This window comes from Balaenoptera musculus, chromosome 8 (assembly GCF_009873245.2).
Source record: "Balaenoptera musculus isolate JJ_BM4_2016_0621 chromosome 8, mBalMus1.pri.v3, whole genome shotgun sequence".
Classification (NCBI taxonomy): Eukaryota; Metazoa; Chordata; class Mammalia; order Artiodactyla; family Balaenopteridae; genus Balaenoptera; species Balaenoptera musculus.
In genome coordinates, this window is record NC_045792.1 from 101,255,602 (window position 1) to 101,390,789 (window position 135,188).

Below are 135,188 nucleotides of genomic sequence, written 5' to 3' on the forward strand. Positions count from 1 at the left end.
GAGCAGTGGGCAGCCAAGGAAGGTGGCGTGTGCAGGGCAGGGCTGGATTCCCCTCAGGTGCAAAATCTCAGGGGTGCCAAAAAACTTAGTAATCAAGATATGTAATATTTTAACGTAATACTTAAAAGAATCAAAATTAATGCAAAAAGAATCTACGATGAACAAAATGTCAAACTTAAAAAAAAAAATTTATTATTTATTTATTTATTTTTGGCTGCGCTGGGTCTTTGTTGCTGCATGAGGGCTTTCTCTAGTTGCGGTGAGTGGGGGCTACTCTTTGTTGCAATGCACGGGCTTCTCATTGCGGTGGCTTCTCTTGTTGCGGAGTCCAGGCTCTAGGCGCGCGGGCTTCAGTAGTTGTGGCACGCAGGCTCAGTAGTTGTGGCGCACGGGCTTAGTTGTTCCGCGGCATGTGGGATCTTCCCGGACCAGGGCTCGAACCAGTGTCCCCTGCATTGGCAGGTGGATTCTTAACCACTGAGCCACCAGGGAAGTCCCAAAATGTCAAACTTTTAAGGGAAGACAGGGGCAGGGCGAGGCAGGAGAGGTGAGTCCAAGTGCCTTTCATCCTAGTCCCAGCCCTGGACTCAGAATCCTTCTGGGAGGATGAACTGGACATGGATACCACTGGGAAGGTCCAGGGAGAAAAAGAGGTGCAGAGACCCGGCCCAGGGACTAGACAGGACTTTCCTGGCTTGTAAACTGCGGGTAGCAGGTCTTGTCCCGCAGGAACTCAGGAGGATTAGTGAGATAATGGAGAGAAACTCTGAGTTGGTGGTGGTGCAGGTTGGGCTGGGAGGCAGGTAAAGGCCAGAGAGGGGTGGGGCATGGCACCGGGGCGGGGCTGCGTGGGGGAAGGGGCACTCACCTGGCTCACTCAGGTGAGGACAGTCCCGAACCAGTCATCCGGCCAGGAAGGGAGGAGTGCAGCAGGTGAAGGAGCTGAGAGGTGGGGCCAGGTGATGAGGCCTTGCGAACCTGGGGCCAGGTCTCAGGGGCAGCGCCAAGGCCGAGAGGCGGGGCCAGGGTCGGAGACGCAGCTGAGGCTCTGAAGGCTGGGTTGGTAGAAGGAGGGGGCGGGGCCAGAAGCCGGGGGCGGGGCCAGAAGCCGGGGTCGGGGCAGGGCCAAGGCTAAGGGTCTCTAGAGTCAGAGACCAGGACCAGTGGGATTCCGGAGGGTACCTGCGGTTTCGATGCGTGGCTGCACATTTGCGCCAGCAGCTTCAGAGCCAGGTACAGGTCGCACGGGCCCTCCTCCGGCCCTCCCTGGGGCTGGGGCAATAGGTGCCTGTCTGTGGATGCGGCAGGAGGCAGGCTTCCTGGGCCAGTGTAGAATCCCATTAGCTCAGGAAGGAGCCAGAGCAGGCCTTGGGTAGGCAGCTGAGCCTGGATGAACTGTTAGCTTTCCGGGCTGGGCAGCCACAGCTTGCGTCCACCCTCTCCTGCCTCTCTGCAGCCGCTGCCAGAGCCCCTCATCGCCTCCACCCCCAGCCCAGAACGGGTACAAGGACCAGGAATCCTGGGTTCTCTTCTGGACTGCAGATCATGCCATCCTCCATTCCTCTTTCACGTGGTCTTCCCAATGCCATCAGTACTGGTTCCTGCCATCCCAGGAGAGGCAGGCAGAGGTTGAGGAGGAGGAAGGGCCTGAGGGATGGAAGGATGAGACCAGATCTCAGTGACTCCTCTTGCTGTGTTTTGCCTTCTTGGGCCTCATCAGTGCCAACCCAAGGCTCACTGGAGGCAGAGAAGAGGAGAAGAGCCTGGAGTCCAGCAGGAAAGCTTGGATTAGTTTGGAGGCTGAACTTCCTGGACAAGAGCCCAAGTGTAAGTGGCACACTGCTCCAGCAGCCAGGATCTGGCCTGGAGGGCTGAGACGAGGCTGCTTCAGCATTCTTCTCCCCTTTCTTCTCTTCTCCTTTGTTTCTAGATGTTAGCATCTGCCTCAGGGAGGGGGAAGAGTTTCACAGCCTCCTGATTGGCTGCGTTCATTTTAGTCCCTTCTCTGCTTCCAGGAAAGGCTGAATAGGGAGGTGGGGGGAGCAAGATGCATAAAGGTTTTCAGTGTAACTAAAAGAAAGCCGTGAAGGGAGCAGAGAAAACTGGCGAGAAACGTGGGAGCACGGTGTGTGTGTGTGTGTGTGTGTGTGTGTGTGTGTGTGTACACACACATGAATTCTGCTGTCAAGTCAACTGAGTTCAAGTGTAGGCTCCGTTATTTCTTAGCTGTGTCTCACGACCTTCCTCAGCCTAAGGATAATAATACTACTTACCTTGTAGCTTATCAAGCATTTTGGCACATATAATGACATTATAGTGTCATATAGAATAGTTTTCCTGCCCTAAAAATCCCCCGTGTCCCTCCTATTCATCCTTCTTCCCTCCCTCTGAGCCTCGAGCAAACACTGATGTTTTTACTGTCTTCATAGATTTCACATTTTTGATGCTACTGTAAATGGTATTCTTTTTAAAATTTCAAATTCCAGTTGTTTATTGCTAGTATATAGAAATACAATTCTTTTTTTAAAAAAATGAATTTATTTATTTATGTTTGGCTGCGTTGGATCTTCGTTGCTGCGCGCAGGCTTTTCTCTAGTTGTGGCGAGCAGGGGCTACTCTTCGTTTCGGTGCGTGGGCTTCTCTTTGCGGTGGCTTCTCTTTTTTTTTTTTAAGTAAATTTATTTATTTTATTTATTTATGTTTGGCTGTGTTGGGTGTTCGTTGCTGTGCGCAGGGTTTTCTCTAGTTGCGGTGAGCATGGGCTACTCTTCGTTGTAGTGCGCGGACTTCTCATTGCGGTGGCTTCTCTTGTTGCGGAACACGGGCTCTAGGTGCATGGGCTTCAGTAGTTGTGGCACGTGAGCTCAGAAGTTGTGGCTCGCGGGCTGTAGAGCGCAGGCTCAGTAGTTGTGGCGCATGGGCTTAGTTGCTCCGCGGCACGTGGGATCTTCCAGGGCCAAGGCTTGAACCCGTGTCCCCTGCATTGGCAGGTGGATTCTTAACCACTGCACCACCAGGTTCTGCGCCACCAGAAATACAATTCTTTAAAAATATTGATCTGATAGCCCACAACCTTGCTAAATTTGTTTTCATTGTGGTAGCATTTGTGTAGATTCCATTGGATTTTCTACATAGACGATCGCTGCATGAGTTTTTGGACAGAGGGTTAGCTGAAGTGGAGTGACCTCTGTGGGAACAGTGGGAGAAGTTGTGCATAGCTACTTTTAATGAAATGGTAGGGTGGGTCTGGCTAGGAGTGGGGAGCCCAGGGGAAGTATTCTCTGGAACCATAGGTCCAGTAGAGGTCCCTCCCGTCTTCCCCTGGCTGCCATTTCTCCATTCCTCCACTTGGTGTGGACGTACAGGAGATGCAGGGGCTCTGTCCACTCTCTGCCCCTTCTCAGTTCTCAGGAGGACTGGAGTGGGACCATCTGCTGCTCTGCTGCTTGTGCCCCGATTTCTCTTTCCACATACGGGGGAAGGAGAAGCAGGACGTGGGAGTAGAGATGGGGGATCCTTTTTAGGTGTTTGTGCTCAGCTGTCCCATTTTATGTCCAAATCTCCCACTGTTTCCAAGAGTCCCAGAAAGGATTCTAGGGGACTCAGCCTATCTGTGAGAACAGGACCAGGAGCCAAAGGAAGCAGGAGGCCTGGATTCTGGCTTTGGCTCCACCAGAATCCAGCTGAATGACCCCAGGTAAGTCCCTGCTCTCCCCTGGGTCTGGCCTTTTTTTGTTAAATGGGGCTGGATCAAGGATTTGTGAGGGCCTGATAGCTCTGAGTGTAGGGAGGGGAGGGGAGGGTGCAGCGTACCTTCTCTCCAGGTCCTGCAGTGTGTTGGGCAGTGGCAGCCCCAGAGTCTCTGGCAGGAGAACAGTGATGCGGCAGGCAGCCACAAGGACCGCACCATAGATGAAGAGAGGCAGGGAAGGGTAGAACTCGGAGGTCATGCCCACCAGTGGGCTCAGAATGCTGCCTATGTTGGCCAAGGTGGTTGTCACACTTGGACCTCTCTGCCCATGGAGAGGAAGAGCACCTTGGTGAGGCCGGTGAGGCTTGTGGGTGCCCTAACTCTGCCTGCCAATGGTGTTTTCTCTTTTCACTTTCTGTACAGGGCCAAATGCTTGCACTTACCTTGGCTACAAGGAAAGTTGGAAGCAAATGGTTTCGGAACCAGGAAGCCTGGGTTCCAGTTCCAGTTTGAACCTGCTGTATAACAGAACAAGTCCCCAACCAACCTCTCCCCCAAGCTCCAGATGCTATATCTAACTTCCTACTTAACATCTTAATTTGGATGTCCAAAAGGCCCCTCAAATTTTATATGGCCAAGAACTTTGCGTTTCTACCTCCAAGTCTGCTCTTTGCTCAGATTTCCCCATCCTGGCACAGGGCACTTCTAACCACCCAGCTGCTCAAGCTCAAGTATCTGTAATTATCCCCGATACCTCCTGTTCCCTTATTTCCCCACATCCAAAATATGAATTTGGTTGGCTCTTCTTCCAGAACACATTCAGAATCAGTTCCTCTTCTCCATCTCTACAACCACTGCCCACCAGTTCATGCGAAGCCATTTTCACCTCTATTTTTTTTTTTAAAGATTTTTTTTGGATGTGGACCATTTTTAAAAAAAAATTATTTATTTTATTTTTATTTATTTTTGGCTGCGTTGGGTCTTTGCTGCTGGGCGTGGGCTTTCTCTAGTTGCGGCGAGCGGGAGCTATTCTTCGTTGCAGTGCAAGGGCTTCTCATTGCGGTGGCTTCTCTTGTCGTGAAGCACGGGCTCTAGGCGCGCGGGCTTCAGTAGCTGTGGCTCGCGGGCTCCAGAGCCCAGGCTCAGTAGTTGTAGCGCACGGGCTTAGTTGCTCCGCGGCACGTGGGATCTTCCCAGACCAGGGCTCGAACCCGTGTCCCCTGCGTTGGCAGGCGGATTCTTAACCACTGTGCCACCAGGGACGCCCGGATGTGGACCATTTTTAAAGTCTTTTATTGAATTTGTTACAATATTGTTTCTGGTTTATGTTTTGTTTTGTTTTTGGCCACAAGACATGTGGGATCTTAGCTCCCCGACTAGGGATCGAACCCGCGCTCCCTACATTGGAAGGCGAAGTCTTAACCATTGGACTGCCAGGGAAGTCCCCATTTTCACCTCTTGACAGTACTATTGCGGTAGCCTCCTGACTGGTTTTCCCATTTTCACTCTTGGCCCTTCTATCCCTAGCCTATTCTCCATGAGGAAGCCAAAGTGATCTTTAAAACTGTAACTCAGATATTTTCACCCTCTGCTTAAAACCATCCTGTGATATCTCATCATGCTAGAATAAAATCTGACCTCCTTCTAAATCCCTACATGATTGATCCCTGCCTACCAAGTTCTTATCTTGTGCCCTATCCCTTTGTTTCCTCATTTATTCCTTAGTGTTTGCCTTTGATCTTTACCAAGGAGACCTACCCTGGTCATCTTATCTAAAGCTACCCAGTCACTCTCTTTTTCTACTTTTTTTTTTGGACCTCAGAGGCAGAGGGTTGAGTTACTCATAACCCTCAGTTCATGACCCTCACCCTCTATTATCATTTGTCCTTGAAAGGCTCCCTTATTCCCCCCCCCTTAATTGTTTACTCCTTTTATTATCGTTACCCACTCCTAATGCTCTCCTTGCCAAAGTCAACCATTCTATTGTGTTTGATGTGCATTTTTTTTTTTAAGGTTTATTTATTTATTTGGCTGTGTTGGGTCTTCGCTGCTGCATGCGGGCTTTCTCTAGTTGTGGCGAGCGGGGTCTACTCTTGGTTGCAGTGTGCGGGCTTCTCATTGCGGTGGCTTCTCTTGTTGCAGAGCACGGGCTCTAGGCACGTGGGCTTCAGTAGTTGTGGCACATGGGTTCAGTAATTGTGGCGCATGGGCTTAGTTGCTCCAAGGCACATGGGATCTTCCTGGGCCAGGGCTCAAACCCGTGTCCCCTGCACTGGCAGGCAGATTCTTAATCATTGCTCCACCAGGGAAGTCCCTGAATTTTTTATTTGTATATGTTCTTGTAAAATGTATATTGTTTTGTGTGCAAATATTTTAACTTACCTAAATGGTAGAGGTAATAGATCATTCTATTTCTCATTTCACTCAGCACTCTGTTTCCTGACCAGGGACTGAACCCGGACCTGGCAGTGAAAGCGCCGAGTCCTAACCACTGGACCGCCAGGGAATTCCCCTCTGTCTTTTAAATTTGTCCATTGTGTCCTTCAATAAGCAGAAGTCCTTTTTGATATAATGAAATTGATATAGCTGCCATGTTTCTCTGTTCCTCTTCCTCCCTCTCCCTTTCCTTCCCCCTCCTTTCCCTGCTCCCCGCTCCCCTCCATCTCCATCTCCATCTGCGTCTGCATCTCCATCTCTATCTGTCTATCTCCAAGCCCTCTCTTCAATTCTGTTTGTCTCTTCTTGCACCAAGAAAGCCATAGACATGCCATGGCTTTGTTGTATGTCTTAATAGATGGTAGAGTGAGACTCTCTTCTTTGCTTTTCTGTTTCAGAATTGACTAGCAATTGTGGTCTTTTTTCTTCCATATAAATTTTAGAGTAAGTTTTTGGAGTTCCTAAAAAATGATCTAATTGAAATCCTGATTAGATTCTGTTGAATTTCTATAAATTTCTAAAAGTTAACTTGGAGAGGATGGATATCTTTATCATGTCATTCTAAACAAGAGTGTGGAATGTCTCTCCACCTACTAAGATAATCTTTGTGATCTTAAAAATGTTTCAGAAATTTTCTCCATGGAAGTCTTGGATGTCCTCTGTTAATTTCCTGATAATATCTAGCTTTTGGTGTTATTCTGAATGGTGTCTTCATTTTCAAAGATTTTCTATGTTATTTTCTGGGTTATTTCTCTAGATTATTGCTTCTAGGTTATTGCTATTGACATTTTGGTAATTTGATTTTGTATCCGGCATCCTGCTGAACTCTTTTATTAGTTTTAATTGCTTATTGATTTTATTGGTTTATCTGGGTAAATGATCATATGCTCTCTAAATAATGGTGTTTTAAACGCTTGTCTTTTAAATTGCTTATTTCTTTCCCAGTAGAGCAGTGTTGTCCAGGACCCCCAGTACTGTGTTAAACAGTTGATTCTAAGGTCAAAGAGAATGCACATGACTTTCTTCATTATGTATAGTGTTTGCTCAGGTGCTCTGCTTACCTCTCTGGGCTCCCAATTTCCCTTAGATGGTTGGCCTAGTTTTCCCTTACTCTTATTCCAGCTCTTTGGTGGATATTTAAAAATACTTTAAGGATATTTAAAAATACTTTATACTTTTTGGGGGTTATTGTCAATGTTATTTTTTTATTTTAATGGAAATAGAAGTCCTTTTTTTCTAATAGATTTCCAGAAGTTCTTTATAAATGCTGCATACAAATCCTTGTAAATACCTTCTTCTGTTTTTTTTTTTTTTTTTTTTTTAAAGGTAACTTTTTTTTTTTTTTTATTTTATTATTTATGACTGTGTTGAGTCTTCGTTTCTGTGTGAGGGCTTTCTCTAGTTGCGGCAAGTGGGGACCACTCTTCATCGCGGTGCGTGGGCCTCTCACCATCGCGGCCTCTCTTGTTGCGGAGCACAGGCTCCAGACGCGCAGGCTCAGTAATTGTGGCTCACGGGCCCAGTTGCTCCGTGGCATGTGGGATCTTCCCAGACCAGGGCTCGAACCCGTGTCCCCTGCATTGGCAGGCAGATTCTCAACCACTGCGCCACCAGGGAAGCCCGTAAATACCTTCTTTTTCTCTTTTCACCTTGTTTATAGTGAAACAAATGACCAGGATTAAAAAAAAATCCAACGTAGAAAACTTTATCAATGTTCCTTTTTTGGTTAGCCTTTTTTTTTATGTCTTCAGAAATCCTCCCCTCTTCAGCAGAAATTAATTTTTCTTTAAGGTTGAAATATGATTGCATTTTATTTATTTCCCACATGGGTTAGTAGATGTCCTGGTACTATTTGTTAAATAGGCCACGTTTTATCCTATCATCTGCAGTGCTTCCTCTGCAAGTTTTTCCTATGTGTGGGTCTGTTTTGGAGCTTGCTATTCTTTTCCATTGAACAATTTGTTCTTTCCTGCTCCAGCATCCACTATCTTAATTACTACAATTTTATAATAAGAGCTTATAATATGCCTTGATCTCTGGTAGGGCAAGTCCTTCCCCTCTGTCCTTTTTAAAAAAGTACCTTGATTATACTTGGTCCACAGCACTTTTATATACATTTTAGAATTTGCTTGCTAGTTTCTTGAAAATATCTATCGGGATTTTGATCAGAATTGCATTGAATTTATAAATCAATCTTGGAATCACAAACATTTTAATATCATCTTATGTCAGTTATGAGTTGACATATTATGAGATTTCCTCTCCGTGCACATAATACATTTATTTACATTTTCTTTAATACCTTTTAATATAATTTAAAAATTTTCTTGAAAAAACTCTAATTTTTAGAAGAGTAGAGAATGCAATTAATCTTTTGTTTATTGACCTTGTATCTAGCCACCTTGCCAAACTTTACTATTTCTAATAATTTTAGATTTTTATATAGATTTTTAAAATTAATTTTTATTGGAGTATAGTTGATTTACAATGTTGTGTTGGTTTCTGCTGTACAGCAAAGTGAATCAGCAAAGTTATACCTATACATATATCCACTCTTTTTTAGATTTTTTTCCCACATAGGTCATTACAGAGTATTGAGTAGAGTTCCCTGTGCTATACAGTAGGTTCTTATTAGTTATCTATTTTATATACAGACAGTTATATCCTCTATAAATAATAATAGTTTTGATTTTTCCTTTCCAATCCTATTTCTGTTATTTGTTTTTCTTATCCTAGGCACTGACCACACTCTCCAGGATAATGTTGAATAGAGGAGGAGACAGCAGGCACATTGGTCTTATTCCCAAGTTTAAAGAGAATGCTTCTAGGGCTTCCCTGGTGGTGCAGTGGTTAAGAATCCACCTGTCAATGCAGGGGACACGGGTTCGAGCCTTGGCCCTGGAAGATCCCACATGCCGTGGAGCAACTAAGCCCGTGCGCCACAACTACTGAGCCTGCGCTCTAGAGCCTGTGAGCCACAACTACTGAGCCCGTGTGCCACAACTACTGAAGCCCACGCACCCTAGAGCCCGTGCTCTGCAACAAGAGAAGCCACCGCAATGAGAAGCCCATGCACCGCAACGAAGAGTAACCCCCGTTCGCCGCAACTAGAGGAAGCCCGCACGCAGCAACGAAGACCCAGCGCAGCCAAAAATAAATAAAATAAGTTAAAAAAAATACTAAAAAAAAAAAAAGGCAATGCTTCTAATGTTTCGCCATCAAGAAATAATATTTACTGTGGATTTTTGGTAGATGTTCCATATCAACTTAAATTTCCTTCTATTGTTGTTTTACTAAGACTATTTTTAATGGATGTTAATTTTTATTAAAGACTTTTTGCTTTTATTGGGATGATAATCTATTAATGTGGTGATATTAATATATATATATATATTTAATGGGATTTATTTATTTATTTATTTATTTATTTATGGCTGTGTTGGGTCTTCGTTTCTGTGCGAGGGCCTTCTCTAGTTGCGGCAAGCGGAGGCCACTCCTCATCACGGTGCGCGGGCCTCTCACTCTCGTGGCCTCTCTTGTTGGGGAGCACAGGCTCCAGACGCGCAGGCTCAGTAATTGTGGCTCACGGGCCCAGTTGCTCCGCGGCATGTGGGATCCTCCCAGACCAGGGCTTGAACCCGTGTCTCCTGCATTGGCAGGCAGATTCTCAACCACTGCGCCACCAGGGAAGCCCAATATATTTTCTAATGTAAAACCACCCTTGCTTTCCTGAGATCAGCTCTCCTTGGTCATAATGTATTATCTTTTTTTATACACCACTGGATTCATTTTTCTAATATTTTGTTTAGGATTTTTGTATCTGTTCATGAGTAATATTGGCCTGTAATTTTATTTCACAACTATCCTCCTTTGGTTTCAGTATCACCTGACCTCACAGAATGTATTTGACATAATTTCCCTTTTTCTCTTTTTTGGGGAAGCATTTGTATAACATTGGAAGATTTGTTCCTTAAAAGTGTGGTGGAACTCACCTGTATTAATATCTGGGTCTGGTGTTTTCTTTGAGGCAAGATTTTAAAGTTTACTCTTCAGAATTTTTATTTATTCTAGAATTAGTTTTCCTATATTATTTTTTTAGGAATTTGTCAATTTCATCTAAATTTAAAATTTATCGGGACTTCCTTGGTGGTCCAGTGGTAAAGAATCTGCTTTCCAATGCAGGGGACGTGGGTTCCATCCTTGGTTGGGAAACTAGAATCCCACATGCCATGGGGCAGCTAAGCCCACACGCCTCAACTACTGAGCTAAGGCGCCTCAGTGAGGGAGCCCGCATGCTGCAAACTGCAGAGCCCACATGCTCTGGAGCCCATGTGCCACAACCAGAGAGAGAAAACCCACACGCCACAACTAGAGAGAAACCTGAGCCACAATGAGGACCCGATGCAGCCAAAAAAAAAAAAAAATTTATCAGTATAGACTGGTTTATAGTTTTTTGCATCTTTAATTACTTAATTAAAAATTTGCATCTTAATTACTCTAGATCTATAGTTCAGTTTTTTTTAATTCCTAATATTTATTCCTGTCCAGTTTTTAATTTTTTTATTATTATTACCAGGCATTTGTCCATTTCACTGATACTTTCAAAGATTGACTTTTTGTTTTGTTGACCCTCTTTTTTATACATTTGTTTTCTATTTAATCTGTTTCTGGTACTATTATTATTGTGTTTTATAGATAAGATGACTGAGCATTTGGACTAGTTACCTTTTATACTAGAGCCATGTTCTTTTTTTTTTTTTGGCCATGCCCTGCAGCTTGTGGGATCTTAGTCCCCTAACCAGGGATTGAACCTGGGCCCCAGCAGTGAAAGCGTCGAGTCCTAACCACTGGACCGCTGGGGAATTCTGAGCCATATTCTTAACCATTGTACTTTTTTTGGTCTTAAAGTCTATTTCGGCTTCTATATCTACCTAACTTTCTTCTGGTTAATATTTGTCTAGTATAACCTTTTCTATTTCTCCACATTTAAGATTTTCATGGTCTAACATTTTAAATGAGTCTCTTGTAAACTTCATGAACTAGACTTAAATAAAATCAACTTGGACAATCTCTGCCTCTTAACTGGTAGGTTTAATCTATTTATATTTATTGTAGTGACATATATTTTGAGTTATTGATACCATCTTACTTTTTGTCTTTAATTTGTCCTAATTTCTGTATGTTTTTGTTCTCCTTTGTTGCCTTAAAAAATAATTGATTGACCTTTGTGCCCTTTCTGGCTGGAAACCTTCTGGCTCTAGGACCTCATTGTTCCATTCCAGGACTCCTCCCCAACACCCCCACTCACTGCATTACTATGGGGTACAGCTCTCCTGTGTACATTAAGAGGCAGTTCATGGGTCCAGTCAAACAGCCTTTTCCTAACAGTGCCATCACGATGCGGAGGAATACCTGATCTGGAATGAAAAGAGGTAATGATAAGGTGTTGGGAAAAGTTTGGAGGAGGCTTGGGGTTTTCATACCCTTCCAGGTAGTTGGCTTGGGCCAGATTGGGAACTGGGCTTGGGAAAGGACCAGGACAGGAGCAGAAATGGGTCTACTCACCAGGGGTATCATTGCACAGGTCAGAATGAAGTTCCCTGACAGCAGCAAGGAACTCATTTGGGTATGCTTGCAGCCAAGTGATTTGGTGGTCAGAAAGCCCAGGAAATAAAATGGTAGGTCCACAGTTGTGAAGAGCACCTGGGTCAGGTAGATGTTAATCCCCAAACTTTGCAGACCCATGATCAAGCCGTAGAAGCTGAAAAGGAGTACAAACCTGGGGCAGAAACAGAGGGGATATGATTTGGGTAATAGCCATGCCACGTCTATATAGCAATTGCAGTAGGCAAACTGCTGTCACATTTGTTCTTTCCTTTAGGCCTTATATCAATCCTGTGAGTGGGATTTTTATATTTTGAATGCGGATAAGAAAGTCTTTCTTTAATTCTAAAAAACAGAATGTTAGCTATCATACAATTAAAAATTACCTAGGAGAAAACAATGTTTTTACCTTGCAATAGGTCCTTTTCCCCTCCTTCCAATTCCCTGCCCTAAGGGACCTGCTTTTGATAGGCGCATACTTTGATTAGTTGATTGAATTGGGAGAGGGTGTTTTGGAGAGACCCCTCCTCATGGGGAGGCTTAAGTAACAATTGATGAATTACAAGAAAGAAGGATTCATTAATGCCAGGAGTTTTGCTTTGCTGAGTGATATATGCAGATTTACAGCCAGAGATGAATTCTTAGGAGGAGATTTTAGCAGTTATGTGGAGGAAGTATCAGGAGAGAGAAAGAGGAGAAGAATAAGTGACTGTTAGCCAAGAATGGATTTGAGGGACAACAGAAATGCCTATTAAGTGTTTTGGCTGTGTGGTATGTGATATAAGCATCTCTTCTATCCCCCAAGGAGTCTTCATAAAATCAACAATGTTCAGTGACACTTTTTAGGGCAGCTTTGCTCCTTAGAGATGTGCCGAAGTACAGTGTCCTGTCTCAAGGTTGGTAAAGGGCACAGTGAGAAGCTGTCCATAGAAGACAATCTTATATGAGCTACACTGTAATTAAGAATTAAACAGAATATTATTGGCACCAGAATAGACAGACAAGTCAATGGAACTGAATAGTCCAGAAACAGTATAAGATAAGGGTGCCAGCCAGGAAAGGTTGGGCTACTCATTAATGGGTTTGGGACAATTAACTAATCTAAGAAAAAATATAGAATCCTACTCCCTTCCATATGTTCAACTAAATTTCAGATGGACTATGGTAAAATATAAAAGCCGAAACAAATACGAACATGTTTGAAGAAAATTTAGGTGAATAGTTTTATACTCAGGAGGAGGGTAACCTAAATGAATTAAAAAAAAATAGATGTGATTATATAAAGCAATAAAAGATTTCATTTTTAAAAAGTGATAAATTTAAAGGACAGACTTGAGAATGCAGATGCAAAAATACTGATCTTATATGGTAACAGTATCTTTTTTTTTAAACATCTTTATCGGAGTATAATTGCTTTACAATGGTGTGTTAGTTTCTGCTTTATAACAAAGTGAATCAGCTATACATATACATATATCCCCATATCTTCTCCCTCTTGCGTCTCCCTATCCCGCCCCTCTAGGTGGTCACAAAGCACCGAGCTGATCTCCCTGTGCTATGCGGCTGCTTCCCACTAGCTATCTATTTTACATTTGGTAGTGTATATATGTCCATGCCACTCTCTCACTTCGTCCCAGCTTACCCTTCCCACTCCCTGTGTCCTCAAGTCCATTCTCTACATCTGTGTCTTTATTCCTGTCCTGCCCCTAGGTTCTTCAGAACCATTTTTTTTTTAAAGATTCCATATATATGTGTTAGCATACGGTATTTGTTTTTCTCTTTCTGACTTAACAGTATCTTTAAGGTAAAAGAGGGTTCTTTTTTTTTAAATTTTTTAAATTTTTTAAAATTTATTTATTTATTTATGGCTGCGTTGGGTCTTCGTTTCTGCACGAGGGCTTTCTCTAGTTGTGGCAAGTGGGGGCCACTCTTCATCGCGGTGCGTGGGCCTCTCACTATTGTGGCCTCTCTTGTTGCGGAGCACAGGCTCCAGATGCGCAGGCTCAGTAATTGTGGCTCACGGGCCCAGCTGCTCCGCGGCATGTGGGATCTTCCCAGACTAGGGCTCGAACCCCTGTCCCCTGCATTGGCAGGCAGACTCTGTACAAGAGGGTTCTTAACAAGTCAACAAAAAGAAAAAATGGGCAAGGGATGTGAACAGGAAGATTACAAGAAAGAGAAATTATAAACAGATCAAAATCATATGAAGAAAGTATTCAACTTCCTCCAGAATAAAATAAATGTGAATTAAAACAGCAAGATAGGGGACTTCCCTGGTGGCACAGTGGTTAAAAATCTGCCTGCCAGTGCAGGGGACACAGGTTCGATTCCTGGTCCGGGAAGATCCCACATGCCATGGAGCAACTAAGCCCGCGCGCCACAACTACTGAGCCTGCTCTCTAGAGCCCATGAGCCACAGCTACTGAGCCCGTGTGCCACAACTACTGAAGCCCACATGCCTAGAGCCCTTGCTCTGCAACAAGAGAAGCCACCTCAATGAGAAGCCCACGCACTGCAACCAAGAGTAGCCCCTGCTCGCCACAACTAGAGAAAGCCCGCGCGCAGCAACGAAGACACAACGCAGCCAAAAATAAAAAAAAATAAAAAATAAAACAGCAAGATACTAATGAGAACCTGCAAAAAAATATATATATATATAATATAAAAAAATGATGTTGAAGATGAATAGTTAGCGATATTTTTAAAACCTATTGTTGAGTGAATAAAAGGCACATAACAAATCAAAAAAAAAAAAAAAAAACCAGCAACATACTTTTTCTGTTTCTCAGAGCAAGTCTTTGGTGTTGATGAGGGTATCTTATACAATTTTTTAAAACGTTACTGTAGAGTATGCGGCAATATCTGTGAAAAGCCTTACATCGTTTCATACCTTTGGCCCAGTAAGCCCATTATTATTATTATTTTTTTGGCTGAGCCGCATATGGGATCTTAGTTCCCTGACCAGGGATCAAACCTGTGCCCCCTGCAGTGGAAGTGTGGAGTCTTAATCCCTGGACTGCCAGGGACGTCCCTCAGTAAGTACACTTGTGAGGTTTATCCCAAGGGATATAAGAGAGATGCCTAGGGCTGCATGCATATGGATACTTGTTTATGATTGGGAAGAGCTGGAAAGAGCCTATGTGTCCACTACTGGCAGTATTAAAATAAATTAGAAAATTATGGAATACTATGTAGTCTTTAAAAATGGAGTTCTGATTGGGGGTGGGGACAAATTTATTATAATAATAAAGGGAGAGGGGCTTCCCTGGTGGCGCAGTGGTTGAGAATCTGCCTGCCAATGCAGGGGACACGGGTTCGAGCCCTGGTCTGGGAAGATCCCACATGTCGCGGAGCAACTAGGCCCGTGAGCCACAATTACTGAGCCTGCACGTCTGGAGCCTGTGCTCCGCAACAAGAGGGGCCGCGATAGTGAGAGGCCCGTGCACCACGATGAAGAGTGGCCCCCACTTGCCACAACTAGAGAAAGCCCTGGCACAGAAACGAAGACCCAACACAGCCATAAAAAAAAAAAAAAAAAAATAATAATAATAAAGAGAGAAACTTCCAGGAAAGTTAATATGTCCAATAGAAGTTCGTAAGAGAGTCTGTATGAGGTCTTACATGTTTGGCAATATTTTTTGTGTGATGTTTTGTTAGAAAGGGAAGACAAATTTTTATTCAGTACAATTGGACAAACATAATCATCTCTGTCAACAATGGCCACAAAAACCTGGGGCACAAAATGCTTGGAGACGTGTAAATGGCAAAGAGGAAGTGACAATGTTTTTTAACATACGTGTGTGTGTGTGTGTGTGTGTGTGTGTGTGTGTCTCGGGAGAAGAAGAGAAAAATGAGAAGGAGGTGGAGTTGGGAGGTGTTTGTGTGGAGGACAGGAATAAAATAATATGGTGGAGCACTTGAGTGGTGGATAAAAGGAATATACTCAACTTATGTGCCCCGGAATTTCTAGCGTCTGCCTGTTATTTCTGCTGCTGTCATGGCAGCAACTGGCACAAAAGAATCACACGCCTGTGATGCCCCACCTCTCCTATCTCTCAGTACCAGTGCATGGAGACAACCTGGACTGGAAACAGGTAGAATCATTGTCCTGACGCCGTTCATAAGTTGGCTTGAGTTGCTAGTCACTGTGACAACCTGCTGCCTTCAAAACTCTCCCAGCCCCTTGCCATAGCCAAAGAGAATGGAGCCCGCTTGGAGGGAGTGAATCAGTGAGAACACAGGGTCAATCGTGTAGGTCTACATTTATCAATATTTATCAGTATGGAAAGAAGTTTGTGAAATATTAAGGACAAAAAGATTCTAGAACCGTAGGAGGAGTATGATTGAATTTTTGTAACTACGTGTAATGTAAATTACTGTGTGTTTGTGTGCCTTCAGAGCACCTGTGTCCTTTTCCACTGGCTGTGGGGCCTCCCTCAGCCTCCCACCTACACAGCCTGTCCTGTTTTCTCAGTCTGCTTATCTGCCCATCAGTTTGTCTGCCTCCTACCTGAGTGCAGATGAACCTACCACAGTGGCATGATACAGAGGAAGAGCTGGTGGATGGCAGGGGAGCGCAGCAGCTGCAGTGTCGAGGGCCAGGCTCAGCTCATGGTCAGGCCCTTCTGCAGACTCATTCGGAGCAGCTGCTTGGATAGATGGGGCTCAGGGCTTGGGTTCCCCTGGGGACCCCTCCCTCCACTCTCTGCCTGGGAAGCACCAGGTGTCCTGGCTTCTAGGATGAGGGTGGGGGCAGGCAGAGCTCTGGTGGGGTATCACAGAGGGTCCTGGGGGGGTCTCACCTCCACACTCAGCTTGACACCCTCTTTCTGTTTACCTTTGATCTGGGCCACTCTCTGCAGGGCCTTCAGGGTGAGGTCCAGGTTCCCCAAGGAGGAATGCCAGAGGGCAGACTCAATGAAGAACCTGTGGGTGGGGGGTAGGGATGGGCATGACTTCAGCCTTGGTTGACAGGGTTGTGGCTTTCTGAGAAAAGCACAGACCAGAGCAGGAAGACATTTGGGAGGGGTGAAAAGAATTCTGGGCTGGGGGCTAGGAGCCCTGGGTTCTACTTCAAGGATTACCACTGTCTTCTTGGGAGACCTCGGATAAGTCTGGCTCCTTTCTGACCATGGTCTTCCCACTTATCAATCTGGGCATTGGTTCTTTTTGCTTTGCTTGCTCCCCTGCCCCATGTCCCTGGCTGTCTCATCCTTGGTGCCCTGGGCAATCTAACAGCTGCTTGTAAGGCTGCCCACCTGTGCCCATCAGGTAGATGCTGAGATGGGAGGTAGGGAATAATTGGGTGAGGGCTGGCATCTAGGGGACCTGGTGTTGGGAGGATCCTTGGGTTGCTGCTGTCCAGGGTCCTGATGCATCCCAGCATACCTCTGTGGAGAGAGCCACGCGCCTTCATCAGAATCATAGAGGGTGTGTTGGAAACAATCCGGATACCAGAGCCCCACTTAAGGCCTGTTGGATATCTGGAAGGTAAGCTAGAAACCTGATTTTTAACAAGCTCCCAAGCTTTGGGAACTACTGCTCTGGGGTGTGGTTGATTCTTTGACTCTTGGTCGATGGTGACTCCTGTTAGGAGACAGCCTTTTGTGATTTTTTTTAAAAAAATTGAGGTATAATCAACATACAACAGTATAATAGTTTTAGGTGTATAACATAATGATTCTATATTTGTATACATTGTGAGATGATCACCACAACAAGTCTACTTAAAATACACCACCATATATAGTTACAACAATTTTTTTGTGTGTGTGAAGGGAACACTTAAGATCTACTCTCTTAGCGACTTTCATATATGCAATACAGTAATAGTCACCATGCTGTACATTATATTCCCATGACTTATTTAGCTTATAACTGGAATTTGGACTTTTTGACCCCTTTCATTCATTTTGCCCCCCCCCCCCCCCTTACTCCCTGCATCTAGCAACTACCAATGTGTTCTCTGTATCTATGAGCTTGGCTTATGTGATTTTTATTTCTGGGAAACCTATGCAAGGTTTATGATTTTGCAAAATGCATATGATTGTGGCTTAGATTTTATGAATAATAAAGCTGATTTTGTGTCTTTGATCTGCTATGACATTTATAATATTTTCAGATATTATTCTTTAGAAAATTGCCTCCTATTATTCATCCCATGATCTTTTTATGGTCTTGGCCTGGAAGATAGTCAAGGTTAGGGTATTAACACTGAGTTGCAGCTACTAATTTAACCCTCACCATAACCCCCATTTTATAGATGGAAAAACCAAGTCTAAGAGAGTTTGTATAACCTCCTCATGGGCACACAGTTATGGCTGATCTGAAACTTGTCTCTAGCTGTTATTGATTCCTAGGTCTTTGTTTCTGTGACACTCACATGTCACATACAAGGCAGAGTGGTGGGAGGTGACTTCTTCAGGATGTCAGAAAATCAGGATTCTTGTCCTGCTTTTGCCACTTATTAGCTATGTGAATGTACTTTTTAAAAAAGTAAACATTAAATATTTACTTTATACAATTATAAAGGTAATGAATTACCATTAAAGTTCAAATAATATAGTAATGAAGAGTGAAAAGTTCTCTTCTTTTGATTTCCACTCCTCAGAATTAACAACACAATTTTCTTGGGTTCCTTCTAGGCAGTTTGGGCAAGTTATCCAACATCCCTGAACCTAAGTGTCCTCATTGGTAAAATGCAGTTAATAGTACCATTCATGCTGGCTTCACAAGGGTATTGTGAGGAGGAACTGAAATGAGGCAAGACATGGAAAGTGCTGATGGACGGTTGTGTGATTCCTACAGACTTTCCAGACATGGTCAGGCTTGGGTGGATCAGTCCTGTGTCCCTCTCTGGATTCTCAGGGATGCCAGTCTCCCCTCTGTGTCCAGCCTAGAGGGCTTATGCCTTCGCTCCTTGATCCAGCTTTGTTCACCACTGACCTGTCTGCCGTGATCCCCAACATCAAGTTTCCGACCAGTACTCCTGCCATGATGATGGACTGACTCAGCTGTGGCAAGGTCTTGTGTGTGCACACGAGGCCCCGCTGTGAGGAAGGAAGAACTGGGGTCCAGGAGGGCTGGGCCGGCCCCACAGCAGCTCACTCCCTCTCTCCTGCTGGGCTGAGGGTCTTGGATTAGGACAAGCACATAAGGAGGGCTTGCCTCCCTAGGTCACACAATCTTTCTCATCATCTTCTCCTGGTGAGAATGATTCAAGTTATTTCAAAACATGTAAGAGGTATCTTTTGGGATGACTGCTCAGACTACTCGCCCTTTTCTGAGCACTAACCCCTCACCCTCTTTCAGGGCCCTTTTAACCTGTCCCTCCTTGGGTGCAGCTGAAGAAAACTGACCCTGGAGCTGGACAGAGCTAATTAGGTTTTTTTTTTTTTTTTTTTTAAATATTTATTTATTTAGCTGTGCCAGGTCTTAGTTGTGGCATGTGGGATCTAGTTCCCTGACCAGGGATTGAACCCGGGCCCCCAGCATTGGGAGCACTGAGCCTTAGCCACTGGACCACCAGGGAAGTCCCCAGGTTCTTTTTCTTACAAATTTGGAAAAGCGACTCAGAGAAGCAAGCTTTGTAAGGACACCCAAAGTTGGGGTGGGAGGACCAAGTTTGGAATGACGCGGAAGTGGAGCTGAGAAATCATGAGACAGAGAGAGAGTGGGAAAGAGAGAGGGAGAGGGAGAGGGAGAAAAAGATGAGGGAGGGGGAGAAGGAGGGAGGGGGGAAGGGGAGGGAAGGAGGGGCATAGGGGAAAAGAATGCAGTAATTTAGTCAGAGGGAAGTCGGGGTGAGAGCTTAGTGCCAGAGAGGTAAAGATAGAGAGTGCAGCTCCCCTGGTTCTCCTCAACCACCTGGTCCCAGTCTTTCATAAGGCTGGGCTCAAGTTCTTGACCTTGGGTTCTGTGAAATACCTTTGCATCCTTCCATTAACTTTCCATAAGCAAATTTGAGAGGGTTGTAGTTATTTGCAATCCTGAATAAGTGGCAATTGGATACCTCAACTAATAGTTTAAATTTTGTTGCTCTTTTTAATGAATATAAGAAAAAAAATTCTCCTTTTAAAAGTACTTCCTTTCTAGGTGGAGTAAAACAGCTCTACAGCCTGCAGGAAAATCATACTAAAATCAAAAGTCACACTGACGGATGTGACTTAAAGGATGTGGCTTAAATCAAAATGACAAATAGGTGTGGTATTTCCTTTACATAAAAGCTAATTTTTGTATACTTTTGAGTGGACTTTAAAGCTCATTTCTTTTGTTAACAGAAGAAAAAGGAAAGGGGGCAGGGATGACCAGGACGTTTAGGGAATGCTCCCTAAGATGTGTTAATATATATGCAAATGAATTCATCCTTCAAGTGTAATTACTTGATAATCTTGATTTGATTGGAGAGAAATCCTTATTTGTGAATTTCATTATTACTGTGAGACTTTTAATACCCTGTGCACACACCATATGATGTAAAATTTGGGTGGTTGGCATTTGAACACTTTCTCCAGAGAACAATGGACTTTATTGCTGTTTTATTCAAATAACTGCTATTCTGTAGTTCTCTGTGTTATCTGATATAATTTTTATTTTAAAAAGATTTTGGGGCTGTGTCAGACTGGGAGTTCATTTTTAACAGTACTTTAATGGAAACCTGTGAATGAAATACTACTGTGGAGATGCATGTGGGACACACTGTAGTGAGGAGTTAGGGATATGATAGAGCAGAACTGAGGAATGGAAAGCTGAGAAGCAAGAGCATGTAGGAAAGAGGTAAGAAGTCAGAGGAATCCTGGAAGAGGGATGGATTGGGAGTCTGGGATTGGCAGATGCAAACTATTGTATATAGGACAGATAAACAACAAGGTCCTACTGTGTAGCACAGGGAACTACATTCAATATCCTGTGATAAACCATAATGGAAAAGAATATGAAAAAAAATATACACATGTGTAACTGAATCACTCTGCTGTACAGCAGAAATTAACACAACATTGTAAATCAACTCTACATCAATAAAATTAAAAAAAAAGGGTTTATCGATTTTAGAGAAAACGGAAAAATAAAATAAGGATTTGTTAAAAAAAAAAAAAGAACTAAGGCGTGCAAAGAGAACAAAATCTGTATGCAGTCTGGTGATGAAATCTGGGTGTAGTCCAGAATAGAATAGAAATTGATAAATGAGTATAGAATACGTACTCAGAAAGAATTTTTCTGCCTCTGTTCTGCCCTAAAGTGCTTGTCATCTGTAAAAGCAACAATTGGATGGGGCTTACGTCGCCTTAGGTTTGGCACTGGCTTTTACTATATATATTCTCTTCATGTGCACCTGAGACTCTTGAGGCTCGTATATTTGTGTGCTCCTGGGCCTCATGTATATAGAATTACTTTATCAGTAACAGGAACCAAAGTCTAGGAATAGGCAGTGGTAGATTTGAGGGAGACTCAGAGAATTGCTGCCTAGGAAAGCTCTGCACTGCTAACTTGATAAAGGCTGTGATAAATGACAGATGCTGTGAGACTGGCCTCAGGGGAAAGAAAAAGAGAAAAAGAGAAAACGAACGACAGTGGCACCAGGAAATAGAGCAGTGAAATGGTAACTGTTGTTCATCTGCAGAACAGAAGCGAACTGGAGACTCAGGCTGGTCATTCATAACAACTCACGCCCTCCCTGCCCTACAGTCATTGGACCCAGGGGTGGACACCTGACCCAGGACAGCAAATAAGTCTTTCCTAGAATTTTTCAAAGTTGAAGCGGAGAGACAGTTATTAGGAGTGAGCCCAGAATGGTCAGTGGCCACGTTGTGAAGGATCCGTGGCAGAGTCACATGCCCAGCATGCAAAGAAAAGTGAAGACGAGAGCCAGCAAGGGTCCTGCTCGCATGGCCCTGGGTCCCATTGCTCCTAGAGCAAGCTCTGACTCTGCTCATCTTGTGGTTTGGTTATGGGAGCCTTTATACACTCTTTTCATGCTCAGATTAGCTTGAGTTGAATTGCAGCCACTTGCAAACAAGAGTCCTGACTAACATGGTTCAGATAGAAGCTGCTAGTTATGACTTAGGATACCTTAATTCAGAAGAAAATAAGAAGAGCTCAGACAGAGTTTTTATTAGAACCCAGAGATAGCATCTTTTTCTTATTATATTTCTTTATTTTTTGCTTTGCATTTAGAGTGCAGAAGTATCCCTTTGGGATACTGGGCCATTTGGGAGCGCTTTCCAAGGGGCAGGCTGGGACTTGTCTTTCTCAGGTGACCTGTGCCATTGTGCCGACCAGATACAGCCATGTGGCCTGGGTGGAGTATCTTCACTGCGACTAAGCTTCTTGCTGAAGCAACCCCTGATAACTTGCGAGCCGTTTCATTTGCTTCACAACTCAGAAGGCCCAGCTTCACGTTAGGTTATGCATGTAAGCTGCCTATTATCCTAATGAAATGGTCTCTGGTGCAGCCTTTGGCATTATTGGCCCAAGGAAGAAGTATCCTGGTTGTGTTTATGAAATAGGCCTTTTAGTGCCCTATGTCCATGTGTGGTGGTGGATAATGGTCCCATTCACAGTACCTGTTGGAAGAGGATTGGATTATTCTTGGCATCTCCCCACAACTCAGGAAAACTGTGTGCATCTGGCTTTGTCAGTCGTTGAAACCAAAAATGATGAGATTACTACCAAGTCTCCATTTAGAAGGAAAGCTCAGGTGCACACTTACCCAGATTCTTTGCTCCAGAGGGCAAGAAATCTGAGCTTTGGATCAAACTGCCTGCTGTTTTGAACAGAAGCACAACAGCTAGGTTGATAGTTCCCGGAGTATTGTCGAACTTGGAAAGCAGAGTGTAGAGTTTTAAGAAGGGAAATGGAAAAGCAGAATTGGAAGCCTCGATAACATACAAGTGAAGGTGGGTGGAGGGGAATGTCTCAGAATTTGGGTTGAGGCTGGAGAATAATGAAGAAGGTCCTTCCCCAACTCTGCAGGGAGGGGATGGCGTACGATGCCTGCATGCCCAGAGGGAGGAGGACTAGCCACCCTTTGTCACCTTCTGCTTCTGCATCTTGGGTCTGTCTAGTGGGAAGTAGAAAAGTGGCTTAACTTTGATCACTTTCAGGCAGATGCTGCATCAGGCAAGTCTGGGGGCTCTGCTCGACCACAGCCTCTTCTCAAGGCATCTTTTCTGCAGAGCCCTGACTAAAGGGCAAGGGGCCACGTAATCCCACTATATTGTCCTTTGGCATGATGATTAGATGAGGTATGGACACCTGAGCCACTTGCCGGGTTGGGGGTGGGGCTGCTCATCAGTGTGTTGGGCTGAGCCAATTGAAGCCTTTTCTGAGAATTTGAATTAAGATTCACAGAAATGTTCTGGTTGGTGGTAGGCCCTAAATCTGAGGGGTAATGGATCAGAGCTGGGACCAGTGGTTGTCTCGCAGATGGGCACACAGACGAAATGGGTTGAGGAGAGAGTTACAGAGTAAGTGTATAGGGATGTCTCTGGTGCTCCGATCCCTGGTTCCAGTTTCCATGAGGCCTGGACACACTTTGTTTCCTGCCCTTGGATTCCCTGAAATCCCTTTTCTCATGAGCTGCCTTGAGAGAGCTTCTCTTCCTTGCAACCAAAAGATCATTGACTAGAACAGATGTTAAGAGCACGATCCATGTGACAGCTACAAAGTGCAGAATTCAGCCGGATGAACCACTTAGCAGGCCAGGGAGACTCTACAGTCGACTGTGTGTGCGTTTCGGGGGAGGGGTGTTAAATCACTAGAGATGAAAGGACCCTCCCATAACCCTGTTCTCTTTCCCATCTTAGTTCCTTGGCTGCTCTCCATCTCCTGGCCCCAGCTGCCGAGAGCTATTTCTAGATGAAGTCAGGAAATTGTTTTTGTCTCGAGGACTCTGAGCCCAGAATCCCCAGCTCAGGAATACCCTCTTTGCCCTCCACTATCTTCCTGCCTCCTGTCTAGCTTCCTCTGTACCACCGCCCCACCTCCCTACCCTGTGGAATTGCAACCTCTCAGGGAAACCAAAGTAGAATATCAAACTCCAGTAATAGTATCTCTCTCTCTGGTGGAGGTGGAAGGGCAGGGAGCAGCTTTCTGCAAGGAGTTCCATAACCTCCTCTACCAGGAAGACCTCAACTCCAACCCCGGTTCTCTTACCTGCATTTAGGCAGAGCTCTTCATAGCTCCAGGGTCTTCAGACAAACTCAGGTCAGGTTCACACAGTCTGTGTGTGTGTGTGTGTGTGTGTGTGTGTATGTGTGGGGGGGGGGATGGTAAGATGGGGACACAGGGGTTGGAAGGAGGAGGTCCAGGTCTCCTCACGTCAGTCACCATGGTGGAAGAGAAGGTGCTATTGTCATAGATCCAGCCGTGGGTGCAGGGCTCTGTGGCCCCTGTGCTGTTGGTCTCTGTGTCATTGGGAAAGGGCGGCCCCCGCTGGGGGGAGGTGAAGCGGAGGCAGGACTCGGGCCACCCCTGCCCGTCCCGGGGCAGCCAGGCGTCCAGCTCCCCGTCCTTGCTGAGGTTGGTGTCGGCAGGTGGGCGGTAGTGGTGGGTGGGGACAGCGGCGGTGAAGTTCTGCAGGGTGTTGTGCAAAAATGTTAGGAGCAGGGGCAGAATCAACAGAGTGCTCTGGATCTGCTGGCAGTGGCCGATGCCCCCCAACCTGCAGCAGGAGGTCATTGAAGGCCATGGGGCAGGATCTCGCAGGGGCACTGGAGCTGAGGCCTCTCCCTCCCACAACCTGTTTCCTGTCTTTCGGTGCAGGGGGAGGAGACAGACTGCCCTTTGCCTCCTCAGCTCATCAGTTCCTGGGTCTGCTGTGGCCCTAAGTCACCTGAACTAAAGACTAGTGTTTATAACTTCTTTCGAGGCACCAAGTTAAACTGTGACTTGAAAGTGAGACGTTCAAGTATTAAGACTCATCGGGTCAGTGATTTGTTCAAGGGGATCTAAAGGGCAGGTAAAGTTGGATGGGGTGGAAGAAACCACCTTCTTGTGAAGGAGGGATATGAGTGACGCCCCAAAGTTTGGTGGTTTGAATCTCCCCACCCCAGGCCAGAGCAAGCGACCTCCTTCTTGGAGGAGGTAGGAAAGAGCAGAGGGAGGTCCAAGCTGGTTTGAGCACAAAGCCCCAACTGAATTCCCTTTTCTCAAGGCCACTTGGGCCAGATGGAGTTGGGTAAAGGCTCTGAAGAGCTCGCACAGAAATGCCATTGTGCTGTGGTTGTCAGCAGTCCCCAGCCTGTGAGCACTGCCTCTGCGTTAATCCCAGAACCCGGGCCTTCGGCTAAGCCACAGCTCAACCTCCACTCAAAGAGTGAACCCTGGGAATTCTCTGGTGGTCCAGTGGTTAGGACTCGGCACTTTCACTGTCGGGGGCCAGGTTCAATCCCTGGTGTGGGGAACTAAGATCCAACAAGCATGACATGCGGCCAAAAAAAAAAAAAAAAGTGAACCCTCCTCAGAGGTAAATATCAGCAGGGCCTCTTTTCTCATTATAATACAATCCACTCCCAATTTTTCTCTTTCCCTCAATTGTAACAGCTAAAACCAAGGAAATGTCCACCACCGTCTATCCCATTAGCTGGTTAACCATCCTCAAAACTGAGAAAAAAAAAATCTTTATTGAGATTTAGTATATGCAATAAAATGCATCAATTTAGGGGCTCGTTTTGACAAATTTATACACCCATGTAACCACTATATAGAACATTTTTATCACCTCCAAATTTCCTGGTACCATACTCCAGATAGCTCTACCTAGTCCTAGGCAATAGATTTGTCTTTTCTAGAGTTTCAAATGAATGTCATACAGTGTATACTCTTTTGCGTCTGGCTTCTTTTATTGAGCCAAATGTTTCTGAGATCCATCCATGTTGTAGTGTACCAATAGTTCATTCTTTTTATTGCTGAGTAGTATTTCAGTATATGGACATACCACAATTTGTTTATTCATTCACCTGTTGATGAACATTTGTGTTGTTTCCAGCTTTGGGCTGCTGCAAATAAAGCTGCTTTGATCATTTGTGTACAATGTGTGGACATAACGTTTTAATTTCTCTTGGGTAAATGTCTAGAGGTAGAATTGCTGGGTCATATGGTAAATGTATATTTAAGTTCATCAGAAGCTGTCAAATTGTTTTCCAAAGAGTTTCCAAATTATATATTTCCATTTGCAATGTGTGAAATTTCCAGTTACTTTATGTTCTTTCCAACCCTTTGTATGGTCCATCTTTTGAATTTTAGCCATTTTTAGTAGGATGTGTAGTAATATCTCATGGTCTAGTTTGCATTTCTGCATGACTAATGATGGTGAACTTCTTTTCATTTGCTTATTGGCCATTCCATTTATTTTCTGTGGTAAAGCGCATGTTCAGGGACTTCCCTGGTGGCACAGTTGTTGAGAATCTGCCTGCCAATGCAGGGGACATGGGTTTGATCCCTGGTCCAGGAAGATCTCACATGCCACAGAGCAACTAAGCCCGCGCACCACAACTCCTGAGCTTGCACTCTAGAGCCCGCGAGCCACAGCTACTGGGCCCGTATGCCACAACTACTGAAGCCTGCACGCCTAGAGCCCATGCTCCACAACAAGAGAAGCCACTGCAATGAGAAGCCCCTGCTAGACACAACTAGAGAAAGTCTGTGCACAGCTACGAAGACCCAATGCAGCCAAAGGTAAATAAATAAAATTTAAAAAATTAAAAAAACATAAAGCGCACGTTCAAATTTTTTTTTTTGCCCATTTTTTTTTTTTTTTTTTTTTTTTTTTATAAATTTATTTATTTATTTATTTTTGGCTGTGTTGGGTCTTCGTTTCTGTGCAAGGGCTTTCTCCAGTTGCGGCGAGCGGGGGCCACTCTTCATCGCGGTGCGCGGGCCTCTCACTATCGCGGCCTCTCTTGTTGCGAAGCACAGGCTCCAGACGCGCAGGCTCAGTAGTTGTGGCTCACGGGCCCAGCTGCTCCGCGGCATGTGGGATCCTCCCAGACCAGGGCTCGAACCCGTGTCCCCTGCATTGGCAGGCGGACTCTCAACCACTGCGCCACCAGGGAAGCCCCTTTTTTGCCCATTTTTGAATTGGAGTACTTGACTACTTTTTATTGAGTTGTGGAGTTCTTTATATACACTACAGATTTGTGAAACTATGTTTGCATAGCTCTCTCCTCTCCAGAAGTTTGTCCTGCAAATTCTAGCTGCCTTGGCCACTCTTAACTTTTTTGTCCTCCTCAACTCAATGAGATTGCCAGGCTTTCTTTGGATTCCACTTCTCTACACTAAAGTCCGGAAACTGCTTCCAGGAAGAAAGCCTGGGTGATGATAGGTAGGTCTCACATCATTTGTTTCTATTATCAAAGAAATTACAATTCTGCATGGCCTGTTGTTCAAAGGCTGACTATGGTTTCCCACATTTCCTTCAGTTTTCTAGTTGTAGTTGTTTACAGCGGGAGAGTTACTTTGGACCTTGTTATTCCCTCATGCATGGCATAATTTCTTTTCCATTCTTAATGATTTTAAAACAACAATGCTCCTAGTGTAATTGGAAGTGGACTTTATCCCTCCCTAAAGGGAGATGCTAGGTAGGGAGTGTTGGAGAAACCTCCATTCTTCTGGCTTCTTGTTTCTTTGTGGAATAAGGAATGAGTTATCTGATTGGTGAGTTTGGGAGAAGAAACAGGGCATGTATGAGTTCTTTCCTTCTTTCTCTCTTTTGGGGTATCCTTGCCTTCAGAGAGCATGTATTTTGCTCACTTTTGACTACACAGAAAGGTATTTGACAGCTGGGTCTATCTCTCAATAGTTTCCATACTTTGGTGCAGAAAAGATGGGTGTTTTGATAGTTTATTTCATCCAGCTCAAAGTTCAGTATTTCTGAGTAACGTTGTCTTCTTTAATTCTGTTGCTCTCCTGTCTTCATGGTATGTAGAGAAATCAGAAAATATTGTTTTTTATTTCTTCAGTTGTTCCTGTTTATAGAAATGTATTTGGCAAGAAGTCATGAGGACTATAATAATGTGTCAGTTGTCAGGACTTCCGCTTCCAGTCGAGAAGGAGCAGCACAGACTAGATTTACTCTCCTGTCTCAAACTAACAAAAAGCCTATCAAATTATATACAACAGCTGTTTTTAGACATTGGGCAACAGGAAGCACAGGACAGTTACTCCCTAGGAGAAAGAAAACCAATAAAATGAACCTTATGAATCAACTTATTGACTAGAGAAAATTTCAGGTCTGTAGAACAGTGGGTGTGGGGAGGAACCTAGTTGAGGCCTGAAGTCTCCTGGAGCTAAGGGAATGGATTTGGGAATTTGGGATATTTTGTCAGAAATCATACAAGCCAGCAGATAAAGGAGAAATATCTTTAAAGAACTGAAAAGGAGAAAAACTATCAAGTTAAAATTCTATACCCAGCCAGAATATCTTTCTAAACCATAGAGAATCAAGACTTTTTCAGGCATATACAAGTTGAAAGAATTCAGAAGCAGCAGACCTGCAGTACAGGAAATGTTAAATGAAATTAAATTTGTACTTAAAAACCATCTTGCAAGGAAAATTCCAGGCACATATGACTTCACTGGCTAATTCTGTGAAACATTTAAGGAAGAGATAATGCCAAATTCTACACAGACACCTACAGAAATTTCAAGAGTAGACAATACTCCACAAATCATTCTATGAGGCAGCATTACCCTGTGTCTTAGGCAGCTCTGGCTGCTATAACAAAATGCCATAAAATGGGTGGCTTATCAAAAACAGAAATTTGTTTCTCACAGTTCTGGAGGCTGGAAGTGTGAGATCATACTGCCAGCATGGCTGGGTTCTGGTGAGGATCTCTCCTGGGTTGTGGATGACTAACTTCTCATTGTACTCTCACATGGTGGAAAGAGGGCTAGTTCTCTGGTCTTTTCTTATAAGGACACTAATCCCATTCATGAGGGCTCCACCCTCATGATCTAATTTTCTCCCAAGGGCTCCACCTCTAAATGCCATCACATTGGGGATTAGATTTCAACATATGAGGGAATTTCCCAGCGGTCCAATGGTTAGGACTCCATGCTCTCACTGCTGAGGGCCTGGGTTCTATCCCTGGTTGGGGAACTAAGATCACACAAGCTGTGTGGCACAGCCAAAAAAAAAAAAAAAAAAAGATTTCAACTTATGAATTTTGGAGGGACACAAACATTCAGTCCATACCACTCTGATGCTAAAGCCAGACAAAAACATTGCAATAAAAGAAAACTAGGGACCGATATCCCTTATGGTGATAAATGCAAAGTTCTTACTATAATTTTATCAAATTTTAGTCAGCAATACATAAAAAGGATAATGCATCTTGACAAAGTAGTGTTTATCCCAAGAATGCAAAATTGATTTAACATTAAAACATCAATTCATGTAATTCACCTTATTAATAGACTAAAAAAGAAAAACTATATGATCGTCTCAATAGATGCAGAAAGATCTCTTGACACAATTCAATACCAACGACCTCCATGATAAAACTTCTCAGCACACCTGGAATAAAAGGGAATTTCTTCAAATTGATGAAGGACATCTATTGGAAAACTGTAGTCAACATCATACTTAATTGTGAAAGACTAAATGCTTTCTTCCTAAGTTCAGGAAGAAAACAAGGATATTCACTCTCACCACTTTTATTCAACATTGTACTGAAGGTTATAAGCAGTGTAATAATGTAAGTAAAAGAAATGAAAGAATTCCAGAAAAGGAAGAAGGAAATCTGCTTTTATTTGCAGACAACATGATTGCTTGTATAGAAAACCCTAAGGAATCTACAAAAAAGCTACTAGGACTAATAAGTGATTTCAGCAAGTTTGCAGGATGCAAGGTTAATATACAAAAATCAGGTCAGTTTCTGTATAATGGCAACAAACAGTTGTAATGAAATAAAATATCATTAATAATTGCATAAAATATGAAATGCTTAGGGATAGATTTGACAAAATGTGTGCAAGATCTATACACTTAAAAGTACAAAACATTGCTGAGAGAAATTAAAGAAGATCTAAAAAAATGGAGAACTATATCATGGATTGGAATACTCAATATTGTTAAGATGACAATTATTCCCAAAATGATCTATAGATTCAATGTAATACAAATCAAAATTTTAGTAGTTTTTTGGGTAAAAATTTACAAGTTGATTTTAAAATTTATATGGAAATGCATACGATCTAGAGTAGCCAAAACAACTTCGAAAAAGTTAAAATTAAAGGATCTACACTGAGTTCAAGACTAGTTATAAAGTTATAGTTATTAAGACAGTGTGATATTCATGTAAAGACACATAAACAGATCAATGGTATAGAAGAGTCCAGAAATAGAGCCACACACGTAGCCAGTTTACCTTTGACCAAGATACCTAGGCAATTCAATGAGGAAAAGAAAAATTTTCAACAAATAGTGCTGGAATAATTGGTTACAATATGCAAAAAACAATGAACCACAACCCTCTTTACAAAATTAACTCAAAATGGATCATAGACCTGAATATGAGTTAAAACTATAAACTTACAACAAAACATAAGAGAAAATGTTAGTGTCCTTGGGTTTGGCAAAGATTTAAAAAATAAGACACAAAAAGCGTGAATTATAAAAGAAAAAAATAAAAAATTGGACTTCATTAAAATTTAAAAACTTTTGCTATTCAAAAGACACTCATAGGGCTTCCCTGGTGGCGCAGTGGTTGAGAATCCGCCTGCCAATGCAGGGGACACGGGTTCGAGCCCTCGTCTGGGAAGATCCCACATGCCGCGGAGCAACTAGGCCCGTGAGCCACAACTACTGAGCCTGCGCGTCTGGAGCCTGTGCTCCGCAACAAGAGAGGCCACGATAGTGAGAGGCCCGCGCAACGCGATGAAGAGTGGCCCCCGCTTGCCACAACTAGAGGAAGCCCTAGCACAGAAACGAAGACCCAATATAGCAATCAATCAATCAATCAATCAATAAATCTTTAAAAAAAAAAAAAAAGAGCATATACTCCCGACTAATATAGAACATATGGAAATTAAAAAAAAAAAAAAAAAGACACTCATAAAAATGAAGAGACAAGCTATAAACTTAGAGAAAATATTTGCAAAACACATATCTGGCAAAAGATTTTAAAATTTAAGTGGAAACACAAAGTATCTAAACTAGCCAAAACAACTTTGAAAAATTTAAAATGAAAGGAGTATATTCTTGTTTCTAGAATACATTAAAAAACAGCTTCCAACTCAATCATAAAAAATCAACCGAATTAAAAATGTGCAAAAAGTTTTGAATATATGCTAAAGAAGAGATCTAGATGGAAATAAGCACATAAAATTTTCTTAACATCATTAGTCATTAGGGAAATGTAAATTAAGACTACAATAAGATACCACTACACATTCCCTCCAATGGCTAAAATTTAAAATATCAATCATACCAAGAGTTGGCAAAGATGTGGAGCAACTGGAACTCTCACATACTTGGTGAATTGTTACAACCACTTTGGAAAACTGGCTATTTCCTAAAAACTTAAACATACATCTTGCATACTACTCAGCCATTCCACTCCTTAATGTTTGCTCAAGAAAAATGGAAGCCATGTCCACACAAAAAAGGGCATGAAGAAACTTTGCTGGCAATGGCTATGTTCATTGTCTTGATTTTGGTGATGGTTTCATGGGTGTATGCATCTGTCAAAACTCATCAAATTTAACACTGTAAATATGGGCAACTAATTGTCTATTATATTTTTAAAAAGCTGTAAAAATATATTAGTTATCATGTCTTTGGCTGCAAATCACAGAAAAACCAACTTACAATGGCTTAAAGAATCAAGAGGATAAGGAGGACTTAAATTTAAATTCTTACCTTCTACCATTAGAGTAGAGGTAGGTGGCTCCAGGATTGGTTAAATCAGTGGCTCAGTGACACCATCAATCCCCTAGGTTAGTTCCATCTTTCCACTTTGTTACTCTTAGTTGCTGCCTTCATCTTTGCTCTGGTTTCCCTCTTGGGTCACAAGATGGCTGCCACAGTTCCAGACATCCCATCCAGACTCAGCATTGTCTGTCAGCTAAATCTAATCTAGCCCTAACAGGCTATTTGGTTTCTTCTCTGGGTGTGGCTTACATGGAACTTGCTACTGGGGTGTGGGTTTCTCTTGGGGGAGACATTTAGGAGAAGCAGGAGCAGACCTTACTAGAGCTGGTCAGGGAAACCGAGGCTCAAGGTCATCTAGCTTATTACTCCAGCTTTTTGCAGTGGAGTCAGCTACTGTTCCATGATTACAGCATGAACTACGTGGAGACAGTCACATCTCAGAGAATAACATTAAGTGGTTTTCTTGAAAGAGGAGGAACAATGGGGCAATGGGGCCCACCCAGTGTTTTTCTTTTGCTCTCTATACCTATAACAAAAATCTTTCCTTCAACAATTTAAAAAATGTGAAAGTAAGGTAGGGGTTAAACAGAGAGGGGTCTAGGAGTCCTAAACTTAACTGGCTACAAGGGTCAGAGGGTAACATAAATATGTGAATCTGTCAGATGTAAGACAATAGGCAGTGGTGAGGCCTTTGGTGATTTGGACAGTACAGCCCTATCCCCACCAAAAACATAATGCATGGGAAAATAAAAGCTCTATGGGCCAGTTTGAAACTCCTGGAGGAGTCTGAGAATAAGGGATGTGTATTCGTTTCCTACTGCTGTTGTAACACATTGCCACAAACTTAGTGACTTAAAACAGCACACATTAATTTTCTTATAGTTCTGGAGGTCAGAAGTCTAAAATCAATGTGTTGGCATGGCTACATTCCTTCTCGAGGCTTCAGAGAAGAATTCATTTCTTTGTCTTTTTCATCTTCTAGAGACTGCTTGCATTTCTTGGCTTGTGGTCCCTTCCTGTATCACTAGGACCTCTTGTTTCTGTTGTCACATCTCCCACTACCCACTCTGATCTCCTGCCTCTCTCTTAAAAAGACTATTGTGTTGGGACTTCCCTGGTGGCACAGTGGTTAAGAATCCGCCTGCCAATGCAGGGAACATGGGTTCGAGCCCTGGTCCGGGAAGATACCACATGCCGCGGAGCAACTAAGCCTGTGCGCCACAGCTACTGAGGCTGCACTCTAGAGCCCGCGAGCCACAACTATTGAGCCCATGTGACACAACTACTGAAGCCTGCACGCCTAGAGCCTGTGCTCCACAAGAAGAGAAGCCATTGCAGTGAGAATCCCACGCACTGCAACGAAGAGTAACCTCCGTGCGCCGCAACTAGAGAAAGCCCATGCACAGCAATGAAGACCCAACGCAGCCAAAAAATAAAATAAAATAAAATAAAATAAAATAAAATAAAATAAAATAAATAAGTTTATTAAAAAAAAATCACTATTGTGATCACACCAGGCCCACCCAGGTAATCCAAGATAATCTCTCCATCTCAAGATCCTTAACTTATTCACATCTGCAAAGTCCCTTTTACCATGTAAGGTAACATATTCACAGGTTCCAGGATCAGGATGTAGACATCTTTGGGCATCCATTATTCAGCCTACCACGTGAAATGAAAGCTTAACTGGCTGGGCATCTGCTCTCCAAGGGGCCATGTAACTACTGGGAAGTGGGGAGAAGAGCCTGATGGAGGAGCTTGGTGTGGACTGAAGCTTGAGTTGTTGGGGTGGGACGTGGGATGCAAGGGTGGGGCCCTGGGAAGGTGGCTTCTGGTGAGCCCCCTACCAGCGTCATGCAGGTGAAGAACCTCTTGAATGTGCCGTCCTGCCCAGGAAGTGCTCAAGGCTGTAGGCCGAGAAATTGAGGGTGGCCTCAAAGGCTCTACCTACTCTGGCTGAAGATAGGACCTTGTGTTCAAAACTGGGGACAGCATCTGTGGCCACTGAGGTGGTGCATGACCGTATTAGAACTTGGCCTTCCAAGGCAAGAGGATGAGATGTGAGCCAGTGTTTGGGGGCTGACTCCTTGGGGAGACTGGGTCAGAAGTCACGTACTGGTGACTTAAGAGTGGGAGGAAGGTAGAATTCCATTTGGTCAAGGGCATGGGGTGAGTGCAGGAAGTCTCAGGCCAGGAGCTGGGGAAACGGAGTCCGTGCAGATGGTGTAAGCCACCTGAGTCAGCACCAGGTCTTTACCAGTTGGGGGTGTATGCAGCTGGGACAGGCCAGGGACTGGCTCTGGTTGAGACAGATGCAGGTACCAGGTGATCTAAGCACAGAGATGAGAGACCTACAGGAATCAGAACATGTCAGAGCTGCTAGCAGGGTTTTGAGGCAGGGGTAGGGCAAGTCCCTGGTCCCCCAAACCCCTACATCTGCAGAAGCAGAAGATGCCATCCTAGGTGCCCCTCATCGGCCACGAGGGCAACACTGCCTGAGAAATAGCAGCAGGGGTGGGGCTGGTGGCGCTCTGGCATCTACTGGGTCCTACAGTGGCCAAGAAATTCTTGGGGAGCATGGGAATGTCAGCATCATCGGGGAACACCAAGGTTTCAGATGTTCCAGGATGTGGGGTGGGTTACGGTGATTTCAGCTCTGCCCAGTCTGTCCTCTGGCTGGCTGAGCTGCCTTGAGCTCTCCCAGGGCTTTGTGGCTTTTTCAGGGGAGCTCCAGGCCACCTCCCCTCTCCAGGTTGCCCTGACTCAGCTCGAGCCCTCGGGTCCCACCTGGAAGGCAATGTGTACAGCTTGAGAGTGTGAACTTTCCCCAGGGGATGAGGGTCTGGGGGGCTGGGTCGCTTGCAGGGGAAAGAGTAAGGGGCAGTGTGCCAGCAGACAAGCATGACTAAGCAAGTACATGTACTAGCGGGCACTGCTAGCCCCCTCCTTCCTGCCACCTGTGGGTGTTAAAAGGACTATCTTTTCCCATGGCCTCCCCACTCCAACCCCCCACCCCCACCCCCACCCCCAGCTTCCCTGAAGGGAGCTCCCTTGCTGATGCAGGTGATTGGATAGTCCTCTTTTCCTGGCTGTGATCCCTAAACTGCCTTCTATCCCTCCTTTCACATGGTTCCTACCATGTGATCCGGTCTCCTCCACCGCCCCCCCCTTCTCTGTCTCCTGTCAGCTCAGGAGGGAGGAGTAGAAGCACAGCCCTGGGGGGTGGAAGAGGCCAAAGTCTCAGTGCCTCACAGCCCCCGGGGAATTGGTGGGGGAGGGGGGATGTCCTGGCACACACATTTCACGTGGTCTGCTTCTAACCCTGACTCTGCAATTTAATAGCTGTGTGAATTTGGGCAAGTTACTTAACCACTCTGGGCCTTGATTTCCTTACCTGTAAAATGGGGATAATACTAGCACTTATCTCTAGAAGGTTCCTGGGAGGATTGAATGCGTTAATACATGCAAAGTGCTTAGGACAGTGCCCGGCACCAAATTAGCACTCAGAGGTGGCTCTCTGGCTGGGTTCCACCCTCCCCTTTTCCTCCTCCTTCCCCTCCACCAGCCCAGGGCCCGCTGGAGGCTGAGCAGCAAAGAAAGGCCAGGAAGTGCAGTGCGGAGGATTAGGGTAGCTAGCAGGCTGTATCTCCAGGTGCGGAGCTGGAAGTGGCAAACTGGTTTTGAGTCCAGACCCTGCTGGAATCCCGAGGAGCAGGGATCAGCATCCTGACGTCACAGCTGCTCTCTTTTCTCTCCTCCTTCGCTGCCAGAAGTTCCCAGGAGCTTTCACAGAGAGGGAGGATCCTGAAACAAAGCCTCTGATTGGCTGCTTTCATGTTAGGCCCTTGTCAGTTTCCAGCCTGATAGGGAAGGGGTGGAGAGTAAGGGATTTAAAACTCAGAAATAGCAGTATTTAGATAGGTTAGAGAAGGAAGGAGGGAAGAGGGAGGAAAGCAGGGACAGGGGAGGGGGCCGAGGTAAGAGGTCCTCCTCCCGTTGCCTGGGATGGTTTGTAAAGTCCTGGGGATTGAGGGCGGGGACTGGATTGTACGCTCTTTTGGCCTGGAAGCTGGCTGAAGCGGAGCGGCTGTTACTTTTGAGACAGGAGAGACAAAGGGAGATGGTGCGCACAAACCTTTTAATATGCGGTCTTCGTGGCGTCTATTCAGAGAGGGGGGCCCCTGGGGAGTGCTCCCTGAACCATAGCCCCAACACTTGGGCCACCATTCCCCCTTCCCCCTTCTCCTGTGAGCGGCCCAGGACCTGTAGGACCCTGTCTTCCTTCAGGGCTCCGTAAGGCTCCTTTTCAGCCCTCAGAGTCCGTCCTTTGCTTGTGCTGAGGCCTGGAGCGGGACCATCTGCTTTCGCTCCTGTCGCTGCTGCCTCCTCTTCCCTCTCCTCCTGTGGCAGGTTGGGGTGGGTGGGTGGGCAGGAGAGTGGTGTCCTCGGTATGCAGCCTCCAGGCCAGCTTGGGGCTCCCAGGGGGCTCTCCATTCAGCTGTGCCCAGCTACCAGCTCTCTGCCCCAAACATCTACCACTCCCTGGAGCCGCGAGCCCCAAGAAAGGACTCCAGGAGACTCTCAGCCAACTGGGGACACAGGGACAAAGAGCCCTGGCCTGGAAGAGGAGGCCTGGGTTTGAGTCTTAATGCCGCCCCAGCCTGGATGTGTGACCCGGGGAGAGTCCCTGCTGTCTCTGGGTGGAGGCCCACCTGTTTTCCACGTCCTGCACCGTGTCTGGCAGTGGCTGGCCCAGGGTCTCCGGCAGGAGGGCAGTGGCAGCGCTGGCAGCCACGGGGACAGCGCCGTAGATAAAGAGAGGCACGGAGGGGTAGATCTCGGCGGTCATGCTCACCAGTGGGCTCACAATGCTGCCCACTCGGGCCAGAGTGCTGCCCATTCCCAAGCCTGTCTGCCTGCGGGACCCAGGGGGATGGGCGCCGGTTAGTGTTCTGGCATGAATGCTGAGGTTCTGGCTGAATTTGGGGCCAGGGCAGCTCGGGCCCTGCCCCAGGAGACCCCCTGGTGCCTGCTCTGTTCCCCATTTGATTAGCTAACCAATTTGGCATTTATTTTGGAGATTAAAAAAAAAAAAAACCAAAACAGGTTGGGAAAGGCTCTGGGCAGAGAATCAGGAGATTGAATTTTGCCTCTGCCTTTAACTTGCTATGTGACCTTGGGCAAGTCTCTTGCCCTCTCTGGACAGTTTACTGAACTGTTGAGTTAGCTTAGTTCGGCCAGTTGTTCTCAGATCACCTGAGGGATTTGATTTACAGTTGCCCCAGCTCCATACAGACCTGTTGGATTAGAATCCCCAGGGGAAGGGACCTGGACTCTGTATGTTAAGAATATGTTAAGAACATTCTCTATGAGAGCAGAGGTTAAAAACTTTGACTAGGGAGATAAACTGCTTGGGTTCAAATCTAAGCTTCCTGACTTATAAGCTGTGTGACCTTGGGCAAGGCACTTAACCTCTCTGTGGCTCAGTTTTCTCATTTGGAAAATGGGAATTATCATAGTACCTACCTCATAAGCTTGTTATGAGGACCAAAAGAGTTGATATTTGTAAACAGTTTGACAGTGCCTGGCACATAGTACTACTTTATACTATTGCTCTTTCAGCTGAAATCCTTTGAAGGTACAGGGCAGTAACCATGACCCCTTGGGGTTCTCATTCCAAGTAGCCTAGGGAAGCCTGGCATTTCTTTGACATCTCATATGAATTTTGCACCCCATTCTTTTTTTTGTTGTTGTTGTTGTTTTGCATCCCATTCTTAAAATAGATATGTGTTTCTGGTGTCTTAATGCAAAAATACCCCCTCCCTGCAACCTTGGCACTCAAAAAAGCAGTGCTGTATTTATCCATACAACTCCCAGAACCACCGTTATTAAGTGGTTGCTCTGTGATAAAAAATTACTTTCATGTTTGTGGTCTTTGGTTTCAGACATACTACTTGGTTAAAGATGGAATTTAGATTTTGTGGCAGCTTCTAACTTATGCTTTGGAGATCAAGGGGGGACTTCAATTAACTGCCTCTGAGATGTGTCTTCTTGGCCTCCAACCCTGTCCCAGTTGGTGGCTCAAATCTTCCCCTCAGGTCAGGTAAGAGCTTAGGGGGCAGCCTAAGCGTGTACTGAGCGGCTGATATAGACCTTTCACTGTTAGGTGCTGGGAGGGGGCCTTGGGCTGGGGCATACTGGCCTGTGCTCTGGGTCTGACCTGTGTGCGGGGGAATGTCTTGCCCCAAAGCCCCTCCCGTTAAGCTCCCACTCACCGGATCACTGTGGGGTACAGCTCCCCAGTGTACAGGAAGATGCAGTTGAAGGAGGCGGCCAGGCAACCCTTCCCCAGCACAGCCAGGGAGGTTCGGACAATGGACTGATCTAGAGAGAAGAGAGGGGGTCAGCAGATCTCGGGAGTGCGGGCTGAGAAGTTGGGTCGTGTCTGGGGGTGTGGCCAAGGGTGAGGGACCAAGATGTTCATGGGTGCTCACCCTGGGGTACCACCCCATTGATCAGGATGCAGATGCCTGCCAGCAGCAGTGAGGCCATCTGGGCAGGCCGGCGGCCCATAGAGTTGATGACAAGGAAGCCCACAAGCTTGGCAGGCAGGTCCACAGCACCAAAGATCACCTGGATTAGGTAGATGCTGACCCCAAAACCCTGCAGGTCCATGACCAGCCCATAGTAGGCAAAGCTAGTGGCAAACCTAGTGGGGAGGGATGAGGGGTATGGAGTTTGTTAGGAAGATTAAAGGGGGGGCAGGTGCTCATCCAAAACAGGGGTGAGCTGCACAGGTTACCCTGCTTAAGAATCTGGAATCTACCTCGCCTGATATTTCTTCTGTCATTTAGTACGCACTTTGCGTATTGGGGTAGTCCTCCAATGCCCCAGATTTCTCAGTCTTCTGATAGTGTCCCCAGTGTATTAGGGAATCTTCACTTAGTTGCCATGTAGGATTTACACAGTTTTAGTCTTTATTTTATCTATTGATACTGGACTGAGGGAGGAAAAGTGGATATCTAAAGCCATATCTTTAGGACCAAGGTGTTGGGAGAGGACAGAGTTTTCCGGGACCTGTCCGTGGTCCTGGGATGGGTGTTGTGCTTCTTAAGATGTCAAGAGCCCAGAATATAAAGCTCAGGTTGTTGGGCAGAACCCACAACCTGGAGTAAATCCCAAATTGGAAGCAAAGAATTCATTGGCAGGATTGTTCCTTCTGACCATGTTTCTCTTAACTGTCATGGGATTGCTATGATGATGGAGTTGGGAGGGTAGCATGTAAGAGGGGTAATGGGTAATGTTGCAGTGGGAAGGGAAGATTTTTGGCTGGTCTCAACCCTGGCCAGAGTGTACTTTCAGAGATGAGTTTTGCCTGTGCCTGTGTTTCTGGCAGGCACCACAAGGCCAGTAATGTCTCTCAATGTTTTGCAAGCCAGCCTTGTCTCTGCCTCTGTGATGTAATTCTGTTGACTCTGCGGGCCATCAGTACCGATGAAGTGTTTCCATATTGGAACAGAGCTGATAAAAGGAGAAGAATATGGAGAGATTGATGCCCAGTTTGGGGATTGGAGGCAAACTGAGGCTGGAGGTCATCTGGTTCTTTAAGACTCTCTCTGGTGGGGGATTCCTGCCCCTCATAGCTGGTCTGCTGACTTCCTCCCTCTTGTCTCCCTTCTTCCATCCCCTGCGTCCACTCTTTCCCCAACCAGTCTTTTGTCTCTTGGTCTGTCTGTCTGTCCATCAGTCTGTCTGTCTGGGCCTACCACAGCATGGAGAGGCAGAGGAAGAGGCGGCGAAGGGCAGGACAGCGCAGCAGCTCCATGGCCGAGGCCTGGCCCTTGCCCAGGGTCAGCTCCTTCTGCAGACTGGCCCGGAGCACCTGCTGGGATGGATGGGGCTCAGGGCTTGGACTTCCATAGGAGCTCCTCCCAGCCTAGCTCCTCACTCAGAGAAGCCCTGTGAGTCCTCGGTTTAGGGATGGAGCCCTGGTGGGGTGTCATGGGAGGTCTCAGGGGTCTCACCTCCATACTTAGACTGGCCCCCTCTTCCCGCTTCCCATTGATCCAGGCCACTCTTTGCAGGGCCTTCAGGGTGAGGTCCAGCCTCCCAGAGGAGGAGTACCAGCGGGCCGACTCGACGAAGAACCTGGGAGCAGGGGTGAGCGTGGGTGTTGGCGTGGCTTCAGTTCCAGTCACTGGGGCTGGAGGCAGGGCGTGGGCTTTCCAGAGGTCTGCAGTGGGATTTTATGTAAGATTGGGAACCCAGGACTTTGCCACACCCCAATCTCTAGGACCATAAGGCAGTGCCCAGCTTGGCGATGACTTATTCCCCAACACGGGAGCTCAGCCCTTGGGTGCTGGGTAAAGGGAGCAGGGCAGGCAGGCCGGAGAGCTGGGGGGAGCTGGGGAAGCCAGAGAACCGGACACGCTGGGGCAAGTCTTTCCACCCAGAGCCTCAGTTTCCCTCAGTTTCCTCAGGTCACACTGGGTCACTGGCCTGGGTTTGACCTTCTCTGATTCTGTGGGCGAGATCTGGGGGAAGTCTTGTCCCTCACAGCCCTCTGGGCCCCACGCACCAGGAGTAGATGAAGAAGGCAAAAAAGGGCACGGAGACCAGCAGCTGCAGGTAGCGCCAGTGGGGCACAGCATAGGCCACACCGGCCAGGAGAAACTGGCCCAGGCTGTAGACGTAGCCGATCAGGGTGCCCACGCAGGCCCGCGTGTGGGTGGGCGTCCACTCCACATCTGAAAAGAGGGTTAGGACGGAGCGGTGGAACTTACTGGGTGCCAGGTGGGTGGAGACCCGTGGAGCCCACCAAGACCCCTCTCTCTGTTCAAACCTTGGTCTGTCCCAAGGCTCAGTGGAAGATAACATCAAACGAGGTTGGGGGCCGTGGGAGGGGGAGTGGGGGACTTGTGATGGAGGTGGGGATGGGGAGGTAGGTTTGGAATCCCCAGGACTTGTCCCCTCCACTCTCCTGCTGTGTGTTTTTGCTCCTCTGCAACCTACTGTCCTGGCCAGGGTTCTCTTTCCCTGCAGAGCACCTCTGACCACTCATTCCATCCTCAACAGCACCCGCCCCTCTGGTCCTTCTCAGTCTGGGCTGGATTTCAGCCTCAGTGGCCAGAGCAGCTCAGAGGAGACAGTAGCTTTCCTCCACTCTGGAGAGTTGAGGTGGGAGTGGGACCACCTCTCTGCTTCTGTCTGAAGAAGTCCAGTTTCGTTCCTTGTGGGCTCCTGATTTGGCAGCTGGGGCAGTGGCTTGAAGACTTAGATTGGCCTTTGGGACTGGATTCCCTAGGTGTCCTGCCCCAGCCCTAGCCTTGTCCTGGTTAATTCCTTTAGTCTGGAGAATCCCAAATCCTTAGATTCCCTTCTGGGCTTGAGGAATGAGCTTGGGTAAATCCTTTCCCTTCTCCCCAGCCTCAGGTTCCTCATCTGAGAAACAGGGAGAAGGGAGGTGACTTATCCAAGGGTGCACACTGATGCCTCATGGACGGGCCATGCTCAGTCCATAAATGTGTTTGGTCTATATGATGCTGGCTTGCCCTATGTTAAAAATATGAGAATTAATTGCAAATGTTAAAAAAAATTGGGATATTTTACACTGATAAAAAAGGGTGGGGGAAGATCTGACAGCCCTGAGACTTCTTGGCTGGAGCAGCTGAGTGGCTGTGGCCCCTCTGGATGGATGTGACTATCTTTCGGAGACAGTCCTCACCACTGCCTAATGCCTGCTGTCTGCTTCAGTCATTTAGGGGAATTACCTGGCCCTAACAATGGAGTTTGCAATTACATGTCTAAATGAGAGGTCAGGATGGTGTGAGCCCCGGGAAAAAGGCTGCTATGTTGGCTGGAAGGGCAGGACAGGCTGAGTGCAGGAGGGGTGGGCTGGGAGAGGAAGCTGGAAAGGGGCTGCAGGGCTGGGTGGTCGGAGGGGAGTGGGTAGGGGCCTGCCCTGCCCTTCCGGCCTCCCTCACTCAGTGTCATGCAGTTGAGGGAAATGCCAGCCAGCGACATGCCCGAGAGGAGCCGGAAGGCACAGTAGACGGGGAAGTTGGGAGCAAAGGCGGCGCAGGTTCCTGACACAGCCGTCTGCAGGTAGTTCAAGATCAGCACCTTCCGGCGGCCCAGCCTGTCGGGGGAAGGAAGACCTGCAGCAGGGGTCCTGAGGACCAGCAGGGGCCAGGCTAAACTGGGAGAGGGGCGCTTGCCCTGAGTGAGTCCCTGGGGTGGGGGTCTTTGCAGGACCCGTGACTTATCATGAGACTCTGCTATAGGTCTTCAAACGAGCCCCAGCTGGTGATGCCAACCTCCCACCTAGGCCCCCCAAGCCCAGCTGAGGAGCCCCCAGTCCCAGCCCGGCTCCTTGGCCCTGCCCAGGACTGACCTGTCTGCCAGGTGCCCGAATATCATGGCTCCGAGAAGCACCCCTACCATGTACAAGGACTGAGCCAGCTGGCGTAAGGCCCTACGAGAACACACGAGGTCCCACTGTGGGGAGAGGGGGCAAGGGTCAGGCCAAGGTGAGCCTGGGCTGCAGGGCAGGCCCTTGCCCTCCTTCCGGCTGGCCCTCTGAGGCCTGTGTCACCCTCTTCCCACGACTCTCCTCTTTGGCCCCAGGAGCTGAGAGACTCTTCTTGACCCCTACAACTCCCACCTCCCCCTTTCCTACAAAGACCCCCATCTTGAACCCCTTTCTCCATTTTCCCATCTTGGCCTCTGGAGAATTTGAGACAGTCTGTGTGTGTGTGTGTGTGTGTGTGTGTGTGTGTGTGTGTCTCAGAGGGGAAAGCACACTCTGGATGGTGCACAGAGGGGCCCAGGTCTCCTCACCTCCATCACGATGGTGGAAGGGAACGTGCTATTGTCATAGATCCAGCCGTGGGTGCAGGGCTCTGTGGCCCCCGTGCCATTGGTCTCTGTGCCATTGGGAAAGGGCGGCCCCCGCTGGGGGGAGGTGAAGCGGAGGCAGGACTCGGGCCGCCCCTGCCCGTCCCGGGGCAGCCAGGCGTCCAGCTCCCCGTCCTTGCTGAGGTTGGTGTCGGCAGGCGGGCGGCAGTGGTGGGTGGGGACAGCGGCGGTGAAGTTCTGCAGGGTGTTGTGGGAGGCCATCAGGAGCAGGGGGAGGACCACCAGAGTGACCTGGATCTGCTGGAAGCGGCCGGCGCCCCCCACCTGCAGCAGGAGGTCATTGAAGGCCATGGGGCCAGGCCTGGCCGAGAGGCTGGGGGCTGAGGACTTCCAGTCCCGGGCCCTCCGTCTGTGTGCCGGTCCGCCTGCTGCCCTTCCCTGGAGGAGAGGGACTGCCGTTGCTTCCGCAGCCAAGCTGCTCCTGGAACTGAATCTGAGCTGGCTCTGTAGGGGGGACAGCAGCCCGGCCAGGCGGCCCCTCCTTTCTTCTCTCTCCTTGTTCCGTCCCTCCCTTTCCTTGGCAGCCTCTCCCCACTTGGTGTGAGTGTGTGTGGGGTGTTTCTCAGCTTTCAGGGTCTGCTGTAGCCCTGACCCCTACAGGGGCAGTATTTAATCCTTGGCCTGGAGGGAATGAGTTAAAGTGTGACTTGGTATCAGAAGGATTAACCCTCCAAGTATCCTTGTATCAGTGGAATTTCTCCACGTGGGTATAAAGGGCAGGAGAGGGTGGACTGAAGTGGGGGTGATGGGAGCAGATCGTACTGGGCATCTGGGGGCAGGAGGGGCATCTGGGGGCAGGAGGGGACAGGGTGGGACCTTTTTGTCTTCCTTTTAGTGAGGGGATTGGGCTCTGGGAAGTGTGCTGGCCTCTTGTGGGGCTTCTGTCCCTTTTAGTGGGCAGGATCCAAAGGGACCATCTTGGGGAGGGGTTGCCAGAGAAAATACAGGTCGCCCAGTTAATTTGAATTTCAGATCATCAAAGAAATTTTTTTCTTTAGTGTTAAGAATGTCCCTAATATTTACATGGGACATACTTCTACTAAAAAAGTATTCATTGATCTGAAATTCAAATTTAACTGGGTTTCCTGTATTCTTTTTTTTTTTTTAACATCTTTATTGGAGTATAATTGCTTTACATTGTTGTGTTACTTTCTGCTGTATCACAAAGTGAATTAGCTATATGTATACATATGTCCCCATAAACCCTCCCCCTTGCGTCTCCCTCCCACCCTCCCTATCCTACCCCTCTAGGTGGTCACAAAGCACCGAGCTGATCTCCCTGTGCTATGCGGCTGCTTCCCACTATCCTGTACTATTTGCTAAAATTGGCAACCCCGGTCTTTGGTCTTCTGGGGACAGCTTACATCTTATAGGACCATGGCTTTGTTCAATTGGAAGACACAATAGAGGTCAGAGGCTGCTTTTGAAGCAGTGGGACCTAAGACCAACATCTTATGTGATGTAGATTGAGTCTTCCAGTATCTCAGCTTTTACTTTCTTGCTCGTCCTGATTCAAAATTTCCCTTTGTCTTGTCTTCTGTCTATAGCTTCTCCTCCTCCTCCTTCTCCTCCCCTTCTCCTCCCCCTTCTCCTCCTTCTTCTTTTCCTTCTTCTCCTCCTCTTCCTCCTCCCCTCCCCTCCCCCTCCCCTTCCCTTCCCCTCCTCCTCCTCCCCACCCCTCCTCCCCCTCCCCCTCCTCCTTTTTCTTCTTCTTCTTCTTCTCCTTCTCCTCCTTCTCCTCCTTCTTCTTCACAATGAGCGTGAACGTATTTTACTTTTAGCCACAACTCTAAGATATTCACTTGATTTCCCCAACGGTTTGGTTCCTGCGTCCAGGTCACTCCTGCTCAGGGCAGTACCAAGCTCTGATTGGATGGGTTTCTATGGGATCCGATTGGTTGGATCATGGGTTGGGCATGTCAAGAGAGTGGGTTACAGCTTCTTGATTTTACTTTCCATAATGTATATTATATAAACCGTGGGCTCAGTTTACTTGGATCCAAATCCTCACTCCACACTTGCTGGCCATGGGCAAGTTGCTAAACTTTCTGTATCTCAGGGTCCTTGTTTGCAAGATGGGGATAATGGTTGTGTATGCCTCATTGGGTTGTTGGAGGGTTAAATGAGCAATTACAGGTAAAGATCTTAAGGTGGTCCCTGCCCTGTGGCTCAGTGATCATGAGCTGTTCTTATTATTTGTTTCTGGTAAAAAGGTGACACTATCACACTGATTTTAGAGAGAAAATGTGCCTAGGCACATCTTACCCTCAGAACAGTGATTCCCGATTGGGGGAGATTTTTTCCCCAGGGGACATCTGGAGACATTTTTGGTTGTCACCACTGGGGGTGGTGGTACTACTGGCATCTAGTGGGTAGAGTCCCAGGAATGCTACTCAACATCCTACAGTGCACAGGACAGGTCTCCATAACCAATAATTTTCTGGAGTTATAATGTCAATAGTGCTAAGAAACCCTACCCTAGAAGATGTCCTCAAACTTCTTTTGTATAGTGATCAATCCCATACCTGCTTGGCAAAGGACAGTGCAGTCAGATGGATGACTCCTACCAACATATTTCTAAGAATCCCCACATGCTTATTTGAATGGGCAAATGTTTGCAAGGTGAACATGAGAACTCCTCTGCCTCCCCAGAATAACAGCAGCCTTGCAGGCTCCAAAGTGCTGCAAGTCTTCCCCTAGCTGCGCCTACCCAGCCAGTTTTGCCACTGGAGTGGCTGAATCAAGACCCTGGTCTCCCTGTGTCCAGGCCAACACCCTTTCCCACCATGTTCTAACTCGATCGCCGGGTTTGGGTTACCATATCAGACTCTTTTTTGCCCTTCGTGGTGTGTTTCCATTTGAGGTCTCTGGCTGTCCCTCTCTGTAATCTGCCACCTATTGACTGCTCCTCTAGCCCACTTCAGAGATTTTGGCATATGTCTGAACACAATGGATTATTAGGGTTCCGTAGTTTTACAGGAGGTATGCCAGGCCCTGTACAAATTAGCTGATGCAAAGGGCCGTGAAGGGAAGGGGCATTTCTCAATTCTTCTGGGCACAAATCTCCAAGTCTTACTGAGGGGAAGCAGTTTGACTTCGGACTTCTCTTGTAAGGAGTCAAGATGCTCTGTTAATATCGCACAGTTTACACAAACTACACTTTTGTGTATGAAGTTGGGGGAGTATTTATTGTCTATCGAAGTCCTGGGTACATAAAATCTTACGCTAGTTCAAACCTATTCTAACTTCAAAGGCAACGAAGTTCTTAACTAGTACTCTGGAGGTGTGGACTGCCCAGCTAAAGAGCTCTTGGTGACCATCTGACCTCATATGTACAGAAGAGAATAGGGGAGGCCCAGAGAGGTATGAGACTCAACCAGCTTCCCTCCTCCCACCCTGTGTTGGTTCTGGGCTGGGACCCCATGGGTGTCCAGATGCCTGACAACATTTTCCAGGCCAAGGTATATAAGAACCTTGTGGCCTGGGGATGTGAGGACAGCTGGACAAACAGCTTGGGGGTTCTGGCGCCAGTCTCCTGCCAGGACTTGGTGCCCTCATGGGGGAGTGGGTGGAGTGCCAAGTGCAGTGGGGGAGATTGTGGGCCCCTACAAGCACCCTTCTTCTCTGAGCCTGTGTCCAATCCTGCCTGGGAGAAGAGCTCCCTCCCTAGTGTCTGACCAGCTCCAAGCCTGCCTAAGTCTGGAAAAGGCTCAACTGGAAATTCTAGGGACTGAACTGTGGTTGGCTCCTGGAATTATCTGGTTAGTGAGGGGATTCCCCACCAGCCTCTCAGCTCATGGAGAGTTTCTGGATGGAATTGCTCCCGTGGCAAATGATTTGTAGAGCCAGGAACTATCCTTTAGGGACATTCTGGGTCATTAAACACCCAGAGTTGGACTCCCCTGTGCTCACTGGAATGTGGACTTAAGTTCTGGCCTTGCTCACCGAGAAGGGGTCAAATCTGAGGACTTCCGACTGGCCAAGAGCCACAGAACCACGTGCCATTAGCGATGAACACCATCACACAGGTGAAGACTTCCATTGTGCAGATGAGGAGACCAAGGCCCAGAGTAGGCAAGGGATTTGTCTAGGATCACACAGAAAGCAAATCTAGAACTCAGCCCTCTTGATTCCATTGCTTTTTCTACTATGTTAGCAGCCATCACATATCCCAGATTTCCTGAGACATCCAGATTTTGTATAATTTTATTCCATTAAATAAATGGGATTTAAGGTGTGTGACTACCTATGATTTTGATGTTGATTATTTTGTGAGACTTTTCAAATAAAATAATTTACAGATAAAGAAAACACTCTTGCTCAGATCACATGCCCTAAGTGTGAGTTTGAAATGATTGACCTGGAGAGAAGTCTGGCAGACTCCAAGTGCCTGCCAGGTCTACAACAACATTCGGAGCAAGGAGCCAAATTGTGAGCTTTATGCCTTGTGGCCTGGCTACTCTGGCCAATGGGTAGTATATAAGTTAGAAATTAATCCAAAGACTGCCATTTAAAGGCTGGATATGAGTCTAGTAACCAATGAAGTGGCTCAATATGAGGACGCCCCCCAAGTGAGGTGCTCCACATTGGGTGGCAATTCACTGAGCCAGTTCAGGGACAGAGAGAAGCGAATAGGGAAAGCGGGAGGAGCTGGAGTTGTCGAGGAACAAGCAGACATGGAGAGAGGGTGGAATCCAGATGGGGAGTTGGGAATGGCCAGAGGAATGGCGTATATGGGGGGGGGTCAGTACATCCTGACACCAGCATCCTAGGTCACTAGGAGTCCTGAACATGTGACTAGGAGCTGCTTTCCTGGGCATCTTCCCTTACCTTCCTGTGTGTCTTTGCAGTAAATCCCCGGATACAGCACAGGAACAGCTAGGACATCCTGGGAGCCACCCTGAATTCTGGACAACTGAAAGATGGGGATGGGGTGAGAGAGCCAGTGTTCTTCACTGAGCCCAATTCTTCTCCCTGCAGGTTGAGACCCACTCAAGCCAAGGGGAGACGTTGGTGGTCCCATTGTCAGCTGACCCTAAGTCAAATGTTGTGGAGGTGGGATGGGGAGAAGTCAGGTGCCAGGCAGGGATGAAGGGCAGGCATAATAGGAGCTGTTGCAGTCTAGGAACCGAAAGAAGTGAAATGCGGCTAGATTTCAGGGTGCAAGGTAGAGGGTGTGAAAAACTGAAGCCATTGGGGCAGGTTGGGGCCTGATCATGATGGGCCTTGTAACAGAGTTTAGACTTCATCCCGCTGGGACGTTACCAAAAAATTGAAACGTGGGGGCAATATGATTTACTTCACGTTTATTAAGCGCTCTCTCACAAATATCTAAGTACAGACTTGAGAGCAATTAGCTCCGTGGCTGATAATTGAAGCCCTGCTGTGTGTCTGAGTTGTCCAGTATCGTAGCCACTAGCTACTACTGGGCGCCTGAATTGAGCTAATCCTAATGGAGATATGCTGTTAGGGTAAAATACATATGGATTTTGAAGACTCAGTATGAATTAAAGGCTATAAAATATCTCATTGATAACTTTTCTATTGATTACATGTTGAAATGGTAATATATGGATATATTGGGTTAAATAAAAATATTATTATAGTATTAAAATTAATTTCATCTTTTTAATAGCTACTAGGAATTTTTAAATTACACAAGTGGCTTGCATTATATTTTCACTGGACATTGCTGGTAAAGAATCCTAGAGGAAGAGGTCCTAGGAAGAGTTTTGAGAGATGATCATTAAGAGCTGATAAAGGAATTGCTTTTGGAATTGTTTGGTTATAAGGAACAGAAACACTTGAGTTTATCTTTGAAAAAAAGGAGTTTATTCAGAGAATTCAAAATAGTTGATAGAACCCAGGGGCAGAATGTGCATCCAGGGATAAGAGGGAATTAGGACCTGGAATCCATTAAGAATCAATGCAGGGACTTCCCTGGTGGCGCAGTGGTTAAGAATCTGCCTGCCAATGCAGGGGACATGGGTTCGAGCCCTGGTCGGGGAAGATCCCACATGCTGCAGAGCAACTCAGCCCGTGCGCCACAACTACTGAGCCTGCGCTCGAGAGGCCGCGAACCACAACTACTGAGCCCGCGTGCTGCAACTACTGAAGCCCACGTGCCTAGAGCCCATGCTCCGCAGCAAGAGAAGCTACCGCAATGGGAAGGCTGCGCATCGCAATGAAGAGTATTCCCTGCTCGCCACAACTAGAGAAAGCCCGCACACAGCAACAAAGACCCAACACAGCCAAAAATAAATTAAAAAAAAAAAATGCAAATGGTCTCACCATTTGTTTATCTGTTTATCTGAGCCCATGTCTTTTTTTTTTTCCCCCCTCTGTGCACCTGCTTCATTCTTTCTCTGCAACTGATTTTCTCTGCTCTACTTTTATCTGGGCCAGCCCACCTTCATGCTAACTTGCCTTCTCAGGACAAGAAACAAGAGATGTACTAGAACCTCCATGACCCAGATTCCAGCCAGGAGGGAACGTGTGATTAATGAGATTTGGATCTGAAGTGCCCTCTGGTCCAGTCAATCATGACCAGAGGTGCAGGGTCATGTTAACTGTTCAGTTAGCAGGTTCTGGGAAATGTAGACCCTTGAGGAAGGTGTGGGTGCAGGACAAAGTGACCACTGTAGCATTTACAGGAAACCCCAAAGGAGACTGAGAAGGAGCAGCCAGAGTGTGGGAGGGAGCTGTAAGCACGTGGCATCTCAGAAACCAAGGAAGGAGGCCATGACCGATAGAATGAAATCTGCTGTGAGGTCAAGTAAGACAAGGGATGACAAGTGACCTATGGATTTGGCACAGGGGTTGATGAGTGTTGTTGGTGAAAACAATTTCAGAGAAGGGTGGGAGCCAGTGCGCAGTTTGGATGAGGTTAGAGAGTGGAGGCAGGGGAGGCAGACAGGAGCTTTGTGAAGTTTGGCTGTGAAGTGGAGAAAGAGACAGTGTGGCCCTGGAGGGAGGCGTGGCCACCAAGGAAGGTTGGTTGGTTGGTTTGTGTTAAGATAGGAGAGCCTTGGGCTTATTTAACTGGTGATGCAAAGGAGCCAGGAGAGAGGGAAAGGGAAGAGACCCAAGGAGACGGCAGATGGCTGCTAGTGGGAGAGGCTGGATGCAGAGCCCCAATGGGAGGACTGGACTTTCTGTTGTGATTGGGGGAAACTTGGGAAACATGGTGGCAGACGTCGACAATGTTCAGTTACGGTTGCAGTTTTCTCAGTTAAATAGGAGGCAAAGCTGCCTGGTGGGCGCAGGGTTGGGACATGGATCAGAGACTTGGGGTGAGCAGGGAGAAGGAGGTCGGGATTGGAGGAGCCCTGGCTTCCATCTGCAGCCACTCTGGGCTTATCTAGTCAAGTGCTCACATGCATGACGGGACATGTAGATACACACGTGGTATTTCCAAGGACAGGACTTGCTATAGACGGCTTTGTGACCCCCAATGTGATGGTACTAGGAGGTGGGGCCTTTGGGAGGTAATTAGGGTTGGATGAGGTCATGAGGGTGGGGCCCTCATGATGGGATTAGTGCCCTTAAAAGAAGAGAAACCAGAAAGCTCTATTCATCTCTCTCCGGCCATGTGAGACACAGTGAGAAGGTATCTGACCATCTGCAAGCCAGGAAGGGGGCCCCCACCAGGAAGTGAGTCTGCCAGCACCTTGATCTTGGACTTCTCAGCCTCCCAACTGTGGGGAAGAAATTGTTTAAGTGATTCTGTCTGTGGCATGTTGTTACAGCAGTCCGAGTCGACTAATACAGGCTTGGCGTATACACACGTCAGTGTGCTCACGCTGGACACACGTGTTCACATCAGCCCAGCTTGCATGTACCTGTGTGCCCGTACCTGTATATCCATGCCAGTGTGGATGGGCAGATACGCATGCTCACACGTCCATACCAGGCCCTGCCCCCTTTCCCACCCCTGTTCCTGAGCAGCATGGCTTGAGTTCTTCACTGCTGTTTATTGAAACCTCCCATTGAAGAAAGGGGTGGGAGCAAGAAGGGGAAGGGAGTGGGAACAATGGGAGAAGTGGTCAGTGGGGAAGGGCTGGACAGAAGAATGGCAGGGCCTGGGCTGCAGGGAGGGTGAGGGCAAGGTGGGGTGTGCGAAGGCCCGTGGCCAAACTTCTGAACTGGCCAGGGCTGGGTTGGGGAGCTCCGGTGGTGGTGGAGATACCTCCACCAAGCTCTCAGAAGACTGTGTCCTAGGAACATAGATGCACCCAGGGCCCTCCCCAAGGTGCCTGCGGAGCCCAGAGACAGGCAAGGACCTGGCTGGGATTAGTCTCTGGAGGGCAGGGAAAGGAGGGTCTGTTGCCTTCAGTTGGGGCCCAGGCCCAGTTCACAAGGCTGCAGAGGGATCCTCTGGGATGCGTTTTCTGCTTCTGGCTTCTGCTTTGGCTCCTTTGCCTGCAGGGACCTAGGGAAAGAGAGCTCAGGAAAAGCCCTGGCCTTCCCCAAGGAGTAGGACTGGTGGGGCCAGAAACAGGGGACTGACCAGTTTTCTAAGTCTTCAACGGTCTCTGGCAAGGGCCGATTGAGCGTCTCAGGCAGGAAGAGGGCTGCACTGCCTCCCAGGAGGGCGATGGTCCCGAAGATGACATTGGGGATGAAGGGCTTCAGCTCCCCGGTGATTTTCACCAGTGGGGCCGTCATGCTTCCCACGCGGGTCCACAGGTTATTTATGCCCATACCTGTTTGCCTGGGAGAGTTCAGAGCAGAGATTGGCAGCCTGTGTGTGGGTTCTCAAAGAACAGCTCTGGGACCCCTGGACAGGGGCCACAATCCCACCTGCCCCTGTATCCTTTGGCTGGGCCGCTTCCAGGCCCAGCACCTACCTACCGGATGACTGTGGGGTATAGCTCGCTCGTGTAGAGGAAGAGGCAGCTGAAGGAGCTGGACAAGCATCCCTTCCCAAACACAGCCAGTACTGTCCTCAGGGTCAACAGGTCTGCAGAGGGAAGAAAACGCAGTAGACCTCGGGGCTCAGGAGCCCCTGAGTGTTCTCACTCCTCAGAGACCTTGTCTCCCTTTTTGCTTTGGCTGCCGGACAGCTCAGATCCAAACTTAAAGCTGAGTAATAGCCCCTCTGCTATTCCCAGTGCTTCGCAGGCTTGTGTCCTGCTGCATTTGGGTTTTTCCCTGGCTCTGATTCCCTATTCTCATATTTTGTTGTATCTGTTTTTGTCCTAAAATATCTCCAGTTCCTTTGGAAGGATATAGGTGTATCAACACCCAAACATCTATATAAAGTAAAAGTGGCTTTTCCAAGGTCATGTTGGAGTAGGTTGTGGGGTGTTCCTTGAGCACTGGACTCTGATGTTTCCCCATCCAAGCTTGTCTTCTGCAGCGATGTCACCCAGGCCACACCCAAATCCCGAGCAATTCCTCTCACTGTGTAGACACCACCATACTTTGCCCTGAGTCAGATCTGAAAAAGGATCTTTGATATCATCTAGCCCACCTGTGTTATTTTCTAGACGAGAAACCTGAGCCCCAGAGAGTACAGGGAGCTGCTCGAGGTAACACAGTGAATTAGAGGCAGACTCAGCAGATCTGGAGTCCCTGGAACCCCACTTCCCAGCCTGTGAGGCCCACAGACACATTGGTCTCACGGGTCAGCCTCTTTCGGAGGGCTCTGGGGGTAGCCCCAGCTTCTCACCCGAAGGCACAAAGATGAGAGACAGGATGCAGCTTCCTGCCAGGAGTAGAACAACGGCCTCCGTGGTGTGCCGGCCCAGATAGCTTATGGAGACCATAGTGATGAACTTGGCTGGGACGTCAACCCCACCAAAGATGAGCTGGAGAACATAGAGGTCGACGCCGAATTCCTCCACACCCATAGCCAAACTATAGTAGGCAAAACCGGTGGAAAACCTGAGGGTCAGAGAGTGATTGATTAGGACCCACAGCCAGGTGGGGGCCTCTCCCCATACTGCTCATTGGGTCACCAGGATGATGAATAGTTTCATTTCTTGTCCCAACTGCAACAGATTGATAGGGGCTGCTTCAGTGCTGTTTTGAGGCCTCTGAGATTGTGTCTGGGCTCAGTGAGAGAGTGCGGGGATTGATTGGTTATGTCTGACATGGACATGGTCTAGGGTATGGTGACAAAGTGCCATATAATTGATTCCAGAGAATATCGGTCCTGGAGGGACTCTTGGAGACCAAAGGAGGCAGTAAACAATCTCTCTTTGTTGGGTAATGGTTTAACATTCAGATGGGGGAGGTGAAAGTCCCCAGGGCTGCACACGTGGGTCAGATGCCTCCCCTCCCCCTCTCAGAATTGTGGGATCCCTTTTGAAGAGTTCCTGGATATACTGAATCCTTTTCACATGGGGATGGCCAGGATGAGAAGGGCGTTAGAACCAGGTCACGGAAAGGGCTTTGAAGGAGATGTGGGATGTCGGGCAAAAGAGAAGACTTAGAAGAATCACAATTTCTGTCGTTAAATCTTGAAGCCCTAAGGGCCAGGCTTGTTCTGCGGGGTCCCAGAGGGCAGAGCTGGACCAGTGGGGGGCAGGGACAGAGAGGCACAGCTCACATGGTAGGGATGTGAGCTGGCGAAGGTGTTTGGAGCATTTGCCCTGTGGGTGAGGTGGGTGTGACCCCAGAAGGAAGCAGACCCTTACGGCTGGACCTGGGTGTGGGGCAGGGATGCCAGAGATTTCTGGGGTTGGGGCTGGACTGCGGCAGCCCTGAGGAGGGGATCCCTTGACTCTTCTTGCAGGTATTTTAGGCCTTGCCCTTAGGTAAGCCTGCCAGAAGCCTTGTTCATGACCCCTGCTTGGCAGGGGTGCTAGGGTGTGGGCAGGGAGGGGTGGTGGGTTACCAGGCCAGGGAAAGACAGAAGGTCACACGGCGCAGGATGGGTGTCCGGAACAGGTCAGCTATGCTGTGCTTGGCCTTGGCCAGGGTGATCTCCTTCTGCAGGTTGAGTTTGATCTCCTTGGGGCAGAGGAAGGGGAGGGGTCTATTAGCGAGCAGCTGGTGGGCAGAGGAAGAAGAGAGGGAGGTGCAGGCCTGGTGCCTTTAGAAAAGCTTGCTTAGGGCATCAGATGTAAGCTTGTGAGCAGGGGAAACAGAGGCAAGAGGAGGGGACAGTCCAAGAGCAGAGCCCAGGTTCGTGCCCCAGACTACAATCCCTCTGGGTCTCTACCTCCAGGCTAAGTTTTTCTCCTTCCTCCTTCTTGCCATTGAAGGCTGCCACCTGCCGGAATGTCTTCAGGGCCTTGGAGGACCTTCCAGACAGGATCATCCAACGTATGGACTCTGGCAGCCACCTGGGGGCCAGAATCAAGTCACAGTGGCTCCCAACCCCCCACCTCCCAACACCAGAAGTTCTTCTGAGAGGCTGGAAAAAGGTCAAGAGCCAGGGCCAAAGGCTAGGAGGACCAGAAACCCGAGCTGCCTTATTGCAGGTTTCATGGAATTTAAACTTGGTCAAGCTCTGCACCTGGGCTGCCTGCAGCCGGCACAAATTCCAGAGATCTCTTCTTCCCTTTCCAGAAGAGCCTTTCCCCTGCCCCCGACCCTGGGCAGCTTGTTATCCTTGGGTGTTGTTCTTAGCTAGGAGCCTCGGGCCCTAGGCCAAGGCAGGTGGGGCCTGGGGAAGGGTTGGCATGCTCGAGGCTGGACAGCTGGAGGGTCCTGCACGTCCACGTCCCCAGCCGTCCTTGGGCCGAATTCCAGGTCCTGGGTGAAGGGGGGCAGGGCTGCAGTCCCAGGGCAGCTTAGGAAGGGGGCTAAGTTTAGGGTTGTGGTCTAGGGAATGGGTCCGAGGACCCTTTGATTCTCCCTGCAAAAAGCCAACTCTGCTGGGTCGGGGGACGGTTTGCAAGTGCAACATGGGGCCTTGGGGTTGACAAGTGTGTGGCCAACCTCACCCTCCCCCACCCTTGGGCTGTGCTTTTGGGGTTGGTTCACCCCTGAGCAAACCCTGAGGGTCACAAAGTGAAGGGAAATGGAGGAGGCAGAGGTGTGGGGAGAAAGGAGGGATGCTTGGAAAAGTCTGGTCCCAGGTGGGGTCCGTCCTGGCTGTGGACCCCACAGGCACCCAGGACCTGGCTCCAATGAGACCCTCAAGGGAGTGGACGCGGGTCACCTGGCCTCAGACCTTTGGTCCTGCTGGTAGTGGCAGCTTCCTGGGCCCATTGCTACCTGCCCTTCTGGCCTTGCGGTCTTATTTCTGCCCTGACAGTCTTCTCAGCCTGTGCCTACCAAGATGATGGGTGATTTCCTCCCAAATCCCATAGCCAGGGCCTGGATTCCATCCTCCTCTCCCTGAGAATAATGACAACAGTGGCTTCCAATTAGTGAGCCTTCCTGTGGACCAGGCACATGTAACTCTGGGAGACAGGCACCGGTATCTCCATCTTGCCTAGAAAAATCTTGAGGCTCAGAGTGGGTGAAGCTTGTCCCAAGTCACACAATGAAGGGGTCTGCTGACCATCTGCCCTTATTTTGCCTCCCAACTCTCGGCTCCCATCCTAGGCTGTGGACATGCCAAACTCCACTCTGGACTCTCTGACCATCTCTCTCACTGCAAGATTGCCCGTCCCCTTGGGAGCTTATTCTCATTTTCAAATGGAGGCCCCATTCCAGTCCTGCGTCTTTTTGTGTAACCTTGGAGGATTGCTTCACCTCTCTCATCCTCGGTTTCCTCATCTGTAAAATGGGAATACTAATGTCCCCTTCACACAGAGATGCCGTAAGCGTTGGTATGATGTGGGTTGATGCCCAGAACAGGGCCTTGCACATAGTAAGTGCTGGATAAAGGATCCGCCAGGACTTCATTTCTGCTCCGGAGCTTCTTCATGATTTCCTGTTCTTTGGGCCCAGCTATCAACTACCACCTACAGATTGGCTTCCTGTCTTCCACATGTCCTCACTCGGGGTCTCTGCCCCAGACCCCTTGATTCTCCCAGGTTCTCAGGTTGGAGCTTTCCTTTCCTTTATACCTCAAATCCAGAAGTCCCCACACTCTGAGGATTTCTCCTTCAAAATGCCCCTCAGACTCATCCCCCAGGCTCCTCCTGCCCACACGGTCACTTCCCTTTGTCTCTCGTCCCCACCCACTTGGGTTTGTCCTTCTGTGTGATTAGGTCACGAATGGAAGTTTGGTCAGGCCTCTCAGCACCCCGGGCACCTTCAGAGGCGTTCTCTGTCCCTCCACGTGAAACCGAGGCCTCTCTGGCTTTCTGTGCTCTTCACAGTCTAACCCGAACCCCCCCACTGCCCCCCCCCAGCCGAGCGCTCCCTCCCGTGGCATGCCCCGGTGTGTGGTTCCTCCTCCCTGGAATGCCCTTCCTGACTCTGGGATGGGGTGTCTCGGGACAGACAGAGTCAGCCAGCCTGGTCAGGCCTGGGCTCCTCCTGTTTGATCCCGGTGGCTCTAAGGAGGGGGCTGAAGAAGAGAGGGTCACATACCAGGACAAGAGGAAGAAGGCGAAGAAGGGAATGGACACGGTTAACTGGAGCCAGCGCCACTGGGGGATGGCGTAGGCCAGGCCAGGCAGAATGAACTGGCCACTGGTGTAGAAGTAACCGAGTGAAATCGACTTGATGGCCCGCATCCGAGTGGACACCCACTCGACACCTGCAGGAGGAACCCAAGGACCAGATTAAGACCCTACTGGGTGGTGGGCACCTCCTGAGAAGGGGCACCAGCTCCTGCCCCTCCGTTGGCTACTCGATCTGACCCTGATCCTAAGGTTTCATCGCCCCCATTTTAGAGATGCGGCGACTGAGGCTCAAGAAGGTAGGACTCAAACATCGGTGTGACTGACTCCCAAGCCTGCAGTCTTGACTGCCTCTCCAGTGGCAGGTGACTTCCCTTGTTTTACCTACTTGTGTGTATGGGCTGAACGAGATCATGCACCTGGCAGATGCCAGGCCCGGGGTGGGTCCTCAGTATTGAAGCTGCTGCTATTATGCTTGTTGTTATGTTCAGAGGGGGCCTCTGGGGTTCCGAGAGGGGCAGCGCCTTGCTTGACCAGGGTCGCCCGGTGCCTGTGGCTGAGCCACACTCTTGGCTTCGGGCTGGTGCTCCCCAAACTCCTGGTCCCCGTCCCCTCCCCCTGTGGCTCACTCAAGATCGTGGTGCTCAGGGTGATGCCTGAGATGCCGCAGCCACACAGGAAGCGGAAGACGCTGTAGATGGGGAGGGTGGGGCTGAAAGCTGCGCCTGAGCCACTGGCTGCCAGCAGCAGGTAGCTGCAGGTCAGGATGGGCTTGCGGCCAAACCTGCAGCTCGAAAAAGAAGAAGAGGGTAGTTAGCTGCTGTGAGTGACTCTGCAGGCCTCGGGGCAAAGGGCTGGACCCTCCACCTCCCAAAGGCCAGGCAGGGTGTTGTACTCCCTCCCCAGACAGAGCCTTGCTGGTAATTGCTTTTTTTTGTTGACAAGTTTGCAGTTCGAAGTTTGAGTTAATGAGTGATCTCCTCCACCCCCAGCTTAGCTACCTGAGCAGGGGTCAAAGGACCACTCCTCTCCAAGCCGTTCATCACCCACCTCCATGGCCATGCAGCCACTACTGTGTCTGAAAACCTTGAGGCCGTTGCCCCAGGTCTGGGGAGGCTGGAAGACTCAAGCTGTAGGGCTTTTGGGGGCTACAGGGAGAAGGCTGTGGCCCCGAAAGGGGCTGGCCACACAGCAAGGACCATCTCTCCCCCCTCCCCCAGCTCTTTGCCTCTCTGGGGGTGCATGGGTGGAATGGAGAGGGGCGGGGGGGTCTCCGTGGGTTGTGCCTCCCCTGGCGAGGCCCCCGCGTCTCACCTGTCAGACAGGTCTCCCAGCACGAGCCCCCCAATCAGTATGCCCGCCATGAAGATAGACTGGGCCATCTCCTTCAGCTTGTTCGAGTTGCACACCAGGTCCCACTGCGCAGGAGAGAGGGAGAGCCACCCGGCCACCCGGCCACCCGGCTCAGTCCAGCCCAGCCTCTCAGCCGCGCTCAGCCTGTGCCCCCATGTGTGTACTCCCTCTCCCAGCACCCGCGCTTGGCTTCCCTGAGCCTGGCCCTTACTCCCGGTGCCGTTTCCCCCTTCAGGCTGGCCTGGGGCTCCCTGGGTCCCTGCCCTGTGGTTCTGTGATGACAACATCCCTTCAGCACACGTGGCCTGCCATATGGCTTCCGAAGTCTGCTCAGCTGTCACAGCCAGGTCTGTCTTCGAGCTCCTCCAGGCTCACCTGCGTCCTGAGGTTACCTGTGTGTCTGTTCCCCAACTTCACTTGTGCAAGGCTGGTCCCTCTGCTTGCACCCCCCTCTCCTCCAGGGGACATTCCTGCTGCCACCTCCCTCCATCCCACACCTTCAGCCTCTCTCCTGACTCCTCCCCATCATCGTTTGCTTGTGTTCCAGTCTCTCCACTTAAAGCCTCTTTCCCTTCCACATTTGCTTCATTTCTCTCTTCCCTTCAAAGCCAGATCTCTGGAACAAGGAACCATCCTGGCTGTTCACCCCGTCCTCGTGTCCCACTCATTTCCCGAGTCTGCCCCCACCTCTCCATTGAACTCTGCTCCCCAAACCCAATGGAACCTTCTGTTTCCTGACCTGACTTCCCTTCAGCCGCCGTGACCCCGCTGACCTCTACCCTCTCCGGTCTTCCTCCTTTCCCTCCCTCTCTGGTCTTCTTTCTCTCTATCCTTTAAAGTTCCCAGGCCTCTTCTTGGATCTTCCTCTTTTATTCACTTTCCCCAGGAAATGCCACCTGCTCCTATGGCTTCAATGACTATTTTATGGTGAAGACTCCAAATCCCTCTCTTTAGCCCAAACTTTCTTCTGGCCTTGAGACCCATCGATTCAGCAGCCTACTTGAAATCTCCCCCTGGAGGGTGTCTTTTGGGCATCTCAGAGTCAACGAGACTTGCCACCCTCTCCCTGTAAGGTCTGAATCACAGTGACTGGCGGCCCCTTTTTTGACTCCTTCCTCTCCCATGTTACAATCACTTCTCCTCCAGTTTCTAACTTTTTAATATTTCTTTCTTTCTTTTTATCTGGCCGCCGCTAGCGGCCACGTGGGATCTTACTTCCCCAAACAGGGATCGAACCCATGCCCCTGCAGTGGAAGCATGGAGTCTTAACCACTGGACCACTAGGGAAGTCCTTTAATATTTCTTGAATCTGGATTCTTCTATTCCACTGCTGCTATCTTAGTTGCAGGCCTCATCCTCTTATGCTTGGATTAAGAATAACAGCCAATATTCAGTAGAAATAAAAGCAATGGGACCTAATGAAACTTACAGGCTTTTGCACAGCAAAGGAAACCATAAACAAAATGAAAAGAAAACCTATGGCCTGGGAGAAAATATTTGCAAATGATGAGACCGACAAGGGCTTAATTTCCAAAATTTACAAACAGCTCATGCAACTCAAAAACAAAAAACAAACAACCCCATCGAAAAATGGGCAGAGACCTAAAGAGACATTTCTCCAAAGAAGAAATACGGATGGCCAACAGGCATATGAAAAGATGCTCAATGTCCCAAATTATTAGAGAAATGCAAATCAAAACTACAATGAGGTATCACCCCACATCAGTCAGAATGGCCATCATTAAAAAGTCTACAAATAACAAATGCTGGAAAGGGTGTGGAGAAATGGGAACCCTCCTACACTGTTGGTGGGAATGTGAATTCGTGCAGTCACTATGGGAAACAGTATGAAGGGTCCCCAAAAAATAAAAATAGAGTTGCCATATGATCCAACAATCCCATGCCTGGGCATATATCTGGACAAAACTATAATTAAAAAAGATACATGCACCCCTATGTTCATAGCAGCACTGTTCACAATAGCCAAGACATGGAAACAACCTAAATGTCCATTGACGCATGAATGGATAAAGAAAATGTGGTACATATATACAGTGGAATACTACTCAGCTGTAAAAAAGAATGAAATAATGCCATTTGCGGCAACATGGATAGACCTAGAGATTATCATACTAAGTGAAGTAAGTCAGAAAGAGAAAGACAAAATACCATATGATATCACTTATATGTGGGATCTAAAATATGACACAAATGAACTTATCTACGAAACAGAAACAGACTCACAGACATAGAGAACAGACTTGTGGTTGCCAAGCGGGAGGGGAGCAGGGGAGGGATGAATTGAGAGTTTGGTATTAGCAGATGCAAGCTACTATATATAGCATGGATAAAAAAACAAGGTCCTACTGTATAGCACAGGGAACTATATTCAATATCCTGTGATAAACCATAATGAAAAAAAATATGAAAAGAGTGTATATATGGGTAACTGAGTCACTTTGCTGTATAGCAGAAATTAACACAACATTGTAAATCTGCTATACGTCAATAAAATAAATCAAAAAAAAGGAATAACAGCCAATATTTATTGAGGGCTTACTCTGCACCAGGCATTGTTCTAAGTAAGCACTTTCCATGCCTTAATTTTTTCAATCATCATAGCAACCTTATGATGTAGAGATGCTGTCATCCTCATTTTACAGTTGAGGAAATTGAGCCCAGAGAGGATTATCGCAATAATCTTCTGACAGGTCTCCCAACCTTGGACCTCAGTCCTTCCTATCCATTCTTTCCCTGATAAGCTGAGTGGCTTTTCTGAAGCACCTCTCACATCAGCTTGCTGCCTTGCCTAAGGCACCCCCTGGCTTCCTCTTGCCCTCTGGGTAAAGACAAAGCTCTGTTAACACAGATTTATAAAGCCCTCAGGCTCGGCCCCTGCCCACCTGTCTGGCCTAATCTCCTGCTAATCTCCAACACGCACCCTTTGTCCAGTTGTCCTGATTACTTGTGTAATGAAGTGAAGAATCTCATTCACTGGAAATGCCTTACGAGAATGTTTTGGAAGCAAAACAGTGCGGGGAAGAAATCACACGCCCAGGGAGCTCTTTCTGCTTTCCTCCCCGGGGAAGTGAGGGGGATTGGGCAAGGGGGAAGCCTCCAGGTCCTCCAGCTTACTCACAGTGGCCCAGAGTGGCCAGCAAACCCAGGGCTCTATCTGGCTGGAAGGGAGCCTGCATGGTACATGTGTGGGGATGGGGGAGGGAAAAGAGTAAAGGAGGAAGTGAGGTGGTGTGAAAGGAGTGGGCCAGTGGGTGTCTAGAGAGACTTCCTGTACTGTGTAGCAAGCGCTGTAAAGGGACAGGCCATCCGGGAGCGAGATGGGGCCATGTAATTCTTGACAATGACGTGTGAGTGGAAGAAATGGATGCTGCTTCCACTTCATTTAAGTAGAGGGAATCCCTGGCCTGGACGTGCGTGCTTTCTCCCTTCCCGTTGGTTAGGAATTGTGATAACTAGAGCAACTCCGGAAGCCACGTGTTGAAGATGGCGGAGCTGCTGGGTGTCTCGGTCCCTGGATGACCTAGGAAAGGGGCTAGGAACACAGGAGCACGGCAAAGAGCATGGGACCAGATGTAGAGAGAACTGGAGAGATTTTTAAAGGCATCCTGGAATTTTGGGGGGAAAGGAAGATATTTTGAGGGATTTTTGGCAATGCTTTCCGTGTTAAGAAAACCTGTAGCTGAAGTCTCCATTCTTCAAGGTGTTGAGAGAGTGATTATGTTTCCTTTGACTCTGACTCCGTGCATAGGCCTGGCCACATGGGTCCATGGTTTGTAATCCGGTACACTAGAGATCCTACAAAAGCTTCAGGCTATTGTGTTCCTCTTTGCTTTTGTACTTGATATCTTCCCCTACTCTAGCAAGGTTGTCAGTCCTTCAAAGACATGTCAAGATCACTTACTCTGAGTGCCAGAAACATCTTTTCTGGCTGCCTGGCACAAGCAGCTAGTCAGTAAATAGTCGTGAAATGGATAAATGGCTGAGAAGCACATCCAGACTCCCAGCGTAATTCCTCATTTCTCCTTCCACACTCAGCATCCTGTTCTTACCTCTAAGAGGACACATTACATAGCATGCTACCTGCCTATTTGCTTTGTCCATCTCTCCTGTATTCCGTAACCTCACCGAGGGGGAGACGTCTCATTTGACTCTTTATCCCTAGCAGCTAGCAGAATAGTTGGTGCACAGGAAATGTTAATTGTTTGTCCAATGACTAATTAATGGGGTTGCTATACATATTTAACTGATGAGGCCCAGAGAGGAAGAGGTAACCAGCTGACTGGAGGGAATCGGTCACTCAGCTTCTATCTAGCCCATGGCATGGTCTGGGTTGACCTCTTGTCTATCAGCTTTTGGCAGCTCCACAGAGAGTTCCGGCTCCCAATATCCTATCCAACGTTCTTGGCCTTCTTTTTTCCTTTCTTGGAATGTTTACTTCCTTAGGGAGCTGGGTTCAGGAAGGGAAGAACAGGAAGCCCACTGCCATGTCTTCCTGAGTGATGACATACCAGGAAGGTGGTGGGGGAGAAAGAGAGGGCTTACTATGCTCAGGAGCAAGCTTTGCAAATGATGCCATAATAATCCTATGAAGTGGGTACTATTATTATCTCCATTTTACAGACAAAGAACCTGAGGCTCAGAGGGTAAATAACTTGCCCAAGCACAGCTTGGTTCATTTCAAGGCAGAGACTCAAACTCAGGTCTTCTGGACCCCCAACTAGTGCTCTTGACCATGGCTCCCTGATGTGTGCTTTGCTCTGAGTCCTGAGCTGCCAGAGGGAAGGCTCAGCCCACGGGAGCTGTAGCCATGCGTCACTATAAGACACAAGTGCAGGATGGGCTGGAGTCATGGTCAAGGAGGCAGCCAAGGCCAGAGCCAAGTGGGCTGATCTGATGTCAGGCCCAAAGGGTGAGGGACAGGCTCAGGAGCTGTAGCAGCAGCAAAATCATAGGCCAGGAGGCCCCTCAGAGGGCAGAGAAGAAGGCGTGACATAAAAGGTCAGGGCAAGCCATGTGCGATCAAGGATGCGGACCCTGCTCCGCGCGTGTGTGTGTGGTGTGTGTGTGTGTGTGTATTTGTGTGCGGTGTGTGTGTGGTGTGTATGTGTGTGTGTGGTTGTGTGTGTGATGTGTGTGCGTGTGTGTGGTGTGTATGTGTGTGTGTGGTGTGTGTGTGTGTGGTGTGTGTGTGTGTGTGTGGTGTGTGTGTATGTGTGTGTGGTGTGTGTGTGGGGTGTGTGTGTGTGTGTGTGGTGTGTGTGTATGTGTGTGTGTGTATGTGTGTGTGGTGTGTGTGTGGTGTGTGTGTGTGTGTGTGGTGTGTGTGGGGTGTGTGTGTGTGTGTGGTGTGTGTGTGTGGTGTGTGGGTGTGTGTGTGTGGTGTGTGTGTGTGTGTGGGGGGTGTGTGTGTGGGTGTGTGTGTGGGTGTGTATAGGCTGACTCTGCCAGGGGACCCCACACATGGTCCATACTCCTCCAGAGCAAGGACAAGGGAACAGACTTCCTAGATTTGGGGCCTTTTAGATCCAGTTTAGAACTTGGGGAGAATTGCTATGCCTCTGTCTACTCTCGGACCTCTGATGGAACCAAGGCTGGGGCACAATGGCCAGAGACCAGGTACCTGGGAAGCCTCAAAGGGCATGAGTCTCTAGCTCTGCCACTTAGTAGCTGTGAGTTCCTGGGCCAGTTGCTTAACCTCTCTGTGGCTCAGTCTCTTTATCTGTAGAATGGGGGTAATACTAATACCTGCTTCTCAAGATTGTAAATAAAATAGGGAATGAAGAGCACCCAGCACTATACCTGGCAAACAGTCGGCACTCTATGTGATAGCTGTTTTATTATTATTGTCACATGTCATTGTAAGGCCCTGTGCTCACAGGGACATGTGATTGCAGTAGAAGGGGCATGATTCTGGAGTCAGGACCCCCATCCCCTCTCCTACAACACTTGATTTCACCATCATGGCTGAGAGAGCCACCCTCTGGATCTGAACCCAGTGTATTCCTCTGTAAAAAGGGGGCAACATTCACAGTGGCCATAAAGAAGATTCGCAGGGTGGTGAAAGAAGGAATGCAAAGCACAGCCCAGGGCCCTGCACACAGTAGATGTTCACGCTGACCCTAGAGAGCCAAGGGATGGCCCCCGCCTCCGCCTGCCCGGATTACAGCTTCCTAGGTGAGGGCTGCCACGGGGGGGTCAGGCTGGCCCAGACACATGGCTGAGCTGGGGCCCCTGGTCATTACGCAGGAGTCAAATTGGAGGCTAGGAAAGGGGAGATGATAGGAGGGGTGCCCAGGGCAGGGTCCAGGGGTGAGCAAGTAGGGGGTGATGCAGGAGCTCAGCTGGAGACAAGAGGTGGACAGATGGTCTGGGAGGTGGGCAGCCTGGGGATTTGGGGGTGAGCGTGGAGGGAGACCAGACACTCGGCAGGGGGAAACTTCCAGGGTGGAGACCCACTTCTGGGAGGACCACTGAGTGGGTTCTCTGCTTCTCCAGCGGCTGACTTGGGGCCTCCAGGGACCTGTGTGGGAGACAGGATTTCTGTGGCCCTGGAGAACAGGACGGGAAAGGCTCAAGGCCCAGAGAGGACTCACAGGGGCCTCAGAGGGGAGGGCCTGCTCATCCAAGGCCAGGCCCGGGCCTTCGAGGGTTGTGTAGGGTTGGGTTTCCGGAGCCCCCAGACTGAGCTGGGCCCCCACAGGCTGTGCTCTGTGGTGTGGAAGCTGTGGGCTCCTCTCCAGGGAATCAGAGTCCACAGTCCTCACTCCTCACACTTTCCAGACTTAAAAGAAAGGCCTTTGTTTCCTCTTAATGTCCTGGTAAAGCTCCTTCTGAAAAATTCCTACCTTGTCTCTGCTGAACCCAGAGAAGGAATGTGTGGTCACCTCTGCCAGCAAAGCTTATGGGATCAGAAGGGGAGGGAAACTCCCCGTGCTCCTGGCTGGACCCAGCGCAAGTCATCCCACCCTCGCTCCTCTGCAGGGAAGGTCCTTATTATCCCATTCTACAGATGAGGGGACTGAGGTGGGGGAGGGAGATGACTCACCAGGTCCCTGGCTGTGGGGGGTGGGGAGCTGGGCCCTGTGTGCTGGCCTGTGCTGGGTTGGGGGTGAAGTGAGACAAAGCCCTGCGGCCTGGGTGAGCCGGGAAGAGCTGTGACAGCTGATTCTCCTTTTAACCGGGAGTCCCCCTACTCTTCTGGGGGGACTAACCCCCTACTTCTCAGGACATCTCTATTAATCATGACCACCATAACAGCAACAGTGGGCAGCAAACATTAGTTGAACACCTTGTAGGTGCCAGGCCCTGTGCTAATGCTGGGCCTTGCATTATCTCTTTTAATGGTCACACTTGTTCTCTTACCCCATTTACAGATGAGGAAACTGAGACTTCTGGGGTTTGTACATCGCTGTTCCCCCCCAGTAAACGGGCAGAGTCAGAATGTGAACTCTTGCTGAATGAACATATGGACACCAAGGGGGGAAAACTGCGGTGGGGTGGGGATGGTGGTGTGCTGACTTGGGCGATTGGGATTGACATGTATACACTGATGTGTATAAAATTGATGCCTAATAAGAACCTGCAGTATAAACAAACAAACAAACAAAACAACTAATACTAAACTTCATTGTGTTATTTATATGGAAATATGTTAATATAAATGTTTCAGACATTACATGAAATTTCTAAAACTCTTATATTTGTATTTATATGGAAATATGGATGGAAATATGTTAATATAAATGTTTCGGACATTACATGAAATTTCTACAAATCTTATATTTGTATTTGTATGGAAATATGTTAATATAAATGTTTCAGACATTAAAAAAAAAAAAAAAAAGAATGTGAACTCTGCTGCTTGGCCCTGGCTCATGGTGGCACACTGTCCACGTGGGAGATGGCTCCTTGCCTACTAACCAGGGTCACCTGGACTGAGCTGGTTGCCAGGTGCTGTCTTCCTCATCACCATCCTTCCCCCCAGGGCCGGCACACCCAGGTCCCTGCCTCCACGCCAGAGACACACCCCTAGGTGAGCCAGCCCTGTCTTACCTCCACCCCCTGAGGGACCGGAACCCCACCCCACCCCAAGTGATGGAGCATGGATTTGCCACGGCTTGAACCACAAACAGAAAAGTCAGAGGGGGTTTGACCTTGCTGCGCTGCTAAGAGCACCTGGCTGGGTCTGGCCACTGACATTTCCCTGACTGGGTGAGGACCCTGATCAGGGGTTCTCATGGCTGAGAGTCCTCAGGGAGCCTGGGCCTGACCAGGACCCGACCTGGAGAAGGGGGCAGACCCCGAGGCCTGGTGAAACCCTGTGTTTATTTGGGATGTAGATTCACCTGGCCCCAACTGCTGGAATGGTGACTGGGTGATCAGCTGGCACAGATGTGAGCTGATGCTTGACCGGGTACGAGACCTGCAAGCTGGGCTTCCCTGGTGGCGCAGTGGTTAAGAATCCGCCTGCCAATGCAGGGGACACAGGTTTGATCCCTGGTCCGGGAAGATCCCACATGCCACGGAGCAACTAGGTCCGTGCGCCACAACTACTGAGCCTGCACTCCAGAGCCCGCGAGCCACAACTACTGAGCCCTTGTGCCACAAGTACTGAAGCCCATGCACCTAGAGCCTGTGCTCCGCAACAAGAGAAGCCACCGCCATGAGAAGCCTGCACACCACAACGAAGAGTAGCCCCTGCTCGCGGCAACTAGAGAAAGCCCACGCGCAGCAACGAAGACCCAACGCAGCCAAAAAAAAAAAGACCTGCAAGCTCTGCTCTTGGCCAGGCTCCCTGGAGCTCAAGGTGCACCCTGGAGGGGAAGACACTTCCCAGCAGTCAGCCCTGTCTGAGTCCCTCCTGCCGGGCTCTGAGGGCATATGGCCTTCATCCAGCATTAACTGAGCGCTTCCTAGAACCTAGCCCAGGATGCAGTGGTCGGGGGATGCAGTCCCAAGGAACACGGGGTGGGGAAGTGGGGGGAGGTGGCTCTGGAGCTCTGCTGCCTGGGTTTGACTCCCAGCTCCAGCATTTATAAGATATGGTGCCTTGGGCCACTAACCTGTACCTTGGTTTCCTCATCTGCAAAAATGACATAATATAGGTACTAACCTCAGAGAGTTGTTGTGAGGATTAAATGAGTTCATGTGAGCAAACTGATTAGGGCCGTCTGGCAAGGGGTTAGCACGCGGTAAGGGGTAGCGATGGTTATTATTTCATTGCTCCCTGTAGGATTTTTGTTTCCTCGTCTAGGTTCTGTATTCTGGAGGACATGGATGGTGGCTTTACCCCTTCTCTCTGTCTTCCAGGGACCGGATGTACAGCAAGTTGCCCACACACCTGGAAACTTATTTACAGATATTGGGGCATTTCCACTCCCCCCACCCCCCGCCCTGTTCCTTGCCCCTACATCCATTTGGTTCCCGAGTCCCAGAGGTTCTGACTCCCCAACCTCTCTGGTATTTATTCCGACTGCCCCTGCCGTCCGTCATCTTGGTCCTGGGTCCCTGTGGCAACCTGCTAACTGGTCTCCCAGCTGCTGGACCAAAATGCTCCACAAGCTACTCTCCGCCCTGCAGTTGAGGCAGGAGATAGATGGGCCCCAGGCTGAGCAGCTGGAGTTCGTCCCCTGTGGACAGATCCTCCAGAATAGCAGGAGGGAGGAGAACTGAGCCCTGTCCAGATAAGAGATAAAAGACTGCATATGCCTCATTCTTGAAGTCAAGGAGACCTTCCCAACTACACGTGCTCAGAAAGGCTCCTTGAAGGTCAACAACAGAGGGGGCGCCACTCCATGGTAAGCGACATCAACCTACCCACAGGCCTCTTTGCTCGAATCCATCCTGGCTAAGAGATGCGCGCGCACACGTGGGAGGACCCCGAGATAAACAAAATATGGACACAGAACCAGGCAAAGCAAGATGATTGGCCGAAGGAAACCCGGAAGAAATGCCCCATATAGGTGATTCAAACTACCACAAGGGTGCCACTCTCTCTCTGAGTCCGCCCACGTGTCTATCCACACGTACCCTTTTACCTCCTAATAAATACTTTACTTGTTTCACTACTTTCTGTCTTTGTGGGAATTCATTTCTACAAAGCCGAAGGGCCAGGGCCTTGTCAATGGCCACTGTCTAGTGGCCGGGATTCAGCACTCTCCCTGCTGTGGCCTGACTTCAGCCTCTGGCTGGGAATCGAAATCCCGCTTCAAGCCGCCGTAGGCCGAGGCCACCCGAGACCACGGTCCGAGTGCAGATCCTTAGAAGGTAATCTGAGTACGTCGCACTCCTGCTTAACACCATGCAATGGCTCCCTGTCACCTTCGAGACAGGGGCCAGTCCTTCGCCCCGGCGTCCACGCCAGGCCCTCCTGCTGGCCCTCCTCCTCCCTGTGTCCCTGACCTCCGCACCCCGCTGCCCACCTCTCCAGCCTCCCTCAGCCTCTTGCCGGCCTTACTGCTTTGCTCTCTTTATGCTTCTGTGACTGTGCGTCTGACTGCAGGCACACTGTCCCTTTCGCCCGGGGTGCGCTTGCCTGCGTCAGCCTGCCCCCTAACCCTGACCCCTCCTTCACACTCAGCTCAGGCTTTGCTGACTCCAGTGAGCCCTCCCGGTTTCCCCCGCCAGGCGGATTCCACGCCCCCTCCTCTGGGCTCCCAGGGCACCCTGAGTTTATAAAGCTCGTATCCATTCATTACACAAATATTGATTGCACAGAGCGCCTCCTCTGTGCCAGGCACTGTTCCAGCTGCTGGGGATAGAGCAAAGCAGCTGAAAACCCCTGCCCTGGGAAGCCTGCATACCCCACCACGCTGCTGGTGAGTTTCCTCACTAGAGGTGAGCACCTGGATGACAGGCAGGGCTCATGAGTTCTTTGACTCTGTGTCCTCAGTACTATGCGTGTAGCTGTCAATAAATGTTGGATGCTGGATGTATTTCAGGCACTGGGCTGGGTGCTGGGGAGAAAAAATGCATAGGACAGGGATGGAGTATCCGGGGCCATGAGAGTCAGCAGATGTGATGGTTAGGAGCACGGATCTGGGGCCAGGTGCCTGTGTTCAGATCCTGAATCTGCCTCTTACTAGTGGCGAGACCTTGAACAAGCTCCTTATCCTCTCTGTGCTTCAGTTTCCCCATCGCAACAATGGGCTTATCATACTAACTATCTTATAATGTTGTCAGGAAGGTTAAAAGGGTTAATATTTATTAAGCACTTAGGACAGTGCCTTGCGCGTAGTCAGTGCTTTATACAGAAATAAATACTCACTAGACAAATGAATAGCAATCATAGATTCTGAACATAGATAGTCCTGGATTCAAATCATTTCTCTGCCAGGTCCTAATCATATGTACTCCTGGGAAAGTCATTGAACCAGGCTGAGCCTCGGTTTCCTCATCTGAAGGTGCTAACAATACTTCCCTCACTGAGATGCCATCTCCAGGGATTCCAGGAGCCCACGCTCATAGTGTGCCCAGCACAGGACTGGCACCAGGTAAAGACGTTGAAATGCATCTCTTCTAAGGCGGCAAAAGCAAGATCCTGCCCTCGAGGGGCTCATGGTCCCCGAAGGGAGAATGAAAACATTGGCCTCTACTCACTGCTCACATGTCACCCCCTCCAGGAAGGCTCCCTAGAATCCCGTGGTCCCCCCACTCTTTTGTACTGCCATGAATGCTTGTCCCCCTGTGCCTAGTATGGACTTTTGCTTTAAACTCCAGCTCCGAAACTGACCAGCTGTGTGGCACTGGACCTTCACTTCCCTCCTCTGAGTCTTAGTTTTTTTTTTTTTTTTTTTTGAATGAAAAAGGAGATAAAATCACCTTCAACAGAATATCATTGTGGGAATCAAAGTGTGGGAGACAATGTCTGCCAGACACCAAGACGTGACTGGCTATTTGTGGATCCTCAATAAATGCCAATTCCCATTTCGTTCTCTTCATCTGACCATGGTCTCCAGGTCATTCGAGAGCCTGATTTAACTCTGTAACTCCTGGAGATGGTGGGTAAAAGAATCAGTGAATAAATGAGGGTGTGAATGAATGGGAGATGAACACAGAAGTGACTGCAGGAGCGGATGAGATATTTTCTGGGTCTGCTCAGGCATGTTCCAACCCTCACCTCTGTCCATCCCCTCCTGCACACACTGTCTCACCTTGAGACCTTTACACAAGATGGAATTTTCCTCCTTTTCCCCATTGCCTGGCTAACTCTTGCTGGATTCCCTTATCTCCGCCCAGGGTCACTTTTTAAAGGAAGCTTCCCCTGGCCCTTGCCCCCAGCCCAGGGGTAGGCTGTAGTCTAAGGTCACAACCTTAAGTACTTTGAAGTTGTAATTTGACATTTCTTTGTGTGGTCCTCTCATTAATTGATGTTACCCCTGCTAGGCGGTGGACCCCGTGGGAACAGGGACAGTGCATTTTTGTATCCCCAGAGTTTGGCGCTGCGCCTGGCATAGAAAGGGCTGTTTGCACTCTGAATGTGAAGAGACGGAACCTTTTGGTTGGTGCGTCTCTGCACCCAGGCCCTTCCTCTCTGCCTGCCCAGTGCCCTGTCCCTGGGTCCTTAGGGAGACTGGGCCCCAGCCTGCTCCCCTGTCCACGAGTGTGGGGTTGCTGCTGTAATCGGAGGGAGAGGGCTGGCCTCTGGGCATACCTCAGTCACAATGGAGTCCCTGGTGCTGACGTCGTAGGTCCAGCCATCCAGGCAGGGCTCGGTGGCCCCCTGGGTGTCATTGGGCAGGCTGGCGTTGGGTGGATATACAAAACGGAGGCACGGCTCAGGCTTCTCATTCGGGCCCATGGGGAGCACCCAGGGCCCCGCGGAGGCGTTGGGTGGCGGGCGACAGTGGTGGGCGGGGGTGGCCGCTGTGAAGATCTGCAGCAGGTTGTGGTTGGCCATGCTGAGGATCGGGAGGCCGAGCAGGACCGTGTGCAGGAACTGGAAGGGCCCTTTGCTGGCCACGCGGTCCACGAGCTCGGCGAAGGTCATGGCACCGGGCAAGATGAGCCAGAGCTACGGGTGGGGCACCAGGCCGGGGAGAGGGATGTGTGCATGGGGGTGAGGGGGGGCAGGTGGATGGGTGTGGAAGCACAAGCGGGGGGGTGTGCCCAGGTGTATGTGTAAGCCTGTGTATGTATAAGCGTGTGATACAGCCGTGCGTACCCACAGATTTGCGTGTAGATGAGGATGTACGCAACTGCGCATGCAGACGTGGGGTCACAGGTGTGGTGTGTGTTCACAGCAGTGTCTGCTGGGACGTGCACATTTAGGCTGGAGTGTAAGGGCACAGCTGTGTGAACGCGGGTGTGTCGCTGTGTGCGTGTGGGGACTTGTGGGTGTGAGTATGTGTTCAGCCAGGCTGGGCACATGCGCTGCAGGCGTGGGGCAGTGCAGGCAGGCCGCTGGGACCAAGGGGCCCCGTCTTGGACGTTGTCCCCACAGGATGGATGTCAGGAGTAAGTGGGCGAGGTCCCTGGTTGCCTTGAGCAGACACACAGGACTGGCAGGGCTCGGGGGCCTGCTGGGAAGGTCTCCCCAAGCCCAGCGCCTCCTGGTTTTGGCTGTCCCCTGGGGCAGGGTGCACCATACCAGGGCAGCAGAAAGGGGCCAAGCAGATCCCAGAGGGCATAAGGGACTCGGTCAGTTGCAGTGAGGAAGCAAGGCCCGGCCTTGGGGGCTTCCCAGGGGTCCCTCCTCACCTGGTAGCTGGGCCTGGCTCCTCCCTCCGGTGGGGTTGGTGGTCGATGTGTCTGAAACCCTTGCTCTGTCCCAGGGTCCGGCAGCTGCTGTAGTTTGGCAGCTCAGCTCCAGCAAGCTGTGTTTGTGCCTTCCCCAGGGGGGCTTATATAAGGCATAAGCTGTTTCCCAGGCTAATGTTTGACTTTCCTTTGGGGATTAATGACACTGGCAGGGCCAGGGCTGTGGACCCACTAAGCCCAGCTTTCCTCAAAGGGCTGCCTCAGCAAAGGCTGGTGTGGTGGCGTGCCTGAGCCTAGTGGGGCTGCTGGGGGGACAGAAGCCTAGGTGGTCTGGGCAGGGGCAGTCTGGGGAGGGGGTGGGGGGCTGGCTTGAGTCCTGAGGGCCCAGGGTCCTCTCTGAGCTGATGGTCTGAAGACTCGGAGCTGAGAAGAGCCAATCAGAGAAGTGCTGCTGCCTGTGAGTGGACAATACTCTCCAGGGCACCGACTTCCCCTGCCTGGTGCCTCTTGGTAGGGCACAGGAAATAGTAGGGCACGTCCAGGCCGAAAATGTCCCCTGTGTCTGTCCCTGAGGGCTCCGGGCTGTCACCCCCTGGGCCCCTGGGGCAGCCAGGGCTCCCCTGTCTGAGTCTCAGACCCAGGGGAACGCCCACGCCCCCTTCCATCCCCACGCGCAATGGATGGGCTCCTCTTCTGATCAACTGCTTCCCTTTAAGGAAAACTTGCAGTCCCTATGGTTCTGTTTTTTCCTCTGAATATTATTTTAATTATATAATAAACTGTTTCTCGCATAAAGTACAGGAAATACAAACAAGCCAAACAAAACAAAACTCCCCGTCTCACCTGACAGCCAACCCTGTGAGTGATCTGATGTATGTGCTTCCAGCCCTTTCCTCATGAGACCGCGATCTAAGTCCCCACTTTCTTTTTTTTTTTTTTTTAAATAAATGTATTCATTTTATTTATTTATTTTTGGCTGCGTTGGGTCTTTGTTGCTGTGCGCAGGCTTCCTCTAGTTGTGGCGAGCGGAGGCTACTCTTCCTTGTGTGGGCTTCTCATTGCCATGGCTTCTCTTGTTGCGGAGCACGGGCTCTAGGCGTGCAGGCTTCAGTAGTTGTGGCACGCGGGCTCAGTAGTTGTGGCGCACGGGCTTAGTTGCTCCGCGACATGTGGGATCTTCTGGGACCAGGGCTCGAACCCGTGTCTCCTGCATTGGCAAGCGGATTCTTAACCACTGCGCCACCAGGGAAGCCCCCTAAGCCCCCACTTTCTAGCAGCCAACGTGAGTCTCGTTTAACCCTCACAGCAGCCTTGTCATTACTATTCTAGCATTATCCTAGGAAATTGAGGTACAGAGAGGTTAAGTAACTTGCTCCTGGTTCCCCAGCCAGGAGGTGGCAGGGCAGGGGCAGTGTGGCTCTAAGCCCACTTCTGTCTCTTGGAGCCAACATTTCTTTTTTTATTTTTTATTTTTTTTAATAAATGTATTTATTTATTTATGGCTGCGGTGGGTTGCACGTGGGCTTTCTCTAGTTGCGGTGAGCAGGGGCCACTCTTCCTTGCGGTGCACGGGCTTCTCATTGTGGTGGCCTCTCTTGGTTTGGCATGTGGGCTCAGTAGTTGTGGCTCACGGGCTCTAGAGCGCAGGCTCAGTAGTTGTGACGCACAGGCTTAGTTGCTCTGCGGCATGTGGGATCCTCCTGGACCAGGGATCGAACCCATGTCCCCTGCATTGGCATGCGGATTCTTATCCACTGCGCCACCAGGGTATTCCCTTGGAGCCAACATTTCTGCAAAGTCCGTGGGGCACTGTGCTGCCTCTCCCTTAGCAAGGTCCCCTAGCCTGGCCTTCAGCATCACTCTTGCCTGCCTTCAGCTCTCGGGTTCTTCCTCCAGGAACCCTAGGAGCTGCCCCTCCTGCCTGCTCTGGGGGCTAAGAAGGAGCCCACCTAGGGCTCCCCTTCTCGGTTGGGGAGGGGGCTCCCCATTCTCTTCCTTGGCCCCCTTCTCCACCAAGGCAACATCCAGCTCCCTGGGCTCAGGCTGGGCTCCTCCCCCTGAAGTCTCCTCCAGCTCTTCCTCCCCTACCGGCCTCCCCAAGGGCAGGGTCAGCTGTAACCCGGGTCCAGCCCCTCCTCTCCGCTCCCCACCTGGGCCCAGCAGTAATTGATGTTCTTAAAGTGGCCCAAGGCAGGGCAAGATCCGGAGTCATCAAAGGAAGATTAAATTATGCTCCGAGGCAGCCAAGGGGTTGTTTTAGGAAGGTTTTCGACTGTGAAGCTTGCAGAGAGCTGGGCCCCCGCCCTGAGCCCCCCTGTTCTGGGCATTCGCCCTCTGTGAGATTTTCCGGTTCCTAATTGGGCCAGGGTTATCTGATTGTTCCTGTCCTAGTGGAATGTTGTTTAAAGGAGCCTGGTGACTTCCCACTGCGGCTGCTGGAGCCGAGCCCGAGTATAGCCCAGTCAGGGGCAGTGCCCCCGACCCCCATGGATGTGCTTGGATTCCTGAATCTGAACTGAAGGAATGTGTTGATGCACTTGCTGTACGACCTTGGGCAAATCACCTCCCTCTGGGGCTCTTGTTTCTCTTTATTAGTTAAGTGGCTTAAAACACACACACACAGAAACCTTTTATTCAAACAATATAGTGGGTTCCTAAGGTCAACATATAAGTCAGATCCTAAAGGAGGTGGTCTGCTTAAGTGGTGAAGGGGGTGGAGAGAAGCCTCCTCCACACCCCCAGCCTCCCAGCCCATCCTTCCCTTTGGCACCTTTTGCCCCAGGCCATCCCAGCCTGAGGCAGCTCCATTATATTAGAGGATCCATCTCTTCTTACATGCTGTGATCCTAAGTTCAATATGTTGAAATTAACATTTTTTTTTTAAAGAAATGATGCATTTGGGAAATCTTACATACTAGATGCATTTTTTTAAAATGCATTTTTTAAAAATGCATTTTTAGGGCTTCCCTGGTGGCGCAGGGGTTGAGAATCTGCCTGCCAATGCAGGGGACACGGGTTCGAGCCCTGGTCTGGGAAGATCCCACATGCCGCGGAGCAACTGGGCCCGTGAGCCACAATTACTGAGCCTGCGCGTCTGGAGCCTGTGCTGCGCAACAAGAGAGGCCGCGATGATGAGAGGCCCACGCACTGCGATGAAGAGTGGCCCCCGCTTGCCGCAACTAGAGAAAGCCCTCGCACAGAAATGAAGACCCAACACAGCCAAAAATAAATAAATAAACAAATAATTTAAAAAACCAAAAACAACAACAACAACAAAAAATAAATAAATAAATAAATAAATGTTAAAACAGGAAGGATGAAGATTAAAAAAAAATGCATTTTTAATTTGGGACATGGGAATTGATTTTCTTCCTTCTTTCCTCCCTTCCTTCCTTCCCCCTTCTTTCTTTCTCTTTTTCTTTCTTCCTTTCATTTTTGCCTAAACTCTTCTAGAGCCTTTAAGCTGAACTAGGTTCAATCAGTTGCCCTGTTCTTTGCTGGGTCCCAGCACTGACATGTGTTTTGCTCTGGAAAGGCCCAAAGAGTCATCTAGTCCAATGTCCTCATCTTATATAAGGGAGGCTGAGGTCCAGTGAGGAAAGGAACACAGATCTGACTCCCCGCGTCCCTTTGCAGCTCCACACAGCACAGTCTCTAAATCTTCAATTCACTGAGGCAGGGGAGGGGCTGTGATAAGTGAAACAGGGAAATCTCACTCCCTTGGAGGGGGAGTTCTGGCCAGTTATGGAGACCATACTGAATCTCTGTGGGCCATCCACTCTCCTATCCACTCATTTGTTCATCTGTTTATCTGGTCGTCTCCCCATCCTTCCTTCTTTCTTTCTTTCCTTCCTTCCTTCCTTCCGTCCTTCCTTCCGTCCTTCCTTCCCTCCTTCCTTCCTTCCTTCCCTCCTTCCTTCCTTCCTTCCCTCCTTCCTTGCTTCCATCCTTCCTTCCTTCCTTGCTTCCATCCTTCCTTCCTTCTTTCCTTCGTTCCCTCCTTCCTTCCTTCTTTCCTTCCTTCCCTCCTTCCTTCCTTCTTTCCTTCCTTCCCTCCTTCCTTCCTTCTTTCCTTCCTTCCCTCCTTCCTTGCTTCCATCCTTCCTTCCTTCCTTGCTTCCATCCTTCCTTCCTTCTTTCCTTCCTTCCCTCCTTCCTTCCTTCTTTCCTTCCTTCCCTCCTTCCTTCCTTCTTTCCTTTCTTCCTTCCTTCCCTCCCTCCTTCCCTCCTTCCTTCCTTCCCTCCTTCCTTCCTTTCTTCCTTCCTTCCCTCCTTCCTTCCTTCCCCTTCCCTCCTTCATTCCTTCCCTCCATCCTTCCTTCCTTCCCTCCTTCCTTCCTTTCCTCCTTCCTTCCTTCCTTCCCTCCTTCCTTCCTTCGATCCTTCCTTCCTTCCTTCCCTCCTTCCTTCCCTCCTTCCTTCCTTCCTTCCATCCATCCTTCCTTCCCTCCTTCCTTCCTTCCCTCCCTCCTTCCTTCTTTTCTTCCTTCCTTCCTTCCTTCCTTCCCTCCGTCCTTACTTCCATCCAATGTGTCTCACGCTCTGTGTGCATGAGGCCCCGTGCTAAGAGCTAGGGTGCCTGCTGAAACTTCCAGTCCACTTGTCAGAGAAGACCGTGTTCCAGAAACAATTACAGCATAAAGGAGACTGACCTCAGTGCCACAGGAGAGGTCCACACAGTTTCAGTGGTCTCAGGAGAGGGAGAAAATGACCAGATCTGAGGGATCAGATCAGGGTGGGCTGCCCATAGAAGGAGGCATTTACGCAGGCAGAAATGAGGAGGGACTTGCAGACCCAGCGGTGTGAGTGCAGGGCATGGTGGGAAAATGGGAGGTAAACTGGGTGAAATAGCATGGACAGAACCTCTCTTCCTACCCAGGGTGGTGGCCTTGGTCACATCGCTGTGATAGTCTCAGAGGGGCTGACGATCCCTGGGCTTCTCTGTCTCCCTGTAGGTGGGAGGGGGGAGCTCCTGAGGTTGTGGCTCATGAGCTGACTGAGGCATGCTCAGTGGTGCTTAAGCTCGCCTTGTACAGACTCTGGGTCTCTTGCCCCTCATCTAGGTCCCCTCCAGCCGAGTTGGCCATTTGAACTGTCCAGGTGTCTCTGTGCCTGGCGCTGTCTGCTCACCACCCCTCATGGGTTCAAGGCAGAAGCTGTAGCATGTGTGGGACCCTGTCCCGCTGCTCAGACTACAGCCCCAGGTGGGGATCGTGAGGCATTCAGTAAATCCCCAAGGGCCAGGAGCTGTTCCTCCCTGGTGGCCGTGCTGAAGCCCTGAGCCTTCATCGCTGGTTTAGGGGCCCCAGATTCTGCCCCTGCCCTTGGGCGGCTCCAACAGGATAGGTGGCCTGTGTGGGGTGGTTTCAGGCTGGACCTGGGCATGGGATTGTCCTCTGCCCTCAAACCCTAACCAACCCCTCCTCCTCCACGGGCTGATTCTAAAATTTCCTTCATGGGAACAAAGCAGTCCAGGGAAGAGGGGTTCCACAGGCCTGGATTTGAATCACGACTCCACCACTCGCTAATTGGTTGGCCCTGGGCCCGTGATGTCTCCTGTTTAAGCCTCAGTTTCCCCACTTGTAAAATGGGGATTAATACCTACCTTATAGGATTGTTGGGATTTTAAAGTGCTAAGCACATAGTACTTAATTTGAGGGTCAGCCCTGAGGGACCAGCAAGGCTGAGCAGTCCCAGAAGAAGAGGAGGAAGAGAAGGTTGCTGGGAGAAGGGAGGGCAGAAGGGGTGCCCTTTGGCCCCTGGGTCACAGGCTGGAAGGGCTTCAAGGTGGGTTGTGGACCTCTTGAGGCTGTCCTCGGGCACCTGGAGTATGTCCTGGCCCAGCTAATCACCGCTGAGCCCATCATGTTGCCAGGCAGGCTGGGCCTCAGCTGTCACCCCAGGTGAGAAAATGCAGGGACACAGGATCATTCCGAGACCTGTGATGACTGAGGGACTGTTTTCCAGCAGCTGGAGCCCTGGCTGCGCCGTCAAGGGCGGGAGTGGCACCCCCGCCACCCCCACCCCTACCGCCCTACCGCCCTGCAGCTCTGAGGACGCAGTAGGGAGAGACGCCCCCTGCTGTTGCACATCGGGAACTGCATCTCTCGCCTCAACTGAAAGGCCGAAGGTTTAGAGCCCTCCCGGCACCCGAACCCAGAACACAGCACAGCGAACCGATTTAAGTGGACCTGGAAACCTCCGCACACTGGACAACTGCCGTAAGAACCTGAGGGAGGGGACCTCAGTCTGACTCTCCTCAGCTGCAGGCTGACACGACAGATGCCATGGTCCCCATGCCCCCTGCACTACTTTCTGCTCATCAGATCTCTTAAACCGGGGTTGTCCGATGCAGGTGCCCACGGGGCCAGTGATGTGAACGAGTGGGGTGCGTTAAGTGTCTGCAGCAGTGAGCCGCCTGTCCGCGGCGAAGTGCAGAACGCATGTCCAGTCACCAGGGCCGCTCAGCACCAGCTGGCGTTGCCATGGGGATATGCAGGCTCGGGGTTGCCAGATCTTCAAATATTTTAAAAATAGCTTGAAATCTGGACTTCTGTGCGAAAATTTCCAATTGTGTAGGCGACCCCCTCCTCCCACCTTCTGGAATCCCTTTGTCTTTTCTGCTTCTACCACCGACAGGAGCCACAAACTCCATCAAGTGATTCCTTGTAGAAGAAGGTAGGATTTCCTCGGGTTTGTCCTCACACTTCCTCCTTCCTGGCCCTCGGGATTTGGTGAGCAGGGCCTTCTGGAGGTTGTTCATTCGGCAAAGTTTATCTAGAGCCTGCTTTGGGCTGGGCCTTGCGCAGAAAGGTGTTGAAGATGGGAGGAAACGAAGACGACACAGAGCATCACAGCCCCACATTCCGGGCGGGGGCTCACAGACCCCTGGGGGGAGAGTGGAGGCGTCCATGGAGCCCGTGCCAGGACTCAGGCATCCTGAGGACACCGGCCCACATGCTTCCCCACTGAGGCCTCACATCAGAGCCATGTGGTTTCCTCTCTGTAATCATCCATGGTGGGGGTGGGTGGATTTGGTACCACACTGCACTCATTCTCTTTCTGCATCTTTATACTTGCTGTCCCCAAGGCCAGCTCCTTCTTGGCTCCGCAAATGTCACCTTGTCAGAGAGACCTTCCAGGACAATGTAGCTGGAGAAGCATCCTTAACTCTAGTGACACCTACTGACATAAAGCTCTCCCTGGCTTTATGCTCTTCGTAGCATTTATCACTGCCTGAAATTATAGGCTGGCTTTATTATCTATCTCCCCTGCCTCCGAACGTGAGGCCATAAGGGCAGGGCCTAACTCCGACATATTTGCTGCTTACTGGGCTTATGGTAGGAGCTCGCTGGGTTCTTGTTCAGCAGATGCATTCTGTCCACAAGTCCCTGATCTCTTTTCAGGAAGCCGTCTTAGCAGAGGTAGTGTCCAGGCCTGGATCCCACTTGCTGCACCTTCGTCTCCTTGCCTGCAAAATGGGCACAATGATAATATTTCCAATCTTCTGGGGCTGTGAGGAGGGTGGGTGCCTGTGGTCCTGTGAGGTGGTAAGCTCAAACCCTGTCATGGGGTACGGTGTCCCCGGGTCTGGCCGGGAGCTTGGAGCCCATCTCAAACCTCGTCTCCCCCGCGGAGCAGTGCTTTATTCTGCTCATCTCCTTTCCTGCCCCCAGCCCTCGCACAGGCCTGCTCTGCAGTTGGTCTCCGTCAGCTTGGCGGAAGAGCTGAGCGAAAAAGATGGGCTGAGCCTCTGGGAGCAGACAGTGCGGGAGAGCAGAAGCCTCAGATGCAAGAGGGGGTGCTCAGAGCCTGAGAAATCCCAGCTCAACTGCCCTCTCCCGGCCTTGGGCTTCAAGTCTCCCTCTTGGGGAGGGACATTGGCAAATGGAGTTTTACCATGATTCAGGCAAGGGCCAGGCACAGCTGGGCTCCTGCATGTAGAGGACTTGGCAGTGGGGGCTGGTGTTTTGGCAAAGATGCCAACAACCAGATACATAGCTGCTTGGACGGGGAGCGAGCCCGGGGACTGGGGTGGAGGGAGGAGAAGGGTCAGGGTGCTTCCAGTCGAGTGCATTTGTATCTGCTGAGCCCACAGGGTGCAGAGTCATAGATGGCTGTCCCTCTGGGGTAGAGGGGCATTGGTGGCTCACCCTAGGTCTCTGACCTCATCTTAGTTTCACCAGTGCTGTTGATGAAATTCAGAGAGGTGAAGTTTATCAGGTTTGCAGAGAACCCAAAGCTGGGAGAGAGGGTATCTATGTAGGAGGACAGAGCCAGAATCTAAAGCGATTGAAGGGTTGAATGCTGAGCCTGCCACTTTCCAGGTATGCCACTTCAGACAAGGCACAAAAACTTTTTGAACCTCGATTTCCCCATTTGCAAAATGGGAGCAATGCCACCTATACTGCAATGCTTTGAGGGTCAATGAGACAAGCTACATGCAGCCCCCAGCACAGTGCCTGGCACACAGCAGGCCCTTGATAACTATGGTGGTTGCTGTGATTAATGACAGTGTGAGCTCCTCAAGGACAGGGGATCTGTCTTTCTGTGCTGCCAGTTCTTGGTATGGCGTGGGCACCGAACAAATGTTTGTCAGATGAGTGAACAAGATGAAATCTGACGGGGATAAATGTCAGCTCCTGGACTCAGATCCAAAGACCCAGCTGCACATGGACGCAGTAGGGGGAAGGAAAGGCTTAGCAACAAAGAGCACATGGGAGAAAAGTTGAGGGATTTAAGCTGATGGAAATTTTGGTCAACATGAGGTGGCTGCCAAGACCAGCCAGGACAGACTTGGGTGGCATTATTAGAGGCCTAATGCTCAGAAGGAGGGAGAGCACGGTGGTCAGAGCAGCTTCAAGAGCCGCACCCCATTCTGCGCTTCCCCTGCAGAGAGACTGGCCAACAAGATCAAGTGGGGAATGAGGCCTAAAACCACACTGGGATACGGTTGAAGAAATCAGGGCACTGAGCCTGGAGAGGAGAAGTCCACAAGGCCCACCTGGCGGCAGGTGTTCGGACCTTGCCTCCTCCGCTTGCTCTGGACAAGCGGTCAATGGCTCCGAGCTTGTTTCCTCATCTGTGAAACGTGCAAGCCTTAGGCTGGAGCTCGCCGGGACGCTGGAGGCGAGCAGGACCGGGAGCCCGAGGCTCCCTGGACACAGTGCCCCGCGTGCTTCACTCAGCTCCTCAGCCGGAAGCTAGGGGTGCCCGGCGTTTGTTTCCTTTGCGGGTTGGACCAGGACTGCAGGGGCGACACTTCCCACCCCGACCTCCTCCCTTTCCTCCCTTTGAGGCCAATTCTATAGTTGGGTCTCTTTCCCCGCAGCCAGCTTCCCTGTCATCTGCATGTTCCTTGGTGTGGGATGTGCGTGCAAGAGGCTGAGCTCCGGCTTCCTCTTCCTCCCACAAACCGCCAAGTGCCCGCAGCGCGCCCGCCTGGGTGGGTGGGGAGCGGGTAGGGGTGGGAGTGGTCTCTGTGCGCCCTCTGGTGGCCGCTGGGGGCACTGCGCTGGACTCAGCGCCAATCAGACATCTTGGTAAAAATCCTGGCCCTCCAACAACAGATGAATGGTTAAACACAATGTGACATACACACAATGGAATATTATTCAGCCTTAGAAAGGAAGGAAATTCAGATACATGTTACAATATGGATGAACTTTGAAAATATTATACTGGGAATTCCCTGGTGGTCCAGTGGATAGGACTCCTCACTTTCACTGCCGAGGGCGTGGGTTCCATCCCTGGTCTGGGAAATAAAATCCTGCAAGACACTCGGCGTGGCCAAAAAAAAAAAAAAAAAAAAAAAGCCAAAACCAAAACCAAAACAAAACAAAAAAATGTTATACTCAGTGAAATAAGCCAGACACAAAATGACAAATATTATATGATTCCACTTACAGGAGGTACCTAGAGGAGAACATTCATAGAACCAGAAAGTAGACCTCTATTATGGGCTACCAGGGACTGGGGTAGGGGGACAGGGGAACTATTGGTGAATGGGTACAGTTTCTGTTTGAGATGATGAAAAAGTTCTGGAAAAGGATAGTGGTGATGGTGGCACAACATTGTGAATGTACTTAATGCCACTGAATTGCACACTGAAAAATGGGTAAAATGGTAAGTTTTATGTTATGTATATTTTACCACAATTAAAAAGAGTACCCTCCCTCCCCCTCCAAAAAAAAAATCCTGGACCTGCCACTTAAAGGAAGCATGATCTTGGTCAAGTCACTTTACTTCTCTGAGCCTCAGTTTGCTCATCTTTAAAGTGGGGGCAATAATGCCTAACCTTGGGATACCACTCTGATCCAAGCCACCATCCTCCCTGGCCTGGAAAATTGCAAATAGCCTCCTTGGTGGTTTCTGGGCTTCACTCTTGGGTCTCCCCCCAGGTCTTTTTCACCTGAGCAGCCAGAGTATCTAAAACCGTAAGTCCAATCAAGTTACTCTCCTGCTTAAAATTCTCTCCAAATTCCTCCCCTTGGCTGAGAGAGCGGGGTCCCCATCACTTCTCCTCTCTCTGTACTTTCTATACCCCTTCTCCGCAAGCTGTCCCTCCGTGCTCCTTTATGCCTCCGGGCCCTTGGCCTTGCTCTTGACTCTGCCTTGAACACCGTACTCCAGACTGTCTGGCGTTGCTGACTTGAGGTCTCAGCTCAAAAGTCACTTTTTCTTCCTGAGGGGTTGACTCCTTATCACCCCCATGTTGTCTCGCCTCCTGGTCTTACCCTCATCACCTCTACCCTGTTTTACTTTTTTATAGCACCTGCCATTACCTGAAATGGTCTTATCTTCTTCATGTAACTGTTTTTTTTCAACTGGCTGGACTTTGTAGGGTGCAAGCTGGAAACAGCTTAATTTGTCTCCCACCACCATCCTAGCATTTGCTCTGTTGCTTCTCTAATCCCTCTCCTTGAAAGTACTTCAACTAAATAGAGTTTTACCAATTCCTTTCAGGTATTAGATCACTTTCAATTTCAGGCTTTAAAAAGTGATTCTTTTTTTTTTTTTTTAAATTGAAGGCAAGCTTTTTTTTTTTTTTTTTAAATTTATTTTATTTATTTATTTATGGCTGTGTTGGGTCCTCGTTTCTGTGTGAGGGCTTTCTCTAGTTGTGGCAAGCGGGGGCCACTCTTCATCGCGGCACGTGGGCCTCTCACCACCGCGGCCTTACTTGTTGCGGAGCACAGGCTCTAGACGCGCAGGCTCAGTAGCTGTGGCTCACGGGCCCAGCTGCTCTGCGGCATGTGGGATCTTCCCAGACCAGGACTCGAACCCGTGTCCCCTGCATTGGCAGGCAGACTCTCAACCACTGCGCCACCAGGGAAGCCCTAAAAAGTGATTCTTTAGGAGATGTACATTGAATGATACAAGAGTAAAGTGTTGTGATGTCTGAGGCTCACTTTCAAATGATTCAGCCAAACCAGGTCACACACACACACACACACGCACACATGCACCCCACAATGTCAAAAAATTTTGAATCTAAGTGGTGAGTATATGGCTTTATTGAATTATTCTTTTGACTTTTCTGTGAGTTTGAAAATTCTTATCAAAAGTTGGCTAAAAAAGAAACTGTTTTTGCCAAGTTAAAAAATAAGCCCAGTCCCATCGAAGTTAAGAATATTCACCTCCCATCCAACATGTGTCTCCTATTCCAGCTGACCCAGTTTCACGTGGTGGGAAAGGCAGGCGGCGGCAGGGGGGTGGTCTTGGAGGGTGCCTTGGCTCTGTTTGATTCACCTCCTCTCCCACTGCGAGCTGCTGCTTTCCGGCTCCTTCGGTCCGAGAGGGAAGGAGGGATGAAAAGAAACGGTTAAGGGCTCCTTGATGATGGGACTGTCACGCATGTGGGGTGTGCAGGTAAGTTAGCTCCTCCACAAACTCTGCCTGCGCCCTTTCCTGACACAGGTCACACCTGCTCCGGCTGCCCTCTCGTACCCTGCCCCGTCCTCCTGCAAAGCCGCTTTCTGAGGGGTCGCCTCGTGCCCGCAAGCAGCCCTCCGGGTGAGGTCCTGTCGAGATTGCTCTAGCTCAGCTCTCTTGCTGAATGTCCACTTTGGCCATGGGAATTTGGCTCCTGCCCTGCCAGTGGTGGCATGCGGGTCACCCCCCCTGCAGCCCTCTGTCCTTCATCCTGCCAGTCTTGACACTGTTCCAGGTTTCTGGTCCCCTGCTCTCCCCTTGCCCTGCCCTGGTAGCAGCAGTCGCAGACCCCTGAGTGTCAGCGGCTCAGCAGTGAGGGTGGGGACAAGGTGCCAGGGTCCCCTCTGGCGACCCCCTGTCCTCCAAGCAGCGGTCCTGAGTCCCCCTCACCTGGCTTGAGGGGTGTTTATTTTGGGGTGTGTGTGTGTGTGTAAGCCCTTCTCCCTCCTGGGCTGACAACTCTCTAGGAAGAAATTCTCATTTGGAACAGTCTCTTTTGAATTTCTCAGCCTCTTTCACATGAACTGGGCTGAGGTAAAGGGCTAGGCTTTGTTATCTCACAGTAAGTCCAGCACAGAGCCCTGAGGGCAGGAAAGGTCCAGTTCGAGGTCCCGTCCCCTCTATTTACTTGTTACAGTCTCTGCAGAAGGCCAGCACAGACCAGGGAACAGTTTTATTATGGTCTATCAGTTGAAGGCGAAGCCAACAGCAGCCAGGGTTCGGTAGGGCAGGGGGGTGGATACACGAATCAAGAGTTCACAGCAAAGAAGCCAGATGGGCCCAGGTCCCTGGTCCCGCCTAGACTCAACCTCGCCCCTGCTCCTCCCACCCCGGCAGAACTGGCTAGACCTAGTCTTAACTTTTGCTGAGTTGAGTCAGCTCAACCTGGAGGGTTAACCTGGAAAGGAAAATAGTCCAGAAAGCAAAGGCTAAGCAGAGAGTGGGTGAGCACGTGTGCACTCATGCTTGTGCACACGTGTGAGTCAGTGTGTGCATGTGTGTGCGTGTCCTGCGCTCGCGCGTGTGGTGGCTAGCTTACAGGGTCTGTGGTGGGGCCGGCAGAGGAGGTGGATTTGAGAGGTAGTGAACGTTTGCCGTGGGTGCGTAAGGGCAGATACAAATTAAAAATAAGAAAGAAAAGAGTTTAATTCTCCCTGTAGAAAAAAAGGGAAGAGACTTCTCTTCCCTTTTCAGTTTAGAAACCTTATAATTGTAAGCTTTGCCTCTTTGAAATGTATGTAAATCTTTTCAAATGCTAGATAAGCCTCTGGCCAGTTTCCCATCCCAGGAATGTTTCCTCAGGGATGCGCAGCTCTCTCTCTGAAATGGCTCATCCAGAAACTCATCTCCCACTTTCCGTGGGAAAGCAGGAGCCTAACTTGAGCTGGTGCCGGGCCCCAGGTTGCAAACCTACCTCTGGAGGTAGGTATTTTTCCTCGGCATAAAGGCAATTAGCAAACACAGGTGGCCACTGTACTTGCCAGGCAAATGTAGCATATACGTGACAGTGGTGCCGTCCAGTCCTTTTGCTGGAGGACTAGCTGTGGTTGATCTTGAGATGTGTATGACGTGTCGTTATCTGCCTGGCTATATGAAAAGGTGAGAGCTCTTTGTAACCTCCTAGCGGATAGCCTGTGATGTGCCGCACATTCTGGTCGAATGCTAATTCAATATAAAAAGGTTCTTTCCCTCTTAATTTTTCGGAGAGGTTTTCTGGGTTGGCAGGAGGTTTTGTCTCTAGTTTGTATTTCCCCAGCAGGTGTCTGGGCGCCCTCCATTTTTTTTTGGTCCATGCGTGTGCATCTTTACCAGACAGAGAGGTGGCAGCAAGTCTCCCGGCCTGGGTCTCCTGGACCACTGGGGCTTCCTTGCGCCAGCCATCCCGGAGGCATCTCTCTCAGAAGGGGGTGAGGGGCTCGTCGCCCAGGGAAAGGGGACGCACTCTGAGGATTCACAGCGACGGCTGCTGACCCTCGGCAGGCCTGGGGCCCTGGACAGCAGCCCCGTGTGGAATCTCAGAGTCCTCGGGGGCCCACGGTGGGGCGCTGGGGTGGGCGCTCTGCCCAAGCCGGGGCTCCGAGCCCCGCGGCCCCTCCCGCATCCGGAGCCGCGCCGGGCTGGCTCAACAGCGACGCCGTGTGGCCGAGAGAGGCAACGGTGGCTGGCCTGCTGCTTCTCTCTACCCAGCGCCAGGAAGCCAGACTGACCGCCGCCCTCCTGACAGCGTCAACCTCTGGGAGAAAAGAACGACAGTAAGGCAAGCGGGGGCTTGATCAACTGATTGGGAAAAAAATAGGAGTTATCATCTAATATTTCCCGAACACCAACGAGTTATAATGCAACAGGCATCCCGGAGCCCTGCTTCATCCCTGATCCACGCCTGGGTAGGGGTCAGGGGTAGGGAGGGTCTTAGATTCGGCATCAGGGTGTCTGTTTCCCACATCACTTAATAATAAAGACGTTGACTGTTTAGTGGCTTGTCTCTTAGGCCGTGTCAGGATGTCCCCGAGACAAAATGACAGCATCGGAGCAGCTGCAGTGAAGTATCTCACACCCAGTGGCTGCATCACAAGTTCAGGAGCTCCCGGGTGGCTCATCCTCACCCCCATTCCCCCTCCGTAATATCTGGTTCTTTCTCTGTCGTTTCCCAGGAAGCACCTTTCACACAGAGAGTCAGGGAAGTGGTGCCCCAGATTGTGTAATGTGGTGGACCCTGGGAACACGGACAAGTGAGGGCTGGACCCACCCAAGGGAGAGGGTTCCTCTGATGTGTCCAAAGGTTCCAGCTCTAGAGGGCAGGTGTTCATGACACAGGGATGGTACATGGGTAATTCCTTGGGTACCAATTCCCGTCAATTAGCACACGTTGGGAAGGATTCCATCACGATGCCTGGGTTCAGTGGGTAAGTGTGGCTGATTGATTACTGTAGGTTTCCTATTGTTGCTGCAGCAAATTACCACAAACTTAGTGGCTTAAAGCAACACAGATGTATTATCTTCCAGTTCTGGAGGTCAGAAGTCCAAAATGGGTTTCCCTGGGCTTAAATCAAGGTGTCAGCAGGGCTGCATTCCTTCTGGAGGCCCTAGGGGAAAATCTGTTTTCTTGCCTTTTCCAGCTTCTAGAAGCCGGCTGGCTTGTGGCCCCTTTCCATCAATTGCATTGCTCTCACCTCTGTTTCCATGATAACATCTTCTCTGACTCAAATGCCTCCTTCTTATAAGGACTCTTGTGATTACACTGAGGCGACACAGATCATTCTGGATAATCTCCCCATCTCAAGATTGGCAAAATGCCCTTTTTCCATGTAAGGTAATGAAATGGAGCAGGACTCTATCGTCTTTCCCCCCACCCCCACCCTGCCCCCATGTCCTCCGCCTGCCTTTTGTCTGTGGAAAAACTTTAGCCAAAGAATAAGTTTAATCAGAGAAGTGAGAAAATGCAGAAACAAAGGAAAACAGTCCAACAAGACTAAATAAGAATAGTTTAGTCAAGGATCTTCTGTTCCCTCTCAAGGGCTATAGGTAATATTCTGAGCCGTATCCTGGGAGCTGTCTTGTTGTAGATACTGAAAACCCTCCCAGGTGGAAGAAGTTATCTATGTGATGACCAGACTGTACCCATGACGTAAGCTGCCACAATTCCAAGAATTGTCCTCAAAGAACTGGGAACAAATTGACCCTGGAACTGAAGATTAACTGTACTTGAAACAATCAAGATGACGCTGGTCAGACCACTGATAACCAATTTCAAGATGACGGTCAGAGCTGACTGTGCTGTTTCTGCACGTAGCCCCCTCCCTCTGCCTATAAAAGCTCTTGCCCGCTGGTTGTGTGTGTGTGGGAGGTGGGGTCTGCCCCTCCCTTCTGCCCCGGTTGCCGACATCCAAAATAAAGCAAACTTTCCTTTCCACCAACTTCGCTTCTTTATTGGCTTTTGAGAGGTAAGCAGCCAAACCCCACTTTCAGTTACAGTAACATATTCACAGGTTCTGGGGATTAGGATGTGGACACCATGGGGGGAACATTATTCTGTCTAGCACAATTACTGTAGTCTGTATCTTGGTTTGGGTTCCCCCGTAAGCATGCTGATCCTGAGACGAAGGTCTGAGTGCAAGTGGTTTATTAGGAGGTGATCCCAGGACACCCAGTAGGGCAGTGGGGAAGTGGCATAGGGAAGGGAAGGGGTCGATAAAGGGTGTGTCATCGAGCCAGATGTCCCTGTGGACCACTGGAGCTGGACCTCGCTGGGGAACTGAGGGAGACAGCATGCAGCACATGCCTGAGTCACCCCTGCACCCCAGCCGGGGGAGCTGGGGCATTTTTCCCTGAACTCTGGTCAACCATGGGTCGAGGGCTATTGTACGGTAGTTAATTCCCCTGCACTTCCAGTCTGCCATACTTGGGCAGAGCAGGATCTGGTGGCCAGGAAATCCGTTGGCAAAGAGTTGCAGGTTCTCAGCAACAGGAAGTCAGGCTGTCAATCACTAAAGTGGTGAAGGCCAATGAGATGTGCTCTGGGATTTCATGGTCTCTGCTGGCCCGTCACAGGTATAGGGGGAGGGTGTGGTGGCAGCATAGCAGGTCCCTGTCCATCTCTATATTGACAGGACTCCTGGAGGGGCATGTGGCCAGGGCCATCGGGCAGTCAATCCACCTGCTTTGCTCAACAGGTGGGAGGATAGGCAAGGGCAGGCAGCCAGCCCCTCCCTCAGCCTGTTCACAGCCACATTCTCCTCGGACCTCCTGTGAAATAGAGAGCCCTGATATGACTTTTTCTCACTTGCAAGTCAGGGTGAAAAAGTTTCCCTTCCAGGACCCAGGGGAGAAGGGAGGGAGTTGGGGCAGGGGGGATATTGCAGAGAGAAGTGTGAAGAGGTTGTATTGCAGGTGTATGAATGGCATTTACTGAGAGCCTACTAAGCTCTCTCTGTCTGCATGTATCTAATTTCCACAGCAACTCTTCTTCTTCATCTTCTCCTTCCCCACCTCCTTCTTCTCTACTTTATTTTTAGAACTGCCCTTTCATCCACTTTAGAATTAAAACACACACGGATGCATATACAAACACCATCATGACTTACTTGCACCATCATTTACTAAAATGTTTCTTATGGAAATATTCAAACATATACGAAGATCACCCAGCTTCAGCAGCTATTAACATTTTGCAAATTTTGTTTCACTTATATCCTCTCCCACCCAATACCTTATCATTTCTTAAAGGACAACTTAAAAACATTACAAACATAAGAAGGATATGATCTGAAAATAAAGAACAGTCCTTTAAATGGAAGAATTCTAGATTAAATAGGAACTTTAAAATGTCTTATTCTTTCTTATTTTAATGCATCCAGTTGTGAACTTTGTCTTGAATCAGCGTTTGAGAACCACTTGTTAAATCCATTGTCCTAATTGTACAGATGAGGGAACCAAGACCCAGAGAGAGAGGGGGTTGGCCAAGATCATCCAGAGAGGAACGGCAGGGCAGACCAAAGGTCCTCCTTGGCACATAGGTCCATCTGAAGCAAGACTATGAAAATCTATTTTTTCCCTGGAAAAGAGAAAAAAATCAGGAAATGGCCCATGATAGTATCAGAGCTTTACCCCCTGTGGATGTATACATTTATCATGGAATTGAGGTGACCTTAGGAACTGTATCAGTTATCTACTGCTAGGTAACAAACAACTCCAAAACGTGGTGGTTTAAAACAACAGCCATTTATTTGACTCCTGAGCTTGTGGTTCTTCCTGATCTGATCTCTGCCTGGCTTGCTCAAGTGGATGTGGTCAGCTGGTGGGTCAGTTGGCAGGCTGGTTGGTCTAACAGAAGGTCCCTCAGGTGGTTTGGCTCACCTCTGCTCTGGTGGTCTCTCATTCTTATAGGAAGCAAGTGAGCCTGGGCTGCCAAAAAGCAGCAAGAGGGAAACCCTATGAGCAAGTACCTTTCAAGCTTCTGCTTGTGTCGTGATTGGTAATATCTCCTTGACCAAAGCAAGTCACAGCCAAGGGGTGGAGAAATAGATTACACTTCTCAATGGGAAGACCATGTCACATACAAGAGTATAGATGCAAAGGGGATGGGACAAGGGCTTGTGGCCATTTTCAATGTACTATGATGTCTTAGCCTGTGTGGACTGCGGTAACAAAATACCATGGACTGGGTCGTTTAAACAACAGAAATTTTTTTCTCACAGTTCTGGAGGCTGGGAAGTCCAAGATCAAGGTGCCAGCATATTTGGTGCCTGGTGAGAACTTGTTCTTGGCTTGTCAACAGCTGCCTTCTCCCTGTGGGCTCACTTGGCTTTTCCTCTGTGTGTGCACATAGAGAGGGAGATCGCTCTGTCTTCTCCTTCTCAAAAGGGCACTAATCCTGTCATGAGGGTCCCACCCTCATGACCTAGTCTAAACCTCATTATCTCCCAACGGCCTCACATCCAAATGCCATCACAGTGGGGGTCAGCACTTCAACGTATGAATTTTGGGAGGACACAAACACACACACACACGGGAACCACAACACACGGGAACCATAGAGGATGTCTGTACATGGAAATAGACTGGGGTATTAGTTTCCTGAGGCTGCTGAAACAAATTGCGATAAACTATGTGGCTTAAAACAACAAACATTTATTTTTTTATTTTTGTTTTGTTATTGAAGTATAGTTGATTTGCAATGTTGTGTCCATTTCTGGTGTACAGCAAAATGATTCAGTTATACATACATGTATATTCTTTTTCATATTCTTTTCCATTATGGTTTAATCACAGGCTATTGAATATGGTTCCCTGTGCTATACAGTAGGACCTTGTTTATCTATCTTATATATAATAGTTTGCACCTGCTAATCCCGAACTCCCAATCCAACCCTTCCCCACTCCCCTCCCCCTTGGCAACCACAAGTCTGTTCTCTATGCCTGTGAGTCTGTTTTTGTTTTGTAGGCAAGTTCATTTGTGTCGTATTTTCGATTCCACATATAAGTGATATCATGTGGTGTTTGTCTTTCTCTTTCTGACTTAACTTCACTTAGTATGATCATCTCTAGGTCCATCCATAGAAATTTATTCTCTTACAGTTTTGAAGGCCAGAAGTATGAAATCAAAGTGTCAGCAAGGCCACACTGCCTCTGGAGTCTGTAGGGGAAAACCAGCTCTTTGCCTCTACCACCTTCTGGTGCCTCCTGGCATTCTTCGACTTGAGGCTGTATCATTCCAATCTCTGTCTCCTCCTCTTCTGTCAGTGGAATCTTCCTCCTTCTCACTCTTTTAAGGACACTTGTCCCCCTGGACAACCCAGATATGCCCTTCCTCTCAAAATCCTTAATCACATTTTTAGTCATATAAGGTAACATTTACTCTTTTATCACATAAGGTAATTTTGACAGGCTTTGAGGATCAGGATGTAGACACATCTTTTTGGGAGCTACTATTCAGTCGAAGATGATTTTGGAAAACTGGATTTACCTAGCTCAGTTTAGTAAGAGTGGAAGTAGAGGGTACAGGTGAGCACGTGAGCAGGTGCTAGGAAAGTTCAAGAGGGAGTAGGTTCGTCATGAACCTGCTGATAGCTGTTAAGAATGTGAGTCAGGAACTTTCTTTAATGGAGGAAAGCACACAGACTCAAAAACTCATGCCTCATCACTTCGCTGCCTCGTCCATCCCCTTAATTTCCGCAGCATCAGAGGGAACGCCAAACTTCAGCCTCCGAAGTACACATTTCAGAGCCTTCCACAGACCCAGATTCCTGTGGAACATACTCTATTAGCTATTTATTACCTTGTAACAAATCACCCTCCAACTTAGTGGCTTAAAACACATGTTTAGTAGTTCACAGTTTCTGTGGATTCTGGACCTGGCTTAGCTGGGTGCCTCTGGCTCAAGGTGTCTTGTGAAGTTGCAATCAAGCTGCTGGCTAGGACTGGGGTCTTATCTGAAGGCTCTACTCAGGGCAAGGCATCTGATTCTATGTGGTTGTTGTGAGGGAGACTTTCCACATGGTCACCTCACAACACGGCAGGCGGCTTCCTCCACAATGAGTGAGAGAGAGAGGGAGAGAGAGAGAGGGAGGGAGAGAGAGAGAAAGAGGGATTAAACGGACATCAAGTGCCTCAGCAGGGTTTTGAGTTAGATGGTATTATCCCCTCCTCCCTTTGTTTTTCTAGATGAAATAGGGCTTGGAGAAGTTAAAAACGTTTCTTAAGTAAACACAGACAGTAAGCCAGCATTCAAACCCGGGTCTACACAGTTCCACCTCCTAGATGTGCCCTTTCCATTGGGCCATGATGATTCTTGAGGGGACAGAAGATTGTATGAGGGACCCTCAGCTTCTTCTCCACTCAGTTGACTCCTGTGTTAGTTTCCCAGGGCCACTGTAACAAGGTATCACAAACTGTGTGCTTTAAAACAACAGAAATTGTCTCACAGTTTTGGAGGCTAGAAGTCCAAAATCAAGGTGTCAGCAGGGTTGGTTCCTTCTGAAAGTTCTTAGGGAGGGTCTGTTCTCTCTCCTAGCTCCTCGTAGCCCCAGACATTCCTTGGCTTGTAGGTGGATCACTCCCATCCTCCGTCTTCACGTGACATTCTCCCTGTGTGTCTGTGTCTTCTTATAAGAACACCAGTCATATAGGGTTGGGGGCCCACCTTACTCCAGTAGGACCTCATGTTAACTAAATACATCTGCAATGACCCTTTTTCCAAGTAAGGTCACATTCTGCAGTACTGGGGATAAGACTTCAGCCTATCTTATTTTGGGGGGACATAATTCAACATAATGGACTCCCAGTGAATGGAAAAGAGTAGCATTTAGGACCCCTGGGCTCAGGTTAGTTAGAAAAACGACTTGTGTTTTACCAAATAAAGGAGGAATTTGAAGTTGTTGATTCAGCTTGACGTTTTTAAAAACTTTTGACTCTACGGTTTGCCTGACAGGTTAAAGTCTCTCCCAGTTTTAGCCAAAGGAGGGATTTAATTGAGCTGCCACACTTGGCAATCATTCCACCTGGGCCCTTCTTGGCCCTTGAAGCTGGAGGGGCAATTCCTTTAGTAGTTGTTCCTGTCACAAAATACTGAGCTGTTGCCTGGGCATCACTGGGAGGCGGGTATGTCCCTAGGACTCCTGGGGATGACTTATTCCAAGGTGGCTCTAAAGCCTCTTGGGTAGTGGCCTTTTGGGATGAGGGACTGATGGCACCTACATGCCTGGAGGGTGCTGGAACGCTGTGGACACTTTCTCTTCCCTCTCTACCCTCCCTCCAGCCCTGTCAGTGCTTTGACTCAACGATTATGTCAAGTACCAGATCATTCCACTAGAGGGCCGTAGAGTACAGTGTTAGGAGTTTGGGATTGGAAGGCAGTTCTTTAAGTTTGTCTCTTCCCTTCCAGGTGAGTAGAATGCAGACAGGAGAGTGAATCATTTTGGATCATGATGATGAAGACAACATCCTAGGGATAGCGGAGGAGCAAGTTGGGGCCAGTAGCAATATAACACATATAACACGATGGTTAAGAACAGGTTTTTAGACTCAGAGAGAACAGACTTATGGTTGCCAGGCGTGGAGGGGAGGTGGGGGAGGGATGGATCGGGAGTTTGGGATTAGCAGGTGCAAACTATTGTGTACAGAATGGATAAACAACAAGGTCCTACTGTATAGCACAGGGAACTATATTCAGTATCCTGTGATAAACCATAATGAAAAGAACATGAAAAAGGATGTACATATATGTATAACTGACTCACTTTGCTGTACAGCAGAAACTAACACAACCATGTAAATCAACCATACTTCAATAAAATAAATTTAAAAAAAAGAACTTCGATTTTTGTTTGTTTGTTTTTGGAGGTAGGCTGCCTGGGTTCAAAAGCGGAGGGAAAGGACACATCTCTTCCCTTTAAAGACAACCTAGAAGTTGTGCACATTACTTCTGCTCACATCCCACTGTCCAGAAAACACTGCTGCTAAGGATTCATACGGCCAGACTCTTCTGCAAGAGAGGCTGTGAGGTGTAGCCTTTCCTCTGGGTGGCCAAAATTCTGTATTATGGAAGAAGGGAAGAATGGATATTGGCAGTTAATTAGCAGTTTCGACCACAAATCCTCAAACCAGCTTAGGTTAATTAATCTGGATTATAAATGGACTGATTTTTGGTTAGAGAAGGAGACTTCCAAGGTGACTGAGACCCAAGCTTCTGGCTTAGCTTCCTTCTTCTGTTTGTATTTTAACTTAATTTGTTAACATCAAGAAGATTTTTGGATATTACAACCTGGATCCAACCCCAATGTTGTTCTTTTAGAATCCTCTTTGGCTGGTGTCCTGTCACTATGATTATGCTGAACTGGTCTCTTAGCATTATTAAAGACTTTTGTTTGCCCTATTAAAGTCTTTCTTAACACTCAACTTTTTTCAAACGACCATCTTTCCCCTTTATTCTTTCCATCTGCTTCTTCCTTCTCCTCGTCCTCCTTATGCATCTTCTTGAGGCTAAATGATTTCAACACTGCAAAAGGGAGCCCCTATAAAATGGCCTGTAGGCTTTTTAAGCATTGCTAGTATTTTGACAGCATCTTAGTTTCATAAATCTCTTCTATTGTTTTTTCTTGTGTCTGTATAATTTTTTTCTGCTCTGTCTAATTTGCTGTAATTTCCATGTCTGTATAATTGTTATTTCCTTCCTTCTGCTAACTTTGGTCTTAGTTTGTTCTTCTTTTTCTAGTTCCTTGATGTGTAAAGTTAGGTTGTTTATTTGAGAATTTTCTTTTTTCCTAATGTAAGCATTTATTGATATAAACTTCCCTCTTTGAATTGCTTTTGCTCAGTCCCATAGGTAGTTATGTTGTGTTTCCATTTTTATTTGTTTCAAGATCTATTTTGATTTCTTCTTTGACCCACTGGTTGTTCAGGAGTATGTTGTGTAATTTCCACATATTTGTGAGTATTCCAGATTTCTTCTTCTTATTGATTTCTAGTTTCATGCCACTGCTGTTGGAAAAGTTTCTTAGTATGAGTTCAATCTTTTTAACTTTACTAAGACTTGATTGTGACCTATCATATGATTTATCCTGGATAACGTTCCATGTATGCTTGAGAAGAAAGCATATTCTAGTGCTGTTGGATGGAATGTTTCATATATGTCTGTTTGGTCCATTTTGTCTCATAGTTCAAGTCCAATATTTCCTTATTGATTTTCTGTCTGGATAATCTATCCATTATTGACCTTGTGATAGTGAAGTCCTCTACTATTATGGTATTATTGTCTATTTCTCTCTTCAGATCTCTTCAAATCTGTTATATGTTTAGGTGCTCTGATATTGGGTGCATATATATTTATGACTCATATCTTCTTGATGACATGACCCCTTTATCATTATATTTTGATCTTCTTTGTCTGTTGTTACTGTTTTGGCTTAAAGTTTATTTTGTCTATTATAAGTATAGATATCCCTGTTCTCTTATGATTTCCACTTGCATGGAGTATCTTTTTCTGTCCCTTTGCTTTGAGCCTATGTGTGTTCTTAAAGCTGAAGTGAGTCTCTTGTAGGCATCAGATATTCGGGTCTTGGTTTTTTTGTTTTGATTTGTTTTAATCCAGTCAGCCACACTATGCCTTTTGATTGGAGAATAAATCTATTTACATATAGAGTAATTATTCATAGTTGAAGACTTACTAATGCCATCCTATTAATTGTTTTCTGGCTTTCTGTAGTCTCTGATTCCTTTCTTCCTCTTTTTCTGCTTTCTTTAGTGAATTGATGATTTTTCATAGTGGCAAGCTTTGGTATCCTTCTCTTTATCTTTTGTGAATCTGTTGTAGCTTTTGCTTTATGCTACCATGGGGCTTATATTAAACTACTTATAGATACAACAGTCTATTTCACGCTGATAAAAACTTAACTTTGCATACAAAAACTATCCTTTTACTCCCCATTTTATGTGCTTGATGTCACAATTTACCATTTTTTATATTGTGTAATCATGAACTAATGATTGTAGCTATTTCTATTTTTAATACTCTTGTCCTTTGCCTTTAAATCTGAATTAAGTAGTTAACACACCACCATATTACAGTATTAGAGTATTTGGAGTTTGACTATATACTCATCTTTGCCAATGTGTTGAATATTTTCATATATGTCCATGTTACTAGTTAGTGGCCTTTCATTTCAGCTTGAAGAACTCCTTTCAGCATTTCTTGTAAGTCAGGTTTATGGTGATGAGCTTTCTCAGCTTTATTTCATCTGAGATAGTCTTTATTTCTTTGGGTAACTGTGCCAGATAAAATATTCTTTGTTGGTAGTATTTTTCTTTCAGGGCTCTGAAGATATCATCCCTCTCACTACTGGCCTCTGAGGTGTCTGCTGAGATATTCACTGATCACCTCATGGGGGTTTCCCTCGTAAATTACAAACTTCTTTTCTGTTGCTGCTTTTAGGATTCACTCTGTTTTTAACTTCTGACAGTTTTATTATAATGTGTTTTATAGAGGATCTCTTTAAATTGAGTTTAAGTATTTAGTGATCTATGAGCTTCATGAACTTGGATATCCAAATGTCTCCCCAGATTTGGGAAGTTCTCAACTATTATTTCATTAAATAAGTCTTCTGCCCCCTTCTTCCTCTTTTCTCCTTCTGGAACATCAATAATTGGCAAATTGTTCCTTTTGATGGTAGCCCACAGATCATGTAGGCTTTCTTTACTCTTTTTTATTCTTTTTTCTTTGTTCTCCTCCGATTAGATAATTTCAAAGTTATTGCCTTTTAGCCCACAGATTCTTTATTCTGCGAGATCCATTCTGCTGTTGATGCTCTCTATTGCAATTCTCATTCCATGCACTGTATTCCTCATTTCTAGAATAGGTGTGGTACTTTCTTTGTGATTTTCATCTCTCTCTCTCTCTTTTTTTTTGGCTGTGCTACACAGCTTGTGGGAGCCTAGTTCCCTGACCATGGATAAAACCCGAGCCCCTGGCAGTGAAAGTGCAGAGTCCTAACCCCTGGATGGCCAGTGAATTCCTGATTTCCATCTCATTTTTATTTATTTATTTATTTATTTATTATTATTTCTATTTTTTTACCATTTTTTTAAAGGCTATGACATAAATTAATGCTTTTTAAAAAAACATCTTTATTGGAGTATAATTGCTTTACAATGGTGTGTTAGTTTCTGCTTTATAACAAAGTGAATCAGCTATACATATGCATATATTCCCATATCTCTTCCCTCTTGCATCTCCCACCTTCCCTATCCCACCTCTCTAGGTGGTCACAAAGCACTGAGCTGATCTCCCTGTGCTATGCGGCTGCTTCCCACTAGTTATCTGTTTTACATTTGGTAGTGTATATATGTCCATGCCACTCTCTCACTTTGTCCCAGCTTACCCTTCCCCTTCCCCGTGTCCTCAAGTCCATTCTCTAGTAGGTCTGTGTCTCTAATCCCGTCCTGTCCTTAGGTTCTTCATGACCCCCTTTTTTTTTTAGATTCCATATACATGTGTTAGCATATGGTATTTGTTTTTCTCTTTCTAACTTACTTCACTCTGTATGACAGACTCTAGGTCCATCCACCTCACTACAAATAACTCAGTTTTGTTTCTTTTTATAGCTGAGTAATATTCTATTGTATATATGTGCCACATCTTCTTTATCCATTCATCTGTCGATGAACACTTAGGTTGCTTCCATGTCCTGGCTATTGTAAATAGAGCTGCAATGAACATTGTGGTACATGACTCTTTTTGAATTATGGTTTTCTCAGGGTATATGCCCAGTAGTGGGATTGCTGGGTTATATGGTAGTTCTATTTTTAGTATTTTAAGGAACCTCCATACTGTTCTCCATATGGCTGTATCAATTTACATTCCCACCAACAGTGCAAGAGGGTTCCCTTTTCTCCACACCTTCTCCAGCATTTATTGTTCATAGATTTTTTGATGATGTTCATACTGACCGGTGTGAGGGGACACCTCATTGTAGTTTTGATTTGCATTTCTCTAATGATTAGTGATGTTGAGCATCCTTTCATATGTTTGTTGGCCATCTGTATATCTTCTTTGGAGAAATGTCTATTTAGGTCTTCTGTCCATTTTTGGATTGGGTTGTTTGTTTTTTTGATATTGAGCTACATGAGCTGCTTGTGAATTTTGGAGATTAATCCTTTGTCTGTTGCTTCATTTGCAAATATTTTCTTGTTTATGGTTTCCTTTGCTGTGCAAAAGCTTTTAACTTTCATTAGGTCCCATTTGTTTATCTTTGTTTTTATTTCAGTTTCTCTAGGAGGTGGGTCAAAAAGGATCTTGCTGTGATTTATGTCATAGAGTGTTCTTCCTATGTTTTCCTCTAAGAGTTTTATAGTGTCTGGCCTTACATTTAGGTCTTTAATCCATTTTGAGTTTTTTTTTTGTGTATGGTGTGAGGGAGTGTTCTAATTTCATTCTTTTACATGTAGCTGTCCAGTTTTCCCAGCACCACTTATTGAACAGGCTGTCTTTTCTCCACTGTATATTCTTGCCTCCTTTATCAAAGATAAGGTGACCATATGTGCGTGGGTTTATCTCTGGGCTTTCTATCCTGTTCCATTGATCTATATTTCTGTTTTTGTGCCAGTACCACGCTGTCTTGATTACTGTAGCTTTGTAGTATAGTCTGAAGTCTGGGAGCCTGATTCCTCCAGCTCCATTTTTCTTTCTCAAGATTGCTTTGGCTATTCGGGGTCTTTTGTGTTTCCATACAAATTGTGAAATTTTTTGTTCTAGTCCTGTGAAAAATGCCATTGGTAGTTTGATAGGGATTGCGTTGAATCAGTAGATTGCTTTGGGTAGTATAGTCATTTTCACAATGTTGATTCTTCCAATCCAAGAACATGGTATATCTCTCCATCTGTTTGTATTTTCTTTAATTTCTTTCATCAGTTTCATAGTTTTCTGCATACAGGTCTTTTGTCTCCATAAGTAGGTTTATTCCTAGGTATTTTATGCTTTTTGTTGCAGTGGTGAATGGGATTGTTTCCTTAATTTCTCTTTCAGATTTTTCTTCATTAGTGTATAAGAATGAAAGAGATTTCTGTGCATTAATTTTGTATCCTGTTACTTTACCAAATTCATTGATTAGCTCTAGTAGTTTTCTGGTAGCATCTTAGGATTCTCTATGTATAGAATCATGTCATCTGCAAGCAGTGACAGTTTTACTTCTTCTTTTCCAATTTGGATTCCTTTTATTTCTTTTTCTTCTCTGATTGCTGTGGCTAAGACTTCCAAAACTATGTTGAATAATAGTGGTGAGAGTGGACAACCTTGTCTTGTTCCTGATCTTAGAGGAAATGGTTTCAGTCTTTCACCATAGAGAATGCTGTTGGCTGTGGGTTTGTCATATATGTGTTGAGCTAGGTTCCCTCTATAACTACTTTCTAGTGGGTTTTTATCATAATGGGTGTTGAATTTTGTTTAAAGCTTTTTCTGCATCTATTGAGATTTTCAAATGTTTTTTATCTTCCGTTTGTTAATATGGTGTATCACATTGATTGATTTATGCATGTTGAAGATACTTGCATTCCTGGGATAAAACCCAGTTGATCATGGTGTATGATCCTTTTAATGTGCTGTTGGATTCTGTTTGCTAGTATTTTGTTGAGGATTTTTGCATCTATGTTCATCAGTGATATTGGCCTGTAGTTTTCTCTTTTTTGTGACATCTTTGTCTGGTTTTGGTATCAGGGTGATGATGGCCTCATAGAATGAGCTTGGGAGTGTTCCTCCCTCTGCTATATATTGGATGAGTTTGAGAAGGATCAGTGTTAGCTGTTCTGTAAATGTTTGATAGAATTTGCCTGTGAAGCCATCTGGTCCTGGGCTTTTGTTTGTTGGAAGGTTTTTTTTTTTTAAAAATAAACTTAATTAATTAATTAATTAATTAATTGGCTGCATTGGGTCTTCGTTGCTGTGCGCAGGCTTTCTCTAGTTGCAGGGAGTGGGGGCTACTCTTCATTGCGGTGTGCGCAGTCTTCTCGTTGTGGTGGCTTCGTTTGTTGCAGCGCATAGGCTCTAGGTGCACGGCCTTCAGTAGTTGTGGTGCACTGGCTTAGTAGTTGTGGCTCACGGGCTCTAGAGCACAGGCTCAGTAGTTGTGGCTCATGGGCTTAGTTGCTCCATGGCTTGTGGGATCTTCCTGGACCAGGGCTCGAACCCATGTCCCCTGCATTGGCAGGCGGATTCTTAACCACTGCACCATCAGGGAAGCCCTGTTGGAAGGTTTTTAATCACAGTTTCAACTTCAGTGCTTGTGATTTGTCTGTTTAAATTTTCTATTTCACCTGGTTCTGTCTTGGAAGGTTGTGCTTTTCTATGAATTTGTCCATTTCTTCCAGGATGTCCATTTTATTGGCATATAGTTGCTTTTAGTAATCTCTCATGATCCTTTATATTTCTGCAGTGTCAGTTGTTACTTCTCCTTTTTCATTTCTAATTCTGTTGATTTGAGTCTTCTCCCTTTTTTTCTTGATGAGTCTGGCTTATGGTTTATCAATTTTGTTTATCTTCTCAAAGAACCAGCTTTTAGTTTTATTGATCTTTGCTATTGTTTCCTTCATTTCTTTTTCATTTATTTCTGATCTGATATTTATGATTTCTTTCCTTCTGCTAACTTTGGGTTTTTTTGTTCTTCTTTCTCTAATTGCTTTAGGTGTAAGGTTAGGTTGTTTATTTGAGATTTTTCTTGTTTCTTGAGGTAGGCTTGTATTGCTATAAACTTCCCTCTTAGAACAGCTTTTGCTGCAACCCATACGTTTTGGGTGGTAGTGTTTTCATTGTCATTTATTTCTAGGTATTTTTTTGATTTCTTCAGTGATCTCTTGGTTATTTAGTAGCATGTTGTTTTGCCTCCATGTGTTTGGATTTTTTATAGTTTTTTTCCTGTAATTGATATCTAGTCTCATAGCATTGTGGTCAGAAAAGATACTTGATATGATTTCAGTTTTCTTATATTTACCAAGGCTTGATTTGTGACCCAAGATATGATCTATCCTGGAGAATGTTCCATGAGCAATTGAGAAGAAAGTGTATTCTTTTGTTTTTGGATGGAATGTCCTATAAATAGCAATTAAGTCCATCTTGTCTAATGTGTCATTTAAAGCTTGTGTTTCCTTATTTATTTTCACTTTGGATGATCTGTCCATTGGTGAAAGTGGGGTGTTAAATTCCCCTACTATGATTGTGTTACTGTCAATTTCCCCTTTTATGGCTGTTAGCATTTGCCTTGTGTATTGAGGTGCTCCTATATTGGGTGCATAAATATTTACAATTGTTATATCTTCTTATTTATTTATTTATTTTTCACACACACACACACACACACACACACACACACACACACTGTATTTTATTTTTACAAGAGATAAATAAACTGACACCAAGCATTATAAATGGATGACCATAACAAAAGCAACGATTGCAATTACCAAACACGAAACACACTCATACTATGTCATAATATTGACTTTCAGTCCAGTAATCCTCCAGTGTAACAGCTCCTTTACTTTGCAGTGAAAATTCGTTTGTATATTTTTTGCCTCTGAGTCCTTGTGGGATTTTTTTTAAAAATTCAAACAGAAAGTCACAAAAATTATAATCATCCTCATCAGTTCACTCAGTCCCATGTAATTAATTTTTTTTTCATCTTGATCTTTTGTTAGCACTTTTATGAATTCATCAGTTTTCCATTAGAGTTCTGAAAATGCTTATTCATTCAGTTCAGCAGTATAGTCAGTTACCAGAAACAGGTACTTGTCAGTCTTTTCCATGAATTCCTTGAAGATGAAACCTTCTTATAGGAACATTTTTGCAAAAGTATCAGAGTACACCCAGAACTGTCTGTAAATGACAAAAGACTTAAAAATGACCACAGTTAAAGATCGATGAAAGTTCATAATAATGCAATTGACAAGGAAATTTAGTTATTTCTGAGACATACATTTTAAAGTAATAACTAGAATTATGACTTATAACATTATGCCAGAACATATAAGATTTTAAGAAATTTCATGTAATGTCTGAAACATTTATATTAACATATTTCCATACAAATAACCCAAAGAAAGTTTAGTATTAGTTGTTGTTGTTGTTTTTTTTTATACTGCATGTTCTTATTAGTCATCAATTTTATACACATCGGTGTATACATGTCAATCCCAATCGCCCAATTCAGCACACCACCATTCCCACCCCACTGTGGTTTTCTCCCCTTTGTGTCCATATGTTTGTTCTCTACATCTGTGTCTCAACTTCTGCCCTGCAAACCGGTTCATCTATATGTGTCTCTAGGTATTTTTTTTATTTCCTCTTTGATTTCTTCAGTGATCTCTTGGTTATTTAGTAACGTATTGTTTAGCCTCCATCTGTTTGTGTTTTTAACGTTTTTTCCCCTGTAATTCATTTCTAATCTCACAGCGTTGTGGTCAGAAAAGGTGCTTGATATGATTTCATTTTTCTTAAATTTACTGTGGCTTGATTTGTGACCCAAGATGTGATCTATCCTGGAGAATGTTCCATTAGCACTTGAGAAGAAAGTGTAATCTGCTGTTTTTGGATGGAATGTCCTATAAATATCAATTAAATCTATCTGGTCTATTGTGTCATTTAAAGCTTCTGTTTCCTTACTTATTTTCATTTTGGATGATCTGTCCATTGGTGTAAGTGAGGTGTTAAAGTCCCCCACTATTATTGTGTTACCGTCGATTTCTTCTTTTATAGCTGTTGGCAGTTGCCTTATGTATTGAGGTGTTCCTATGTTGGGTGTATATATATTTATAATTATTATATCTTCTTCTTGGATTGATCCCTTGATCATTATGTAGTGTCCTTCCTTGTCTCTTGTAACATTCTTTATTTTAAAGTCTATTTTATCTGATATGAGTCTTGCTACTCCAGCTTTCTTTTGATTTCCATTTGCATGGAGTATCTTTTGCCATCCCCTCACTTTCAGTCGTATGTGTCCCTAGGTGGGAAGTGGGTCTCTTGTAGGCAGCATATAGATGGGTCTATATGCTATATGGGCAGCATATAGACACAGCAAGCCTGTGTCTTTTGCTTGGAGCATTTAATCCATTCATGTTTAAGGTAATTATCGATATGTATGTTCCTATGACCATTTTCTTAATTGTTTTGGGTTTGCTTTTGTAGGTTCTTTTCTTCTCTTGTGTTTCCCACTTAGAGAAGTTCCTTTAGCATTTGTTGTAGAGCTGTTTGGTGGTGCTGAATTCTCTTAGCTTTTGCTTGTCTGTAAAGCTTTTGATTTCCTCATCAGATCTGAATGGGATCCTTGCCGGGTAGAGTTATCTTGGTTGTAGGTTCTTCCCTTTCATCACTTAAAATATATCATGCCATTCCCTTCTGGCTTGTGGAGTTTCTGCTGAGAAATCAGCTGTTAACATTATGGGAGTTCCCTTGTATGTTATTTGTCGTTTTTCCCTTGCTGCTTTCAATAATTTTTCTTTGTCTTTAATTTTTGCCAGTTTGATTACTATGTGTCTCGGCGTGTTTCTCCTTGGGTTTATCTTGTATGGGACTCTCTGTGCTTCCTGGACTTGGGTGGCTATTTCCTTTCCCATGTTAGGGAAGTTTTCGACTATAATCTCTTCAAATATTTTCTCGGGTCCTTTCTCTCTCCCTTCTCCTTCTGGGACTCCTATAATGTGAATGTTGTTGCGTTTAATGTTGTCCCAGAGGTCTCTTAGGCTCTCTTCATTTCTTTTCATTCTTTTTTCTTTATTCTATTCCGCAGCAGTGAATTCCACCATTCTGTCTTCCAGGTCACTTATCCGTTCTTCTGCCTCAGTTATTCTGCTATTGATTCCTTCTAGTGTATTTTTCATTTCAGTTATTGTATTGTTCATCTCTGTTTCTTTGTTCTTTAATTCTTCTAGATCTTTGTTAAACGTTTTTTACATCTTCTCGATCTTTGCCTCCATTCTTTTTCCAAGGTCCTGGATCATCTTCACTATCATTATTCTGAATTCTTTTTCTGGAAGGTTGCTTATCTCCACTTCATTTAGTTGTTTTTCTGGGGTTTTATCTTTTTCCTTCCTCTGACATAGCCCTCTGCCTTTGTACTTTGTCTCTCTTTCTGTGAATGTGGTTTTTGTTCCACAGGCTGTAGAATTGTAGTTCTTCTTGCTTCTGCTGTCTGCCCTCTGGTGGAGAGGCTTTCTAAGAGGCTTGTGCAACTTTCCTGATGGGAGGGACTGGTGGTGGGTAGAGCTGGCTGTTGCTCTGGTGAGCAGAGCTCAGTAAAACCTTAATCTGCTTGTCTGCTGATGGGTGGGGCTGGGTTCCCTCCCTGTTGGTTGTTTGGCCTGAGGCGACCCAACACTGGAGCCTACTCGAGCTCTTTGTTGGGGCTAATGGCAGACTCTGGGAGGGCTCACGCCAAGGAGTATTTCCCAGAACTTCTGCTGTCAGTGTCCTTGTCCTCACGGTGAGACACAACCACCCCCCGCCTCTGCAGGAGACCCTCCAACACTAGCAGGTAGGTCTGGTTCAGTCTCCTTTGGGGTCACTGCTCCTTCCCCTGGGCCCCAATGCACATACTACTTTGTGTGTGCCCTCCAAGAGTGGAGTCTCTGTTTCCCCCAGTTCTGTCAAAGTCCTGCAATCAAATCCCACTAGCCTTCAAAGTCTGATTCTCTAGGAATTCCTCCTCCTGTTGCTGGACCCCCAGGTTTGGAAGCCTTATGTGGGACTCAGAACCTTCACTCCAGTGGGTGGACTTCTGTGGTATAAGTGTTCTCCAGTTTGTGTGTCAGCCATCCAGTGGTTATGGGATTTGATCTTATTGTGTTTGCGCCCCTCCTACCATCTCACTGTGGCTTCTCCTTTGTCTTTGGATGTGGGGTATGTTTTTTGGTGAGTTCCAGTGTCTTCCTGTTAATGATTGTTCAGCAGTTAGTTGTGATTCCGGTGTTCTCGAAAGAGGGAGTGAGAGCACGTCCTTCTACTCCACCATCTTGAACCAATCTCTCAATGCAAATGTATTTTCATGGGGTGGTGATTTACTTTGATCCTTTTCTCTTTACCTTTTTAAATCTACTGTCATCTTTTCCCTTCTGGTTACCATAATGCTTGCATAAAATTTTTATGATTTTAACAGTCTTTTTGAAGCTGATAACAACACATTTCAAACACATTCAAAAACTACAATTTTACTTCCACACATACACAGTATATGTTATTGGTGTCAGAATTTACTTTTTTTTTTTTTGGCTGTGTTGGGTCTTCATTGCTGAGCACAGTCTTTCTCTAGTTGCAGTGAGTGGGGGCTACTCTTCCTTGAGGTTCGTGGGCTTCTCACTGCAGTGGCTTCTCTTGCTGTGGAGCACAGGCTCTAGGCTCGCGGGCTTCAGTAGTTGTGGCTCATGGGCTCTAGAGCACAGGCTCAGTAGTTGTGGCGCATGGGCTTAGTTGCTCTGTGGCATGTGGGATCTTCCCAGACCAGGGCTTGAACCCATGTCCCCTGCATTGGCAGGCGGATTCTTAACCTCTGCGCCACCAGGGAAGCCCCTACATCTTATTGTGTACTTATAAAACAAATTTTTATGGTCATAATTACTAATATTTTTGTATTTAGTTTCTATGTCAGGACTGAAAGGTGATCTACATACCACTATCACAGTATTTCATTATTATTTGTCCATATATTTCCCTTTACCTTACGAGATTTGCACTTTCTTATGCTTTCATGTTGCTCCTTAGCATCATTTCATTGCAACTTAAAGAACTCCCTGAACTTCTCTGAAAGGATTATTTGAATTCTTTGTCAGGCAGTTCATAAATATGATTTCTTTAGGGTCAATTATTGGAGCTGCATTTTGCTTTCTTGGTTGTATCATATCCCCCAAGTCTTCATGATCCTTGTAGCCTTGCATTTCTGTCTGCCCATTTGAAGAAGCAATCACCCTTTCCACTCTTTACAGATTGGCTTAGGCAGGGAAAGCTCTACACCAGTCAGCTTGGCCAGAGACTCTGGACAGGCCAGTTGTCAGGGATCCTGGGTGGGCTTGTTGGTGAGGTCCACAGTCGTAGCCTGATGCCAGAATCCACAGAGAGGCTTTCTCTCTCTTTCTTCCATGAAAGAAATTGTGGGCCTAGGGGATCTTTCTCAGTGCTGCTCCGTGACTTGTTGGGAGGAGAGTGACGGGAGGAAAGTGGAACTTTTCTATTCAACCTCTTAAATGGGTCTTTTCTCATTTCTGTGCTGCACCAGTGTTCTGTAACCTCTCACCTGCAATCCAGATATCTCATAAAGGAATTTTCATCCATGGATAGTTGATAAATTGGTATTACTGTTGGGGAGGAGGGCTGGGACCTCCTATTCTGCCATCTTTCTGGTATCAATCTCTTTTATCATTTGTTTTCTTCTGTCATATTTAGGGTATCATTTCTTAACCAAAGTTTTATCTCTTGCATTTGTCTCTGTTTCTTTCTTTTCTTTTTTGTTCATGGTGTCAAAAAGAGGTCCAGAAACTTTTTGTATGTGTATATCTACTCATCCAAGCATCATTTCTTAAAGATTTCATTTCTCCCACTGAATTTTTTGTCCCCTTTGTTAAATATCAATTTACCATAACTTTAGGGTTTATTTCTGTGCTCTCAAGTTTATTCCTTTATTTTCAAGTCTATCCTTATGCCTGAACCACCGTATACTATAGCTTTGCAGTAACCTTTGAAATTGAAAAGTGAAAGTCCTCTAAGTTTATTCTTCTTTTTCGATATTGTTTTGACAATTTGGGTCCTTGACTTTCCATATGAATATAATGACAGCTTATCAATTTCTGCCAAAAGAAAAAAAAAACAGCTGAGATTTGCATAGAAATTGTATTGGATCTGTAGATCAATTTGGGGGTATTGCTTTTTTGACAATATCAAGCCTCCTAATACAACCATATGAGATATCTTTCCTTTATTTAGATCTTCTTTATTTTCTTAAAAAAGTGTTTTGTGGTTTACAGTGGACAATTCTTGCACTCTTTTTATTATTTTTTCTGTGTATTTTATTCTCTGTAATACTATTGTAAATTGATTTGTATTTTTAGATTTATTTTTTGGATTGTTTACTGCTAGTGTAGAAAAGTATAATTTATTTTTGTAATTTATTTTGTAATCTGCAAAGCTCGCAAACTCATTTATTACTTCTAATAGATATTTAGTGGATCCTTGGAATTTTCTACCTACAAAATTATGTCAACTCCAAATATACATAGTTTTGCTTTTCCTTTTCCAACATGCATGCCTTTTATTTATTTTCCTTGTCTAATTACCCTCACTGGAACGTTCAATACATTGTTGAGTATACATGATGATAGTTGAAATCATTATGTTGTTCCTGATTTTATGGTAAAGAAATCAGCACTTCACTGTTTAAGATGACAATTTCTGTATATTCTTCATATATGCTCCCTTTTAGCTTTATTGAGGTGTAACTGATATACCAAATAATTGCACACATTTAGTTTATATATTTTGTTGTGTTTGTACATATGCATACACATATACCATCACTGCACTAAGATACTACACGTAATGACCACCTCCAAAAATTCCCATATGTTCTTTTGTAGTTTTTTAAAAATGAACCCATAACATAAGATCCACCCTTTAACATATTTTTAGATGAACAATACCATATTGTTAACTATAGACTCATTCACCTTGAATAAAAGAAACTTTATACCCATTGGAAAACAATTGTCTACTTTCCCGCCCCACAGCCGTTGACAACGACCATTCATTCTACACTCTGATTCTATAACTTTGACTATTTTAGAAACCTCATATAAGTGGAATCATGCAGTATTTGTCCTTCTGTAACTGGATTATTTCATTTATCATAATGTCTATATGCTTACCCATGTTGTCCCAATGGCAAAATTTGCTTCCTTTTTATGGCCAAATAATTTTCCATTTGTAAGCTAGACTTAGACACAGACTTGGAATTCTAAAACTCCTCAAAAAATAAGTAGGGGAGGGAGGATTCAAGATGATGGAGGAGTAGGAGGACACAGAGTTCATCTATCCCCACAAATGCATCAAAAATACATCTACAAATGGAATAATTCTCACAGAGCACCAACTGAACACTAGCAGAGGACCTTGGACACCTAAAATGACAAGAAAGATCCCTGAATAACCAGGTAGGATGAAAGAAAGAAGGGAAAAGGAAGAGGAGTGGAAGCGGGACGGGACCTGCACCCCTAATGGGGAGTTGAAGGAGAAGAGAGATTCCCGCATCCGGGGAAGCCTGCTCACTGCCGGGATCAGCTGGGACAGAAGGGGAGCGTCAGGGGCTCAGAGGAGAGCACAGCAACAAGTTTGTGCAGGCAGGACAGAGAGAGACATACACAGGGGTCCGAGACACAGCCCTGCCTGTCCCAGCCTGAGACATTGTGTCTGCTGGTGCAGACGGGTACTGGGATGCGGGGTTTGGCGAGCAGACCCGAGGACAGGACTGCTGTTGGCTGCAAGGAAACAGCCTCAGGGGATGGGAGAGAGGAGCTCCACAACCAGGAATGCTCGTGGAGGAAGCCCGCACCACCATAGCAGCAAAGCCCCATTGTTGAGTGATGCACAGAGGGCGGGGCCACCATTGCAACCTCTCACCCCACACGTCCTCCCCCTGCCTCCGGAGCACTAGGAAGGGCTCCCGCCAGGGCTAGCCCTCTTGCGCCCACAGCCACAGGCTCTCCCACATACCCCGTCTCTGCTGGGGCTGGCTCTCTAGTGCCCATGGCCATGGGCTGCCCCATGCAACTCATCCCAACTGGGGCAGACTTGTGTGCTCGGGGGCATTTTTGGGAGCAGATGCCTGTGGGTGGCCCACATGCAGAAGTGGAGCTGAAACCACAGCTGAGCCTCAGGTGCCATGAAAATAAGGAAAAAGAGCTGAAATCTCTCCTCGCTGCTGCACAAACCATAGAATCACAACCTCACGACCAGCTTTGTAAACTCAGCACCTGCAGAACATCTGAATGGACAATGAGTGCTCCTGCAGCCAAGATGGGTCTAGCTTTAGCAGCTCTAGACTTTGTGGGCATGTACACATGAGGGATGGGCCAGGCCAGAGTCTGAGCTGCCTCCATACACCCATAGTGGGTCTAGATCCATGATTACTGCAATCCTGGGACCTGACTTTAGTGGATCTATGCTGGTGGCCTGGTGAAAACAATGCCAGAGAGACACCAGGACCAATTGCTGGCATACCCATGGTGAAGGTGGGGCCGAGAGCAGTGCCAAAAACAGAATAACTTGTGAAGTCACACAGTGGGTGAAAGGTGACACAACAGAGGACACTCACAGGTGAACAGCTCCAGAGAAGGAATACTCAGTGGCTTCTCTCACAGTGGGAGTGCTCCAATCCCACCTACCTCACACTGCCGATCAGAAACACAGCTAAGAAACAGATCTGGGCACTTCTACTCCAACAACTAGGGAGCAGACACCACCCCTGACAGGGCAGTGACAACCACAGAGCAAATGGGAGGCCCTGCTCAATATTCAGGGCAGTCTCTAGTTACCACAACAGCAGTCAAGGGGATAATGGCTAGCATACACTGATGAAAGAAGTGACAGACATCCATACTAAAAACAGCCCTTGCACCAAACCAAATCAAACAAAAATTTGAAATTTTTTGTTCTAGTTCTGTGAAAAATGCCATTGGTAGTTTGATAGCGATTGCATTGAATCTGTAGATTGCTTTGGGTAGTATAGGCATTTTCACAATGTTGATTCTGCCAATCCAAGAACATGGTATATCTCTCCATCTGTTTGTATCATCTTTAATTTCTTTCATCAGTGTCTTATAGTTTTCTGCATACAGGTCTTTTGTCTCCTTAGGTAGGTTTATTCCTAGGTATTTTATTCTTTTTGTTGCAATGGTAAATGGGAATGTTTCCTTAATTTCTCTTTCAGATTTTTCATCATTAGTGTATAGGAATGCAACACCTAGCCTACTCAAACTCTTCCAAAATATAGCAGAAGGAGGAACACTCCCAAACTCATTCTATGAGGCCACCATCACCGTGATACCAAAACCAGACAAAGATGTCACAAAGAAAGAAAACTACAGGCTAATATCACTGATGAACAGAGATGCAAAAATCCTCAACAAAATACTAGCAAACAGATTCCAACAGCACATTAAAAGGATCATACACCATGATCAAGTGGGGTTTATCCCAGGAATGCAAGGATTCTTCAAAATACAATTGATATTGATTCTTCAATATCAATCAGTATGATACACCATATTAACAAATTGAAGGAGAAAAACCATATGATCATCTCAATAGATGCAGAAAAAGCTTTCGACAAAAATCAACACCTATTTATGATAAAAACCCTCCAGAAAGTAGGCATAGAGGGAACTTACCTCAGCACAATGAAATATTTCTAACTATAGTCAAAATGCTGTGCATTACATACCCAGAAGTTATTAAATGTGTAACTGGAAGTTTGTGCCCTTTGAACACATCACCCATTTCCACCACACTTGGCAACCACCAATCTGTTTTCTCTTTCTATGACCTCAGGCTTTCTAGATTCCAAATATAAGTAAGATTATACAGAATTTGTCTTTCTCTGTATGACTTATTTCATCATAATGCCCTCAAGGAGCCATCCATGATGTTGCAAATTGCAGGATTTCCTTTTTTTTTCACATGGCTGAATAATATTCTCCATATTCTTTATCTACTATACCTTTATATATTATATTTACTCTATCTATATCTCATACCTGGCATATATATATATTTAATTTACCCATTGGTGGATACTTAGGTTGTTTCAGTATCTTGGTTATTATAAATAATGCTGCAATGAACATGGTAGTGCAGATATCTCTTTAAGATAGATAAAGATAGAGATTTCATTCTTTTGGTTAGGTATCCAGAAGTAGGATTGCTGGATTATATCATGGTTATGTTTTTAATATTTGGAGGACCCTCCATACTGTTTTCTTTAGTTGATGTTCTAATTCACATTGCCATCAATTGTCTACATGAGTTCTTTTCCTCCACATCCTCACCAGCACTTAACATCTCCCCTATTTTATACAATAACTGTTCTAACAGGTGTGAGGTAGTATCTCATTGTAGATTTTATTTACATTTCCTTGATGACTAGTGATGTTGAAATCCTTGTCATGCCTCTGTTGGCTTTTTGAACATCCTCTTTGGAGAAATAAATGTTTATCCAGTTCCTCTGCCCATTTAAAAATCATGTTGGTAGGGTTTTTTTTTTGAAATATAGTTGAAGTACAGTATTGTGTTAGTTTCAGGTATACAGCATAGTGATTTAGTATTTTTTTTTTTTTAGATTTTTTTCCATTATAGGTTATTGCTGGGTATAATTTCCTGTACTATACAGTAAATCCTTGTTGGTTATTTATTTTATGTATAGTAGTGTGTATCTGTTAATCCCATACCCTTAATTTGTCCCTCCCCCCTCCCTCTCCCTTTTGGTAACCATAAATTTGTTTTCTATATCTGTCAGTCTGTTTCTGTTTTTTATATACATTCATTTGTATTATTTTTTAGATTCTACATATGACTGGTATCATATAGTATTTGTCTTTCTCTAACTTATTTCACTAAACATGATATTGTCTATGCCATCCATATTGTTACATATGGCAATCTTTCATTCTTTTTTTTATGGCTGAATAATATATACATATATATATATATATATATATATATATTCCACATCTTTTTAATCCAGTCATGTGTTGATGGGCACTTGAGTTACTTCCATGTTTTGGTTCTTGTAAATAATGCTACTATGAACATTGGAGTGCATGTAACTTTTCCAATTAGAGTTTTGTGGTTTTTTTTGGATATATATCCAGGAGTGGATTGCTGGATCATATGGTAGTTCTAGTTTTAGTTTTCTGAGGTACCTCCATACTGTTTTCCATAGTGGCTGCACCAATCTACATTCCCACCAGGTGTGTACAAGTGTTCCTTTTTCACCACATCCTTGCCAACATTTGTTAATTGTGGTCTTTTTCATGATATCCATTCTGACAGCTGTGAGCTAATACTTCATTGGAGTTTTGGTTGGCATTTCTCTAATGATTAGCAATGTTGAGTTTCATTTCATTTGCCTTTTAGTCATCTGTACATCTTCTTTGGAAAAATGTCTATTCAAGTCTTCTACCCATGTTTTGTTTGGATTGTTTGTTTTCTATGTTGAGTATTATGAACTGTTTATATATTTTGGATATTAACTCCTTGTCAGCTGCATCATTTGCAAATATTTTCTCCCATCTCGTAGGTTGTCTTTTCGATTTGTTGATCAATTCATTTGCTGTGCAAAAGCTTTTTAAGTTTGATCATGTCCCATTTGCTTATTTTTGCTTTTATTTCTTTTGCCTTAGGAGACAGATTCAAAAAATATTGCTATGATTTATGTCAAAGAGTGTTTTGCCTGTCTTCTCTTCTAGGAGTTTTATGATGTCATGTCTTACATTTAGATCTTTAAACCATTTTGAGTTTATTTTTGTATATGGCATGAGGGAATGTTCTGATTTCATTGATTTACATGTAGCTGTCCAGCTCTTCTGGTACCACTTGTGGAAGAGATGGTCTTTTCTCCATTGTATGTTCTTACTTCCTTTGTCATAGATCAATTGACCATAGGTGCAGAGGTGTCAATGCCATGTTGTTTTGATTACTGTTGCTTTGTAAATAGTATAGTCTGAAGTTGGGCAGTTATACCTGAACTTTGTTCTTTTTTCTCAGGGCTGCTTTGACAGTTTGGGGTCTTTTTTAGTTCCATATGAATTTTAGGATTATTTGTTCTATTTGTGTGAAAAATATCCTGTGTACTTTGATAGAAATTGCATTAAATCTGTAGATTGCTTTAGATAGTGTGGGCATTTTAATACTAATGATTCTTCCAATTCAAGAGCATGGAATATCTGTCCATTTCTTCAAATCATCTTCAATTTCCTTTATCAAGGTTTTCTAGTTTTCAGCATATAAACATTTCAATGCCTTGCTTTTGTTTACACGTTTCTTGATGCGATTTTAAACATAATAGTTATTATTTTTACATTTTATTTCTGGTATTTCTGTTAGAAATGCAACAGGTTTCTGTATATTAATATTGTGTCCTACAACCTTGCTGAATTCATTTATTATCTCTAATAGTTTTTTGCTGGAGACTTTAGGGTTCTCTATAGAGAGTATCATGTCATCTGCAAATAGTGATAATTTTATGTCTTCCCTTCCCATTTGGATACACTTTATTTCTTTTCCTTGTCTGATTGCTGTGGATAGGACTTTCAGTACCATGTTAAATAGAAGTGGTGAGAGTGGGCATCTTGTCTTGTTCCTGAATTTAGCAGGAAGGCTTTCAATATTTCACCGTTGAATATTATGTTGGCTGTAGGTGGGTTTGTCTTAAGAGGCTTTTATTATGTTGAGATTTGTTCCCTCTGTACCCACTTTGATGAAAGTTTTTATAATGAATGGATGTTGAATTTTGTTAAATGCTTCTTCTTTATTTATTGAGGTAATTATATGATTTTTTTGTCTTTCTTTTTGTCTATGTAGTGTATCACATTAATTGATTTGCATATGTTGAACCATCCTTGTGATCTTAAGTAAATCCAACTTGATCATGGTAAATGATCCATTTTATGTACTGTTGGATTTAGTTTGATAATATTTTGTTGAGGATATTTGCATCTATATTCATCAGAGATATTGACATGTAATTTTCATTTTTTTCTTGTCTTTGGTTTTGGCATCAGGGTAATAATAGCCTCATAGAATGAAGTTGGGAGTGTTACCTCCTCTTCATTTTTTGGTAAAGGTTTGAGAAGAATAGGTTTAATTTCTTCTTTATATGTTTGGTATAATTACCCAGTAAAGCTGCCCAGTTCTGGACTTTTTTTTTTTTTTTGCAGGGAATTTTTCAAAATACAGATTCTACTTCACCTATAGTGATTGGTCTGTTCAAATTGTCTGTTTCTTCTTGGCTCATTCTTGGCAGGCAGTATGTTTCTAGAAATTTGTTCATTTCTTCTAGGTTGTCTAATTTGTTGGCATATAATTGTTCATAGTATTCAATTCAGTTTTTTTTTTTTTGGCATTTCTGTGGTGTCAGGTGTTATTTCTCCTCTTTCCTTTCTCATTTTGTTTATTTGGGGCCTCTCCCTTTTATTCTTGGTGAGTCTGGCTAGAGGTTTGTCAATTTTGTTTATCTTTTCAAAAAATTAGCTCCTTTGATTTTTACTACTGATTTTTAAGCTCTATTTTATTTATATCCTCACTGATCTTTATTATTTCCTTCCTTCTGCTGACTTTGGGCTTTGTTCTTTTTTTCCTGATTATTTTAGGTAGTAAGTTAAGTTGTTTATTTGAGATTTTTCTTGTTCCTTGATGAAAGCCTATACCGCTTTGAACTTCCATCTTAGAACTGCTTTTTCTGCAACCCATAGATTTTGTAAAGGTGTGTTTTCATTTTCATTGGTCTCAAGGTATATTGTGATTTCCTCTTTGATTTGATCATTGACTCATTGGATTTTTAGTAGCATGTTGTATAGTCTTCATATGTTTATTCTTTTCTGTTGTTTTTTCTGTAATTGATTTCTAAATAGTTTCATAGCATTGTGGTCAGAAAACATGCCTGATATAATTTCTATCCTCTTAAATTTGTTGAGGCTAGTTTGGTGACCTAGTATGTAGTCTATCCTAGAGAATGTTCCATGCATGCTTTAAAGAATGTGTATCCTGTTTTTTGTTGTTGCTGTTTTTGTTTTTTGGATGTAGTGTCCTTTAGATATTAATTAAGTTCAATGGGTGCATTGTGTCATTTAGGACCTCTGTTGCTTTATTTATTTTCTGTCTGGATATTCTGTCCATTGATGTCAGTGGGGTTTAAAGTATCCTACAATTACTGTATTATTGTCAGTTTCTCCCTTTATGTTTTTTAGTATTTGCTTTATATATTTAAGTGCTCCTATATTGGGTGTGTGTATTTTAACGAGTGTAATATCCTCTTGTATTGATGCCTTTATCATTATATCATGCCCTTCTTTGTCTTTTATTTTATGGTTATGTTTTAAAGTCTATTTTGTCTGATATGATTATTGCTACTCCCCCTCTCTTATCATTTCCATTTGCATGAAATATCTTTTTCCACACCCTTGCTTTCAGTCTATGTGTGTCTTTTGTCCTAATGTGAGTTCTGCATACTGCAGGTTCTTATGTTTTAATCCAATCAACCACTCTGGCTTTTGAGCTGAGTATTTAATTTGTTGACATTTAAAGTAATTGTTGATAGTATGTACTTATTGCCATCTTAATCCTTGTTTTCCAGTTGTTTTTCGTAGTTCTTCTTTGTTCATTTCTTCTTTTTGTTTTTCCTTTTGTAGTTTGATGATTTTCTTTTGTTGTATGCTTGAATTTCTTTCTTTTTAGTTTTTGTGAATCTATTGTATATTTTTGATTTGTGGTTACCATAAATTTCTTGTATATTGACCCATAACTATATCTTCTTTCCTTAACCTAGAGTCATTTAAGTTTAAAAATATTCTAAAAGACCTACATTTTAATACTCCTCCCTCACGTTTTGTGGTTCTGATGTCTTATTTATATTTTCACACTTATCCTGTTACTGTTTATTGTATTTATAATTGCATTTATAATTTTTAAATTTTCTTTTAATCTACATATTGATTTATTTTACTGATCTTCAACCCTTCCTATATATTTGCCTTTGCTATTGTGAGTTTCTCTCTCCTATAGATTCTTGCTTTTTTTCTATTTAGAGAATACCCTTCAATAGTTCATTAAATTTAGGCTTAGTATTGCTGAATTCTTTTAGCTCTTGCTTGTATGAGAAATTCTTTATCTCTCCTTCTATTTCAATGATGATCTTGCTTGGTAAAGTATCCTAGGTTGCAGGTTTTTCCCTTTCAGCCCTTTGTATATATCACACCACTCCCTTTGGATCTGCAATGCTTATGCAGGGAAATCAGCTCATAGCCTTATGTGGGTTCCCTTATAACTGACCCTTTGTTTTTCTCTTTCTGCCTTTAGAATCCTCTCTTTATCATTTGTTTTTGCCATTTTAAATATCATATGTCTTGGTGTGGGTCTATTGAGTTCATCTTGTTTGGGACCCTCTGTACTTCCTGTGCCTGTATATCTGTTTCCTTCTTTAGGTTTGGAATGTTTTCAGCTATCATGTCTTCAAATACATTTTCAATCCCCTTGTCTCTTTCTTCTCTTTCTGGAACCCCTGTTATGTGTAGGTTGACACTTTCTATATTTTCCCATAGATCTCGTATGTTGCTGTCATTTCTTTTTGTCTGCTTTTCTGACTGAGTGATTTCCATTTTTCTATTTTCCAGATCACTTATTCATTCTTTTGTATCATTTAGTCATCTATTCACTGCTTCTATATTGTATTCAAATTATCTATTTTTTGGTTCGTATTTACAGTTTCTGGTTGCTTGCTACATTGATTTGCATTTTTATTGATAATCTTTCTTAATTCCTTTAGTGTTTTTATTGTCTCCTTTTTGAACTTGGGTTATAGTAGACTGGTGAGGTTTGTTTCATTATTTGCTCTTTCAGGTGATTTCTCTTGTTCTTTTAATTGGGAGTAGTTCCTCTGTCTTTTCATTTTACTTAACTTTCTTTATTTCTGTGAATTTAGGAAACACTACTTCAGTCTTGAAGGGGTGTTTTTAGGTAAGAGTATCTCTGTGCAGACTTTGTGTGTCCAATGTCTTTGGTGCAAGGGCTGGTTTTCATATGGATGCCAACCATGTCTTTCCTCAGTGTGTACTCGTCCTCATCACCTTGATAGGTGGTGCAATTGGTTTGGGGATATCTAAAGCCTGTTCACAGTGTGATGTGGGAATTTCTTTCTGCTCCATGCCTGCCGTCACTCTTGGAGTAGAAGTTCTGAGGGTCAGGTTCGATCAGGTTTCATTACTCTTGAGTGCATGCCCTGCAAAACAAAGGGGAGTGTGGAAGCAACTGAGGCCCAAGTGCTCACAGAGGATAAAACCGCTGCCTGTGTAAGTGTTTGCAGCTCCGCTTGGATGCAACCCAACGATGCATACTTTTCCTCATGTGTTTGTCCTAGATCTAGTGCAAGGCTGGGGTGTTCATACCTGGCATTCACTAGGCTGGGGCTGAGGCTTGAGGCATTGTGGCTGCAGGAATTGAAGTGGCTGCACTGTCATTAGATATATGAGCTCCCTACCCATTTTCTCCCAGGACCTCTGTGTTCCAGATCCAGCACTAAGCTGTGGTGTGGAGTGAGGGTGTTCACCTCATTCAGATTGGGGGAGTGCAAAGAGGCAGTCACTGCCAGTGCAAAACTTGCTCTATCCTGATTGTTGCAAGCCAGCAGGTGTGCTCTCCTTGCAAATAGTGTCAAGGCTTCTCAAACCCATCTAACTGTCCCAGCAGTTCTCCCAGCAAACAAGGGGGCTTATCTGCTCCACACAGGACCTTGGACTGGGATTCCCAGTCTATGTCTTGACCAGCTTGCTCCCCAGGGTGAGGATCTACCCTTGCAGATCTTCTCTTATTTTCAGATCCCTCTCAAGGGTGGGAGTTCTGGCTTTACACCTTTTTTCCATCCTAGCCGGTTATGTGAAAATCTTTCTTCTGAAGTAAATGGAAACATCTTCTGACAGTTTCCATTTAGTATTCAGTGAGAATTGTTCTACATGTAGATGTACTTTTGATTTTTTTATGGGGGTAGTTGAGCTCCATGTCCTCCTACCCTACCATCTTGATCCCTCCCTTCTATAAGATAGTTTTAAATGACAGAATTTAAACAAAGGAAAACTGATTAATTGTTGCCAAATTAGGAAAGGAAGTGACAGGAGCAAGGGCAGGTGGTATATTTATATCAGTACAACAAGAGAGATGCCTGTGGAGAGGGAAATCTTTAGTATCTTGACTGTGGTGGTTGGCACGTGAAGCTATACAGATGATAAAACTATATGATACTAAGTACACCACACACACACAAACACAAGTACAGGTAAAACTGACTGGGAAAATTTGAATAAGATCAGTAGATTTTATCACCCTCAAAAAATTAGTAGTAATATTATACTATAGTTTTGCAAATATTACTATTGGGGGAAACAGGGTGAAGTGCATGCAGTTTCTCATTATATTATTTCTTGCTACTGCATGTGAATCTGTAATAATCTCCTAAAGCATCTCAATTAAAAATATAAATGATTGGAATGGTATAGCATGCAAATTATAAGCATAAGAAACCTGGAATGTTTATATTAATATGAGAAAGTACATACTTGAAATCGAGGAGCATTACTAGAGATAAAGAAGCCAAGTTCATAATGAGAAAATGATCAATTCATCAGGATTCTGAACACTGGCACATAAATGATCCTTAATATATTCTGTAAATGAATAAATAAACCTGAGAAAACAAACCCTTATGTTAGCTTACCATTACCTTTCTCCTGTATCTTTATTTGAAGGAATTAAAAATTATTGTGAGGTGCTGGTGTGATTTAAACTAAAGCATAATATCAGTTACCAAAAGTTAGTAATGGCACGATATTTCACTTTGCTTTAATTAAAAACAAAGGATTGTATTTTTTAAATTATTGTAGTCTAAAGTCAGTATAAACCAGAAAACACTTGCTTTCTCTTCTTTCCACAGGAAAATCATAAAGCAGTTCACTTCTGTGTGTCTCAAATTCCACTTTCTGGAAATGACTGAAGACCCTGTAGCAGGTTTGTTTTAGCTTGTTTAGAGAACGTGTACATGCCGAAGTCCAATATTGATTTTACAGAGTAACTGAGGAGAAGCACATTCAGAGAGTAAATCTTTAAACAGATTTAATGGTCATCAGATAGAAGTATCTTTGGTAAATTATTTTCTCTGTGACTTTACTACAAAAAGTGATACCTACTGATTCCAGCAGGACTGGGGAAATTGCTTCCACTGCTCTCTTGCAGTAGTGAGGTGATGGGGCCCATTGATGAGAAACTGGTGTGAGGTCACATGGACTTAGTGTCACCTCTTCAGAATGACATTTGAGGAGCTCCTGGATGAAATTGGTGGTCTGGGGAAATTCCAGATCCTTCAGCTGGTTTTAATTCTTCCTTCTTTCATGATAATAGTTTGTCATATACTGTTGGAGAACGTCACTGCAGCCATTCCTTGTCATTACTGCTGGGTCCACATCCTTGATAATGACACTGTCTCTGATAATGACACTGGGGTCCTCAGCCCTGATGTCCTCCTGAGAATCTTCATCCCGTTGGATTCTAACTTGAAACCAGAGAAATGCCATCACTTCCTCCTCCCCCAGTGGCAGCTCCTTCACCTGAATGGGACCTTCCCCAACATGACTGACCTGGACACGGAGCCCTGTGTGGACGGCTGGGTGTATGACTGAAGCTCCTTCTCCTCCACCATCGTGACTGAGGTAAAGGCCCCATTTACCTTTTTGTGAGTATATGGTCTGGGTGTTTAGAATAACATAAAATCAACAAGGTTCATGTCTTCAGTTACTGAGGAGATAGTGTAGCCAGCTCTCTTTCATTCTTTTAGGAAAACTGATTGCTTATCTATTTAATGCCAAACACTTACATTACAATTGATGACAGCAAAATCAACAACTGGGTATGAATTTTACTATCACTAAGCTTTAAATTTAATGTGAATATTGATGGTTAGATAAGTACTTGATATAAATTGTGGAAAATTATTCTTGGTCATTTGCTCTTAACTTAGTTGCTAATTATAAATATTTGTATTAATTTTAAAAAAATGCCCTACCCTGGATACTTGTCAGAGAAACAAATCAAAGTGCATTTCACTCTAGGTGTGAAATCCAGGCATCAGTGTTGAAAAAATAACCTCAATGTTTTCAATACATGGTAAGGATTGAATACCACTGAGGTGTGCAGTGTTAAGAGAATATGAAGATTGGCCCTAATATAATCTAAAAGATTTTGTTGAGGATTTTTAGAAAAAAAACATGCTTAAGCTGAGACATGAATGATATAGATCAGTAAATGTAGTAAAGGGAAACCCAGAGGACACACATTTCACTGAGGGTTTTCTGAGTGAGTGAACATTGAGGGATGTAAGATGCTGTGAAGCTCCTCTGTGCTGGTTTCCTTCTCTTCCAGTGGGACCTAGTATGTGATCATCAGTCACAGAAACCAATGGCTCAATCCCCATTCATGGCTGGAATGCTGGTGGGGGACTTCATATAGTGCCATCTCTCAGACAGGTGAGTGTCTCTAGATCATTGTTGCCCTACTGTGTGGTGTTTTCACAGTTCATGATTAATTGTCTCATAAAGAAGGTTTTATTGAGTTTCAGTAGACAATATCTACTGCTGTGGGTTGCCTTGGTTCCTAAGGAGCTATAGATGGAAATGTAGAATTAGACTCATTGTGATGAATGTCATTTTGTTGCCACGGAGCTCTCTGTACTGGGCACAGAAATGATATCTCCATAAGATCTGGGGGCATTTCAGAATAGTATTTTTTTATGAAACTGCTTTACTGGAAATGAAAGAGTTGCTGGAGAAAAAACATTCAATTTGAAATTCTGAAGGCAGGAGCGGAGAGGTTCCTCCAGTGTCAGAACGCTGGGAACTGTAGTTGGGAAGTGACTCAGAAAAGTATTTAGAGGTAAGTTACCATAAACTTCATTTATTATATAAAGAGGAGGAGTTATCAATGAGAAGGGAAAGGAAGTTGCTCCAAGATAAGAGTCCAGCCTGTTTTAGGAAACAGCAATGCAGGCCTTTGCCATAGCTTCTGTGTTAAGTCCCTCACAGATTCAGTGAGCTGAATGCTTGTGGGTTCCCACATTGGTCATGATGTCATGGTTACCCCACTGTAATTAGTATTCATTTCTATAAAACCTGGTGTTTGTTATATGGTACTGAAGTTGAATTAAGACATAATTGTGACTATAATCTGTATGTTTGATTTTGTAAAAAAGAAAAAAAAAGCCTCATTAGAGGTAATACTTGCAACTGTGTAAGATAATTAATCTACAGACCACAGGTGTTATTATTTGTGGTGTGAGAAGTTTGCGTTATTTTGTGCCTGGCAGTGGTCATTTAAAACTAAGAGGACAACCATGGCAGCCATACACACAAGCCTCCCATGGGGTATGGGAGGCTTAAAATGTTCCTTGTCATCGGTAAGACTAACATCATTTAATCTTATAGCTGAAAATTGTGAACTTTGAATGTGTCACCCCAATATAATTCATAAAAGATTTCAGGGTCATAGTGCTCATATGGACCATTTTCTGACTGAGCCCTTTATAATGATTCACAATTAAATGCTGATTGATCAGTTTACATGGGCATAGGGTGATACATGTGTGTGTGTGTGAGTCTGTGTGTGGAAGTGTGTTATGACAGGAGATGAGAGAGGAAAATTAGGTGAAGAATAGGGAGCCTTATAGCGAAGCTAAAGATTTTGAACTAAAAATAGGCAAAAAGATTCCATATATATGTGTTAGCATACGGTATTTGCTTTTCTCTTTCCGACTTACTTCACTCTGTGTGACAGACTCTAGGTCCATCCACCTCACTACAAATAACTCAATTTCGTTTCTCTTTATGGCTGAGTAATATTACATTGTATATATGTGCCACATCTTCTTTATCCATTCATCTGTCAATGGACATTTAGGTTGCTTCCATGTCCTGGCTATTGTAAATAGAGCTGCAATGAACATTGTGGTACATGACTCTTTTTGAATTATGGTTTTCTCACGGTATATGCCCAGTAGTGGGATTGCTGGGTCATATGGTAGTTCTATTTTTAGTTTTTTAAGGAACCTCCATACTGTTCTCCATAGTGGCTGTATCAATTTACATTCCCATCAACAGTGCAAGATGGTTCCCTTTTCTCCACACCCTCTCCAGAATTTATTGTTTGTAGATTTTTTGATGATGGCCATTCTGACCGGTGTGAGGTGATACCTCATTGTAGTTTTGATTTGCATTTCTCTAATGATTAGTGATGTTAAGCATTCTTTCATGTGTTTGTTGGCAATCTGTATATCTTTTTCGGAGAAGTGTCTATTTAGGTCTTCTGCCCATTTTTTGATTGGGTTGTTTGTTTTTTTGATATTGAGCTGCATGAGCTGCTTGTAAATTTTGGAGTTAATCCTTTGTCAGTTGCTTCATTTGCAAATATTTTCTCCCATTCTGAGGGTTGTCTTTTTGTTTTGTTTATGGTTTCCTTTGCTGTGCCAAAGCTTTTAAGTTTCATTAAATCCCGTTTGTTTATTTTTGTTTTTATTCCTATTTCTCTAGGAGGTGAGTCAAAAAGGACCTTGCTGTGATTTATGTCATAGAGTGTTCTGTCTATTTTCCTCTAAGAGTTTTAGAGTGTCTGGCCTTACATTTAGGTCTTTAATCCATCTTGAGTTTATTTTTGTGCATAGCGTTAGGGAGTGTTCTAAATTCATTCTTTTACATGTAGCTGTCCAGTTGTTGCAGCACCACTTATTGAAGAGGCTGTCTTTTCTCCATTGTATAGTCTTGCCTCCTTTTTCAAAAATAAGGTGACCATATGTGTGTGGGTTTATCTCTGGGCTTTCTATACGGTTCCATTGATCTATAATTCTGTTTTTGTGCCAGTACCAGACTGTCTTGATTACTGTACCTTTGTAGTATACTGTGAAGTCAGGGAGCCTGATTCCTCCAGGTCCAATTTTCTTTCTCAAGATTGCTTTGGCTATTTGGGGTCTTTTGTGTTTCCATAAAAATTGTGAATTTTTAAATTCTAGTTCTGTGGAAAATGCCATTGGTAGTTTGATAGGGGTTACATTGAATCAGTATATTGCTTTGGGTAATACAGTCATTTTCACAGTGATGATTTTCCAATCCAAGAACATGCTCTATCTCTCCAACTGTTTGTATCATATTTAATTTCTTTCATCAGTGGCATAGTTTTCTGCATACAGGTCTTTTGTCTCCTTATGTAGGTTTATTCCTAGGTATTTTATTCTTTTTTTGTTGCAATGGTAAATGGGAGTGTTTCCATAATTTCTCTTTCAGATTTTTCATCACTACTGTAGAGGAATGCAAGAGATTTCTGTGTATTAATTTTGTGTCCTGCTACTTTACCAAATTCATTGATTAGCTCTAGTAGTTTTCTGGTAGAATCTTTAGGATTCTCTATGTATAGTATCATGTCATCTGCCGACAGTGACAACTTTACTTCTTTCCTGATTTGGATTCCTTTTATTTCTTTTTCTCCTCTGATTCCCGTGGCTAAAACTTCCAAACCTATGTTGAATAATAGTGGTAAGTGTCGGCAACGTTGTCTTGTTCCTGATCTTAGTGGAAATGCTTTCAGTTTTTCACCATTGAGAACGATGTTGGCTGTGGGTTTTCCATATATGGCCTTTATTATGTTGAGGTAAGCTCCCTCTATGGCTACTTTATGGAGGGCTTTTATCATAAATGGGTGTTGAATTTTGTCAAAAGCTTTTTCTGCATCTATTGAGATGATCAAGTTGTTTTTTCTCCTTCAGTTTGTTAATATGGTGTATCACGTTGATTGATTTGCGTATATTGAAGAATCCTTGCATTCCTGGCATAAACCCCACTTGATCATGGTGTATGATCCTTTTAATGTGCTGTTGGATTCTGTTTGCTAGTATTTTGTTGAGGATTTTTGCATCTATGTTCATCAGTGATATTGGCCTGTAGTTTTCTTTCTTTGTGACATCTTTGTCTGGTTTTGTATCAGGGTGATGGTGGCCTCATAGAATGGGTGTGGGAGTGTTCCTCCCTCTGCTATATTTTGGAAGAGTTCAAGAAGGATAGGTGTTAGCTCTTCTCCAAATGTTTGATAGAATTCACCTGTGAAGCCATCTGCTGTTGGACTTTTGTTTGTTGGAAGATTTTTAGTCACAGTCTCAATTTCAGTGCTTGTGATTGGTCTTTTTATATTTTCTATTTCTTCCTGGTTCAGTCTTGGAAGGTTGTGCTTTTCTAGGAATTTGTCCATTTCTTCCAGGTTGCCCAAATTATGGGCATATATTTGCTTGTAGTAATCTCTCATTATCCTTTGTATTTCTGCAGTGTCAGTTGTTACTTCTTCTTTTTCATTTCTAATTCTCTTGATTCGAGTCTTCTCCCTTTTTTTCTTGTTGAGCCTGGCTAATGGTTTATCAATTTTACTTATCTTCTCAAAGAACCAGCTTTTAGTTTTATTGATCTTTGCTATTGCTTCCTTCATTTCTTTTTTATTTATTTCTGATCTGATCTTTATGATTTCTTTCCTTCTGCTAACTTTGGGGTTTTTTTGTTCTTCTTTCTTTAGTTGTTTTAGGTGTAAGGTTATGTTGTTTATTTGTGATGTTTCTCGTTTCTTAAGGTAGGATTGTATTGCTATAAGCTTCCCTGTTAGAACTGCTTTTGCTGCATCCCATAGATTTTGGGTCATCGTGTTTTCATTGTCATTTTTTTCTAGGTATTTTTTGATTTCCTCTTTGATTTCTTCAGTGATCTCTTGGTTATTAAATAGTGTATTGTTTAGCCTCCATGTGTTTGTAGTTTTTACAGATTTTTTTCTTGTAATTGATACCTAGTCTCATAGCGTTTTGGTCGGAAAACATACTTGAAGCGATTTCAATTTTCTTAAATTTACCAAGGTTTGATTTCTGACCCTTGATATGATCTATCCTGGAGAATGTTCCATGAAAACTTGCAAGGAAAGTGTATTCTGTTGTTTCTGGATGGAATGTTCTCTAAATATCAATAAAGTTCATCTTGTTTAATGTATCATTTAAAGCTTGTGTTGCCCTACTTATTTTCATGTTGGATGATCTGTCCATTGGTGATAGTGGGGTCTTAAAGTGCCCTACTATGATTGTGTTACTGTCAATTTCCCATTTTATGGCTGTTAACATTTGCCTAATGTATTGAGGTGCTCCTATGTTGGGTGCATAAATATTTACAATTGTTATATCTTCTTCTTGGAGTGATTCCTTGATAATTATGTAGTGTCCTTCTTTGTCTCTTGTAATAGTCTTTCTTTTAAAGTCTCTTTTGTCTGATATGAGAATGGCTACTCCAGCTTTCTTTTGATTTGCATTTGCTTGGAATATCTTCTTCCATCCCCTCACTTTCAGTCTGTGTGTGTCCCTAGGTCTGAAGTGGGTCTCTTTTAGACAGCATATATACAGGTCTTGTTTTTGTATCCATTCAGCCAGTCTATGTCTTTTGGTGGGAGCATTTAATCCATTTACATTTAAGGTAATTATCAATATGTATGTTCCTATTACCGTTTTCTTAATTGTTTTGGGTTTATTTTGTAGGTCTTTTCCTTCTCTTGTTTTTCCTGCCTAGAGATGTTCCTTTAGCATTTGTTTTAAAGTTGGTTTGGTGGTGCTGAATTCTCTTAGCTTTTGCTTGTCTGTAAAGGTTTTAATTTCTCCATTGAATCTGAATGAGATCCTTGCTAGGTAGAGTAATCTTGGTTGTCGGTTTTTCCCTTTAATCACTTTGACTATGTCCTGCCACTCCCTTCTGGCTTGCAGAATTTCTGCTGAAAGGTCAGCTGTTAACATCATGGGGATTCCCTTGTGTGTTATTTGTTGTTTTTCCCTTGCTGCTTTAATATTTTTTCTTTGTATTTGAGTTTTGATAGTTTGATTAATATGTGTCTTGGCATGTTTCTCCTTGGATTTATCCTATATGGGACTCTCTGCTCTTCGTGGATTAGACTGACTATTTCCTTTCCCATATTAGGGAAGTTTTCAACTATAATCTCTTCCAATATTTTCTCAGTTCCTTTCTTTTCCCCTTCTTCTTCCTGGACCCCTCTATAAATCGAATGTTACTGCGTTTAATGTTGTCCCAGAGGTCTTTGAGACTGTCCTCGATTCTTTTCATTCTTTTTTCTTTATTCTGCTCTACAGTAGTTATTTCCATTATTTTATCTTCCAGGTCACTTATCAGTTCTTCTGCCTCAGTTATTCTGCTATTGATTCCTTCTAGAGAATTTTTAATTTCATTTATTATGTTGTTCATCATCGTTTGCTTGCTCTTTAGTTCTTCTAGGTCCTTGTTAAACGTTTCTTGTTTTTTCTCCATTCTATTTCTAAGATTTTGCATCAACTTTGCTATCATTACTCTGAATTCTTTCTCAGGTAGACTGCCTATTTCCTCTTCATTTGTTTGGTCTGATCGGTTTTTACCTTGCTCCTTCATCTGCCATGTGTTTCTCTATCTTCTCATTTTGCTTAACTTCCTGTGTTTGGGGTCTACTTTTCGCAGGCTGCAGGTTCATAGTTCCCATTGTTTTTCGTGTCTGCCCCCAGTGGCTAAGATTAGTTCTGTGGATTGTGTAGGCTTCCTGGTGGAGGGGACTGGTGCCTGTGTTCTAGTGGATGAGGCTGGATCTTGCATTGGTGGTGGGCAGGACCATGTCTGGTGGTGTGTTTTGGGGTGCCTTTGACCTTATTATGATTTTCGGCAGCCTCTCCACCAATGGGTTGCGTTGTGTTCCCGTCTTGCTAGTTGTTTGGCATAGGGTGTCCAGTACTGTAGCTTGCTGGTCGTTGAGTGGAGCTGGGTCTTAGCATTGAGATGGATATCTCTGGGAGAGCTTTCACTGTTTGATATTACATGGAGCAGAGTGGTCTCTGGTGAACCAATGTCCTGAACTCAGCTCACCCACTTCAGAGGCACAAGCCAGACACCCAGTCGGAGCACCAAGACCCTGTCAGCCACACAGCAGGCTGTTTTTGTCCCTCATCTTCCAATCCTCAAGCCACCACACTTCAGCCACTTCCACACCCTCAGAGTTTCCCAGTGGCATCTGCTTTGCCATTGCCTGGTAATTTTTTTAAAAAACATCTTTATTGGAGTATATGCCTGGTAATTTTTGCTGGAAGCCAAGTATTATGACTCTTCACTTGCTGGGTGTTGCATATTTTTGTATTCTTAAAAATGTTTTTTAGCTGTATGGGATGTGATTAAGTTATTTGCAGACACTGACTTTGGGGGTTCTTGCTTTTAAACATCTTTAGGTACCACAGAGCAACATTTAACCTAGGGTTAATTTTTCCCCCTAATGAATGAAAATCTTCTGTGAATACTACCAAAAAAACTCATGGGAATTATTAGGCTTTTCTACTTTTGTTGATAAGAGTTGGCACTATTCCCATCCCTGTATGAAATTCAATGAGTTTTACCTCTAACAATCTAGGATAGGTCTTTCTCAATCTTTTGTGTTTTTTTCCACATGCATAAATACTTGAATAAATTCAGTGAGGGATGCTCTGCCTAATGCTCAATGAAATCTCTCTACAGATCTCAAAATCAAAATAATTTCTAAGAAAGCCAATTGAACAAGATAGCTCAGGAAAAAAGGCATAAAGTATGTAGGAGAATTTATGATATAGTTGAAGTTGAAAACAGTGTGGAAAGTAATATAGTTCTAGAAAAAATATTTAAATATTTTGGGTAAGTAATATTATAGCTTTACATTACATCAGAAAAAATTGCAAATAATTTAAAAGTTAAAAAATTTAATGTATGTCATAAAATACTATGAGAAAATACAGAAGAACATCAAGGTTGCAGAGTGTGAAGAGTTTTTGTATCATAAATCCAATTTAAGTGATCAAAGATGTAAAGATCAAGATTTTGCTTACAGTAACATTTAAATATTCCTAAGGAGAATACATCTAATTACAGATTAATTAGAAAGAATAAAGTATAAAAATATTAATTTAAATTTCTGGATCATTGATATTTAGGAAATTTTTATATTTTTTGGTATAGCTTCTCTTAATTTCATGACTTTTAAAAACATATGTATTGGGGGACCTTCAAGATGGCGGCAGGAGTAAGACGTGGAGATCACCTTCCTCACCACAAATACATCAAAAATACATCTACATGTGGAACAACACTTACAGAACACCTACTGAATGCTGGCAGAAGAACCTCAGACTTCCCAAAGAAGCAAGAAACTCCCCACGAACATGGGTAGGGTCAAAAGAAAAGAGAAAAGAGACAAAAGAATAGGGACAGGACCTGCACCTCTGGGAGGGAGCTGTGAAGGAGGAAAAGTTTCCACACACTAGGGAGCCCCTTCACTGGTGGAGATGGGGGGTGGGTGGGGGGAAGCTTCAGAGCCACCGAGGAGAGCACAGCAACAGGGGTGCAAAGGGCAAAGCGGAGAGATTCCCACACAAAGGACCAGTGCTGACCAGCACTCACCAGCCTCAGAGGCTTGTCTGCTCACCCGCTGGGGCAGGTGGGGGCTGGGAGCTGAGGCTCAGGCTTCGGAGGTCAGATCCCAGGGAGAGGACTGGGGTTGGCTGTGTGAACACAGCCTGAAGGGGGCGAGTGTGCCACAGCTAGCTGGAGGGAGTCCAGAAAAAGTCTGGAAACGCCTAAGAGGCAAGAGAGCATTGTTTCAGGTGTGGCGAGGAGAGGGGATTCAGAGGACCGCCTTAATGAGCTCCAGAGACAGGCGCGAGACAGGCTATCAGCGTGGAACAAGAGACGGGGCATGAAACACTAAGGCTGCTGCTGCAGCCATCATGAAGCCTGTGTTGTGAGCACAGGTCACCATCCAACACCTCCCCTCTTGGGAGCCTGTGCAGCGCGCCACTGCCAGGGTCCCCATGATCCAGGGACAACTTCCGTGGGAGAACACATTGTGCACCTCAGGGCTGTTGCAATGTCACACTGACCTCTGCCGCTGCAGGCTTGCCCCACATTTGTGTACCCCTCCATCCCCCTGTCCTGAGTGAGCCAGAGCCCCCTAATCAGATGCTATTTAAACCCCTTCCTGTCCTGGGCGGAGAACAGACATCCTCAGGTGACCTACACATAGAGGTGGGGCCAAATCCAAAGCTGAACTCCAGGAGCTGTATGAACAAAGAAGAGAAAGGGACATTTCTCCCAGCAGCCTCAGGAGCAGTGGATTAAATCTCCACAATCAACTTGAGGTACCCTGCAACTCTGGAATACCTGAATAGACAATGAATCATCCCAAAATTGAGGTGGTGGACTTTGGGAGCAACAGTAGACTTGGGATTTGCTTTCTGCATAAAATTTGTTTCTGGTTTTATGTTTATCTTAGTTTAGTATTATAGCTTATTATCATTGGTAGATTTGTTTATTGGTTTGGTTGTTCTCTTTATATATATATATATATATTTTTTTTTTTTTTTTCTTTTTTACTTTTTGTGAGTGTGTATGTGTATGCTTCTTTGTGTGATTTTGTCCGTATAGCTTTGCTTTTACCATTTGTCCTAGGGTTCTGTCTGTTCATTACTTTTTTTTGTATAGTTTTTAGGACTTGTTATCATTGGTGGATTGGATTTTTGGTTTACTTGCTCTCTTCTTTCTTCCCCTCCCTCTTTAAATTACTTTTTAATTTTTTTGTTTTTAATAATAATTTAAAATTTTTTCATTTAAATAACTTTATTTTATTTTTTTCTTTCTTTCTTATTTTTTTTCCCTCCCTTTTCTTCTGAGCAGTGTGGCAGATAGGCTCTTGGTTCTCTGGCTGTGTGTCAAGTCAGAGCCTCTGAGGTGGGAGAGCTGAGTTCAGGATAGTGGTCTACCAGAGACCTCCCAGCCTCACATAATATCTAACAGCAAAAGCTCTCCCACAGATCTCCATCTCAATGCTAAGACCCAGCTGCACTCAACGACCACCAAGCTACAGTGCTGGACACCCTGTGCCAAACAACTAGCAAGACAGGAACACAACCCCACCCATTAGTGGAGAGGCTGCCTAAAATAGTAATGAGTTCACAGACACCCCAAAACACACCACCAAACTCTGTCCTGGCCACCAGAAAGACAAGATTCAGCCTCATCCACCAGAACACAGGCACCAGTCCTCTCCACCAGAAAGCCTACACAACCCACTGAACCAACCTTAGCCACTGGGGGCAGACACCAAAAACAACGGGAACTATGAACCTGCAGACTGTAAAAAGTAGACCCCAAACACATTAAGTTAAACAAAATGAGAAGACAGAGAAACACAGAACAGAAGAAGGAGCTAGGTAAAAACCCAACCAACCAAACAAATGAAGAAGAAATAGGCAGTCTACCTGAAAAAGAATGCAGAGTAATGATAGTAAAGATCATCCATAATCTTGGAAATAGAATGGAGAAAACAGAAGAAACCTTTAACAAGGACTTAGAAGAACTAAAGAGCAAACAAACAATGATGAACAACACAATAAATGAAATTAAAAATTCTCTAGAAGGAATCAAGCAGAATAACTGAGGCATAAGAAAAGGATAAGTGAACCTGGAAGATAAAATAGTGGAAATAACTACTGCAGAGCAGAATAAAGGAACAAGAATGAAGAGAATTGAGGACAGTCTCAGAGACCTCTGGGGCAACATTAAATGCAGCAACATTTGAATTATAGGGGTCGAAGAAGAAGAAGAGATAAAGAAAGGGACCGAGAAAATATTTGAAGAGATTATAATTGAAAACTTCCTTAATACGGGAAAGGAAATAGTCAATCAAGTCCAGGAAGAGTACAGAGTCCCATACAGGATAAATCCAAGGAGAAACATGCCAAGACACATATTAATCAATCTATCAAAACTCAAACTCAAAGAAAAAATATTAAAGCAACAAGGGAAAAACAACAATTAACATACAAGGGAATCCCCATAAGTTTAACAGCTGATCTGTCAGCAGAAACTCTACAAGCCAGAAGGGAATGGCAAGACATATTTAAAGTGATGAAGGGGAAAAACCTACAACCAAGATTACTCTCTCTAGCAAGGATCTCATTCAGATTCAATGGAGAAATTAAAACCTTTACAGACAAGCAAAAGCTAAGAGAATTCAGCACCACAAAACCAGCTTTACAACAAATGCTAAAGGATCTTCTCTAGGCAAGAAACAAAAGAGAAGGAAAAGACCTACAATAACAAACCCAAAACAATTAAGAAAATCATAATAGGGACATATATATTGATAACTACGTTGAATGTAAATTGATTAAATGCTCCAACTAAAAGACATAGACTGGCTGAATGGATACAAAAAGAAGACCCGTATATATGCTGTCTACAAGAGACCCACTTCAGACCTAGGTACACATACAGATTGAAAGTGAGGGGATGGAAAAATTATTCCATGTAAATTGAAATCAAAAGAAAGCTTGAGTGGCAATTATCATATCAGACAAAAAAGACGTTAAAATCAAGACTATTACAAGAGACAAAGAAGGACATTACATAATGATCAAGGGATCAATCCAAGAAAAAGATATAACAATAGCAAAATTTATGCACCAAACAAAGGAGCATCTCAATACATAAGACAAATGCCAACAGCCATGAAAGGGGAAATCGACAGTAACACAATCATAGTAGGGGACTTTAACACCCCACTTTCACCAAAGGACAGATCATCCAAAATGAAAATAAATAATGAAACACAAGCTTTAAATGACACATTAGACAAGATGGACATAATTGATATTTATAGGACATTCCATTCAAAAACAACAGAATACACTTTCTTCTCAAGTGCTCATGGAACATTCTCCAGGATAGATCATATCTTGGGTCACAAATCAAGCCTTGGTAAATTTAAGAAAAATCGTATCAAGTATGTTTTCTGACCACAACACTATGAGACTAGATATCAATTACAGGAAAAATATCTCTAAAAAATACAAACACATGGATGCTAAACAATACACTACTAAATAACCAGGAGATCACTGAAGAAATCAAAGAGGAAATCAAAAAATACCTAGAAACAAATGACAATGATGATGGCCCAAAACCTATGGGATGCAGCAAAAGCAGTTCTAAGAGGGAAGTTTATAGCAATACAATCCTACCTCAAGAAACAAGAAAAATCTCAAACAACCTAACTTTACACATAAAGCAATTAGAGAAAGAAGAACAAAAACCCCCCAAAGGCAGTAGAAGTACAGAAATCGTAAAGATCAGATCAGAAATAAATGAAAGAGAAACGAAGGAAACGATAGCAAAGATCAATAAAACTAAAAGCTGGTTCTTTGAGAAGATACAGTAAATTGATAAACCATTAGCCAGACTCATCAAGAATAAAAGGGAGAAGACTGAAATCAACAGAATTTGAAATGAAAGTGGAGAAGTAACAACTGATACTGAAGAAATACAAAGGATCATGAGAGATTACTACAAGCAACTATATGCCAATAAAATGGACAACCTAGAAGAAATGCACGAATTCTTAGAAAAGCACTACCTTCTGAGACTGAACGAGGAAGAAATAGAAAATGTAAACAGACCAATCACAAGCACTGAAACTGAGATTGTGATTAGAAATCTTCCAAAAACAAACAAGCCCAGGACTGGATGGCTTCACAGGCGAATTCTATCAAACATTTAGAGACGAGATAACACCCATCTTTCTAAAAGTCTTACAAAACATAGCAGAGGGAGGAGCACTCCCAAACCCATTCTATGAGGCCACCATCACCCTGATACTAAAACCAGACAAAGATGTTACAAAAAAGCAAAAACTACAGGCCAATATCACTGATGAACATAGATACAGAAAACCGCACAAAATACTAGGAAACAGAATCCAACAGCACATTAAAAGGATCATACACCATGATCAAGTGGGGCTTATCCCAGGAATGCAAGGATTCTTCAATATATGCAAATCTATCAGTGTGTTTTACCATATTAACAAACTGAAGGATAAAAACCATATGATCATCTCAATAGATGCAGAAAAATCTTTTGACAAAATTCAACACTGATTTATTATAAAACCCTCCAGAAAGTAGGCGTAGAGGGAGTTACCTCAACATAATAAAGGCCATATATGACAAACCCACAGCCAACATCGTTTTCAATGGTGAAAAACTGAAACCATTTCCACTAAGATTAGGAGCAAGACAAGGTTGCCCACTCTCACCACTATTATTCAACAGAGTTTGGAAGTTTTAGCCACAGCAATCAGAGATGACAAAGAAATAAAAGGAATTCAAATTGGAAAAGACGAAGTAAAACTGTCTCTGTTTGCAGATGACACAATACTATACATAGAGATTCCTAAAGATGCTACCAGAAAATTACTAGAGCTAATCAATGAATTTGGTTAAGTAGCAGGATACAAAATTAATGCACAGAAATCTCTTGCATTCCTATACACTAATGGTGAAAAATCTGAAAGAGAAATTAAGGAAACACTCCCACTTACCATTCGAACAAAAAGAATAAAATACCTAGGAATAAGCCTACCTAAGGAGACAAAAACCTCTATGCCGAAAACTATTAGACACTGATGAAAGAAATTAAAGATGATTCGTACAAACTAATGGAGAGATATACCATGTTCTTGGATTGGAAGAATCAACATTGTGAAAATGACTCTACTACCCAAAGCAATCTACAGATTCAATGCAATCCCTTCAAATTACCAATGGCATTTTTCACAGAACTGGAACAAAAAATTTCACAATTTGTATGGAAACACAAAGACCCTGCATAGCCAAAGCAATCGTGAGAAAGAAAATCGGAGCTGGAGGAATCAAGCTCCCTGACTTCAGACTATATTATAAAGGTACAGTAATCAAGACAGTATGGTACTGGCACAAAAACAGAAATATAGATCAATCGAACCGTATAGAAAGCCCAGAGGTAAACCCACACACATATGGTCACCTTGTTTTTGATAAAGGAGGCAAGAATATACAATGGAGAAAAGACAGCCTCTTCAATAAGTGGTGCTGGGAAAATTGGACAGATACATGTAAAAGAATGAAATTAGAACACTCCCTAACACAAAAATAAACTCAAGATGGATTAAAGACCTAAATGTAAGGCCAGACACTCTAAAACTCTTAGAGGAAAACATAGACAGAACACTCTATGACATAAATCACAGCAAGATCCTTTTTGACCCACTTCCTAGAGAAATGGAAATATAAACAAAATGAACAAATGAGACCTAATGAAACTTAAAATCTTTTGCACAGCAAAGGAAACCATAAACAAGACGAAAAGACGACCCTCAGAATGGGGGAAAATATTTGTAAACAAAGCAATGGACAAAGGATTAATATCCAAAATATACAAGCAGCTCACGCAGCTCAATATCAAAAAAACAAACAACCCAATCCAAAAATGGGCAGAAGACCTAAATAGACATTTCTCCAAAGAAGATATACAGATGCCAACAAACACATGAAAGGTTGCTCAACATCACTAATCATTAGAGAAATGCAAATCAAAACTACAATGAGGTATCACCTCACACTCGTCAGAATGGTCATCATCAAAAAACCTACAAACAATAAATGCTGGAGAGGGTGTCAAAAAAGGGGAACCCTCTTGCACTGTTGGTGGGAATGTAAATTGATACAGCCACTATGGAGGACAGTATGGAGCTTCCTTAAAAAACTAAAAATCGAACTGCCATATGACCCAGCAATCCCACTACTGGGCATATACCCTGAGAAAACCATAATTCAAAAAGAGTCATGTACCACAATATTCATTGCACCACTACTTACAATAGCCAGGACATGGAAGCAACCTAAGTGTCCATCGACAGATGAATGGATAAAGAAGATGTGGCACATATATACAATGGAATATTACTCAGCCATAAAAAGAAACGAAATTGAGTTATTTGTAGTGAGGTGGATGGACCTAGAGTCTGTCATACAGAGTGGAGTAAGTCAGAAAGAGGAAAACAAATACTGTATGCTAACATATATATATGGAATCTAAAAGAAAAGGTGGGGTTTGAAGAACTAGGGGCTGGACAGGAATAAAGACACAGATGTAGTGAATGGACATGAGAACATGGGGAGGAGGAAGTGTAAGCTGGGATGAAGTGAGGGAATGGTATGGGCATACATACACTACCAAATGTAAACTAGATAGCTAGTGGGAAGCAGCCACACAGCACAGGGAGATCAGCTTGGTGCTTTGTGTCCACCTAGAGGGGTGGGATAGGGAAGGTGGGAGGGAGTTGCATGAGGGAGGAGATATGGGGATATATGTATATGTATAGCTGATTCACTTTGTTATACAGCAGAAACTAACACAAGATTGTAAAACAATTTTACTCCAATAAAGATGTAAAAAAAAAAAAATTAAAAAGAATTTTGAAAAATTAAAAGATAAAATTTATATTTCATATATATTAAAAAACATGTTTAGTGAAATGTAATAATTTAATAGTTAAAAGCAAACAATTAATTATAAAACTCTTTGTAACATTTATAAAGTCTATTTTTTTTTCTAACATCATGAGTCTTTTTAAGGAAAGAAGTATAATAAACACTGGAGTTTTAAAGAAATTGCTCAAGGGACACTGAGCAGTTACTGAGAGAAATGCAAGAGACTAAAAAATATGAAAAGATGGTCAAACTCAATAATAACAAAATTAGAAAATTAAAATTTTTATGTCACTTAAAACTTATAAGGTTCATCAGATTAAAGTCGAACAGTATTATAGAGGATGTGGGAAAACCAAAATTTCTGGGGATACTTGCTGTAGTATAATTTGGCACAATCTTTATGAGGCTATTTTAAAAATACAACTAAATTTAAAGGGCATAACCTTTATTTTAGAAACTGAATGGGAAGAACTTAACCTTAAAGAAGTAAATAATGAAAAGGAATAGAATGCATGTATTAGGCTGTTCATAAATGAAAGTTTCAAAGTAAAACTGAAAACGACCTTAATTTTCTGATTTAATAAATTCAAATATATCCATCCAAACTGCTTCCACTTCTGTTATTACAAAGGATAACTGTATGCATTGAAGAGGGGGAAAAAACAACGTTAAGTTAGGAAATGAGGAAAAACCCAAAATGTATAACAGGACACTATTCTTACGGTGAGAAATAAAGGTCTATATATTTAGCCAAAATATTAACATTAGTATCTATGTGTGTTAATACAGCCTAGATCTTTTGTGAAGTAAAATTTTATTTCCAACTTTTTCTGTGAAGAATTTTTAATTCTATAGTGAAAGAAAATAAAAAAACTATTTTCCATAGTGGAAAGAAAAGATTATTTGTGTATATTTGCAAATTTCCTTGTCCTAGGGGAAAGAAGAAGTAGTTTTCTATAATGGGGCTGTGGGACTTACAGGAGCCCCATCTCACCACCCCTTCC

The 135,188-nt window shown here is 45.4% G+C and overlaps 3 protein-coding genes and 1 pseudogene across 9 annotated transcripts; 1 reads left to right on the forward strand and 3 right to left on the reverse strand.

Moving 5' to 3' along the window:
- Window positions 1–675: 675 nt before the first annotated feature.
- On the reverse strand, window positions 676–24,419 carry SLC22A6 (solute carrier family 22 member 6). Its single transcript, XM_036861370.1, is given in 9 exon segments — window positions 676–792; window positions 1,183–1,288; window positions 3,814–4,013; window positions 11,693–11,906; window positions 16,262–16,377; window positions 16,534–16,657; window positions 18,677–18,780; window positions 24,050–24,388; window positions 24,390–24,419. Coding segments are annotated over 9 exon segments (1,350 nt in total).
- Window positions 24,420–35,723: 11,304 nt separating this feature from the next.
- Window positions 35,724–43,098, reverse strand: LOC118900078 (solute carrier family 22 member 6). Of its 2 annotated transcripts, none has more exons than XM_036862272.1 (10): window positions 42,444–43,098; window positions 41,998–42,101; window positions 41,588–41,742; window positions 40,183–40,351; window positions 39,629–39,752; window positions 39,371–39,486; window positions 38,099–38,313; window positions 37,880–37,988; window positions 36,317–36,520; window positions 35,724–36,005 (listed from the first exon to the last, which is right to left on the reverse strand). In XM_036862272.1, the coding sequence occupies exons 1-10, from the start codon at window positions 42,810–42,812 to the stop codon at window positions 35,918–35,920; spliced, it is 1,653 nt and encodes a 550-aa protein (XP_036718167.1). In that variant the 5' UTR covers window positions 42,813–43,098; the 3' UTR covers window positions 35,724–35,917. The 2 variants fall into 2 exon arrangements, with proteins under 2 accessions (XP_036718167.1, XP_036718166.1); XM_036862271.1 differs by having other exon boundaries at window positions 39,371–39,489.
- A 5,758-nt stretch (window positions 43,099–48,856) lies between these two features.
- Window positions 48,857–71,188, reverse strand: SLC22A8 (solute carrier family 22 member 8). Of its 6 annotated transcripts, none has more exons than XM_036862278.1 (11): window positions 71,066–71,188; window positions 70,020–70,379; window positions 57,308–57,411; window positions 56,623–56,777; window positions 55,962–56,130; window positions 53,692–53,815; window positions 53,365–53,480; window positions 52,195–52,409; window positions 51,375–51,483; window positions 51,031–51,234; window positions 48,857–50,952 (listed from the first exon to the last, which is right to left on the reverse strand). In XM_036862278.1, exons 2-11 carry the CDS (start codon window positions 70,353–70,355, stop codon window positions 50,853–50,855), a joined length of 1,632 nt encoding a protein of 543 aa, XP_036718173.1. In that variant the 5' UTR covers window positions 70,356–70,379; window positions 71,066–71,188; the 3' UTR covers window positions 48,857–50,852. The 6 variants fall into 6 exon arrangements, with proteins under 6 accessions (XP_036718173.1, XP_036718175.1, XP_036718176.1 ...); XM_036862280.1 differs by having other exon boundaries at window positions 70,020–70,107; window positions 71,066–71,180; XM_036862281.1 differs by having other exon boundaries at window positions 56,413–56,777; window positions 70,020–70,107; window positions 71,066–71,178.
- Window positions 71,189–117,993: 46,805 nt separating this feature from the next.
- Window positions 117,994–119,294, forward strand: LOC118900108 (annotated as a pseudogene).
- The last annotated feature ends 15,894 nt before the right edge of the window (window positions 119,295–135,188 follow it).

Coding starts and splice junctions, on each gene's coding strand:
- LOC118900078 (XM_036862271.1), bottom strand. CDS start 42,812: ATGGCCTTCAATGACCTCCTGCTGCAGGTGGGGGGCGCCGGCCGCTTC. Junction 40,352..41,587: donor CCTCAACTGCATGACACTGA/GTGAGGGAGGCC, acceptor CCCTCTTTTCAG/ATGTGGAGTGGACGCCCACC. Junction 37,989..38,098: donor CAATGGGGTGGTACCCCAGG/GTGAGCACCCAT, acceptor TCTTCTCTCTAG/ATCAGTCCATTGTCCGAACC.
- SLC22A8 (XM_036862279.1), bottom strand. CDS start 70,355: ATGACCTTCGCCGAGCTCGTGGACCGCGTGGCCAGCAAAGGGCCCTTC. Junction 53,481..53,691: donor GAGAAAAACTTAGCCTGGAG/GTAGAGACCCAG, acceptor CTCTGCCCCAAG/GAGATCAAACTCAACCTGCA. Junction 50,953..51,030: donor GTTGAAGACTTAGAAAACTG/GTCAGTCCCCTG, acceptor CTCTTTCCCTAG/GTCCCTGCAGGCAAAGGAGC.